We start from the raw sequence: 115794 nt of genomic DNA on the forward strand, positions 1-115794 counted from the left end.
TGACTTGTTTTCTATAGCCAAATTGCAATGAGTTTGAATCATCCATTTTGTATTTTGGAGAATGAGGGTGTTATTCTCCTCTCACTCCACCTCTTCTCCCACCTCCAGTATAATTAAGAATTTAACATTGCCGGGCACCAGTGGCTCACGCCTGTAATCCTAGCTACTCAGGAGGCTAAGATCTAAGGATCCTGGTTCAAAGCCAACCCCGGGCAGGAACATCGGTGAGACTCTTATTTCCAATAAACCACTAGAAAATGGGAAGTGGTGCTGTGGCTCAAGTGGTAGAGTGCTCACCTTGAGCTGAAGAGTGCAGGGACACCGCCCAGGCCCAGAGTTCAAGCCCCACAACTAACAAAAAGAAAGAAAGAAAGGAAGGAAGGAAGGTAATGAAGTCACGTGATAGTTGCAGAGCTTTGCTTTTCACCTTTGCTGGCTTGTCCAGCAGCTGGGGTGAAGTTTGGTGAGTATGTAGCAAATCACTGGAAAATGAACCCTAATTAATCTCCTACATCTTTGCAGCTCCAGAATTCAAAAGCTGTGATCCAGTCAAAGGATGCCATCATCCAGGAACTCAAGGAAAAAGTTGCCTACCTGGAGGCAGAGGTTTGTATCCTGGGCAGCCCCAGTAGGAAACAGCACTCTTGAGAAACCTGGCCAAGGAGGGTGAAGTATGGAGGGGTCTTGTTCCCATCCAACTGATGTTCAGAAGAGAGTATCTGGGATGATTGCTCTGTGGTCAGTTTAGTTGAGCAAACATTTTCTGAGAACCTTCAGGAAGTTGTTTATAGTGATTAAGGCCTGCTCTCAAGAAACATAGCAATATGATGTAAGCCTCTTGCCAAAGCAAATTCTGACCATGTGGCCTTTGCAGTGAGTGAGCAGAGGAGCCTGGCTTTGAAGGAAGAGGAGGCATTCTGTAATTGGAGTCCTTTCCATAGCTACAGTGTTGGGCTCAATTAGCTACTGAGTTGTCCTCCTAGTCTAATTTCTGGTTTGCTAAAGAGCTTCTCCTGGAGTGTGTTGACTACCTGAAGATAACTTTGCCAGCCACTGTGTAAAGATCCCTGTAGAAGGGAAGACAACTGAAAACCAGGATACTTTGTTTTTTTTGCTGGTCCTAAGGCTTGAACTCGGGGCCTGGGCTCTGTCCCTTAGCCTCTCTGTGCTCAAGGCTAGCCCTCTACCACTTGAACCACAGGACCACTTCCAGCATTTTCTGTTTATGTGGAACTGAGGAATCAAACCCAGGGCTTCATGCTAGGCAGGTACTCTACACTGAGCCACATTCCCAGCCCCCAGGATTCTTTATCTGTGTGAGTGTGTGAGTGTGTGAGTGTGTGTGTGTGTGTGTGTGTGTGTGAGAGAGAGAGAGAGAGAGAGAGGGAGAAAGAGAGAGAGGGACTGGGATTTGAGCTCATGCCTTACATTTGGTTGGCTTGCTTGTTTGGCTGTTGCTTTACTATTAGTGCCACATCTCCAGCCCTTGCTGGTTATTTTAGAGATCAAGTATAACAGACTTTTCTGTCTGGGCTGGCCTTAAACCATAGCCCTCCAGATCACAGCCTTCTGAATAACTAGGATTACAGGCATGAACCACGAGCAGTGGCTATAATTTAGTGTCTCTCTCTTTTTTGGGGGGGGGGTCAGTTGTGGGGCTTGAACCCTGGACCTCAGTTCTTCAGCTCAAGGCAAGTGCAGTCTACCACTTGAGCCACAGTGCCACTTCTGGTTTTCTGGTGGTTAATTGGAGATAAGAGTCTCAATGACTTTGTGGCCCGGGCTGGCTTTGAACCGTGATCCTCAGGTCTCAGCCTCCTGAGTAGCTAGGATTACAGGCGTGAGCTACCAGCTCCTGGAAATTTAGTGTCTCTTAAAGGTGGACATCCTTTGCAGGCATGAGGCCCTGGATTCTATTCCTTAGCATCACATAAGCAGAAAAAGCTGGAAATGGTGCTATGGCTCAAGTGGTAGAGTGGTAGCCTTGAGCTGAAGAGCTGAGGGACAGTGCCCAGGCTGAGTTCAGGCCCCATGACTGACAGAAAAAAAAAAAGGTGAGCATCTTCTTGTCACCATGTGAGAGGTGTGCTGCATGTGCCCAGCTATAAAAGTTTACTTTTAGGAAGTAGCGCTGTGGCTCAAGTGGTAGAGCGCTTGCCCTGAGCTGAAGACCTGAGGGATAGTGCCCAGGCCCTGAGTTCAAGTCCCACAACCAACAAAAATAAAATAAAAAATAAAAGTTTACTTTTAGACTTTGAAAGCAAGAGTTAGAAATGGAATATACTTTTTTTTTTTAAAGCTGCTAATAGCCAGGCACTGGTGGCTCATGCCTGCAATCCTAGCTACTCAGGAGGCTGCGATCTGAGGATCATGTTTCAAAGCCAGCCCAGACAGGAAAGTCCATGAGACTCTTACCTCCAATTAACCACCAGAAAACTAGAAGTGGCGCTGTGGCTCAAGTGGTAGAGTACTTGCCTTGAGCTGAAGAGCTCAGAGTCAGCACCAGAGTTTAAGGCCCAGAGTTTAAGCCCCACAACCGAAAGAAAAGAAAAGAAAGCTGCTAATAGGGCTGGGAAGGTGGCTTAGTGGTAGAGTGCTTGCCTAACATGCATGAAGCCCTGAGTTCAATTCATCAGTAACACATAAATAGAAAAAGCCAGAAGTGGTGCTGTGGCTCAAGTAATAGAGTACTAGCCTTGAGCAAAAGAAGCTCAGGGACAATGCCCAGGCCCCAACTTGAACCCCAGAACCCCCCACACACAAACACACACACAAAAAAATGCTGATAATACTTCACTAAAATAAGATAGCTTATTGGAAAGGCAAGTGAATATGTCAACTTATGACAGGAACTATTTACAGGGAATATATAATGAGCAGATACAGGAAATGGTCAGCATTACAGGATTATTGAGCAAGTATCAGAGAAGAGAGCATTCTGTAATGATGAAGGTGAAAGGAGGGGACTCCCAGTGGTAGCATGTAGAAGTAGGAATGATAACAATACAAATACAGAGGAGAGACCAGAGGAGCTCCCTAAATGTAACCCATGAAAAACCATAGAAAGGCCCATCGTAACCTCCACCTTCTGTTACAGAATTTAGAGATGCACGATCGCATGGAACACCTCATAGAGAAACAGATCAGTCATAGCAACTTTAGCACCCAGACCCATGCCAAAACAGAGAACCTGGGCAGGTGAGTATATATGTACAGAATGGGCCTGGGCAGGAAAGGAAGGGAAGAAGAAAAGATCCATGCAAAGCATTCAGTGCCAAGGCAAGGACAAGCTCTTTAAAATCAAGTTTCCGGGGCTGGGGGTTTAGCCCCAGCGGAAGGGCGCCCGCCCGGCACGCGCAAGGCCCTGGGTTCGGTCCTCAGCCCTGGAAAGAAAAAAAAGAAGAAAAAAAAATCAGTTTTCCTCTTAGCCTCTGATCGAGGCAATTCTACACTAGAACCATATTCTAAGTTATTTAGTGCGGGGCCTCATACTATGAACCAAAGAGGACTATGAATGGTGTCCACAGGTATGTGCTAAAAGTGTAAACAAAAAGTATTTGTCTTTTTTTTCATATTGCATCTGTGTATGTATAATATTTGCATATTCTTGAGAGGTTCTTTGGCTTCCAAAGAACCTCTTCTTTGGGCCCCAAATCTTGAAAAAGAAAAAAAAAATCAACTATCACATCTATCCCCACTTTATTTGTTTAACTGCCTTTCCCTGTATCATCCCTGCCACCAGATAAATGTATTATGCTCCAAATCTTTTTGATGTTTCTGAAAATTACTGTGTCTAAGCACTTATAGCTTGGGTGATCAGCCAACCAAAACGTGTAGGATTCCAGAGGCAAATGTGGAGGAGAGGCTAGATGCCGGTGGCTCACGCCTGTAATTCTACCTACTCAGAAGGCTGAATTCTGGGGATCACAGTTCAGAGCCATCCTGGGCAGGAAAATCCATGAGACTCTTATCTCCCCCAAACCGGAAGTGGTGCTGTGGCTCAAAGTGGTAGAGTGCAGGCCTTGAGCAAAAAAGCTCAGAGACAAGAGCCCAGGCCATGAGTTCAAGCCCCATGACTGACCTCCCCACTGCCCCCCAAACAAAAAAAAATGGTAGGAGAGGCTTTGTGAATGGTGGGCAGTAACAGAACACTCAGTGTTTCTAACTTTCTTTCCAGTGTTAGGATATCGAAGCCGCCCAGCTCTAAGCCCATGCCTCTTATCCGAGTGGTGGAAACCTGAGCTGTAAGGAGATGGACGTGACCATTGAAGCTGCCTCTCGCCTGGGAGAAGTCCACCACCCCTGCAGGCTTTTAACACGGACTCTGAGTTCCTGATTATTTCCTGGCTGCACCCAGGCCTTGAGGCTCACATGTGCCACTAGTCCTAAGTTCCTTCCTGTCCTGATTGCTGGGCAGATGGCTTGTGAGTGCCTCCTCTGGTCACCACAGCCCTTTGAACGATGCTATCCTGACAGAAGGGACCACGCAGTGTCCTATTCCCTATTTTTTCCCCTGTAGCAGAGCCTCCCCTCTGTTGGACTTTGGAGTCCAGGTTCAGGCAAGATGACAAGATTGGTCTCAGCCCAAAAAGCTGGAAGCAAAAAAGTCCAGAGTGATTGGGGAAGCACAAAAGTCCAGAGTGATTGGAGTGTATCCTAGAGGGATGAAGTTCCTTCTGTTAACACAGCTTAGTTCTTAGCAACAAACTGTTTATCTGCTTACTCCACCCTCAGCCCATGCTGACCTAGGCCTCCTACTGACAGAGGAGGGCAACCTGTCCAGGCCCAGTCAGTCAGGGAGCCTAAACTTAGAGTGGACAGCCTTGTCTTTCTGCAGACAAGGAAATGTACACTCAGGGAGGAGTTTTGAGCAGGAAGATTTTCTAGGCCATGGACAGATATGTGTGATTTCTCTCTGCTGTGAAAACTCTAAAATCTCTTAGGGTTTTCCCCTATTATAGTACACACCAAAAGACACATCTCAGTCTTCCTGATGCAGAGCCTAAAAACTCTTTTCACAGAGTTGCATCTCTCCCAGAAAAGCTCTCATCCTATTTATTTTGCTAAGTTATTGGTGGTTTTGCTTACATCTCATAATTGATTTAATACCAAAGTTCTATAGCCTTCTCTTGAGATATTTGGGCTTATATGAAACTGAGAACGTGTTCTCATTGGTGGTGTTATTTCAGAATACTGTGGTGATGAATCTTCCTCTGCCTTTCCTTCCCCTACCTGCTCTCCCTTCCTCCTCCATAGTGGATCTGTGCCTCAGGAAGGCAAGCATCTTCCCCTGTGGCATTGGGGACTGAATGCATGCAGAGGGAACAATGATCAAGACTCTTCTGGATGGAGGGGTGCTTTCCCTAAGCTCTCTGAACCCCTTTACTCCATGGTTGGTCTTTATCCTAACTCTGAATGAGCTTGCAGTTTGTCATCTTTTCTTTAGGACTTTTCTGCAGCCTTAAGAAGAAGACAAGCATCAGAGTGTGATACTATAGGAAACAGAAAATTTTAAAATAAATAGGGATTTAGTCTTTGACTCTACTTGGGCTTATGTCAAGAATTAAAGCCTTACGTGTGTGTGTGTGTGTGTGTGTGTGTGTGTGTGTGTGTGTGTGTGTGTGTGTGTGTGTGTGTGTGTGTGTGTGTGTGTGTGTGTGTGTGTGTGTGTGTGTGTGTGTGTGTGTGTGTGTGTGTGTGTGTGTGTGTGTGTGTGTACTGGATTCCCATGCTGGCCTTGTCTATATTAGTGTTTTGGGACAGCAGACAGATGTCTCATTTGTAAAATGAGGGGGTGGGACCAATGATCTCCCTGTCCCAGTTCTTAAAGTTTGTTTTCTGTAATGTAGTCTTTGTGTGGTGAATTTAATAAATTATGTTAATGTGTCTCTTTGACTTCTTGGTCTGATTATGTTTCACTTCTTCACTTCTGGGGAGGATAAAAGAACATAATTTAATCTCTCTCTCTCTCTCTCTCTCTCTCTCTCTCTCTCTCTCTCTCTCACACACACACACACACACAAACACACACTGAGTTTTGAACTCAGGGCTTTGTGCCTTTCTGGCAGTACTCTACCACTTGACCCATGCCTTCAGCCTTGCCTTTTGCTGGATATTTTGGGGATGGAATCTAACAAACTTTTCTGTCTGTGTTGGCCTCAGATCCTCCAGATCTCAGCCTCCTGAGTATACAGGCATGAGCCACTGGCTCCAACTCATAATTTAGTGTCTCTTGAAGGTAGGCATTCTCCTGGCAACATATGAATGATGTGATCCTTAGGTCCCAGATGCTATGGCATGAGGATGCTGTGGCATTTACAAGAGTTAGAAGCAGTCCAGTTCCATGATCTGAGTCCTCATTGTAGAACATGGCCCCTTAACCTTAGCTTGGACCCTATCTAGGACAGGGGCCTAGCACAATCCCTAAGCTTAGCCACTCAGTGTCCTCATTTAGAGAATAGGTGATCAAGAAGTAGAGGTCTTGAGATTGCATGGAGATACGCCAATCAGAACTGGAGCTAGGTGAGCAACTTACCTCCTTTGCAGAAATGAAAAACACTGGAAATGCTGACTACAGCTTTTTGAAGGTTCAGTGTGTAGCTATCTGAGTATCATTCAATTAATTCAATGATTTTTTTTTTCTTTCTGCCAAAAAGCTGGTTGACTGCAGAGCCAAACTGGGACATAGCTGAATTTACACCAATCTTGTCTGGGCTAAAGAAACCGGAAACAACCCTCCCAATCTCTGGCTCTGATTCTAGTTCCCTTTTGTGCTTCAGTTCAGAGTGTCCCCCCTCCCCCTTTCTCTGATCACTTTTCCTATCTCTTGCTCCTCAGCTAATTCACACTGTAAGCTTCAAAATACGTTTTGAAGACCCAGATTTGTTTTCTGACACCCTGAGTTCTCTTCTTCCCCTGGCAGTCTTGCTTGGCACAAGTCTATCTAGACTGTACTTGTCTTGGAATATGAATAGGATGGAAGCAGGGCGGGGCTGGCTGCAGAAGCAGGAATGAGTATACTGCCCGCAGGAAAGGAAGGCTATCCCGTTGGGCCTCTCGGGCTCTGGGGGAAGGGGTGGAGATTTCAGTTGGAGATAATGAAGTGAAATGTTCTAGAGACTAGAAATGGGGCTTTAAGAAATTCCTCAGACAAGCCAGGCAAGTGACTCATGCCTGTAATCCTAGCTATTCAGGAAGCTGAGATCTGAGGATTTGTAGTTCAAAGCCAGCCTGGGCAGGAAAAGTCTGAGTGACTCTTATCTCCAGTTAACCCTCAAACAGCTGGAAGTGGAGCTGTGGCTCCAGTGCTAGCCTTAGGGGGAGGAGGAGGGTGCTAAGGGATAGCACCCCGGCCTGGAGTTCAAATCTCAATCACACTTAACATACACGTGCACACAAATGAGTTCCTTGGAAAACAAAAGTGCTTCTGGTGTTTTATTGTCCTGCTTAGGCATACCACTGCCAAAAGAAATAGGGCCTTGGCACAGAGGATGAACCAGAGGAGATAGTAGTTGGAGGAAGCTATTAGATGTCTTGGTAATGTTTCCAGTTCTAGATGGAGATTGTGTGGAGAAAGGGAAACTCAGGACCTGAGAAGGGGAATGAGCGAGCTGCTTCTGACTTCAGTGGTCTTTGTATTACCTGCGTTTGTGATTCTTAAAGCCGTCTCCTATGTGCTGCTCTGCCTTCGCGGGACCTTTGCCATGAGGAGCTCTTTCTCTGAGCTAGGTGTTAAGAGCTGCCCAGACATGCAGCCATCATTGACAGCCTCCTATAAACCTGGAGCATCAGCCCCAATGTGGGCAAAGTAGCTGTGGAAGCATTCTTCCCACCAGCCGCTTGGTTGTCAGTGACATGGTGCTTTGGAGTGTTTAAAAAACTAATTTCTAGCTGGGCGCCAGTGACTCACACCTGTAATCCTAGCTACCCAGGGGGCTGAGATCTAAGGATGGCAGTTCAAAGCCAGCCTGGGCAGGAAAAGTCCATGAGACTCTTATCTCCAATAAACCATTCAGAAAACCGGAAGTAGTATTGTGGCTAACGTGGTAGAGCACTAGCCTTGAGCTGAAGAGCTGAGGGACAACTCCCTAGGCCCAGAGTTCAGGCCCCACAATCGACAAAAACAAAACAAAACAAAAAAACAAATAAAAAGCCACAACCAAAACAAAAAGAGTCCCCTGGACTTTCCTGCCCAGTCTGGCTTTGAACCGTGACCCTCAGATCTCAGCCTCCTGAGTAGCTAGGATTACAGGTGTGAGCCACCAGCGCCTGGCCTGGTCTTCTTTTGCTATGTTTACCACTTCTAGCCTCTCCTAAACCTCCTAGGTTATATAGGTCACCTCAGACAATAACCGGTGCTTCTTCTCACTTCTCCCTTGTGACAAGGGGTCTTGCTGGCCCCTTTCCTGGCAATGAACCTTTCTTTGTTCTCTGTACCTGGATGTCTGCATGATTTTCTGTCAAAGTCTAAAATAATCTAACAGCTCACACCTGTAATCCTAGATACTGGGAGGCTGAGATTCAAATATCAAGGTCCAGAGCCAGCCAGAGCAAACAAATCCATGAGACCCTTATCTCCAATCAACCAACAAAAAGCTGGAACTGGAAGCATGGCTCAAATGGTAGAGCACAAGCCATGAATGGAAAGGCTAAGCGGGTCCTGAGTTCAAGTGTCCAGTACTTGTACCAAAAAATAAATAAATAAATTGTTGGGCACCAGTGGTTTATGCCTGCAATCTTAGATACTCAGAAGGCTAAGGTCTGAGGATTACGGTTCAAAGCCAGCCTGGATAGTAAAGTCTATGAAACTTCAATTAATCACCAAAAAGCTAGAAGTAGAGTAGTAGCTCCAGTGTCAGAGTACTAGACTTGAGCAAAAACAGATCAGTGACAGTGCCTTAGTCCTGAGTTTAAGCTCCAGGACTGGCATACACACACACACACATACACGGATTGATTTGGTTTTTTTTAATCTGTATTTTAAAGTATCATTCACCATGAAATGGTCCACCATGAAATGTCTCCACTTGGAAAGGTGCTGTGACATGATACAATGTAAAGTAACTTACCTTGACCAAGAAGGATAGTCATTTGGGTTGGAAAAGATACTTTCCCTGTCTAGCCAGCTCTCCCCTCTGAGAGGCTGTTTTCTGTGCGGCCTCTAATAATTCCCTAGGCAAACTTGTTCCTCAGAGCCAAGCTGCTGGGCTTCGGCCTGAGCTTGTTCAGGCTCTGACCCAACAGCAGATGTTAGCCTAAGGCCCTTGGCCTCTTTTCCACGCTTCGATTTAGAACTCTGCTTTGCAAGCTGTAATTATTTCCTATCTTTCCTGTCCCAGTTCTAAGCATCATGGTCTTGAAACTAAAATTTGGAGACCTAAATATTCTGTAGCCCCTCTTTCCCAAGGAAAATCTTTATCCAGGCTCAGAGAATTAAAAAAAAAATCATTTCTTAAATGAGTACTTTCAGGTGTTTGTGACTTTAGCTAAGTATAACTACGCCACAGTATTGTGAAATTTAGGTAGTCACCTAATCTCAATAAAGAAATATTTTGGGGGAAAAAAACAAAACATGAGAACTTTCTCAATTCAGTCATGCTCTGAGTCTTGGCACTGAGACCAACTTTGAAATAAAATGTGTGGCTTTTGGGCTGGATTTGTTCTTCCGCGGAGTCTTCAGGGATGTGGGATTGAGTGTAGATAGTAGCAAGATAATTAACTTCCTGTCAGGGTGTTGGCCACCAAGTCTTAGACCCCAGGACCTCACGCAGCTGAGAAAAAGGAAATCGTTAATCCTTATGACTTAATCTATCAGTTCAGTGCTGATCACATACTTGCCTTCCACCTCATTAGGGACCAGGCCCAGGCCTGCCTAGGTCTGCAGAAGTTTGTGACTCTGCTGTGAATCTTTCAATATGTTAATATTGAACTGGTATGGAAAAAATATTTTTTCCTGGGGAAATTTTTTTTTTTTGGGTCTAGTCATGGGGCCTGAGCCACCTTCCCAGGCCATCTGGGGAAAATTTTTTGAAAAGCACTAATGTATAAAACAGACTTCTCAGGGCTGGGAAGGTGGCTCAGTGGTAGAGTGCTTGCCTTGCATTCACGAGGCCCTGGGTTCGATTCCTCAGCACCAAATAAGCAAAAAGAAAAAAGCCAGAAGTAGTGATGTGGTTCAAGTGGTAGAGCGGTAGCCTTGAGCTGAAGAGCTGAGGGACAGCGCCCAGGCCCAGAGTTCAGGCCCCACGACCGGACCCAAAAATAAATAAATAAATAAAACAGACTTCTCCTGGGCTATATTGTAATCTCAAGTTCCAGGAGATCTGAGTCCTGTCTGCACTGTAACCCTCTCCTTTCCTGTTTTATAGTCTCTCAAAGCCCTTCAGATTAGTTGTTTTCAACAGGCTGTGACTTCCTTCCTTCCTTCCTTCTTGCCTTTCTCTCTCTCTCTCTCTCTCTCTCTCTCTCTCTCTCTCTCTCTTTCTTGTGTGCTGGTACTGGGGCTTGAACTCAGGACTTGTATGATGTTCCAGAGCTTTTTGTTCAAGGCTAGTGCTCGACCACTTAAGCCACAGCTATACTTTTGGCTTTTTGGTAGATCACTGGATAGAAGGATCTCATGGACTTTCCTTCTTGAGCTAGCTTTGAACTGCAATCCTTAGATCATAGCCTCTGAGTAGCTAGGATTATAAGCATGAGCCATTAGGCCAGGCTCCTCTCTCTATTTCAGTTATATCGTTTGTTGCTGCCTTAATGTTTCACAGCTTGCCTAGCATGCACAAGACCCTGAGTTCATCTCCAGTACAAAAAAAATAGGAAAAAAGATATGCCAATAACCCTGATTTGATTGTTACACATTGTACACAATTGATACTGTGTTGAAACAGCATATTAAACCCTATGCAGAGGTACAATGTACATATAATTACTAGATGTTAAAATTATTATGTATTCAAGTTGGGGAGTACTCTAAACAGTATAACTAAATAAAAAAATTTTTTTTTTGGGTCCGGTCATGGGGCCTGAACTCTGGGCCTGAGCGCTGTCCCTCAGCTCTTCAGCTCAAGGCTAGCGCTCTACCACTTGAGCCACAGTGCCACTTCCGGCTTTTTTCTTTTTGCTTATGTGGTGCTGAGGAATCGAACCCAGGGCCACTGGCATGCAAGGCAAGCGCTCTACCACTGAGCCACCTTCCCAGCCCCATGAAGGGAAATATTTTAACTCATGAAAATGTGAGCTTGAGTTTTCATGAAGGAATGAGGAATTACCAGTGGCGATTCTGCTGAAGAGGCAACATTAATGGATGAGCTCAAAACCAATCAATAGAAAATGTAAGATCTTGCTAAATCAGTGGTCAGAATAAGAGAATAGTTAGAAGAGAGAGGTCATTTTTTTCCCCCTGCACATAGTTATTAAGTGTCTTCTCCCAGGGAAGGGCATGTGAGGCATCCAGTGGGGTTGTAACAGTGAACAGGACAAGTCTAGTCCAGCCTTTGGGAAATCTGTCTTGTGTTAGTGGGTTAATTTAACTGATTGGCTGAAGCAATACAGGGCCACTGCTGCTGGCCAAGGCAAAAGAAAAGTCTAGAGTCACTGGAGGATCAGGTGAGTCGCATCAAGCAACTGAAGGTCTTGCCAAAGCTCCAATTTCTTTCCACTTCTCTCTGCACAACAGGTTTGTCCTGGTGCTTGTAATAATAGAAACTGAGAAACAACATGTGTCCAACAGTAGAGCAATGGGCAAGCAAATTAGAACACAACCACTCTGGGATATTATGCATCCACCACAAATGCGGGTTATGAAGACTATGCTGCACTAGGGAAGAGTGCTCTGAATGTTAAGTGATCAAAAGTAGGACACAGAACTTTATGGTGACTTATTACAGCTAAAAAACAAAAGTTTCTAGAAGGGCCAGAGATGAATAGACTCGAATATACTAAACATATGACTGGAGTGGATTTTGTCTTTGTTTTTTGTTTTTTGTTTTTGTTAACTTTGTCCAAAATGTCTAGTGTTTGTTCTCCTTGTGCTTGCATGGAAGTCCTCATCCTGTCTTTACCCCACCCCCTGCCTCTGCACATGCGCAGATCATTTGCTGGTGTTCGTTCTTTTACCTGTAATGCCTTCTTCCCCTTTTGACCTATCAAATATTTATTGGAAATTGATAGAGGGGCACGGTCTAGCTTGGAGAAGATGATATAGATGAAGCTGTTTTGTGAAGTGCTTTACAGATGTTGTTAGGTGAAAAAAGGGGTAGAGGAAGAAGGGGAAAAAACCCTTTAAATTGCACAATACTGAGCCGTGTACTTTAGAGGCAGGAGGTCAAGATGATAAAATGTAAAACAACTGGAGCTATTCTGCAGTTTAAAAAAAATACAGCCAGGGGAAAAAACCACCTGTAGAACAGGTGAATGACAATGGAATTGGTGGAGCCAGAACAAAGCCCTGGAACCCAGGAGTGGGTGGATCCCAGGAGAAAGTGCAGAGCGAAAGCTGAAGGTTAAAGTCAATGTGACATGTGGGAGTTAGGAGCCCTGCTGGAGGGATCCTCTGGGAAAGGTAGTGGGGGGGGGGGGGTGATGGTGGGCCTTCCCTGAGGAGGGTCTGGTCTTTAATCTTGAAAGCAACAAGGCTCCACTGTTTTGCTTTTACTATCATATGAGGTCTAGGGAGACACGGTTCTTCCTTACCTATCTTTGTTTGTCAGTTATGGGGATTGACCTCAGGGCTTGGGCACTGTCCCTAAGCTCTTTTTGTTCAAGGCTAGTAGTACTCTACCACTTGGAGCCACAGTGCCACTTCTGTTTTGTTTTTGTTTTGTTTTGTTTTGTTTTGTTGGTCTTTGGGCTTGAATGCTGAGCCTGGGTGCTGTCCCTGAGCTCTTCAGCTCAAGATGAGTGCTCTACCACTTGAGCCACAGCACCACTTCTGATTTCCCGTCTCGAGCTAGCTTTGAACTGCAATCCTTAGATCATAGCCTCTGAGAGGCTAGGATTATAGGCCTGAGCCATCAGCATACAGCTTCCTTACCTGTCTTGTTCAAAACTGAGTCTCAGGGCTGGGAATGTGGCTTAGTGGTAGAGTGCTTGCCTAGCATACATGCAGCCCTGGGTTCAATTCCTCAGTACCATGTAAACAGAAAAAGCTAGAAGTAGCACTGAGGCTCAAGTGGTAGAGTGCTAGCCTTGAACAAAAAGAAGCTCAGGGACAGTGCCCAGGCCCTGAGTTCAAGCCCCAGGATTGGCAAACAACAACAACAACAAAGAACCACAACTGAGACTCAGGTACCTAGTAGAGTGGTGCCTTACATACAGTAGATGCTCAATAAATGTTAGTTGGATGGAAATTGGGATGAACCAATTATAGGAATGACATGATAGAATAAGAAGGCTGATCCTAGCCAGGCACCAGTGGTCACGCTTGTAATCCTTGCTATTCAGGAGCTGAGACCTGAAGATTGTGGTTCAAAGCCAAACTGGGCAGGCAGGAAAGTCCGTGAGACTTTTTTTTTGGGTCCAGTTGTGGGCCTGAACTCTGGGCCTGGGCGCTGTCCCTCAGCTCTTCAGCTCAAGGCTAGTGCTCTACCACTTGAGCCACAGCACCACTTCCGGCTTTTTTCCTTTTTTGCTTATGTGGTGCTGGGGAATCGAACCCAGGGCCTCATGCATGCAAGGCAAGCGCTCTACCACTGAGCCACCTTCCCAGCCCCGTCCGTGAGACTCTTATGTCCAATAAACTACTCAGAAAAAGCTAGAAATGGCACTGTAGCTCAGGTGCACTAGCTTTGAGCACAAAGAGGCTCAGGGTCAGCACCCAGACCCTGAGTTCAAACCCCAGGACCAGGAAAAAAAAAAAAAAAGGCTGATCCCAAAGAGGTAGATATCAGGGTTAAAAATATAAAGGTTGATGGCAAGGTATTAGGGTACCTCAAGGAATGAGCTGAACTGGAATAAAGGTTTCAGTCAGGAAGGACTGCTAGGAAAAGTCATTTGGAAAGAACTGATAGAGCCAGGTGCTGGTAGCTTACTCCTGAAATCCTAGTTACTCAGGAAACAGATCTGAAAGTCAGTTTGAAGCAGCTGGAGCAGGAAAATCCTTGAAACTCTTATCTCCAATTAAACACCAAAAAAGCCGGAAGTGGAGTTGTGGCTCAAAATGGTAGAGTGCTTATTTTGAGCAAAAAAGCTCAGGGACAGCTTCTAGGCCCTTGAGCAACAGCAGCAACAACAAGAAAGAACTAATGGGAGGACTTTCTGATTCTGGTGGTTTATTGGAAATAAGAGTCTCATGGTTAAAGAGCAGAGAGATCTCTAATCTACACAGTACCCAGCTCAAGCACTACCTCAAAGTATAAGCTGCACAATAAGTGCTCCTTGATTTAGAAGAAACCTGAATTCTCTGTGCTGAAGGCAGCATTTCCTTCTTTGCTTGAGGATTTTTTTTTCTATCTTCTCTCGTCTAAATTGGTCTTTGAGAATAAGGAAGAGGCAGATCCTCAGTACCAATGTCCTCCTCATGAGTCATGCCAACATCTGGCATTACCATCAGCAATAAAACATCACATTCATTCAATGTCTTTGTATTTGATCTTTCAACAGCCGTGGAATCGTGTAGCATAGCACTTAAAGAGTTAGTATGAGTCCAGAACTTGTAATCCTAGCTACTCAGGAGGCTGAGCTTTGAGGATCAGTTTGAAGTCAGCCTGGGTAGAGGGCAGACATATCCAACAGACTTATCTCCAATTAACTAGTAAAATTCCAGAAGTACTGGTGTGTTTCAGATGGTAGACTGCCAGCCTTTAGGGGAAAAAGCTAAACTAGAGCTTGAGGCCCTGAGTTCAGCCCCTAGTACTGAAGCATGTATGTGCACATGCACATAATGTGTGCATGCGTACACACACACAGATTGGCATGAGCTTTGGATCTTGTGTGTGTGTGTGTGTGTGTGTATATATATATATATTATTATTTTTTGTCAGTCATGGGGCTTGAACTCTAGGCCTGAGCACTGTCCCTCAGCTCTTTAGCTCAAGGCGAGTGTTCTACCACTTGAGCCACAGCACCACTTCCAGTTTTCTGACGGCTTGTTGGAGATAAGAGTCTCACAGACTTTCATGCCTGGGCTGGCTTTGAACTATGATCCTCATATCTCAGCCTCCTGAGTAGCTAGTATTACAAGTTGAATCACCAGTGGCTGGCTTTATAATTTTTTTCTTTTGTGCCAGTCCTGGAACTTGAACTCAGGGCCTGGGCACTGTCTTTGAGCTTCTTTTGCTCAAGGTTAGCACTCTACCACTTGAGCCACAGTGCCACTTCTGGTTTTTTTTTTTTTTCTGTTTATGTGGCACTGAGGAATTGAACCCAGGGCTTCATGTATGCTAGGCAAGCACTCTACCACTAAGCCATATTACCAGCCTTTGTTTATAATCTTAAAATTCTCACCTTTACTGGCCATACTACTTGGAAAAGTCATTTAAAGTCTCTAGGGTTTAATTTCTCTGTCTATACATCAAAGACTATAATCCCCACTTCATAAGAACATTTACTGAGTGCTTACAGTGAGCCAGGCACTGTCATTTTATTCCTACTTGACAGCCCAGGAATTGCAACACAGAACAAATGCCTTGTCCAAGATGCAATTGTAGGACATATACAACAAACTCTAGGTCACAGGAATCTGATCCCAGAGCTCTTGTGTATACCACTATGTTTTAGCAGCAGTCGCTTTAGCAGTAATCTCTCCAAAAGCCTTATACAGGAATCATATGTAGCATGTGTGGTACACAGCAGACAGACACTATGTTCATTATTATTAATACTTCTGAACATTTAATATGTCAGAAGTATAGGTTAGGCTTTGAGGCTATATTGAGAAAAAGATGGAGGCCTTAATTTCCGGTCGCTGCCAGTCAAGTGACACCAGATGTTTGTATGCTGAGAGGCAAACACAACCATACACTTTCAATGCTAAAAGAAAATATCCAAGCTGGGTGCTGGTGGCTCACGCCTGTAATCCTAACTACTCAGGAGGCTGAGATCTGAAGATTGTGGCTCAAAGCCAGCATGGGTAGGAAAGTGCATGAGATTCTTTTTTTTTTTTTGGGTCCGGTCATGGGGCCTGAACTCTGGGCCTGGGTGCTGTCCCTCAGCTCTTCAGCTCAAGGCTAGCGCTCTACCACTTGAGCCACAGCACCACTTCCAGCTTTTTTTCTTTTTGCTTATATGGTACTGAGGAATCGAACCCAGGGCCTCAGGCATGCAAGGCAAGCACTCTACCACTGAGCTACCTTCCCAGCCCGTGCATGAGATTCTTATCTCCTATTAAACATCAGAAAACCAAAAGTGGTGCTGTGGCTCAAGTGGTAGAACACTAGCCTCGAGCCAAAAAGCTGAGGGACACCGCCCAGGCCCAGAGTTCAAGCCCCCAACAACTACAAATCCAATAGACTCTTGGGACACTGGGGCTTGAAGGTATGGATGGTGGATGAAGTTTGGACAAGAGTCTAGAGGTGCAATAGAGTGCTGTGTCCTAAGGAAAGTGTTCAAAAATGCCAGAGAAAAACATCTGTACCCCTGTCCCTTACCTTCCTGTAGAGTAGAATATGGTAGGCAGAGGTATTAAATGATGGAGAGAAAGTTGGTATTCAGTCAGATCCTTGGGCTCCACTTAGCTCACAAGACTCTTAGGAATTTACAATTTGTTTTTCATTGTTCTGTTTTGCTTTTTGCAGTGCTGCAGTTTGAACCCAGGACCTCACATATGCTAGTCAGTCTACCACAGATCTACATCCCTCCAGCCCCCAAGTCTATAATGATTAGACATCATTGCATCTTTCTAAGTTTCATATCTCCTCCTCTATTTTCTCATGAGGATGGGGGCTCCATTCCTGGCTACTTCTCTGTTATGTGTCCTAAGCTGAAAGACCTAAATCTCTCTGATCCTTAAGCATGTTTGTCTTTTTATCTCTAAGGGTATGTGGGCAGAGTTGGACTAAAGTCTCTTTAAGTTCTAAAATTTTATTGAGTCTTGTGGGGAAAGATTGCTTTCTGAGCTCATTTAGTCAACCTATGAGCCTGAAAAAAAAATGTATATATATATATACAAGTGGAGATCCTACTGCACGCCCAGATTGCAACCACTAGAGGGCGGCAGGTCCTTGAGCACCTGGACAGGTGGCTGTTATAGGCCCCATAGGAAAACCAGGCAGCTGTTTATTCAGACCTCGTGTGGGTCTCTGGGGTTTCGATTTTTAGCAAAGGACAGCCAGCCAGATTAGGATGTGATGAGGGAGTCGTTTTGCAAATTAGGTCTGAAACCAGAAAGGTAAAGGCCAGCCCTAAAATGAAATTGGATTCTGGGAAGGTAAATATTTTATGGAAAATTGAAAATGTATCCCCTGCCCTAGTTTTGGTTGCCCACAGCTCCTATTATCTGAGGCAGAGGTCTGGGAGCATTTTATAGGCTGGTAAAAGTTTTAAAAGTCTGAAAGATGATTTTGTAAAAACTCATTTTATAAGGTTGTTATGTTTGATCAGCTTTTCCTAGAGTTATTTGAGAAGCGTCAGTTCATTTTGCTCATGTTTAATAAGCCCTTACTCAGGAAAGAGTTGGTTTTGAAAGTTTTCAGCGTTTCCAGAATGTTCTGCCAAGGTCATATTTTCTTTTTCTTTCTCTTTCTTTCCTTATTTTCTTCCTTTTTTCTCCTTCATTTCTTGCTTTCTTCCCTACTTCCTTCCTTCCTTCCTTTTTCTGGAGAGGATAAAATAAACAGAATTAACATGTGTCCACTGGATAAAGAACAGTAAACACGAACTTCATAAGAAGAAGTGCAACCAGGGTGGTTGGGAGGGATGGATGCTATCCTATCTTATTCTGCTGTGTGAGTTTGGATGGTCCCTTTACTTCTCTGAGTCCCAGTTCCCTCTTCTTCCAAATCCCAGGTTCTTCTGAATTCCAGTCAGCAGTAATCACATTTTAGATGATCCCAGCTGCCTGCAGGTTCAGTTGATCTGTTCTATGGCCTTTTCAAATGTATAAGGATTGGATCCTTTGACAGCTTCCATTAGATTATAACCTTGCAGAATACCAGCAGCGCCCACAGAAGAGACAGAAGAATGTGATTCCCCCCTCCCTTGCCCCCCATAGACAGATAAGGCTGCTTACCCAGCAGCTGCAGAGCTCTGGCTGCCATTCATTGTTAGCCCTCTTCTCCCAGTGCACAGGGGGAGGATGGTTGGGATTACACTGTCATTTGCTTTACTCAGCCTCCTTTCTGGTCCTCTGCGGTTTTGCTGCTTGCTTTGGAGCTATACAGTGTCCTTGATCATCTCACTGCCTTTCCATATGTGGGTCCTCCTGCCTGGATTTCTTTATCTTGCCTTGGCCTTTTGTGACAGTTTTAGTTATCCTTCTAAACCTGGCGAAGATGCCACCGGTTTGGTGTCAGCCTCCCCTGTCTCCCTGAGAATCCCAAGGCAGCGTTCATCATCCCTTTCAGAACTCCCACAGGGCCTGGGATGAAACATCACACTGTCTAGTATGTGTTTGTTTTCATGTCTGCCTCTCCCCTCAGACCTGAGAATTCCTAAAGGACAAGCGTTAATTATCTCCATGCCTGGTAGATTGTAGGTACTTTATCAGTGCTGGAAGAACAGAATCGAATTCTCTTTTTCTGTCACCAGTTAGATGTTTTGGCAGGTGGCTGACCAGGATATCGGAAGAAAAGGTAGTCTTTCCTGGAGAGAGCCTTGGGGCACTTGCCTGGCATTGAGATCTAAATGTAAAGAGCTATGTGTGCATATTTAATATTTATATGGAGGAGGACAGACATTATTCATAATTAATAGCAGATTGCTAGGTGTCATAGACTCTTAATCCTAGCTCTTAGGAGGTTGAGGTGGGAGGATCACAAATTTGAGGCTGGCTACCTAGTGAAACCCTGTCTCAAAACCAAAACCCTGTCTCAAAACACAAAACTTGATGGAAACTGTTTAGAATGTATTTTAGTTATAGAAGACGACATATAAGGAGAAATTTTCTGACAATATGACCAAGTTGTAGGACATGAGTTTTAAGATAGTGGTGCTCTGTGTTGAAGGGTTTTATAACTATGATATTTTTCAGAAACATTATCTGGAGTGAGCCTGTTCAGTATGAATATATGGCCTCTGAGTCTAAGCTTATGGAATAGAAGTGGATAGTCCTCTTGGCCAGCTCTGGGCATTGGGTGTAGGTTGGGGCTTCGGTAGGTTCAGATAGAATGACCTGGCCCTGCATGAATGGGTATTGGAGGTAGATAGACGCTGCCATGGCTCAGCCTGGCTTCTCACAGCTGTGAAGTTCATGCATACCAGTTGTCAGTGAATAGACTATGAGAGAGCTACGAAACCTGAAGACTTTGTACTTGTGTCTCGCTCCTAGTTTTCCTCTGCCTCCACTGTCCCAAAAGCTCTTGGTGTGGATATAAGAACAACTAGCTGCCGGGGGCGAGTGGCTCACGCCTGTAATCCTAACTACTCAGCTGAGGATCGTGGTTCAAAGCCAGCCCAAGCAAGAAAGTCCCTGAGACTCTTATCTCCAGTAAACCACTCAGAAAACCAGAAGTGGCGCTGTCGCTCAAGTGGTAGAGTGCTAGCCTTGACCTGAAGAGATCAGGGACAGCGCCCAGGCCCAGAGTTCAGGTCCCATGACCCAAAAAAAAAAAAAAAAGAACGGCATAAACAAACAGGAACAGTACCCAGACCCTGAGTTCAAGCCTCAGTACATACATATACACACATAATAATTATGCATTATTTGTCTTTTTATGGATTCTTTCTTTATTCCTCCATATTGTAGCATTGCCTTACTGATTTTTTTGGGGGGGGGTCTGGTCGTGGGGCCTGAACTCTGGGCCTGGGCGCTGTCCCTCAGCTCTTCAGCTCAAGGCTAGCGCTCTACCACTTGAGCCACAGCACCACTTCCGGCCTTTTTCTTTTTGCTTATGTGGTGCTGAGGAATCGAACCCAGGGCCTTGAGCATGCAAGGCAAGCACTCTACCACTGAGCCATCTTCCCAGCCCCCTTACTGATTTTTTTTTTTTTTTTTGGGTCCAGTCATGGGGCCTGAACTCTGGGCCTGGGCGCTGTCCCTCAGCTCTTCAGCTCAAGGCTAGCGCGCTACCACTTGAGCCACAGTGCCACTTCTGGCTTTTTTCTTATGTGGTGCTGAGGAATCGAACCCAGGGCCTCAGGCATGCAAGGCAAGCGCTCTACCACTGAGCCACCTTCCCAGCCCCTTACTGATTTTTTTAAATAAGGTTTTTATTGTGAAAATACTGTACAGAGGAGTTACAGTTACATGAGCAAGGTAATGAGTACATTTCTTATCCAGTATTGTTGCCTCCTCCTTTGTTTTCCCCCTACTATCCCGCCCCTCCCACCACCTCAACTACACCCCCCCACTCCCACCACCGCCTAAATTGTAAAGATCGTTTTTTTCGACATAGCGTCTTGTACATTTCATTGTTGCAATGGGTCAATCTGTATCCCTATTTAAACAATTTGTTTTTTCCCTTCCCCCTCCCCAAATTATATCAACATCAAATACAATGAAGACGGGTTTGGTTTTTTATTTGGGGGTCTGGTCGTGGGGCCTGAACTCTGGGCCTGGGCGCTGTCCCTCAGCTCTTCAGCTCAAGGCTCTACCACTTGAGCCACAGCGCCACTTCCGGCTTTTTTCTTTTTGCTTATGTGGTGCTAAGGAATCGAACCCAGGGCCTCAGGCATGCAAGGCAAGCGCTCTACCAGTGAGCCACCTTCCCAGCCCCTACCCCTTCCTTTACATTCCCACAGTGTCTCCCTCCCATTCCTGCCCACAAATTACATAGGTCATTTTCCACATAGTGTATAATGAATAGCATGATTGCATTTGTTCTCCCTTCCTCCCTCCTTTTTTGTACATGCCCTTTCCCTCCCCCAAAATTAAAAAAACAAACATCACTTATGACCACCACCAACAGTAACAACCAGAAACCCCACATTTCTATTTTCTGGAGTTTGTTTCCATAAATAGTATTTTAAATGTTCTGAGACCTTACACCTTTGTGTTCCTCCCCTAAGGGTATCCTTCTTTGGTCTGTGTGTGAATGCTTACAGTCCTGTGCAGGTCATCATGTCCAGTTATATTTTAGATCTCACTTCTACATATGAGAGAAAAACATGCGCCATTTGTCTCTCTGAGCTTGGTTTACCACACTTAACATGATTTGTTCTAGGTCCATCCATTTCCCTGCAAATGACATTATCTTATTCTTTGTAATGGATGAGTAAAATTCCATTGTGTATATACACCATATTTGGTTGATCCACTCATCTGCTGCAGGGCATCCGTGAGATTCTTATCTTCAATAAACCACCAGAAAACCAGAAGTGGCTCTGTGGCTTGAGTGGTAGAGTGAAGAGCTGAGGGACAGCACCCAGGCTCAGAGTTCAAGCCTCATAACCGACCAAAAAAAAATGTTAACTCTCTCTCTGTCTCTCTCTCTCTCTCTCTTTCCTCCTCCTCCTCCTCCTCCTCCTCCTCCTCCTCCTCCTCTCTCTAACACATACACACATTTTGTTTTTGCTTTTGTTTTTTGCACTGGTCCTGGGCTTGAACTCAGGGCCTGAGCACTGTTCCAAAGTTAGTGCTCTACCACTTGAGCCATTTCTGGCTTTTTGGTGGTTAATTGGAGATAAGAGTTTCTTGGACTTTCCTGTCCAGGCTGGCTTTGAATCGTAATCCTCAGATCTCAGCCTCCTGAGTAGTTAGGATTATAGGGCTGAGCCTCTAGAACCTAGCTAAGATCTTAAATTCTTTTTCTTTTTTTTCTTCTTTTTTTTGTCAGTGGTGGGGCTTGAACTCTGGGCCTGGGCATTGTTCCTCAGCTCTTCAGCTCAAGGCAAGCTCTCTATCCCTTGAGCCACAGCACCACTTCTGGTTTTCTGGTAGCTAATTGGAGATAAGAGTCTCATGGACTTTCCTGCCTGGGCTGGCTTTGAACCTGGATCCTCAGATCTCAGCCTGCTGAGTAGCTAAGATTATAGGCATGAGCCACCAGCGCCTGGCAAAATCTTAATTCTTGAAATATCTCCATATATAGATAAGCAGGCATCATCGTGTGTAGCTTAGAGTGGGAGAAATCAGTTGAAGAGAAATGCATTGGGTACAACTGGCTGCTTGTCCAAATCCAGCTTGTCTGTGCTTCCTTGCCTCTTATACTTCTTTGGATAGAGGCCCAGTCTTGTTCTGGTGTTCACTGGCAAGCTGTACACACACAGGTCTACTCCTAACCCCAGGAACAAGTCATGATAAGTCTAAGTTAATCATGATCACTTTTGGTTCTGTTATCAATGGTTTAGTGTATTAACATATGACATATTTTTAGCCCATGAGACATGAGGGAAAGTTGATACAAGGCTGCTACTGTGTGCATTCTTGTACAACAGGCACAAAAGGAAACTTCCTGTTTTCTTTTTTTTTGGTCAGTTGTAGGGCTTTAACTCAGGACCTGGACCTGTTCCTGAGCTTTTCTGCCCAAGGCTAGCACTCTACCACTGTGATCTACAGCACCATTTAGTTTTCTGGTGGTTAATTTGAGATAGGAGTCTCATAGACTTTCCTGCCCAGGCTTGCTTGTAGATCTCAGCCTCTTGAATAGCTAGGATTACAGGCCTGAGCCACCAGAGCCCAGCAAACTGCCTATTTTCTACTTTTCTACTTCCCAGTGGCTATGTGTATTGGAAAATGCTAGGTATAGCAATCATTTTGCCACCATAAGAAAAGTTAATTCAATAATTCAGATGCTATGGTGTAAAGGTGAGAGATGGAAGGAATCTGGATCTTTGTATATATGGCTGCTCAGTCAACTGACTCTGGGGACACTCCCCCCCCCACATAGTCACCTCTATAGTCTTGCTACTTATGTAAAATAATAAATTTTCTTCTTATTAAAACCACTTTTGAATTTTTATCTTTACGTCCATAAAATCCTAAATGATGTTTTGTTTTTTTGTTTTGTTTTTGCCAGTCCTGGGGGCCTGAACTCAGGGCTTAGGCACTGTCTCTGAGCTTCTTTTGTTCAAGGCTAGCACTCTATCACTTGAGCCACAGCACCACTTCTGGCTATTCCTGTATATGTGATACTAAGGAATCAAACCCAGGGCTTCATGCATGCTAGGCAAGCACTCTACCACTAAGCCACATTCCCAGCCCCTAAATGACATGTTAAAGATTAAAACTAAACAAAAACCTAGCCAGGGGCTGGTGGCTCAGACCTGTAATTCTAGCTACTCAGGAGGCTGAGATCTGAGGATTGTGGTTTGAAGCCAGCCTGGGCAGGAAAGTCATTCAGACTCTCATCTCTAATAAACCACTAAATAAGCTAGAGGTAGAAGTGTGGCTCAAGCTACAGTAGAGTGCTAGCTTTAAGCAAAAAAGCTCAAGGACAGCACCCAGGCCCTGAGTTCAAGCCTCAGGAGTAGCACGTGCGCACGCGCACACACACACACACACACACACACACACACACACACACAAAATCTCATACCATATTCCACTGGATGATGTTAACAAAGTAGACACCTTGTCAATATTCTTGTTATAAAGTCTCCTGATCTATTATATTTTGTTGACTCTTGGAGACAGAAAAGGACCTCTGGAAAGTTGAGTTTGAATTAAAAAAAAAATTTAAAAAGGGGGGCTGGGAAGGTGGCTCAGTGGTAGAGTGCTTGCCTTGCATGCCTGAGGCCCTGGGTTCGATTCCTCAGCACCACATAAGCAAAAAGAAAAAGAAGCCGGAAGTGGCGCTGTGGCTCAAGTGGTAGAGTGCTAGCCTTGAGCACCCAGGCCCAGAATTCAGGCCCATAACCGGACCCAAAAAAAATAAAATAAAATAAAAAATAAAAAAGGGGGGTTGGCAATGTGGCTTAGTAGTAGAGTGCTTGTGTAGCATGCACAAAGCCCTGGGTTTGTTCCCTCAGTACCACATACACAGAAAAAGCCGAAGTGGCGCTGTGGCTCAAGTGGTAGAGTGCTAGCCTTGAGCAAAAGAAGCTCAGGGATAGTGTCTGGACTCTGAATTTGAGCCCTAGGACTGGCAATAAATAGATAAATAAATAAACAAATAAACTAACTAAAATAAGCATTCAAAAAGGGAGGGCTCTTTGCTGCCAGATCACCGCCGTCATTGGTGGTTTGCAGGCTCCAGGCTCCAGGGAAGGGCCTGTCCCACCCAGCTGTGCTTCTACCTAGCTGAAGTTCTGAAGACATGAAGAAGCAGATTTACAAACTCACCAAGAAGGGCCTGACTCCCCCTCACAAATCAATGTGATCCTGAGTGACTCACACAGTGTTGCACAGTACATTTGTGACAGGCAAAAAAAGAGAAAAATCTATGTTAATGAGATCCACAGGATGATATTTGGCTGTACAATCTACTTTATTAGTATCCAATTCTTTTTTTTTTTTTTTGTTCATTGTGGGGCTTGAACTCTGGGCCTGGGCACTGTCCTCGCGCTCTTCAGCTCAAGGCGATTGCTCTACCGCTTGAGCCACAGCGCCACTTCTGGTTTTCTGGTGGTTAATTGGAGATAAGAGTCTCACAGACTTTCCTGCCCTGGCTGGCTTTGAACTGTGATCCTCAGATCTCAGCCTCCTGAGTAGCTAGGATTACAGGCGTGAGCCACCGGTGCCCGGCTAGTATCTAATTCTTTTAACAAGCTAATGTGTAGGTTAAAGGGTATTTCTGTAATGTGTAGAATTATGAGAATTTTGAATCCACTTTGTTACTCACAGAAATATTATTTTAGCCTATCTAAAGCCTGAACACTCAAGCAATAAAATCATTTCAATTTTTTAAAAAGTAGGAGAGAAGCCAGGAGCTGGTGGCTCATGCCTGCAATCCTAGCTACTCACAAGGCTGAGATCTCAAGTGGTAGCGTTCTAGCCTCCAGCAAATAAAAGCTCAGGAACAGCGCCTAGGCCATGAGTTCAAGCCCCAGTATTAGCACAAAACAAAAAGGAAAGGGAAGATAATGGAAAAAAATGGAGGATATAACTAATAATGACAATTGCCTAGGGAGTTAAAGCAAAGAAGATAGTGAAAATGACATTTTAGGGCTGGGAGTAGGAAGGATCATGGCTCTAGGCTGGCCCCAGTAAAAGTGAGACTGTTCCTGAAAAACAACCTAAAGAAAAGGGCCAGGGGCATGACTCAAGTGCTAGAGTGCGTGCACATCAAGCATGAGATATGGTGTGGAAATAAGGCAAGCCAGGGTGGTTATAAAAGCCAGAGAACTTTTGTCTCCAACAGGAAACCCAGACAATCTCAAAGAGGTAGTATGTGGCAAAGTAGAAGACAAATACGTGGTTTGAGGATAACCAGATAAATGACTTTGAAACACTACAAGAACAGGAAATAGAACAGAATTCAATAGAATAGAATTCAACAGAATATTGACAGAAAACTAACATAGTTGCAAAATAAGCTGATATAAATAAATGCTTCTGTGCTAGGTACCAGTGGTTCATACCTGTAATCCTAACTTCTCAGGAAGCAGAGATCCAGAGGACCATGATTCAAAGCTAGCCAGTCAGAAAAGTCTACTCTGTCTCTCAAATAACCAACAAAAAGCAGGGTTAGAGGCATGGCTCAAGAGGTAGAGCACTAATAGATCAAGCAAGCCCAGTAAATATGAGGCTCTGAGTTCAAACCCAGTCCTGGGGTATGGTTGAAATCCAGTAGGAGGATTAAGGTTTGATGCTAACCTGAGTGAAAACTTAGTGAACCTCCATCTCAATATATAAGCCAGGCATGTTGAGTCACAGTTGTAATCTCAGCTACAAGGGAAGCATAGGCCTGCTTGGGGAAATAGAATGCAAGACTTTATCTGAAATAATGATCTGAAGCCAGATGCTGGTGGCTCACGTCTGTAATCCTAGCTACACAGGAGACTGAGATCTGAGCATAGCAGTTCAAAGCCAGCCAGAGCAGGAAAGTCTGTGAGACTCTTATCTCCAATTAACCACCAGAAAACTGGAAGTGACACTGTGGCTCAAGTGGTAGAGTATTTGCCTTGAGCTGAATTGCTCAGGGACAGTGCCCAAGCCCAGGGTTCAAGCTCTATAACCCACAAAAAAAATGACTTGAGAAAAACAAAAATGGTCTAGGGTAGAATGCTTCTTTAGCAAGCATGAAACAACGTTCAAACTCCTATACTGAAAACAAAACAAAACAAAAATACCCCCAACCAAAAAAACCCAAAAACAAAACTCAGCCCCCTCCCCTCAAAAAAAAGTTTAAACAAAACACTAAAAACTATGCAATCATGATCTCACAGTTGGTGTCTGGCTCAGGTTTCACAAGGTACAAAGTGTGGGCCTTAATTCTTTGTGAAGCTCAGAATCCTCTTCCAAGCTCACCTAGTTGTTAGCAGAATTTCTTAAGGGTGTATAGAGTTGAGGACACCAACTTCTTGCTGTCCCTGGGAGCCATTCTTAGCTCCCTGAGGTCCCTGTGGTTTTGCTGCCATGTGGCTATCTCCATAGACAGTTCTTAGTATGGCAATTTCCTCAAGGCCAGCATGGGAATCTCACAGCTGAGTCTGTAACATAATGAAGTGATTGACACATCATTTCCTTTGCCACAGTTTATTGCCTACAAACAAGTCACAGGTTTCACTCACCTTCAAGGAGAAGGGATTACACAAGAGCCTGACTCATTGGCGGTCACCTGAATCAGTATTTGCTGGAGTCATTTAGACTAGAGAGATAGTTAGTAACTTGGAATCTTCAGGAGGCCTTATGAAGGGACTGCAGCGAGGGCTTGAAAGCTGGGTAGAATTCAGACAGCAAAGAGGGACAGAGAAGAGGCAGGCCTGGCAGTGGTAGCTCATGCCTGTAATCCTAGCTACTCAAGGGGATGAGATCTGAGAACCTCCATTCAAAGCCAGACTTTTCTTTCAAATGATCTGCCAAAAAACTAGAAATGGGGCTGTGGTTCCAAGTGGTAGAGCTCTATTCTTGAGCACAGAAGCTCTGGGATAGTGCCTAGCCAAGCCCTGGGACTGGAACACACACACACACACACACACACACACACACACACACACACACACACACACACACACACACACACACACACACACACACACACACACACACACACACACACACACACACACACACACACAGTAGAACATAAAGGACCACAGGATCCAAAGTGCACAGGTGGGATTTCCACTTTTTTGTGTAGGGATTTCCTGTTCGACAAGGTAATGGAACCTGCTGATGTGCAGAACTCAAAAGCCAGGAGGAGCTTCCTTATTTAATCACAAGGAAGCTAGATACTGGAGAGGGTCCTTGTCTTAGTGTGTCCCAGCACTTGGGCTCAAAGTTCAGTTTTGCTATTAACTAGCTTTGAGATTGAGGCCTGCTGGTTATCTGCCCCTGGTTTCAGCTGGATACTTGTATTTACGTTGTTGGTCAAACAAGCTTTAGAGTGGGGAAGTACTTTGGATGATCCAGATTCTATTTCCAAAGGCAGTTTTGTTGACTTCCAAGATCCCCTACTCTAGCTGCCCCCTTCCCCCCAGGTCTCTGACTCCTCTGGGAATCTTCTAAATAGGGGTGGTGGGAAATTCCTTGGCACACCCCTCATCTCTATATATTCTACCTCTGTTGCAGCTCTGATCTGCTACCAACCAGAATCAACAGCTCCCACATTTGTGTTCTAGCCCAGGCCCTTCTAAACACCAGATTTATCTGTCCAACCAATTACTGAACCAACCATTCCTCTTGAATCTCCCACAAGCTTCTGAAATCAACTAAACGTACTGCTTTCCCTTGCAAACCTCCTTTTGACATAACTCATCTTGGGGAATACATGATTCTTACATCATTCCATCTTCTCTGCTTCTTCACCCCTGAGGTCCCAGTGGCCTCAAGTTCTTTCTTTTCCTGTGTGTCCCCTTCCTTGTATTCCCACTGCTACTGCCCTAGTTGGAATCTCATTAATTCTCACCCAATCACTGCAGTCAATTCTCAACCCATCTATCTCAATTCCTTCTCTATATACATTCTACAGAGTGAACTTTCTAAAGCACACATTTGATAACACTGCTACTCTGCTAAAGAGTGTTCAAAGGACCCCTACCTTATTAGGAAGGAAATGGAAGTGTCTGGGCCTGATGCTCAGTAACTGAAGCCCTCTCAGATCTGGCTGTTCCCTGTATGTTTCCTGGCCTCTCACACTACACTGTGTTCTTTCAGATCTCTATGTGTTTAGAATATGCTGTTCCCTTCGTTAGAAATGTCCTTCCGTCACCATTCTCCTCTGTCTTGCTAACTCTGCTCATCTATAACCATGTGGTTTAGCTTCCCCATATTCTGAAACATCTTCCTAATGCTTCACCCTCCAGATAGTAGGGGACTTGTCGGGTGGTCTCCTAGCAGCTTGTATGAGTCTCTGCCACAGCGCATTATGCAGAATTGTAATCATTGTTTTTGTTCTATTTCCTGCTAAACTGTGAGGGTGAGGGTTTTCTTTCTTTCTTTTTTGTCAGTTGTGGGGCTTGAACTCTGGGCCTAGGTATTGCCCCTGAGCTCTTCAGCTCAAAGCTAGTGCTCTACCACTTTGGGCCACAGCACCATTTCCTCTTCTTTTTTTTTTTTTTTTTAAATGCTGGTCCTGGCTTGAACTCAGGGTCTGGGTGCTGTCCCTAAGCTTCTCTTTGCTCAAGGCTAGCTAGTGCTCTATCTCTTGAGCCACAGCTCCACTTTTGACTTTTTTTTTTTTTTTTGTAGTTTATTGGAGATAAAAGTTGCACAGATTTTTCCTGCCCAGGCTAGCTTTGAACTGTGATCCTCAATTCTCAGCCTCCTAGGATTACAGGTGTGATCTACCAGCACACGGCCTATGAGTTCCTTTTTTTATTTTGGTGTCTATACTAGCGCTTGAACTCAGGACCTCACTCTCTTGCTTAACTTTTTTATTTTTTGCTGGGGACTGGAGTTCTTTTTGTTGGTTAATTGGAGAATGTCTCAGATTTGCTTGCCTGGACTTGGCTTCAAACCATGATGCACACATCTCAGCCTCCTGAGTAGCTAGGATGACAGGCACGAGCCACTGGTGCCAGGCTAGACTGAGAGTTCTTTATGACATTTTCTTTGAGTCTGATCCTTCCTGAATATTTTAGTTATTTTTTTAATAGGTAATACACTCATCTACCTAAAAATTCAGAAGTTAGAGAATAAAGTCTTGTCTTTGCTCCAGTCAGCCTCCCTGGTATCAGTCAATGTTATTTTCCTGTGGGGGAAAAAAACCTTTTTTCTTTTTCTTTCTTTTTTTTTCTAAGACAAGGTCTTAGGCTGCCCTCCAACTCACTGCATAGCCCAAGTATGCCCTGAATACTCCATCCTCCTGTCTCTGCTTCCTGGTCCTGGGATTGTAGACATGCTTCTTGTAGTATTTCCAACAATACAAATATATACAGTACCTCTGTGTGTGTGTGTGTGTGTGTGTGTGTGTGTGTGTGTGTGCGTGTGTGTGTGTGTGTGTGTGTGCTGGGGCTTGAACTCAGGGCCCATGCATTATCCCTTAGCTTTTGTGCTTAAGGCTAGTGCTCTACCACCTTGAGCTGCAGCACCATTTCTGGCTTTTTTTTCTTTTTTCTTTTTGGTAGTTAATTGGTGATAAGAGACTAATGCACTTTCTTGCCAGGGCTAGTTTTGAACTGTGATCTTCAGATCCCAGCTTCCTGAGTAGCTAGAATTTCAGGTGTGAACCTATAATGCTGGGCCACAGTTCCTCTTTTATACACAAATGGTATGGTGTTCTGTAATCTGTGTGGAACCCTTTTCTCATTTAACTGTGTATTCTCCATGAGATCATTTCATTGCAGTGTAGAAAGAGTTCTTGTCTAGAGTGATTCCATTATGGATGTGTCATAACTTAACCAAGGACTATTAGGTTGTTTCCATCTTTTGTGAATAGCTACAATACTACAATGATTGAACTTCACACACAAAAAAGTCATTTCATAAAAAACAGCATTGCAAGTTTAGCACTGAACTCCTGGAAGTGAACTCCTGGACCCAGAGCCATGTGCATTTATAACCTTGATCTTGTACTATTGTTCACATTGAATCTGTGGGTATTATCTAATGTAACACTGCATCTCTAGCCACTATTACAGAGCATAGAACAGAGCAGGCATTAAATTTATTTTTATTAAATAAGCAAATGAAAAAAAAAAGATCTCTTATAGCAAATGCTCCCTTTCTCTAACCCCTTGCTTTTAGTATAATGTGTCTTACCCATCTAGGATTCAATTCAAACTAAATGATGGAATTGAAAACAAACACCAAGCTGGGCGCTGGTGGCTCACGCCTGTAATCCTAGCTACTCAGGAGGCTGAGATCTGAGGATCGCGGTTCAAAGCCAGCCCAGGCAGGAGAGACTGTGAGACTCCTATCTCCAATAAACCACCAGAAAACCGGAAGTGGTGCTGTAGCTCAAGTGGTAGAGCGCTCACCTTGAGCTGAAGAGCTGAGGGACAGCGCCCAGGCCCAGAGTATAAGCCCCACGACTGACAAAAGAAAAGAAAACAAACACCAATATTATTTTGAAGCAAAATAACTTTTTTGGGTGTGGTATTAGGAATTGTACTCCAGGTCTGTGCATTTGTTAGACAAGCACTCTAACACTTGAGCCATGTCCCCAACATTTAAAATTATTATTTATTTTGTCTGTTGTGAGGTTTGAACTCTGGACCTGGTTGCTATCCCTGAACTCTTTAGCTCAAGGAACACTCTACCACTTGAGACACAGCACCACTTCTGAGGTTCTGGTGGTTAACTGGAGATAAGAGCCTCATGGACTTTCCTGCCCAGGCTGGCTTTGAACTGCTGTCCTCAGATCTCAGGCTCCTGAGTAGCTAGGATTACAGGCGTGAGCCACTGGTGCCCAGCTTTCAAGTAAAATTATTTCTTTGTGTATGTGTGTATGTGAGCATTAGGGATTGAACTCAGGGCTTGGACTCTGTCCCTTTGTTTTTTCACTCAAAGTTAACACTCTACCACTTGAGCCATATCTCTATGTTCCTCTCTTTGCTGGTTATTGGAAATAAGCATATCATGGACTTTCCTGACCTGGCTGGCTCCTGAGTACTAGGATTATAGGCATGAGCCAATGGCACCCAACTCCCACTCTATATTTTGTTTAATGTTATGGTGCAATGACTTTGTATCCTTATCCCACCTTTTGTGAGATCTCTTAATCCTTTTGATCTGCACCACCAGCAATTCCCAGCTCCTGAATTCTTTCAGTTCCATTTCTGGATTCATTACTTTTTAGTTGTGTAATTTCTCTGTTCATTTTTATTAATCTGTAAAAGTGGGGACATAATAGTGTTTAAGGGTTTACTGAGATGGAGACTTAAGTGTTTAAAGTGTTATTTGGCACATAGTAATGTTGAGAAAGGAAGCCCTTCATGCTTCTCCTCATCTTCCTGTATATACTAATGGTGTGTATATGTGTGTGTGTATTGTAATGGTGTGTATATGTCTGTGTGTATTGTGTACAGTGGAGCTTGAACTCAGGGCCTTGTACTCTTGCTTAGCTTCTATTTATTTATTTATTTTTGCCCATTGTGAGGCCTGAATTCTGGGCCTGGGCGCTGTCCCTCAGCTTTTTCAGCTCAAGGCTAGCGCTCTACCACTTGAGCCACAGTGCCACTTCCGGCTTTTTCTGCTGAGGAATTGAACCCAAGGCTTCATGCATGCAAGGCAAGTATTCTACCACTGAGCCACCTTCCCAGCTCCACTGCTTAGCTTTTTGAGTTGAGGCTGGGCGGTGCCATTTAAGCCACACCTCCACTCTTGGCTTCTTGCCAGCTAATTGGAGAGAAGAGTCTCTCAGACTTATTGTCAAGGACTGGCTTCAAACTGGAATCCACAGATCTCAGCCACCCAAGTAGCAAGGATTACATATGTGAGCCACAAATAGATTTTGAGAAGAAAGCTAAATAAGCTCTTGGGATCTTAGCCTTTCAAGACAGTGCTCTGACTTCTCGTTTCTTAAGGTTGTGGGGTTGTTTTTGTAACACGCAACCTTGAGAGATGGAGTAATGTCTTCTTAGGACAAAGAACAGGTTCACTTACTACTTTGAGGTAGCATTTTCTGAGTTCATTGCCCTCCTCTGTGATGCAAATCCATGAAACACCCAAGATTTATTTGAGCCTTTGTGTTTTATTCCTGGAGGTACTTGGGGTGAAGAGAGGTAAGAGGAACTGGTACAAACATGCAGAAGTTCCATGTTTCCTGTGTCCTGAGTAATAGTCCTTTGTCTCAGACCCAAGAATTTTGTGACTAGAAGCCATAACAGACTTTTAGACTTAAAAGTTGGGGAAAACCAAATGTCAGACTGGAGTAGTAAATGCTTAAGTTAGTTCTTCCCTTCTCTCCCTCCTCCCCTTCCCTCCTCTTCTCCCCTCCCTCCCTCTCCCCCTCCCTCCTCCTCCCTTCCCCCCTCCCTTCCCCTTCCCCATCTCCCTCTTCTTCCCCCTCCCCCCTCTCTGTTTCTCTGTCTCTCTCTCTGTCTCTCTCTCTCTCTGTCTGTCTCTCTTTCTCTCTTGTCCCGGGGCTTTAACTCAGGGCCTGGGCGTTATCTCTGAGCTTTTTAGCTCAAGGCAAGCTCACTAGCTACCATTTGAGCCACAGTGCCACTTCCAGCTTTCCGGTGGTTTATTGGAAACAAGAGTCTCATGGACTTACCTGCCCAGGCTGGCTTTGAACCGTGAGCCTCAGATCTCATCCTCCTGAGTAGCTAGGATTACAGGAGTGAGACACAGGCACCGAGCATCTGTTTTCTTTTATTTCTCACTCTTCACAATGTTCATGTCTGTCTTGGTAGGGAGCCAATAACATAAGTTGCTGCCATTTGCAAATAATTCTATTAAGTTATTAGGGGAAAATAAAATGAATTTGAAATAAATGTAACTTCAAAATTACTGCTCAATTGAAATTACTTGACCACTCTAATATCCACTTTTAAATTAGATACTGTAGTTTCCTCTCTACATAAACTTTTTTGTATAGTTTGAGCAATAGTTTTTATGTAGCCTCAATACATGAAAAGAATATTGCGCAAAAAATGGCTAAGCCTTAGTTCCTGTTACTTAATTGCTGTTGACTTTGAGTGCTCGAAGGCTCTGTTTCCTAATATGTGAAATAGGAGACTGATTTTTCGATCCTGTTTCCTTACTAGGTTGTTGGACTATCAGATAAAATGAAATTTACTCAGCCCTTTAAGCAAATTTAATATTGTGTTGAACCACAGATATCAGCTAATCCTAGTATTTTTATTTTGTGTGTGTCTGTATTTATGTGTGTTGAACTCAGGGCCTGGGCGCTGTCCCTGAGCAATTTTGTGCTTAAGGCTAATGCTTGACTATGTAAGCCACACCTCCACTTCTGGCTCCTGGGTGTTTTAACTGGAGATGAGTCTCTAGGGCTTTCCTGCCGTGGCTGGCTTTGAACCACGATCCTCAGATCTTAACAGATCTCAACCTCCTCAGTGGCTAAGATTACCGGAGTGAGCCACGGGCGCCCAGCTCATCCTATTTTAAATCCTTCCCTCCCTCTCTCTCCCCCCCTCCCCCTTTCTTTCCTTCTTTGCTGGGGATTGAATCCAAGGCTTAGCAGGAATGCTTAACAAGCACACCACCGCTGTTACACCCCTAGCCAGCCAACGTAATTGTTTTTAGAGGTTATTAATTGAAAGGAAAAAGGAAGAAACTCATGCTTCAGCTTTGGAACCTATAGTAAGACACAGTGCTGAGTTAGATATCATCCAACTGATGAACCTCCTGAGAGTGACAAACTACAATTTCCAGCAGGCTTTGCGCACAACGCAGGCTCCGGCTCTCTCCGGCCACACAGCTCGGAACTACATTTCCCAGAAGGCCTCGCGGGGAGGCACAACCGTTCGCTTCCCCCGCCCCCCTCGCTCCTCTTTCGCCGGCCGGCTGCACCGGGGCCGACTTTCCGCGGCCGGCGGGGCGGGCGCGCGCGTCGGGGGGTCGCGCGGTTGCCGTGAAGGGCGAGCGCGCGCCGGGAGGAGTGGAGGCGTGGGGGGGGGCGGGGGTACAGCTTGCTTGCTCGCAAGATGGCGGACGAGGACGGGGAAGGGATTCACCCCTCAGCCCCTCACCGTAACGGCGGCGGCGGCGGCGGCGGAGGGTCTGGGCTCCACTGCGCCGGTAACGGCGGCGGGGGAGGCGGCGGCCCCCGGGTCGTGCGCATCGTCAAGTCCGAATCCGGCTATGGCTTCAACGTGCGGGGCCAAGTGAGCGAGGGCGGGCAACTGCGGAGCATCAACGGGGAGCTGTACGCGCCGCTGCAGCATGTGAGCGCCGTGCTGCCCGGAGGGGCGGCCGACCGGGCCGGGGTGCGCAAAGGGGACCGCATCCTGGAGGTGTGAGTATCGCGGCGGCCGCCGCCCCGCCCTGCCTGTCACCCCAGCCCTCGCGCGGGCCCCGGCGACCCCCGCCCCCTTTAGGCCTGACGGCCCCGCCGCCGCCTCTTCTCCCCGGGCTTGCTGCGACTCCCACTTCCCTTCCTTTAGATCCTGGCGCCCCCCCCAGTTCTGTTGTTGTTTTTTAACCCCTGCTCCCTTGCAGCATTAAGATGATCTCGCCCCCCCCCCCCGCCTTGATTTCTCCTTTTGACACGCGGGTTTCTGCCGCTCACTACCCCCCCTCGTTTTCCTCCCCAGGAACGGCATCTCCTTTCCGGACCCCAGCCAGCGCTGGGTCCTCCCCAAGTTCGCTTGAGCATCAGTTTCCTGTTCTCCGCCACTCCCCTCAGTCCCGGAGGACTGTCCCTTCTGTCCTCTAGACCAAAGCAGGACCCTGTGGCGTGCTCGCACTTTTTCTTCCGGAAACAGCGACCCTACCCGCTCCGCTCCTTCTTCTTTCCCGTACGGGTTAAACGCTCCTTCGCATGTTAAACGTCCACTTCTTGTCCTTCCGTTTCTTTTTGCTTTCATACCCTCAAGAGTATGCCATCTTTGCTGACCCTTGCCGACCTCTTGCGGGGCAGGGTTTGATACTGTAGTTTCCTCTGTAATTTCGATATTAACACCCTGATTTTGAACCTGGTGTCCCAATCAACGTATGTCTCTCAGGACATCCCTGTTCTGGCCCGTATCGTCACGCCTGAGCCATACTCACACTTTTATTTTGCATCAGGTTTATGGTAGAGCCCTTCTAGCTCCTACTTATCCCCAAACTACATCCTCCTTTTAGCTCTTGGACATCTGCATTTTTTTTTTTTAAAGCAGCATGTCCAACTCCATTATTTCTCCTATTCCATGTTACTTTATCTCCCTCCCCCCCACCTCTAGTTTGCTTTCCCAGCTCCTGCTGCAACCCACCTACCCCCCACTGCTGCAGTGTTGGCCCCCATCATATTACTCAGCTTTACTTCTCCATCACATCCCTTAACACTCCTAAGATGCTGCCTTGTCTTGCAGTTTCTATGCGGACTTCCTCCACTACCCTTAATCTATATTTGTAATTTTGTACTTCGTATTACAATTCCTATAGTGGTTGTAGGCGGTATAGCTCTCATTGTTTCCATTCTCCTGCAGTTTTGTACTTCTCTTATATTACTGCATCTGTATTGTGTATGCTTTCTTTCAACACCTCTTTCTCCATGATGGTATTTGCCCATATGAAGTTTTAATATATATATATTTTAAACATGTTATTATAATTGTAGTTTCCACAACTGTCAGTCTATGTCTTGTAAAACACTTGAGTTTGTAAAGAGGACGCTATCTTGAAAATCTGGCCTTATAGAAGAGTCCATCACTTCTTGATCATCTTGTGCCCTCTGTCCTTCACAGTCTTACTCTGCTATCTAATCGTTGTTTTCTCATCTCTCACTTCAAGAAACTCAACAAAGCATATGTTTGGAGCTCTTATACTTTGTTTCTGTCCTTTCTGTAAGCAGATTATTCTTTCAATTCTCACTAATGTATTATGTGCTGTTTTCTGGTATTCTTTGGCAGTACATTCTTTTGTCTTTTTTTTTTCTTTTGGGTGGGGGATAGAGCTTACAGATACAGAATGCAATAATGACCTTTTGATTTCTTGTACATGGGCATATCTGATTACTTTCTAGATTAATGCAAAATCTGTGTCTGGTGTTTTCTGATAATAGCTTTTGTAGTTGTCATACCAGAGGGTAAAGACCTTGGAAGTTAACTTTGGATACAGCTGTTCATTTTTAGCCTTAAAGTGAAACTATAAACTAAAACTATTATAAAGTTTTAGATCACTTACTCTATTACAAAACTAAAATAATTATGTAGGAGATTAAAGCTAATGTGATCTACCATTTGTATATGCCAAAAATATAGTTGGTGGTTTTGCCTTTATTGTGGTTTCTTTTTTTTTTTTTTTTTGTCGGTCATGGGGCTTAAACTCAGGGTCTAGACACAGTGCTCTACCACTTGAGCCACAGTGCCCACTTTTGGCTCCTTCTGTCTGTGTGGTACTGAGGAATCGAACCCAGGTCTTCATGCATGCAAGGCAAGTGCTATACCATTGAGCCACCTTTGCAACCCTCTTTTGTGGTTTCTTTTTTTTGGAGGGGTCTGGTCGTGGGGCCTGAACTCTGGGCCTGGGTGCTGCCCCTCAGCTCTTCAGCTCAAGGCTAGCACTCTACCACTTGAGCCACAGCGCTACTTCTGGCTTTTTTCTTTTTTTCTTTTCTTTTTTTTTTTTTTTTTTGGGTCCAGTGGTGGGGCCTGAACTCTGGGCCTGGGCGCTGTCCCTCAGCTCAAGGCTAGCGCTCTACCTCTTGAGCCACAGCGCCATTTCCGGCTTTTTTCTTTTTGCTTATGTGGTGCTGAGGAATCGAACCCAGGTCCTCATGCATGCAAGGCAAGTGCTCTACCACTGAGCCACCTTCCCAGCCCTTTTTTTCTTTTTTCTTATGTGGTGCTGAGGAATCGAACCCAGGGCCTCTGGCATACAAGGCATGTGCTCTACTACTGAGCCACCTTCCCAGCCCCTCTTTTGTGGTTTCTAAAGCAGAACTTCGCAGTAAACTAGATACTATAAAGGAGACCTCAGTGACTCTGTAAGGACAGCTAGAAGGACTTGTCTCAGACCTAAGATCTATGTTGGGTAGCTAGGAAGATTTTTCTTTCTGGAGAAACAACATTGCTTTTTGGCATATCTTTAATGGTGAGAAGAGAACTTTATTTTAGAGGGTAGGAAAAACAAAAGACTTTGCCTAGATGACCTCCTTGAAAGGTTGTGATGATCAACAATTTTGGTTTTGTAGCCTTTCACCCATGAGCATTTTAATATCAAAAGGCTATGACACTTCTGTAGTACTGTAATGGCATTAGTGATAGTTGTATCCCAAAGTTGAACTAGTTGGTAAAATTTCAACCTCAGCTATATAGTTCTTTCTCTTTCCTCACACCTTTCTTAGGGTTTCAAGTACGAGGAGGAAATCAGCTACCAGATGGACATGATTCTTTTTGTGCCAGCAACTTAGTTGATTTGATTTGATTGATGCTGATTTTCTGAGAGCATTTTTAGACATTTAAAAAAAATCTCTTTAATTTTTGAAAGCTTTTATTTATCTTTCACTCAAGTTCTTTAATTTGTTGTCCCAGGAAAACGTTCTATGTCTACGAAGTTCCCAGTAGGTTCCAAGTTAGGGCTAGGTAGTTTGTTTTTTGCTTGGGCTGGGCACTGTTCTTGAAGTTCTTTGTGCTCAAGGCAGTGTTCTACCACTTGCGCCACAGCACCACTTCTGGCTTTCCCCCTCTATTTTAAACTTTTTCTATGTGGACAAATTGTTTTATTCCAGTTTTCTTTTATTGTCATGATTTGGACAGCTGATAGAAACATGAAAGAACAGAGTAATTTTGAGACTTACCAGGATCAGACAAGTTTAGACAGAAGTAAAGCCTTGAATTTCTTTGTATTTCTTTCAGAGTTTGCTTATGCAAGGCTCTAGTCCTTATTGACTCTTACAATTTTTAAATTACACCCTACCTAGTATGGCTCAGTTTGTCCTTTCCCCTTTCAAAATGGACTACATTGTAACCAGTTTAGGAGAGACCTGTTGCAAAATTTGGTATTCCACTATGAAGAAGCCCTTTGGGCTCTGAACATTGAGCAGATGGAAATTTTTGTTGACTAACATTATCATAGTCTCCACCTTATTTTTCCCAGTGTAACATACACTGTCTTCCCTTAGATGTCTAAGTACCTGTAGACTATTGTGTGAAGGAAACTTTCAACAAATAGAATTAAAATAAATGTCTTTGCCCTAATTATATATTATGTGAAAGAACTGACTTCAGGTTAGTTTTTTTTTTTTTTTTTAAAGTTGTTCCAAGAGATTTTGTTCCACAGCTATTGATGAGTTTTTTTTTTTTTTTTTTTTTTTTTATGGTCGGTCGTGGGGCTTGAACTCTGGGCTTGGGCGCTGTGCTTGTGCTCTTCTGCTCAAGGCGAGTGCTCTACCACTTGAGCTCCAGCGCCACTTCCAGTCTTCTGGTGGTTTATTGGAGATGAGTCTCATGGACTTTGCTGCTCGGGCTGGCTTTGAATCGTGATCCTCAGATCTCAGACTCCTGAGTAGCTAGGATTATAGGCGTGAGCGACTGGTGCCCGGCTTATTGATGAATTTTTTTCTCCTTCCAGCTCTTTTCCCTCTCTTCTCTCCTTCCCCTCCCTCTCTCTTTTCTTTCTTCTTTCTCTCTTCCCCTCCCTCCTCCTTTTCCTTCATTTCAATTCCCTTCTCTTCCCTTCCCTTCCCTTCCCTTCCTTTCCCTTCCCTTCCCTTCCCTCCTTCCCTTCCTCCCTCCCTCCCTCCCTCCCTCCGTTCCTTCCTTCCTTCCTTCCTTCCTTCCTTCCTTCCTTCCTTCCTTCCTCCCTTCCTTCCTTCTCTCCTCCCTCCCTCCGTCCCTCCCTCCCCCTTTTGCTTTTCTGCTGGTCCTGGGACTTGAACTCAGGGACTGTGCTCTGCCTGTCCCTTAGTTTTTGTTTTTTTGTTTTGTTTTCTCTCAAAGCTAGAGCTCTACCACTTGAACCACAACTCTAGTTCCAGCTTTTTGGTAGTTAATTGAAGATAAGAATCACATGAGCTTTCCTGCATTGGCTGACTTTGAAGCAAAGTCCTTACATCTCAGCCTCCCAGGTAGCTAGGATTCCAGCCACTGGTACTTGCTATTGAATTCTTTTTTTTTTTTTTTTCTTTTTCTTTTTTGCCAGTTGTGGGGCCTAAACTCTGGGCCTGAGAGCTGTCCCTCAGCTCTTCAGCTCAAGGCTAGTGCTCTACCACTTGAGCCACAGCACCACTTCTGGCTTTTTCTGCTTATGTGGTGCTGAGGAATTGAACCCAATGCCTCATGTATGCAAGGCAAGCAAAGAGAACCCTTTAAGAGGATTTTAGTGTGGAGTTATGGATAAAGGGGTGTCTATATGCCTATATTTTTGAGGCATTCTGTTTTTTCTCTTTCTTTTTCCTTTTTTTCATTTCTTTGGTATTTAGGTAATGTCTTTAAGCCTACACCCCTTCAAGCTGCTTTGCATTTAAAATCATGATATGGTTCTGTTAGTGAGAAAGGCTTTCTTCCTTGATAGCTGTCAGATAATACAGCTATTAACTTTCCCTGGTTAAAGTTAAGCCATAAGTTAGGCTACATACATCAATTTGTTTATTGAAAGTCAATTTTTTACTTCATTTTGTGTGAAAGTTTGAAAATTATTGAATAAGAAGAGGTTGGTGTTATAAAAAGTATTTTTACAAATTGTGTATAGTTCCGTTCTTCAACTTCTTTCTTTATTGTAACTGAATTTTGTTTGGCTCAGGTAAATTTTGGTAATAGTGTTTAGAATGGTTTCTGATCAAAGGGAATTTTATGGCAGTGGTTCTCAAACTTCAGTGTGTGTGTGAGAATCACTTGGATATACTTGTCTAAAGTATAGATTCTCAGGCCCACCTTTTTAAGGTTTGTGATTCAGTAGGACTTGGATGAGACATAGAAATGTTCAGTTTTTTTTTTACCTCTTTGCCAGATGTAGGGAATGCAACCACACATCAAACCACATGATCTGAACAACAGAAAAGAGCCTGTATTCTTAGTTTATCATTGTACTTATAGTGAGAGTCTTTAGGAATATAGTAACAAATAGTGATTTGTGAAACTCCTAAATTCCAGATTAGGTGGAAAGTCAGTGTTCTGTTTGATTATGTATACTTTATTGGATCTTGCTAAGCTCTTGCAATAAAGGTGTATAAGCCGGGCGCTGGTGGCTCACGCCTGTAATCCTAGCTACTCAGGAGGCTGAGATCTGAGGATCGCGGTTCAAAGCCAGCCCGGGCAGGAGAGACCGTGAGACTCCTATCTCCAATAAACCACCAGAAAACCGGAAGTGGCGCTGTAGCTCAAGTGGTAGAGCGCTCGCCTTGAGCTGAAGAGCTGAGGGACAGCTCCCAGGCCCAGAGTTCAAGCCCCACGACCGACAAAAAAAAAAAAAAAAGGTGTATAGTTAAGAGGTAGGACAAGTAATGATCATTATAGCACTTTAAATGTGTATGATGTGTATAATTTGCAGTGTGTATACATTTGTACTTAACCCTATCAGATAGAGAGATTATAAACTCTGTAGGGCAGGGAATATATCTAATAAATATGCTGTGGTGTCCCTAACTAAATGTCTGCTGGCACATAAAGGAAATTTTCAGTGAATTCTTGCTGAATGAATAAAAATACCCCAATTTTATAAGAGAAGAAACTGAGTGTTACATTAGTGAATGACAACCAGGATTATATCCAGGTCTTCAGTTACTAAATTTTGTATTTTTCTTTTTTTTGGGGGGTGTCCGGTCGTGTGGCCTGAATTCTGGGCCTGGGTGCTGTCCCACAGCTCTTCAGCTCAAGGCTAGCGCTGTACCACTTGAGCTACAGTGCCACTTCCGGCTTTTTTCTTTGTGCTTATGTGGTGCTGAGGAATCGAACCCAGGGCCTCAGGCATGCAAGGCAAGCGCTCTAGCCACTGAGCCACCTTCCCAGCCTAAATCTTGTATTTTTCATCTTTGATTTTCCAAATATTTCTATTAATAGTCAATTATTTCTGACTGTGACTAGTTACATGAAGTTACTAAAATTTTGCTGGGTACAAGTGTCTCATGCCTGTAATCCTAGCTACTTAGGAAGTTGAAATCTGAATATCCTGGTTTGAAGATAGCCCAGGCAGAAAAGTCAGTGAGACTCTAATTAATCACCTAACTGCTAGAAGTAGAGCAGTGTGTCTAGAGCACTGTGTAGAGCACTAGTGTTGAGTGAAAAAGTTAAGGGACAGTTCCCAGGCCTTGTTCAAGCCTTAGTACAGGCACAAAGTCAGATAAAATGAAATAGTTAAAAAATTTCAATTGGGGCTGTAGCTTAGTGGTACTTACATAGCATATGCAAGGTCTTGGATTTAGTACTCAGCCCTGAAAAAATAAAGCTAAAAATTCAGTTATAGATGTAGATAGCAGTTGAACTTGGGTTCTGCCATTGTGAAATGAAACAATTCTATATTTTTATTTACCCCTTCCTTATCTCCTGTTGTTAAACTAGATGAGAGACTGGATCTAAGAAACCTTCTTTACCCTTACTATAAAAGTCCTTCTCCTTCCCCTCCTCTTCCACCCTCCCACCTCACCCCCAGTCATGAGGCTTAAACTCAGGGCCTTGGCTCTGTCTCTGAGCTTTTTCTGCTCCAGGCTAGCGCTCTATCACTTTGAGCCACAGCGCTACTTCCAGTTTTCTGGTGGCTAATTGGTCTCATGGACTTTCTTGCTGGGCTGCCTCTGAACTGCAATCCTCAAATCTCAGCCTCCTGAGTAGCTAGAATTACAGGCATAAGTCACAGTTGCCCAGGTATTGTATATCTTTACTCAGCTGGTTATCCATGAAGGGAGTGTGATAATCATAACTTCAAAAAACATTTACTTTCATAAGTAGTTTTGGTTGTAAATAGATAACATTAAATTTACAAATAATAGGGGCTAGGAAGGTGGCTCAGTGGTAGAGTGCTTGCCTTGCATGCATGAGGCCCTGGGTTTGATTCCTCAGTACCACATAAGCAGAAAAAGCCAGAAGTGGCACTGTGGCTCAAGTGGTAGAGTGCTAGCTTTGAGCTGAAGAGCTGAGGGACAGTGCCCAGGCCCAGAGTTCAGGCCCCATGACCGCCCCCCCCCCAAAAAAAAATTGCAAATAATATTACCTTTCCCTTAAAAATCACTTTTACAGACCAGGGAATGATTTTTTGTTAGTAGTGTAAAGATTTAGCTGTTGCTTGTAAGTTATTATTTTTCTTTTTTGGGTCTGGTCGTGGGGCCTGAACTGTGGGCCTGGGCACTGTCCCTCAGCTCTTCAGCTCAAGGCTAGCGCTCTACCACTTGAGCCACAGTGCCACTTCGGCTTTTTTCTTTTGCTTATGTGGTGCTGAGTAATCGAACTCAGGGCTTCAGGCATGCAAGGCAAGCGCTCTATCACTGAGTCACCTTTCCAGCCCCTGCTTGCAAGTTATTATTTTTTTTTTGGTCAGTCGTGGGGCTTGAACTCTGGGCCTGGGCGCTGTCCCTCAGCTCTTCAGCTAGCACTCTACCACTTGAGCTACAGCGCCACTTCCGGTTTTCTGGTGGTTTATTGGAGATAGGAGTCTCACAGTCTTTCCTGCCCGGGGCTGGCTTTGAACCGTGATCCTCAGATCTTAGCCTCCTGAGTAGCTAGGATTAGAGGTGTGAGCCACCAGTACCCGGCTCCTGCTTGTAAGTTATGAAGAACCGTTGTCTCTCTAGCCCCCGCTGACCAGTTTGTTTCTATGACAGTTACTATGCTGTCAAGGACAGTTATTTTTATTTATTTTTTATTTTATTTTATTTTTTTGTCAGTCGTGGGGCTTGAAATCTGGGCCTGAGCGCTATCCCTCAGCTCTTCAGCTCAAGGCTAGCATTCTACCACTTGAGCTACAGCTCCATTTCTGGTTTTCTGGTGGTTTATTGGACATAACAGTTTCATGGACTTTCCTGCCTGGGCTGGCTTTGAACCACCATCCTCAGATCTCGGCCTCCTGAGTAGCTAGGATTACAGGCGTGAGCCACCAGTGCCCAGCTAAGGACAGTTATTTTTAAAGATAAGTCTCAGTGGGACTTGTCTCAATGGTAGATAAGCAGAGAGACTTAATTGACAAGCAAACACTGTAATTTATGATCACAGCAAAGTGCTTTGGGAGCAGGATCTGTGGTAAGTTATTCATTAGAGACAGGATACTGTGGTGACTTAGGTTAGAGCCAGTTAGGTTCATTCTGTTCAGCTGTCAACTCTGTAAGATGTCTTCCATGCTTCACTCAGGCAGTCCTGTAGGAACCTGTATGTGTGGTACAATTCCAACCCATAATTAGAATCTTAGACAGTTAAATATTTATTAAAAAGTTGCAGCCACATATAGTACCAGAGGCCTGTGATCCTAGCATTTGTGAGGCTGTAGAAAGAGGATCTTATGTTAGGCAATGTGGACCCTGTCTCAAAAAAAGGAACTCACACTGTATATGTTATTACCCAATATATATACACACAAAACAAATCAACAAAAACATCTGAGACAAGTTTTGTCAAAACTTTATTGGTGGGGCTGGGAAGGTGGCTCAGTGGTAGAGTCCTTGCCTTGCATGCAAGAGGCTATGGATTCCATTCCTCAGCACCACATATGCAGAAAAAGGCGGAAGTGTTGCTATGGCTCAAGTGGTAGAGTGCCAGTCTTGAGCTGAAGAGCTGAGGGACAGCGCCCAGGCCCAGAGTTCAGGCCCCAGGACTGACAAAAAAACAAAAACAAAAAACATGTAGCACAATACAGTGGTATTTTTAAAATTATCTTATTTAGTATTTAGGGTTCTGTTTTTTTAGTGCTAATGGCATCCCCAACCTATTGGGTTGTTTCCCATTGTCTTAATATTGATTTAAATATCACTTTTCCTTATGTTGGCTCAGTATTATCTTGTGTTTAGTCTGGTTCCATATTTAAGTATTCCCTACCCTTAAGCTTATGTGGCAGTGGAGAAAGTGTAAGTAACAACTGATCTAAATGAAGTAATGAGGATAAAAAATACAATGTGTGTTTGGGGCTGGGAAGATGGCTCAGTGGCAGAGTGCTTGCCTTGCATGCATGAGGCCCTGGGGTCGATTCCTCAGCACCACATAAGCAGGAAAAGCCGGAAGTGGTGCTGTGGCTCAAGTGGTAGAGTGCTAGCCTTGAGCTGAAGAGCTGAGGGACAGTACCCAGGCTCAGAGTTCAGGCCCCACGACCGGCAAAAAAGAAAAATACAATGTGTGGTGTGTTGTGGTCCTTGCCTGTCTAAGAAAGCAGGAGTTTGAGTCCTGTTTGGCAAAGTTAGCCAGACCCAGTCTCAAAAACAAAAATATGGCTGGGAATGTGGCTTAGTGGTAGAGTGCTTGTCTAGCATGCATGAAACCCTGGGTTCGAGTCCTGAATACCATATAAACAGAAAAAACTGGAAGTGGCACTGTGGTTCAAGTGGTAGAGTGCTAGCCTTGAGCAAAAGACGCTCAGGGACAGTGCTTAGGCTCCAAGACTGGCAAAATAAAAATTTAAAAAAAGCTGAAGGGGCTGGGGGATGTGGCACAAGTGACGGAACATTTGCTTAGCTTTTATGAAGCTTTGGGTTCAATCTTCAACTGCCAACAAAAAACAAAGCAGAAAAACACAATGAGATTTAGAGGAAAGAATGAGGATGCTTAAGAAGATTGCTATTTGTGAAGGTGATTGCTCATGGAAGGCTTTTACACTGTGATTGAAAGACAAGTATAATTTCAGTAACGGAGAAGGAAGAGTGTCACAGATTGAAGAAACTATGAGCAGAGGGAAGAAAAATGTGAAAAATTCTTAGGATAGTAAAGGGCCTAAAGTTGCTGTTTGCAGACAATTGTGTTAGAAGCTGGAAAGGAAGGAAAGTTGAGATGAGATTTAAAAAAAAACTTCCAGTACAATGCTAAACTGTTAGGCTTTTATTGTTTATGAGCTCAGAATATAGTCTATGTGTTAATAATACCCACGACTTCATGTGAATTTAGTGTTACTGTTGTTTACTAAGAAAGGCTCAACAACTTTTCCCAGGCCAAAGAGGAAAATTGCTGTTAGAATAAAAAGCACGTATTCTCTTGAACTGTCTTGTACTATATAAAGAAAGGAACTGAAAACAACTAAGCTTTAATACTCAAAGCTTAGAACAGCTGATGAGATGCTGGCTGCCTTTAATTTGTGTCTGCATTTTATTTCACAATCTAATGGGGCTTCTGAAATAGCCAGTTCTTGTTTTCTTACAGATTAAAGGATTCTACTTATTGTGTTTACAGCTGATAAGATTTTCATCCTTTTATGCTTCAGGCCCACTTGTGCTCTGCCCTGTGATATCTTGTTTTGGCTATACTTTTCTTGAAGAAAGTAGCTTCAGGTCCTCCGATTTAAGATGTTACCTTTAATTTAAATTTTTTTGTTTTGTCACATGTCAAGAGTTGAGGGGACTGAAGATAGAATTTGGGTTGTACTGAAATTTACACCTGACTGGCCAGGTGTTGGTGGTTCATGCCTGGTAATCCTAGCTGATACTCAGGAGGCTAAGATCTGAGGGTCTCAGTTTAAAGCCATCCTGGGCAGAAAAGTCTGTGAGACTCATCTTCAGTTAACTATTAAAAAGCCAGATGTGGAAGTATGGCTTAGGTGGTAGAGTGCCAGCCTAATAGAAAAAGCCAAGTGGGTTCCTGAGTTAAAGTTCAGGACCAGCACAAATAAAATAAATTTACCTGACTTTTGTGTGTGTGTGTGTGTGTGGTTTCAGTAACGTACTTCAACTTTAAATTTTGTGATATGACATTACCTAAAAATTAATTAACTTGTCCTCTGCCAAGTAAATAAGGTTCTCATTATAGTGGAGACTATATAATCATCTGTTAGTATTTGAGTTGCTAAGTGAGGAGTTGATCTGAGTCCCCTTGTATATACTTCCATCAATGAACTTTCCATGTTATAAAAACCAATTTGGGGGGGGGCAGAGGGGTGGGAGTTTTAACCTAGTCTGGCCATAAACTCTTATCCTCCTACCTCTGCCTCCCAAGAGCTGAGATTACAAGCTTGTACACCACTATGCCTGATGGAGAAAGCATCTTTTTGAAACCTTTTTATAGGGGGTAGTGGTTGTGCTGAGTATTGAGCCCAAGTCCTTGTACAGGCTAAGCACTCTATCACTGAATTATACCCCAGCCCTGTCTTAAAACTTAAAATTTTTTTTTTCTTTTTTGCCGGTTGTTGAGCCTGAATTCTGGGTCTGGGCGCTGTCCCTCAGTTCTTCAGCTCAAGGCTAGCGCTCTACCACTTGAGCCACAGCACCACTTCTGGCTTTTTCTGCTTATGTGGTGCTGAGGAATTGAACCCAGGCCTTATGCATGCAAGGCAAGCACTCTACCACTGAGCCACTTTCCCAGCTCCCTTTTTATTTATTTATTTATTTATTTTTTGTGCCGATTCTGGCACACAAAAGAAGTTTGAGATAGAGCTGAAACTCAAGGGCTTGTGCTCTTCCTTGGCTTTTTCTGCTGAAGGCTGTTTTTTTTTTTTTTTGGTTGGTCGTGGGGCTCGAACTCTGGACCTGGGCACTGTCCCTCAGTTATTCAGCTCAAGGTGAGTGAGTGCTCTACCACTTGAGCCACAATGCCACTTCCAGTTTTCTGGTGGTTAATTGGAGATAAAGAGTCTCACGGACTTTCCTGCCTGGCTTTGAACCGCAATCCTCACATCTCAGCCTACAATGTGTAAGTCACTGGCATCTGTCTTTGAAGGCTGGAATTCCATCACTTGATCCACACCTTTACTTCCGGCTTTTTGGCCTGTTTACTAGAAATAAGAGTGTCTCAGATTTGCCTGCTTGGGCTGGCTTTGAACAGTTGTCCTCAGATTTTACTTAGCCTTCTCAGTAGCTAGGATTATAGGCATAAGACAGTGGTATCTGGCCAAACTAGGTTCTTGTGTAAAGATCTCAGAGCAAGACTAGAATGACAAATCTATATATTCTATGGACTTGATACGTAATAATTAGCTTACTTCCTTTGGAAAAGTACAGAGCCATCTGTAGACAGCTGCTTATGTACATACTTTCCCAGCTGCTTTCAAGAAGCTGGTTATTCTTACAGACTATTCAATGAAATTAGAAAGTTGTCCCTTCCCCTAAAAACTGCAGTATTTTTATATCTATTTTATATTTGTTTAGTATGCTTAAAAAATAAAGAGATGTATTAAGTAAATATTTAGAGATACTGGAAAATATGATTTCTAAAAGTTTTAGAAACATCTACTTTTATTGATCAGTTTAATTTTCATTTGTGAAATTTGCTGCTGTGAGGGTACATAGTTTTTACCCAGTGTTATAATCTCCTTGATCTGACAGGTTTAAAAATGTTTGGATGTTTTCCTAAGATAGGTAACCTGCATCTATCTTGAAAACAGCCCAGAATTTTGTTTTCTACTTAGTGTTTTAAATCCAAGGGAATGTGACACTGAATTTTCCTTTTTGAGTTATGTGTTTTTTTAATTTCAGGTCTCCCTTTCTAGTTACCTTTTTGTTGTTGTTGTTGTTGTTGGTCATGGGGCTTGACCTCTGGGCCTGGGTGCTGTCCCTCAGCTCAAGGCTAGCTCTACCTTTCTTCTTCTCCTTCTCCTTCTCCTCCTTCCACTTCCCCTTCCCCCTCCTCCTCCCCCTCCTCCTCCTCCTCTTCCGCCTCCTCCTCCTCCTCTTCTTCTTCTTCTTCTTTTTGCCAGTCCTGTGTCTTGAACTCAGGGCCTGGGCACTGTCTGTGAACTTCTTTTGCTGAAGACTAGAGCTCTGTCAACTTAAGCCACAGTGCCACTTCTGGCCTTTTCTGTGTATGTGGTACTGAGGAATAGAACCCAGCACTTCATGCATGCTAGGCAAGCATTCTACCACTAAACCACATTCCCAGACCTAGATAGTTTTTAATTTTGACTGTGATTTTAGAAGTAATGATAGATTTACACATCCAGGTAAGGTACTCCTTGGGCATAAACTGAGCACTTAGGAAGTGGAGTGCAATCTAGGTTTCAGGAGAAAAAAAAACAAATCTATGAGGAATCATGCTTTTAATTATATAATCACATTCAGAAATTGAAATAGAACCTTAAAAAGTTCCTTTGGTAGTTTCTTAGACTTGCATACAAGGTTGTTGATAAAGCAGATAGTATTTATTTATTTATTGGTTGGTTGGTTTTGGGCTTGAACTCTGGGCCTGGGTGCTGTCCCTGAGCTCTTGAGCTCAAGGTGGGTACTGCTCCTGAGCTCTACAGCTCAAGGTGAGGGCTCTACCACTTGAGCCATAGCACCACTTCCGGATTTCTGGTGGTTAATTGGAGATCAGTGTCTCATGGACTTTTCTGCCCAGGCTGGCTTTGAACCGCGATCCTCGGATCTCAGCCTCTTGAGTATTTAAGATTACCAGCATGGTTGGGAAGGTGGCTCAGTGGTAGAGTGCTTGCCTTATATGCTTGAGGTCCTGGATTCCTTTCCTCAGTACTACACAAGCAGAAAAAGTCAGAAGTGGTGCTATGGCTCAAGTGGTACAGTGCTAGCCTTGAGCTGAAGAGCTGAGGGACGGCACCCAGGCCAGGCCCCACAACTGCCAAAAAAAAACAAAAACAAAAACCCAAAACTACACGCACACACAAAATTACAGGCATGAGCCACCAGCGCTGGCTTTTTGTTTTTATTAGTATACTTAGTTGTACAAGGTGGCGATCCATTGTAACATTTCCATGAATATGTGCACTATATCAGCCACTCCTCTTTTTCTTTCCCTATCACACTCATTATTTCAGTTTTTATTTTTTTATTTTATTATTATTTTTTTTGCTGGTCCTGGGGCTTGAACTCAGAGCCTAGGCTCTGTCTCTGAGCTCCTGTTTTTTGCTCAAGGCTAGAATTCTACCACTTGAGCCACAGCTTCATTTCTTTCTTTTCTTTCTTTCTTTCTTTCTTTTTTTTTTTTTTTTAGTGGTGAATTGGAGATTAGGGTCTCACTGACTTTCCTTCCTGGAATGGTTTTGAACCATGATTCTAGAGCTCAGCCTCCCAAGTAGCTAGGATTATAGGTGTGAACCACAAGATCTCTCTTTAGTTTTTATTCTTTTAACTTTCACTGTGATTGCTTTACCAAATTAAAAATATTAGGGGTTGTTACTTAAATTGGCCATGTGTACTTAATGATTTAAGTGTAGGAGATGTCAGATTCTGAGTTGTTATTGGGAAATGATTTAGGACTAGTTGTATTAAGAGACTAGCTGAGGGGCTGGGAATGTGGCTTAGGGGTAGAGTGCTTGCCTAGCATCCATGAAGCCCTAGGTTCTATTCCTCAGTACCACATAAACAGAAAAAGCCAGAAGTGGTGCTGTGGCTCAGGTGGTAGAGTGCTAGCCTTGAGCATAGAGAGGTTCAAGGACAGTGCCTAGGCCCTAAGTTCAAGCTCTAGGACCAGCAAAAAAAGAGACTAGCTGAGTGCTTGGTCTTTAGAAATGATGTACATGTCATTGTCACTTTTTAAAATTCGTTTTCTTTTTAAATTTTTTTTTCTTTTAAAAATATTTATTTTGCTGAGTGCCAGTGGCTTATGCCTATAATCCTAGCTACTCAGGAGGCTGAGATCTGAGGATCGTGGTTCAAAATCAGCCCATGCAGGAAAGTCCCTGAGACTTTTAACTCCAATAAATCCCTCAGAAAACCGGAAGTGGCACTGTGACTAAAGTGGTAGAGCACTCACCTTGAGCTGAAGAGCTGAGGGATAGTGCTCAGGCCCAGAGTTCAAGCTCCACAACTGACTATATATATATGTATGTATTTCACTTATTCATTTTATATTTAAATTAGCATACATGAGTAATGTGGTGGGTTTTCTTCTATACTTTCATACATTTATGCAGTTTACTTTGAACATGTTCATCCATCCATAATATTTTTGAATATAACCATAGTATTGCTATATGCTGATCAGATTTGCAAATACAAAAATTAAAAAAAATCTTAACTGAGGGCTGAGAAGGTGGCTTAGTGGTAGAGTGCTTGCCTAGCATGCATGAAGCCCTGGGTTCAATTCCTCAGTACCACATAACAGAAAAAGCCAGAAATAGTGCTGTGGCTCAAGTGGTAGAATGCTAGCCTTGAGCAAAAGAGCTCAGGTACAGCGCCCAGGCCCCCAGTTCAAGCCCCAGGACTGTCAAAAAAAAAATCCTATTGAAAAAAAAAGTATCAGTGTTACTTGTAATTTTTAGAGTTTTTGTGTTAGAACTTTGTTTAAGCCTTTGGGTAGTTCAATAGCCTCTTCCAAGTAAAAAAAAGGAGAGAGAGAGAGAGAGAGAGAGAGAGAGAGAGAGAGAGAGAGAGAGAGAGAGAGAATGTGTGTGTGTGTGTATGTGTATGTGTATGTGTATGTGTATACATGCATGCATATGTTTGCATGCTGATCCTGAGGCTTGAACTCAGGGCTTGGGTACTGTCCCTGAGCTCTTTTTGTTCAAGGTTAGCGCTCTACCACTTTGAGCCTCAGTGCTACTTCTGGTTTTCTGATGGTTAATTGGTGATAGAAGTCTCACAAAGAGTACTGGGAATGTGGCTTAGGGGTAGAATGCTTGCCTAACATGCTTGAAGCCCTGGGTTCGATTCTTCAGTACCACATAAACAGAAAAAACCAGAAGTGGCACTGTGGCTCAAGTTGGCAGAGCTCTAGCCTTGAGTCAAAGAAGTTCAGGGACAGTGCCCAGGCCCTGAGTTCAAGCTCCAGGACTGGTCAAAAAAAAAAAAAAAGTCTCACAGACTTCGCTTCTCAGGCTGACTTCAAACCTTGATCCTCAGACCTTAGCCTCCTGAATAGCTAGGATTACAGGCAAGAGCCACTCACACCTGGCAGAGATTATTATTTTTTTTTTGGGGGGTCCGGTCGTGGGGCCTGAACTCTGGGCCTGGGCACTGTCCCTCAGCTCTTCAGCTCAAGGCTAGCACTCTACCACTTGAGCCACAGCACCACTTCCAGCTTTTTTCTTTTTGCTTATGTGGTGCTAAGGAATCGAACCCAGGGACTCATGCATGCAAGGCAAGCACTCTACCACTGAGTCACCTTCCCAGCCCCAGAGATTATATTTTTTAAACCTGGGATTAAATTTAAAGCCTCATGCTCACCAGGTTAGCACTCTTGTCATTTGAGCCATACCTCTAGGCCTTTTTTTTTGTCGGTCATGGGGCTTGAACTCTGGGTCTGGGCTGTCCTGCTCTACCACTTGAGCCACTTCCGGTTTTCTAGTGGTTTATTGGAGAGCAGAGTCTCACGGATTTTTCTGCCCGGGCTGGCTTTGAACCATATCCTCGATCTCAGCCTCCTAAGCAGCTAGGATTACAGGCATGAGCCACCGGTGCCCATCTAGTTCCAGCCCTTTTTCGCATTGGTTAAAGGTAGAATCTCACTTTATGTCCTAGCCTTCCTGGGCTGACTCTCCTCCTTCTCTGTGTTGCTGGGGATGACAAGTGTACACAATTGCGGATCACCCACATTGCTTACTCTGTCACTGGGTTGACAACCAGCCACTAGTTGAGATGGAGTCTCTTTAATGTCTTTTTTTTTTTTTTTTTTGGTCGGTCGTGGGGCTTGAACTCTGGGCCTGGGCGCTGTCCCTCAGCTCTTCAGCTCAAGGCGAGCTCTCTACCACTTGAGCTACAGTGCCACTTCCGGTTTTCTGGTGGTTTATTGGAGATAGGAGTCTCACAGTCTCTCCTGCCCGGGCTGGCTTTGAATCGCGATCCTCAGATCTCAGCCTCCTGAGTAGCTAGGATTATAGGCGTGAGCCACCAGCGCCTGGCTCTTTAATGTCTTCTTGCATAGTCTGGCTTTGAATCACTTCTTGTCCCAAGTAGACAACAGTCTTAAGTCACTACACCCGGCAATTTAGTACTGAGATTTTATTTACACGCAGTCACATAGCTTAAGTGTAGTTTGTTCCTCTCTCCCTTCCTCTATTTTTTACTCTCTCTCTCTCTTTTTTTTTTTTTGGGTCGGTTGTAGGGCTTAAACTCTGGGCCTGGGCGCTGTCCTTCAGCTCTTCAGCTCAAGGCTAGCTCTACCACTTGAGCCACAGCACCACTTCTGGCCTTTTCTGCTTATGTGGTGCTGAGGAATTGAACCCAGGGATGCATGCATGCATACAAAGCAAGCACTGTGCCACGGAGCTGCCTTTCCAGCCCTTCTCTCTTCCTTGTTTTTGCAGTGCCAGGGACCCAGGGCCTTGACCATGTTAAGCAAAGTACTTTACTATTGAGCTACATTGTTGGCCCTAGAGCTTGAGTTTTGATCAAAAGAATTCACCCGTTTAACCACCCCAAGTAAGATGTAGCATACTTTCCTCACTTAAGAATCTTAGCCTGGTGCTGGTGGCTCATGCCTGTAATCCTAGCTACTCAGGAGGCTAAGATCTGAGGATCATGGTTCACAGCCATCCTGGGCAGGAAAGTCTGTGATACTCCTATCTCCAATAAATCACTAGGAAACTGGAAGTGGAGCTGTGACTCAAGTGGTATCTAAGCCCAGAGTTCAAGCTCCACGACCGACACACACACACACACACACACACACACACACACACACACACACACACACACACACACACACACACACACACACACACACACACACACACACACACACACACACACACACACACACACACACACACACACACACACACACACACACGCTTAGCTGGGTATCTCAAGCGGTATCTAAACCCAGAGTTTAAGCTCCACGACTGACACACACACACACACACACATACACACACGCTTAGCTGGGTATCTAAGCCCAGAGTTCAAGCTCCATGACACACACACACACACACGCACACGCGCGTGTGCGCTTAGCCGGGCACTGGTGGCTCATGCCTGTATTCCTAGCTACTTAAGAGGCTGAGATCAGAGGATCATGGTTCAAAGCCAGCCTGGGCAACAAAATACATGAGATTCTTGCTTCCAATAAACTACTAGAAAACTGGAAGTGGTTCAAGTGGTAGAGCACTTGCCTTGAGCTGAATAGCCTCAGGGACAGCATCCAGGCCCAGAGTTCAACCTCCATGACCAACCAACAACCAAAAAAAAAAAAAAGCTTCTTTCTGTTCTTTTGCATTTAATACCCATTCCCTCCCCTTCAGACAACCACAATATCTACTGTAGTTTTCTCTATTTTGAACTTCAAATACATGGGATCAAATCATTGTGACTCTTTTTTTCCCCCTGTGTCTTTGAGATTTATTTGTATTGTGTATAAAGTAGTTTCTTCCTTTTAAGTACTATAATCTCTTCCATTTCTCATGAATAAACCACAATTTGTCTTTCCTTTTTTTTTTTTTTTTTATAGAAATGGCTCTGTTTTAGTTTTGGAGTATTATAAATAAAGCTATAGTGAACAATTCAACTCTAGTTGTTTATGTGGAAAGATTTTCATTTCTCTTGGGTAAATACCCAGGAGTGGGATTGCTGGATCATAGTGTATGTGCTATAATGAATTGATATTTTTGAGATGTTCCCATCAGCAGTATATGAGAATACCACATCTTTGGCAAAATTGGTATTGTCAAATTTTTAAATTTTAGCATTCTTTTTTTTTTGTTGTTGTTGTTGGTCGTGGGGCCTGAACTCTGGGCCTCGGTGCTATCCCTCAGCTCTTCAGCTCAAAGCTAGTGCACTACCACTTGAGCCACAGCGCCACTTCCGGCTTTTTCTGCTTATGTGGTGCTGAGGAATCGAACCCAGTACCTCATGCATATAAGGCAAGCACTCTACCACTGAGCCACCTTCCCAGCTCCAAATTTTAGCCTTTTTTTTTGGTCCAGTTGTGGGGCCTGAACTCTGGGCCTGGGTGCTATCCTTCAGCTCTTCAGCTCAAGGCTAGCACTCTACCACTTGAGCCACAGCGCCACTTCCGGCTTTTTTCTTTTTGTTTATGTGGTGCTGAGGAATTGAACCCAGGGCCTCAGGCATGCAAGGCAAGTGCTCTACCACTGAGCTACCTTCCCAGCCCATTTTAGCCATTCTTACAGGCACAAAGCCAAGTGTTTTTAATTTATAAAATTGAAAAGTATGCTTATCACTTGCAGTTATGGAATTTTTTATCTGTTTTTAATAGGCTGCTTTTGAAGGACTAATTACCATTTAATTACTTTCTTGGATGCCACATGGGGTCAAAATAGTATTCTGCTTACTATGTAGAAGGACACCTTTTTCTGGTATAGTTAGTGATTGGCTTTTGCCTTATTGCTATCCATACCTTATTTTCCTTATATTCAGCTTTCTTCACAGGCAGTATACAAATTATATTTAGAGCTTATTCTCCTGTTTATGGGAGTGTTTGTATTAGCTTTATAATTTTCTCAACTGCTTAATTCTCATTGAAGAGGAGTATTTTTTGAAGCCACTCCCATTAGCTATCTAAAAAATCCTCTCATTTGAGCCAAATGTTGGTTTTATTTAAAAATGAACATTATATCAAAGTTATCAAGTGTGTCTTTACAGTGATGAAAACAAAATAATTTGAGTACATATAGATAGCAAGGAATCAAATTCTGATTTTATTTTGGGTTGTTAGGGTTTGGGACAATCTTCCTGCTCTACCAACAATTTGTTGTGAAAACATTTCAGAAATAGGAAAGCTGGAAAAATTATACAGTGAGTTCCTATACGCTTATCACCTTGATTCTAAAACTGACAGGACTGAGAATGTGGCTTAGTGGTAGAGTGCTTGCTTAACATGCATGAAGCCCCCCCTAGCTTCTTGATTCCTCAGTACCATATAAACAGAAAAAAACCAGAAGTGGTGTTGTGGCTCAAGTGGTAGAATGCTAGCCTTGAGCAAAAGAAGCTCAGGGGCAGTGCTCAGGCCCTGAGTCCAAGCCCTAGGACTGGCAAAAAGTAAAAATAAGGTAAAATTAGCATTTAGTTGTATTTGCTTAATATATGCTGTTAAATTGTTTTTTTTTTTTATAGTGTGTTTAAGCTATTACCTTTTCTTAGCAGAAGAGACATAAACAGGTAGATCCTATTGGATATTATGTAGGACTTAATGGTCATCCTGTTGTTTTCATCACCTTTGAGAGCTCAACCCTTCATTTTCAAATGAACTCCAAGTAGATTATGTTGCAAAGACAGAAAAAGAAGATAAGGGAAAGAGATATTTGTTTTACTTTTTTTTTTTTTTTTTTTTTTTTTGTCGGTCGTGGGGCTTGAACTCTGGGCCACTTCCGTTTTACTTTTTTTTTTTAAACTTTAATTATCATGAAGTCCAAAATTCTCCCAAGCTTTTTTGCCCAATTGAAGCAAATACTATAGCACAAACAACTTCATTGGCTGGCTACCATGTTTTAGAACTTTATCTTAGTCTCACAAGAATTTTTTTTTTTTGGTTGGTCGTGGGGCTTGAACTCTGGTTTTGGGTGCTGTCCCTCAGCTCTTCAGCTAAGGCTAGTGCTCTGCCACTTGAGCCACAGTGCCACTTCTGGTTTTCTGGTGGTTTATTGGAGATAAGAGTTTCAGGGACTTTACTGCCCGGGCTGACTTTGAACCACAATGCTCAGATCTCAGCCTCCTGAGTAGCTAGGATTACAGGCGTGAACCACCAGCACCTGGCTCACAATAACTCTTGTTAGCTATAAGCATTATTATCTACATTTTATGTGAATTAAGAATTTAAGGTAGTAATTTCCCTGCTGTTATGTTAAATGGAACAATTGATATTCATATTCAAAGATGTCTTTGAATTACATACTTTGAATTACAAGAGTGGTGAAAGTTCTCCCTTTCTTTTTTTTTTTTTACATTTTTTTTTGGGTCTGGTTGTGGGGCCTGAACTCTGGGCCTGGGCGCTGTCTCTCAGCTCTTCAGCTCAAGGCTAGCACTCTACCACTTGAGCCACAGTGCCACTTCCAGCTTTTTTCTTTTTACTTATGTGGTGCTGAGGAATCGAACCCAGGGCCTCATGCATGCAAGGCAAGAGCTCTACCACTGAGCCACCTTCCCAGCCCAAAGTTCTCCCTTTCTATTTTACATTTTCTAAGGTCTTCAGAATTACACAAGTTTTGGAACCACACCTAGTTGAAGCTGGTTTAGTAGCATTTGTGTGGAAAAAAGTATATCATAAAAACATTTTGTGACTAACACATTTATGACTGATAACCTCTTAATTCTTGAGGGAAGGCCTTTTTCAACTCAGACGTTCTGAGGTTTTTACTGACCTCTTTTCACTCTCTGAAAAATGAAAGAATGACTGTCTTTGTATTAAGTTGTGGAATGTATAGCATTCTTTCTGTAGTTAAGTCAGATAGTACTTAGGATATAGCACTGGAGGTTCTTTCCTGTCTTTTTTTTTTTTTCTTTTTCTTTTTCTGGTATTGCAGTTTGTAGTCAAAAAGCCTTGTGCTTTCTTGCTAGGCTGTTGTTCTGCCACAGAGCCAGGCCTGCAGCCTGGCTTTGTGCTGATTATTTTGGAGACAGACTTGCAGATTTTTCTGCCAGAGCTGGTTTTGAACCATTATACTCTAGACCTCTGTCTCTTGAGTAAGTAGGATTATCAGAGTGAGCTATGAGCACTTGGCTTTTTCTTTTTCTTTTTTTGTTGGTACCAGGAATTGAACTTAGTAGGGCCTTATACTTGCTTGGCTAGCACTCTACCATTTGAGCCCTATCTCTAGCTTAGCTTTTTGCTGATGTTTTGGAAATGGAATCATGTGGACTTTTCTGCTCAGCTTGACTTGGAGTTATGATCTTCAAGATCTGAGCCCCATGATTACAGGCATGAACTACTGGCACCCACCCAAAATCCTCTATTTTGTTAAAAAATTAATATGGATATTTATGAGTAAGATAGATTTCTATTCTCTTGTTGTATTAACATTAACCTTTTCAATTTATTTCTTTGCAAACAAATTATTTTTTTGACTTTAAGGCCAAAGAATTAGATGATAACATCTGGTAGCCCATAATTTCAGGTTTTTTTTTTTTTTTTTTTTTGGGTCCGGTCATGAGGCCTGAACTCTGGGCCTGGGCACTGTCCCTCAGATCTTCAGCTCAAGGCTAGTGCTCTACCTCTTGAGCCACAGCGTCACTTCCGGCTTTTTTCTTTTTGCTTATGTGGTGCTGAGGAATTGAACCCAGGGCCTCAGGCATGCAAGGCAAGCGCTCTACCACTGAGCCACCTTCCCAGCCCCATCAGGTTTTTGTTTTTTTAAAACCAAACTTGTTTTTTAAATTTTTTTTTGTCAGTTGTGGGGCTTGAACTCTGGCCTGAGTTCTGTCTCTGAGGCTCTTTGTGTTCAAGGCTAGCACTCTTGTCATTTGAGCCACAGTACCACTTCCAATTTTTTGAGTGGTTTATTAGAGATGAGTCTCATGGGGGCTTTTTTTTTTTTTTTTTTTTGGTCAGTTGTGGAGCTTGAACTCTGGACCTAGGCACTGTCCCTGAGCTCTTCAGCTCAAGGCTACTGTTCTACCACTTGAGCCACAGCACCACTTCCAGTTTTCTGGTTTATTGGAGAGAAGAGTCTCAGGGACTTTCCTTCCCAGGCTGGCTTTTAACGGTGATCCTCAGCTCAGCCTCCTGAATAGTTAGGATTACAGGTCTGAGCCTCTGGCATGCCCAGCATATCCCAAATTTCTTTATACATAGTGTTTCTTTGTTTTTTTTTCTCCTGGTACTGGAAAGCAACCGGTGGCTTTGCATATTTTAGGTAAGCACTACCATGAGCAACATCTCCAGTCCCCGCAGTATATAATTCTTTTTTATATCTATGGATTTGTGGGTTCAGACATTGTTCACCACAGGTAATGTGTTTTATTACATTAATTGTCATAACAACTGTTAGGGAGAGTTATTGTTCCTATTTTGCAGATGTGGAAAGCAAGACTTAGAAAGATTGAAAAATTCAAGATGACTCACAGGCAGAGTCAGGATTTGAACTCATGTAGATTTTCTTCCCATTGTGTCATCTTACTAGCTAATCAGAATTTATCATTTTCTTTTGGTCCTTTAATATGACCTGTTCAAATTTTCATCAGTAAAGGAGTTCATTTTCTTCTATGTTACTGGATTTTTTTTTGTAAAACTGCTTTTTAGTTTATAAATTTGACTTTCAAGTTATAAAATGTCAAGAGTACTGAATTTACTGACTAGATTGCTAAACCCGTAATAAGGAGGGAGGCTAGTGAGTGAATGCCTGCCTGCTCAATTTGTGTAAGTGGGTGTTTCAGATACCACACTTTGACAGAGACAATTCTAGCGACTAAAAAGTATGTGGAAGTCTTATGACTAAACTTAGCATTCATTTTCAAGGAGGAAAAAAGCTTTAATGGTTTGGAACAGAACTGAAAAGAACTCTAAAGGGTAGATAAGCTTTAAAATATTAAATAAATTAGAGGCCAGGTGTGTATTTCCTATCTTTCTTGGGATAACCATGGTAGGGAACCTCCAGTTGCCAGTGGTTTATGCTGAGACAGCAGACTGGCTCAGCATTCTGAGGGGGTAGTTCAGTTTGCTGAGTGAGTTTTATAAGACTCAGCATCTTTGTCTGCAAAATTATTGCTCTACCAAACCTTGTACTTTTCCTTATTTTAGTCTTTATACACGGGAACAGGAATGAGTAGGTTGGTTTACTGTGTAACCTTAGGTGTATGTTTTTTAGTTTGAACAGATTACACAGGGCTTTAAGTGAGATAACACAGAATAGGTTAAAAAAAAAAGTAGAATCCTGAGAGATTAATTGATTTGGGAAAACAAAGGAAGTTGGGTCAGATAATGCAACTTTAGAAAGAATTTTTTTTTTTTTTTGTCCATCGTGGAGCTTCCGGTTTTCTAGTTGTTTATTGGAGATAGTAGTTCTCACGGACTTTCCTGCCTGGGCTGGCTTTGAACCGAGATCCTCAGATCTCAGCCTCCTGAGTAGCTAGGATTACAGGCTAAAGAAGATATTCTTTTTTTGGGTCCGGTTGTGGGCCTGAACTCTGGGCCTGGGCGCTGTCCCTCAGCTCTTCAGCTCAAGGCTAGCACTCTACCTCTTGAGCCACAGCGCCACTTCGGGCTTTTTTCTTACGTGGTGCTGAGGAATCGAACCCAGGGCCTCAGGCATGCAAGGCAAGCGCTCTACCACTGAGCCACCTTCCCAGCCCAAGAAGATATTCTTAAAGGTCAAGAGATATAAGAAACTAATATGTGTGAAGATGAATAATATTTAACCCCAATGCAATAAAACTTGATATAAAAGAAAATTAATTGCCGGGCGCCAGTGGCTCATGCCTGTACTCCTGGCTACTCAGGAGGCTGAGATCTGAAGATTGCAGTTCAAAGCCAGCCCAGGAGGGAAAGTCCCTGAGACTCTTCTCTCCAATAAACCACCAGACAACCGGAAGTGGTGCTGTGGTTCAAGTAGTAGAGCACTTGCCTTGAGCTGAAGAGCTAAGGGACAGTGCCCATGCCTAGAGTTCAAGTTCTGCAACTGACCCTTCCCCTCCCCCCAAAAAAAGTCTCATAGTGTTTCCTGCCCTGTCTGGCTTTTAACTACGATCCTCAGATCTGAGCCTCCTGAATAGTAGGATCATAGGTGTGAGCTGCTGGCACAAATTTTTTAGTTTGGTTTAGTTTAAATGGACAGACTACAGTTTAAAAGTCACTCTGATTATATTGTACATATGCTTAGCTTAAGACGCTTTGTTTCCTCCCCAGCATCACCCTCTTTTCCTTGTGTTTGTCTGAAGCTGTGTGTGTGTGAGCTATTAGAATAGAGGAAGGGTAGGTCTTCTTACTTGTTTCCTTCTCTCTCCTTGCCATTAGTTCACAATTTGCACCTTAGAATTTTGTAAAGGTAGAAAAGAATTCTTTTGGAAGCAAGTGAACTTTTTGATCTTAAGATTCCTCACACTATCTGGCACTGGAGTGGGAACAGGAGAAGAGGGTAGAAATACAAAGTGTTTGGACCCTTCTGGTTTATGGGATTGTCTTTTTCCCTTTTTCCCCTTAGGAACGGCGTGAATGTTGAGGGGGCGACACACAAGCAGGTGGTGGACCTGATCCGTGCAGGCGAGAAGGAATTGATCTTGACAGTGTTGTCTGTACCTCCTCATGAGGCGGATAACCTAGATCCCAGTGACGACTCCTTGGGACAATCATTTTATGATTACACAGAAAAGCAAGCAGTGCCCATTTCGGTCCCCACATACAAACATGTGGAGCAGAATGGTGAGAAGTTTGTGGTGAGTGTCAGCCCCACTTGATCCTCAAACATCTAGCTTTCATTTCCCTGTCTTATGAGTATATTAGAATAGAGTTAAAAGACTGCAATCCAAGTCAGTTTTTCCACCAGGAAAATGGGTTCATGCATAGATTAGAGACATCCTGATTCATTTCAGGGGATAAACTACAGTATTAAAGAGTTATATTTCTGCTTAAGTACAATTTTATTTTAATTCCTGACAGTTTCAGGTTTGCATTTTGGTCTATTATAAACGCATGGGAGTTTCTTTGATGCTTGCTTGCTTATTCTTTTATTGGTTGTCATATCTCTTTGCTAACAGTAATCTCTTGTTTGTTGACTTTGTGGAGCAATAGAGCAAGATTAATTTAAAAAGTTGGTGTTCACCCTCTGTTGGATAATGCAGAGGTTTGTTTTTTTGAGCCTATGCCTTCTTATACTCCTCATTACATCTTCTTCATTTCTTTGGAGATGCATGTGTGCATGATTAGTTCAGATTTTCCTCAAGATTCCAATGATACTAAGTCCAATTCCCATTAGATACTTTACACATTTTTATTTTGTTGCTACTGTAGACATGTAGGAGCCCATCATGAATTTTGTATGTGTGCCAGCCCCGTTCCTGAATGCTGCTGTTTGTTCCTCAAAACATCATTGCCACTGATAACCTCAATCTACTTATTTTCCTGTTGGTTGCTGTATGCTTTTTTGCCTTTGATCACTTTGGGTATGATATAATGAAAAATATTCATTATTCCTTGTAGAAAATGAAAAGTGAATTCTGTTAAGATACTGGGTAACAGGTAGCAGGTGTTTAAAATGGATCTGCAGGACTGGGAATATAGATAGCTCATTGGTGACTTTTCCTAGCATGTGCAAGACCATGAGTTCAGTCCTTAGCATCACTTAAAGGAAACAAAAACTAATCTGGTGATTAAAGTTGCAGCCTCTGATACTGGGATTTGTCTAAGCCACAAAAGGACTAAGCCACAAAACATTTATGGACTTGTTTTCTGAGGAGATAAGAAAAGCAAGGAAGCTAGGAGAGTTGCAGAGGGCTCAAATAGTTGGCATTATAAGGTAGCTGGAGATGATGGCACATAGGTTTTATATTAGTATGGTCCTTGTGTTCATAGAGCTATTTAGGAAATTTAGAGTTTTGTGCTTCTCAAGTATTAAATTTGAAACAAAAGGCAGGTAAAAAGTTGAAATTAAGGCCATATCCTAAAAGTAGAGCAGATTGGGTGTTGGGACCTTTGGGGACCTTGAGAATTTCTGTAGACTTGAGAAAAGAAATGAAACTACTAATTGTTCTTTTTTTAAAACAGCCTTATTAAGTACAACTTATCTATGTTAATATTCACTTAAATGGCTGGTTTTATTAATTTTGGTAAATGTTCATAGTGTTTCATCTACAATAAACTATCTGCTTGATTCATCTACCCATTAAAAAAAAATGAGGGGTGTGCTCACTTCGGCAGCACACATACTAAAATGGGAACGATACAGAGAAGATTAGCATGGCCCCTGCGCAAGGAAGACACGCAAATTCGTGAAGCATTCCATATTTTTTTAGAGTTGATCATTGTTTGTGATTGCATGTTTCCTTCAATTGTGTTCTCCCTGGCATTCAGAAAGTAAGGGAGAGGAGAAAGAGTGGGGAGGGACACTCCCATCAGTAGCCTCAACCTGTGCTTTTGTGCATTATTCTGAGAATAAATTTGTTTCAAACATTAAAAAAAAAAAATGAGGGGCTGGGAATGTGGCTTAGTGGTAGAGTGCTTGCCTTGCATGCACAAAGCCCCGGGTTTGATTCCCTAGTACCACATAAACAGAAAAATCCAGAAGTGGTGCTCTGGCTCCAGTAGTAGAGTGCTAGCCTTGAGTAAAAGAAGCGCAGGGACAGTACCTAGGCCCTGAGTTCAAGCCCCATGACTGGCCCCCCCCCCCCAAAAAAAGTATTGTCAGGCTAGTAGAGTAGCTCAAGTGGAACAAAGTCTGCCTAGCAAGCATGAGACCCTGAGTTCAAACCCAAACTGTAAAACAGAGAAAAGAAAAGGAAACATTGTTAATAGTTGTAAGGGTTTGTTATATATTTTGGATAGATATATTATCAAATAGATGTTTTATAAATATTTCTACTGGTCTATAACCTGCCTTTTCAGTTTTTTAAAAAAAACAGTGGTTTGCAAAGAATAGAAATTAGACATTTTGTTATTGTTGTTGTTTTTTAACTTTTTTTGTTTTGTTTTGCTGACGTGGGGCCTGAACTCTGGGCCTGGGCGCTGTCCCTCAGCTCTTCAGCTCAAGGCTAGTTAGTGCTCTACCACTTGAGGTACAGTGCCACTTCCAGCTTTTTCTGCTTATATGGTGCTGAGGAATCGAACCCAGAGCCTCATGCATGCAAGGCAAGCACTCTACCACTGAGCCAACCACCAAGCCCCGAAATTAGACATTTTGATTAAGTCAACTTTATCAACTTTTTTCTTTTTCTTTTCTTTTCTTTCTTTCTTTCTTTTTTTTTTTTTTGGTGCTCATACTGGAGCTTGAATTCAGAGTCTTATGCTCTTGCTTTGTTTTTATTTTTGTTTTTTTGGCCAGTTCTGGGGCTTGAACTCAGGGCCTGGGCACTATCCTTGAGCTCCGTTTGCTCAAGCCTAGCACTCTACCACTTGACTTGAGCCTTAGCACCACTTTTGTCTTTTTCTGTTTATGTGGTACTGAGGAATCGAGAACCCAGGATTTCATGCATGCTAGGCAAGCACTCTACCACTAACCTACATTCCCAGCCGCTTTTTTTTTTTCCTTCCTTCTTCTTTATTTTTGTGCTGGTCCTGAGGCTTGAACTGGTCCTGAGCTTCTTTTGCTTTACCTCGTGAGCCACAGCTCCACTTCTAGCTGTTTGGTGTTTATTTGGAGATAAGATTCTCATAGACTTTCTTGTTTGGGTTGGCTTTAAAGCTCGATCCTTAGATCACAGCCTCCTGAGTAGCTAAGATTACAAGTCTGAGCCAGGAGAAACCAGCTGCTTTGCTTTTTTGTTCAAGGCTGGCACTCTACCATTTGAGCCATGCCTCCACTTTTTTTTTATTGTGAAAATACCATACAGGCGGGTTACAATTACATGGGCAAGGTAAATGCCTCCACTTTTATTTTTGTTTTTTTGCTGGTTAATCGACAATAAAGAGTCTCAGGGATATTTCCACCCAGGCTGCTTTGAACCAGGATCTTCAGATCTCAGCCTCTTAAATAGCTTGGATTACAGATGTGAGCCACGGGCTTCCAGCTTCTTTGTGATTTTTTTGATACTTTTGACTATAATCTGCCTTGAAGAAGAAAACTGTTTTGGTTAAAACAACTAGACTTGATACCTATGTCTTTCCCAGTATTGGAAAATTTTCAACTGTCTTTCATTAACTCAGTTTACTATGAATTTTTACTTCTTTTCTTGAATACCCATAAATGTGAATGCTGACTTGCTTAAAGTTTCCCATGATTCTTACAGGCTTTTGGTTGTTATATTTGCTTATTGGAAAGATTTGATTATTAGAAAAGAACAGTCTTCAAGCTCAGGAATTGTTTCTTCTGCTTGCTCTAGTCTGCTGTGGAAGTTATTAATTGCATTTATTTCTTGAAATTCTGTTTTTTAGCAGGACTGAGGTGTGTGTGTGTGTGTGTGTGTGTGTGTGTGTGTGTGTGTGTGTGTGTGTGTGTGTGTGTGTGTGTGTGTGTGTGTGTGTGTGTGTGTGTGTGTGTGTGTGTGTGTGTGTGTGTCTATGAGGGGTTCTTGGGGCTTGAACTCAGGACTTGAGTGCTGTCCCTGAGCTTGAGCCATAGGCCCACTTCAGGCTTTTTGCTAGTTAATTGGAGATAAGAGCCTCATGGACTTTCCTGTCTGGTCTGGCTTTGAATTCAGATCCTTAAGATCTCAGCCTTTTGAGTTGCTAGGATTATAGATATGATTTACTGGTGCCTGACTGAGATGGACTCTTTTTTTTTTTTCTTTTTGGGGTCTGGTCGTGGGGCCTGAACTCTGGGCCTGGGCGCTGTCTCTCAGCTCTTCAGCTCAAGGCTAGCGCTCTACCACTTGAGCCACAGCCCCACTTCCGGCTCTTTTCTTATGTGGTGCTGAGGAATCGAACCCAGGACCTTGAGCATGCAAGGCAAGCGCTCTACCACTGAGCCACCTTCCCAGCCCGAGATGGACTCTTAATATAGTTTTGTTTTTGTTTTATTTTGGTCCGTATGGGGCCTGAACTCTGGGCCTGGGCGCTGTCCCTCCCTCAGCTCTTTAGCTCAAGGCTAGCGCTCTACTACTTGTGCCATAGCACCACTTCTGACTTTTTCTGCTTATGTTGTGCTGAGAAATTGAACTCAGGGCCTCATGAATGCAAGGCAAGCACTCTACCATTGAGCCTCCTTCCCAGCCCCTTAGTATAGTTTTGATTTACATATTTTTTAAAAGTTTATTATTAGGTCACGTTATGAGTACAGTACATTTGTGTTTGTGTGTGTGTGTGTGTGTGTGTGTGTGTGAGTGTGTGAGTGTGAGTGTTTGTGTTTGTATGTCTGTTTAAGCTTAAACTCAGGGCCCAGGCACTGTCCCTGAGCTCTTTTTGCTCAAGACTAGTGCTCTACCATTTTGAGCCACAACACCACTTCCATTTTTCTGGTGGTGAATTGGAGATAAGAGCCACATGGACTTTCCTGTCTGGGCTGGCTTTGACCTTGGTCCTCAGAGCTCAGTTTCCTTAATGGCTAAAATTATAGGAAGGAGCCACCAGCACTCAGCTTATAATGCATTTTGAGCAGTGTTACCCCTTCTATTGTTTTCTCCCTTCCATTACTATACTCAAGTTATGAAGGTCAATTTTACATAATGTATCTTGAGTATAATGGCCTAATTTGCTTACCCTTCCTCCGTTTGTATGTCCCCCATCACTTCACCCCCAAAACATGCTTCTACTTCCTGGTATTCAAGATTTGCATCTTCTTAATTCAATTTATTTGTCTATTTATTTGACTATTCTCCTCTGTACAACTTTTTTGAGATTGTTATGTATTCTGGATTTTTATTTATTTTTTATTTATTTATTTTTGGTCAAGGGGCTTGAACTCTGGGCCTGGGTGCTGTCCCTTAGCTCTTCAGTTCAGGGCTCTATCACTTTACTAACTTGAGCCAGAATTACAGCTAGAATTACAGGCATGAACCACTGGCACCCAGCAAGGATATTAATCTTTTATCTGTTGAATAGCTAGTGAAAATTTTCTCCCATTCTGTGGATTGTCTGATTGACTGACTGATTGATTGATTGATTTATGCATGCCAGTCTTGGGGCTTGAACTCAGGGCCTGAGCACTGTTTCTGAGCTTTTTTATTTTTTGTTCAAGGCTAGCATTCTACCATTTGATCCACATTGCTACTTCCAGCTTTTTCTGTTTATGTAGTACTGAGGAATCAAACCCAGGGCTTCATGCATGCTAGGTAAGCACTTTTCCACTAAGTCACATTCCCAGCCCTAGTATGGCAAATCTTGTTAGAGATAGTTCACATAAACAAAGCTTCTTTGAGGTCCTCTATTGATTTATGCACATTAAATCAGCCTTTCATCTCTGGGATAAAACTGACTTGATTGTAGTGTATTTTTAAAAAATTAGTTGTTAAATTCTGTTACCCAGTATTTTATTAAGGAGCTTTGCCTCTGTGTTCACCAAAGAGATTGGTCTATAGTTCTTGTTTATTGTTGGGTCCCCACTTTTTTTGAGATGTGTATAATATTGGCTTCACAGATATGTTTGGTAGTAATCTTTCCATATCTTTCTTCTTTTTTTTGTTTTTGTTTTGGTTGTGAGGAGTTTGAATTTAGGGCCTGGGAGTTGTCCCTGAGATTTTTTTGCTCAAAGCTACTGCTCTACCACTTTGAATCATAGCTCCACCCTGGTTTTCTTGTGGTTAATCGGAGGAGATTATAATCTCACAGACTTTGCTGCCCAGGCTGCCGATGAGCCTGGATCCTTCCATCTAAAGCTTCCTGAGAAGCTAGGATTACAGACGTGAGCCACCAGTGCCCAGCCTTAAATTTCTATTTCATGGAAAAGTTTGAGGAGTACTGGTGTTAGTTCGTCTTATAGAATTCAACTGTGAATTCACCCACACATGGACTTTTCCTTATTGGGAGACTTAATTTCTTCCTTAATCTCATTGCTTCTTATGAGTCTGTTTAAGTGGTTTATATCTTCTTGATTCAGTTTAGACAGTTCATATATCTTTGTGAATTTATCAATTTCTACTAGACTTTCCATCTTATTTGAGTATAGGTTTTGAAAGTAGTCCATAATCTTTTGGATTTCTTTTTTTTTTTTTCTTGTCGGTCATGGGCCTTGAACTCTGGGCCTGAGCGCTGTCCCTCAGCTCTTCAGCTCAAGGCTAGTGCTCTACCACTTGAGCTACAGCGCCACTTCCAGTTTTCTGGTTGTTTATTGGAGATAAGAGTTTCAAGGAGTTTCCTGCCTCGGATGGCTTTGAACAGCGATCCTCAGATCTCAGCCTCTTGAGTAGCTAGGATTACAGACGTGAGCCACTGGCACCTGGCTTTCTTTTGGATTTCTTGAATGTTTGTGTGCTATTTCCATTTTCATCTCTTATTTGATCAATTCGAGTCTCTTTTTTTTTTTTGTCAAGTTAGTTAGGGTTTTGTCAATTTTATTAATTTTTTCGAAGAATCAGCTATTTGTTTTGTTGATTCTATTGATAGGTTTTTAGGTCTCTTAATTCATTGATTTCTGCCCTAATGTTTACTATCTCTGATCTATCATTTCTTTCATTATATTATTTACATTCCTCTTGCTATTATTAACCTGTTATTTAGAGTGGTGGCTGGGGCTCTGGAAAGGTGTCTGAGGGTTCTCAATGTTCCTGACTTCTCTCCATAGCAAGTTTTCAGATACTTTAGTATGTTTACACAATAGAAAAGTTCTCTCTGCATACTCTTACTTTTGCCATTTGAAAGTTCCCTGGAGTTTTACTTAGACAAGATTCATTGTAGAGGTAGACATCTGCTCTCTTTTTTTAAAATATAATTTTGTTTTTATTATTAAGGTGTTTACAGCGGGGTTACCATTTCATAAGTCAGGTAAAAAATACAATTCTTTTTGGACAATATCACCTATTCTTCCACTTTGCCTCAGTTTACTCCCCTTGCTTTAGTGTTATGTGGAGATTTTATCTTTCTTAGTTCTGTCATTTCTTCTTACATAGTTAATTTGTCTGCCTTATATTTATTAACTTTTTCAACCAGCTAAGGACTTATTCTTTTTTTTTTTTTTGGGTCCAGTTGTGGGGCCTGAACTCTGGGCCTGGGCACTGTCCCTCAGCTCTTCAGCTCAAGGCTAGCGCTCTACCACTTGAGCCACAGCACCATTTCTGGCTTTTTTCTTATGTGGTGCTGAGGAATCGAACCCAGGGCCTTATGCATGCAAGGCAAGTGCTCTACCCCTGAGCCACCTTCCCAGCCCCAGGACTTATTCTTTTTAAGTCAGCCACATAAGGATTTAGTCGCTTGCCTTGTACCTATTGTTAATTTTTTTTTCTAGTCCTGGGGCTTAAACTCTGGGCCTGGGCACTGTCACTGAGCTTTTTGCTCAAGGCTAGTGCTCTACCACTTGAGCCACAGCGGCACTTCCAGCTTTTTCTGTGTATGTGGTACTGAGGAATCAAACCCAGGGCTTCATGAATGCATGGCTGGCACTCTACCACTGAGCCACAATCCAGCCCCTATTGCTAATCTTGTAAAAGACTTTCCGTTGCCTTCCCAGATGTCTTGTAATCATTGTAGGATCTTAGACCTAATATGGCTCCTTTCACTTCCCAAGAGTAGAGTAGGTAATGCTGTAGGTATGCCTTTTGGATGAGAGAATTTGCTGCCCATCTCTCAACAGATTGTCATTTCCTTAGTAAAAGGGAATAGACAGGGGAATGGATGAACATTGTGTCTGTCCCATGGCCATTACTAATCACTTCCTTTATGCCTGGGCTATCAGATGAACTTTGCATCCTGAGCATGTGAGGTTTTTCCTCAAAGGAGGTCTTCAAATATTGAGAGATACCAAGAGGTTACTGTAGTTGTTTCCTTTTTTTATGTCCAATTTTCTATTATTTATAATAGGTTAATTATAGACTACTTGGAAATTTCCAAATTGACTTATCCTGTAAAATCAGAATGATGTTATTTAGGAATAATTCAATTAAAACTTGATTTTAAATATCATTAACTTTAAAAGAAATTCCAGTGCAACCCAATATTATAGAAGAATAATTCAAGGTGTATTAAAGACTTAAATGACAAACTGAAAGATTAAAAAGTCTTGGTAGAAACTATTGGTGAATATTTTTTAAAATTATGTATAGAAAAAAAGATTCTTTTTTATTAATAAGTTTTTTTACTGTGATAATACCGTACAGAGGGGTTACAATTACATGAGCAAGGTAATGAGTACATTTCTTATCAAGCATTGTTGCCTTCTCCTTTGTTTCCCCTGAAAAAAAGATTCTTTAGACACAAAAAATTGTTATTCATAAAAAAATGGTAAATTAGACATGTGCCTTTTACCTACTTGGGAGGTTGAGGCAAGTGGATAACTTGAACTCAGGAGTTCAGGACCAGTCTGGATAATATAGCAAGACTCCATCTAAAAAGGTCAAACTAAGCCAGACACCAGTAGCTCAAATCTATGACTCCTCAGAAGACTGTTATATGTTCAGAGTCAGTCTTGGCAGACAAATCCATGAGACTCTTATCTCCAGTAAGCCAGCAAAAAGCCAAAAATGAACTGGTACCAGTAGCTCATACTTGTAATCCTAGCTACCCAGGAGGCTGAGATCTAAGGACCATGGTTTGAAGGCAGCCAGGCAGGAAAATCCATGAGACTCTTATCTACAATAAATCACTAAAAACCTGGAAGTAGAGCTGTTGCCCAGGTGGTAGAGTGCTAGCCTTGAGCAAAAAAGCTTAAGAACAGTACCCAGGCCCTGAGTTCAAGCCCTAGGACTAGCATTAGTACACATACACAAAAATCCAAAAATGGAGGTCAGACTCAGGTACTACAGTGACAACCATGAGTCAAAGAAGCTGAATGAGAGCTTTAGGCAGAGTATAAGCCCCAGTGCAGGCACATACATAAAAGAAAAGTCAAAATAACAATTTAAAAAACTATTTACAAAGACCTCTACAAATCCATAGGTAAAAGCACAAAAATTCAACATAACAGTAAGTAAAACACATGAATTTGTTTGTTTGTTTGTTTATTTATTTATTTTTGGGTCCGGTCGTAGGGCCTGAACTCTGGGCCTGGGCGCTGTCCCTCAGCTCTTCAGCTCAAAGCTAGTGCTCTACCACTTGAACCACAGCGCCACTTCCGGCTTTTTTCTTTTTGCTTATGTGGTGCTGAGGAATCGAACCCAGAGCCTCATGCATGCAAGGCAAGCACTCTACCACTGAGCCACCTTCCCAGCCCCATGAATTTGTATTTTACAAAATGGCACATAATGGTCAGTAAATATAAAAGGAAAATCTGGATCTTAAGTGAATTGGGAAATCTAAGTTACCACCACTTACAAATCTTTTCATACTCAATCCCTTGGCAGAAATTAAAAGGATCTTCTTATATGTCACTGAAATGAATATAAATTCATGCAACTACTCCTGCTTATAATTTGCCATTATTTCCTGAGGTTGAACTATTATTATTATTATTATTTTATTTATTTATTTATTTTTTGTCAGCTGTGGGGCTTAAATTTAGGGCCTGGACATTGTTCCTGAGCTCTTCAGCTCAAGGCTAGCGCTCTACCACTTGAGCCACAGTGCCATTTCCATGGACATTCTTGCCTGGGCTGGCTTTGACCACCATCCTCAGATCTCAGGCTCCTAACAGGCATGAGCCACCAGTGCCCAGGATCCTGAGGTTAAATTTGCGCACATCTTTTACTCCTGCAGTCCCATTCTTGGTTTTGTACTCAGGACAGTATTTTTTCCCTGTATAACAGGAAGCATGTACACAAATGTTTATAGCAGCATTGCTCACATTACTAGCTAAAACATAGAAACAACCTAAATGCCATCAGAGAGAGAGCAAATTAAAAACAAACACTATGATACACACATACCCCAAAATGCTACATACAACAATTAATGTAATATTGTGGAGGAGATTGAGTAATATAGTATTACATGAAAAATGTAATTCCCAAGAAGTCTCATTCAGCATGGTGTGTATGCTATTTTTATAGAATCAAAGTACCCATTAAAATTAAAGTAAGAGGATTACATATAAATGTAGAAAACCAAAAACCATAAAAAGAAAACCAACGGGGCCAGGTATGGTGACACATACCTGCAATTCCAGCACTTGAGAGACTGATATAGAAGGAAGGAAAATTCCAGGCAAGCCTGGGCAACATAAGAAACCACCTGTCCTCCCACACCCCAAAACAAACAAACAAAAAAACAGCTAAATGCTTTGGGCATGCCTGTAGTCTTAGCTTCTCAGAGACTGAGGCAGGAGGATTATTTGAGCCTAGGAATTCAAAGGTACCTATGGGCAACATAGTTAAGACCCTGTCTCAAAGGAAAAAAAGAAAAGAGAATGATGAACATGATTGGTATGATAACTTTTGAGGGTCAGGGAAACAGGAAGGTTGGCTGGAAGAAGTAGAGACAACATGGTTTACCTTAAATTATTATGAAGGCCTTAGCTTTTATTTTGGATGGTGTTTAACTTGCTAACAAAAATACTACTGTTCTTAGTTATTTTTAGGCCTTTTCTGTGAAATTAACTATAGAGCTATTGTGATCTATCACACATATCAGTCATGTTATCTTTTTTCTTGCTTGTTCATTTACTTATATGTTGCCACACCAGCTTTGAAAGACTTTGAGTTTTCTGAAAATAAAATTTAGCTGAAAAACTGATAATTTCCTCTGAAGCAAGAAGTATTAGAAATAATTTTGTTAGCATTACATGATAATACCTCCCTTGAAGGGAGTAGTCCTCTTATACAACTTTGGCATGTTTATTTTATTTATTTATTTATTTTTTGTCGGTCGTGGGGCTTGAACTCTGGGCCTGGGCGTTGTCCCTTAGCTCTTCAGCTCAAGGCGAGCGCTCTACCACTTGAGCTACAGCGCCACTTCCGGTTTTCTGGTGGTTTTATTGGAGATAGGAGTCTCACGGTCTCTCCTGCCCGGGCTGGCTTTGAACCGCGATCCTCAGATCTCAGCCTCCTGAGTAGCTAGGATTACAGGCCCGGCTGGCATGTTTATTTTAAAGTGACCTTTTGAGCATAGTCTGTTTATTGCATGGGAATATACTTAACCAGTATCCTTCTGAGCATGTCTTTAGGTGATTCTGTGATTTATTTTGTAGCAAGTAAACTTTTCTTTGTTTATCTCTTTTACCAGGTATACAATGTTTACATGGCAGGAAGGCAGTTGTGTTCTAAGCGGTACCGGGAGTTTGCCATCCTACACCAGAACCTAAAGAGAGAGTTTGCCAACTTTACATTTCCTCGACTTCCGGGAAAGTGGCCATTCTCATTATCAGAACAGCAACTGGATGCCCGGCGTCGGGGGTTGGAAGAATATCTAGAAAAAGGCAAATCATTCTATTAAACTCTACTATCCTCAGTAGACATATATTCTATGTATATATTGCAAACTGTGTAGCTATGTCTCTTGAAACTCAGTAGTGAGAGTAACATAAATTTCTGAATATAAGAGTGATCTGAGCTGAGCACTAGTGGCTCACACCTGTAATCCTAGCTACTCAGGAGGCTGAGATTTGAGGATCCTGGTTCAAAGCCATTCCAGGCAGGAAAGTCTGTAAGACTCTTATTTCCAATTAACCACCAAAAAGCCAAGTAGTAGAGCTGTTGCCCAAGTGTTAGAGTGCTAGCCTTGAGCAAAAAAGCTCAGGGACAGCATCTAGGCCCTGAGCTCAAGCACCAGGACCAGTACAAAAAGTGATTTGAGCTTTGAGGCAAGACTGAAATGTCTACTACACTGATAACAGCCTGCTTTATTGGCTCCCAAAAAACTTAGCAACAGAAAAATAAAATAGTTTTTGATGCATTTGACCTTTATTTATAGAATTATATTACATATGCAAATGAAATGGAATTCCGTGCTGATTTGGGAACTAAATGAGCAGTATTTAAGGCATTTTCATCAAAATGATGTTGGTTCACTCAACATCCTACATGAAAACTCTTTATATATTTTGTTTTGTTTTGTTTTTTTGCCAGTCCTAGGCCTTGAACTCAGGGCTTGGACTGTCCCTGAGCCTCTCTGTGGTCAAGGCTAGTACTCTACAACTTCAGCCACAATGCCATTCTGGCTTTTTTTTTTTTTTTCTGCTTATGTGGTACTCAGGAATCGAAACCAGGGCTTCATGCATGCTAGGCAAGCACTCTGCCTCTAAGCCACATTCCCAGCCCTCTTTATAGATACTCAAGGTAGATTTGCTAAACTCTCGATAGTCTAAACGCCCCTTCTTCTAAGCAGGCTATAGTTAGAAGGCTGCTGAAGCATTTGTTTTTCTAGAATGGCAGAGAAATGACACAAATGTCCTGAGTAAGATATTTTGTTGCTTAGAGAAGAGACCTTTCCTTGCTTTTTTTTTTTTTTTTTTTTTGCTGGTCCTGGGGCTTGAACTCAGGGCCTGGGCACTGTCCCTGAACTTTTTTTTTTCCTTTTTTTTTTTTTTTTTTTGTCGGTTGTGGGGCCTAAACGCTGGGCCTGGGCGCTGTCCTTTAGCTTTCCAGCTGTAGACTAGCACTCTACCACTTGAGCCTCAGCCCCACTTCCGGCTTTTTCTGCTTATGTGATGTTGAGGGATCGAACCGCGGACCTCATGCATACAAGGCAAGTACTCTACCACTGTGCCACCTTCCCAGCCCCTTTTTTTTTTCTTTTGCTCAAGGCTAGCACTCTACTACTTGAGCCACAGCACCACTTCTGGCTTTTTTCTATTTATATGGTACCAAAGAATTCAATCCAGGGCTTCATGCATGCTAGGCAAGCACTCTACCACTAAGCCACATTCCCAGCCTACTCCTTGCTATATTTTAAAATACAGGAATTATCATTGTATGTGATGTTTAATAATCTATGTCTTTATGTGCTTATGTAAAAACGAACTGACCTAGTTTAATTAAAATTAATTGGTAGGAAGTCTTACCCCCCTGAAGAAAAATCATTTCCCCCATAGAAGGTAGTTGAACTTCCTTGTCTTCTTTTAGTTTTTCCTAACATGAATTGGTCTCCAAACACAGCCCTCAGGAAGTGAGAAAGAGTACAGTTTAAAAAAAAAAAAATCAAAAGTAAGCCAGGAGCTGGTGGCTCATGACTATAATCCTAGCTACTCAAGCTACTCATGAGGCTGAGATCTGAGAATTGTAATTTGAAGTCATCCTGGGCAGGAAAGTCTTATTGCCAATTAACTACCACAAAACTGGAAGTAGAGCTGTGACTCAAAGTGATAAAGTGCTACCTTGAGCAAAAAAGCTCAGGGTCAGCGCCCAGGCCCTGAGTTCAAACTCCATGATTGATCAAAAAAAATCGATATAGTATAATTATCATCATGATTTACTATCCTCAAGTGTTCAGAAATTTAACTCTTGGACTTTAGACAGTCAGCTACTTAACCTCCCTGCTTTTTAGCCTTTCTATCCCTCCTTCCTCTCCTCCTTCTTTTCTTCCCTCCTTTCCTTCCTCCTTTTCCCCTAACTCTGTTTCTTCTTTTTTCTTTCAATACTAGGATTTAGCCTCATGCTTCCTAGGCACATTCTCCATTACTTGAGCTACATTCCCAGCCCTGTAGTTACTTTTAGAATAGGATGTCACGTTTGTTCTCAGGCTGGCCTGACCATGATCCTCCTATTACATTTCTGTGTATCCAGGATGACAGGTGCGTGCCACCACACTGGCAGCTTGGTTTATTCCTAACTGATTTTTTCCTTCCATTACCTTTTTTACCACCATCATTTTTGTTGTTGTTGTTGTTTTGTTTTGTTTTTAGCATGTCCATAGGTCACATCAGACTGTAAGGTTAGGTTTACATTAGCCAATTTTATTATTTTTAGCAAACTGTATCTTTGTGTTTTCTTGTTTTTCTGTGTTCTAGACCACGTTTAGATAAATGTTCATCATGCCTTTAAAAATCCCACATGTTGCCAGGTACTGGTGGCTCACATCTGTAATCCTAGCTACTCAAGAGGTGAAGATCTAAGGATCCTGGTTTGAAACCAGCCCGGGCAGGAAAGCCTGCATTATCTCCAATTAACTACCAAAAAGCCAGAAGTGGAGCGGTGAATCAAGTGGTTGAACACTAGTTCTGAGCAAAAACTCAGGGACAGCATCTAGGCCCTGAGTACTTGCCCCAGGACCAGTATCCCCCTACCCCCCCACCCCCCAAAAAAAGAAAAATCTTTTTTTTGGGCCCGGTTGTGGGGCTTGAACTCTGGGCCTGGGCACTGTCCCTCAGCTCTTCAGCTCAAGGCTAGTGCTCTACCACTTGAGCTACAGCGCCACTTCTGGTTTTTTCTTTTTGCTTATGTGGTGCTGAGGAATCAAACCCAGGGCCTCATGCATGCAAGGCAAGCGCTTTACCACTGAACCACCTTCCCAGACCCAAAAAGAAAAATCTTGCATGCCAAGAATGCATGCTACTTTATCTTTGCCTGCTATTGATGATTTGAATTTAAACCTTTACATGTTCTTGACTTTATATTCTTGGTTTTAAGACTTTAGATCTTTTATTTATTTTCCACAGTGTGTTCAATACGAGTCATTGGTGAGAGTGATATCATGCAGGAATTCCTGTCAGAATCAGATGAGGTAGGTGAAAACTCTTCAACTACTATTTTTATCATAGTTCCATATGGGAAAAAATAAATCAAAGGTATTGATTATGGGTTGAATTGCAGTAAACTCCAAAGGACTCTAATTTTTTCTGCTCCTAGTGCCAAGTCTACCTTTTCTTTGAATCCTTCTCTGATGACTCAGATCATTGATTTTTCATTCTACCAAGAACTTTTGTCTTTAGTATCAGCATATTACTGTCTCATTCTCTACCTGTCATCAGTTTGTCACTTTATATTTAGCTTACAAGACTATGAGTTACCTATAATAAGAACTAAGCCTTGATCATCTTTTATATTCCCAGTGCCTTACCTCAGTGTCAATCATATAAATAATAAATAAACAGTAATTGAATAGATTGCATGGGTAATGCCAACATTTTATTTGTTAATTATTTCATATGCATATGTATTATTTTCCTGGCTAGAGTTTAAGTGTCTTGCAGACAGGGGTTTATGGTAAAGTACAGTAGCTTGCTTCCCTACTCCTCCTACCCCCTTATCCATAGTTATAGTTTTCACAGTCTTGGTTAACTGCACTTAACTATGGTCTTAAAATATTAAATATAAAATTAAAGAAAACAAACAATTCATGAGTTTCAAATTATATGGCATTCTGAGTAGCTGTCCCATTCAGAACCTGAATCATCTTTTGTCTAACATATCTACTCTGTATAACTGTACTTCCTGTTAGTCACTTAGTAGCTAGACCAGTTATTGGATTGACTATGCTGGTATCACAGCATAGAACTACCTGTTTACTTAAATTTATTTTTGCTTGTACTGAGGTTTGAATTCAATGTCTTGCACTCACCTGCTTTGCTTGGCTGCCACTTTCCCATTTGAGCTATACCACAAGCCCTGCATTTTGCTGGTTATTTTGGAGATTGAGCCTTGCAGACATCTACTCAAGCTGGCTTCTAATCAGTCTTTTGGATATCAGCCACCTGAGTAGCAGGGATTATAGATATGAGCCACTGGCATCTAGCTTCAATCACTATTCTTTTTATTTATTTTTTTTAGTTTTGGAGGATTTATTTATTTATTTATTTATTTATTTATTTATTTATTTATTTATTTATTTATTTATTTATTTTGTTGGTCGTGGGGCCTGAACTCTGGGCCTGGCTGCTGTTCTTCAGCTCTTCAGCTCACAGTGAACGTTCTGCCACTTGAGCCACAGCTCTACTTCCAGCTTTTTCTGCTTATGTGTTGCTGAGGAATCGAACCTAGGGCCTCATGCATACAAGGCAAGCACTCTATCACTGAGCCACCTTCCCAGCCATAGTTTTGGAGTTTTAAAAACTACTATGTTGTTATAAAGAAAACAGTTTCATTAGCCAGGCGCCGGTGGCTCACACCTGTAATTTTAGGTACTCAGGAGGCTGAGATCTGAGGATTTCGGTTCAAAGCCAGCCCAGGCAGGAAAGTCCATGAGACTCTTTTTTTTTTTTTTTTTTTTGTCGGTCGTGGGGCTTGAACTCTGGGCCTGAGCGTTGTCCCTTAGCTCTTCAGCTCAAGGCGAGCACTCTACCACTTGAGCTACAGCGCCACTTCCGGTTTTCTGGTGGTTTTATTGGAGATAGGAGTCTCACGGTCTCTCCTGCCCGGGCTGGCTTTGAACCGTGATCCTCAGATCTCAGCCTCCTGAGTAGCTAGGATTACAGGCGTGAGCCACCAGCGCCCGGCTCCATGAGACTCTTATCTCCAATAAACCACTAATAAATTGGAAGTGGCATTGTGGCTTAAGTGGTAGAGTGCTTGCCTTGAGCTGAAGAGTGCAGAGACAGTGTCTAGGCCCAGAGTTCAAGCCCCACTGACAAAGAAAAAAAAAAGAAAACAGTTTCATTGTTACATCTCTACTCTTGTTTATATTGTATTTCAATCAATTTCACTGCCTTTGTCACTCATTCTGCCTCTTCCTCCCCCATAATGGCACCCTCAGCTAGGTGGTGGCAGCTCACACCTGTAGTCCTAGCTACTCAGGAGGCTGAGAACTGAGGATGGCGATTCGAAGCCAGCCCGGGCAGGAAAGTCTGTGACACTCTTACCTCCAATTAATCAGAGAAAAAGCCGCAAGTGGAGCTGTGGCTCAAATGGTAGACTACTAGCCTTGAGCATAAAGAGGCTCAGGGATAGCACTAGGCCCTAAGTTCAAACCCTAGGACCAGCAAAAAAAATAATAGATAAATAAAAAATAGCACCCTCAACAAGTTTCTTTGTTTTGTTTTCATAGTTGCAAAAGAATCTATTTTAGCAGTATTTAACAATATTTAGCCTCCTTTATCTTCCCCACCAGCCAACCCCCTCCTCCAAGTAACTCTTAATAATGACTCCAGATAATAGGAATAGCTATGCTAGCAACTCATATACCAAGGAGGAGCCATAGAGTGTTTCATTTAAATTTAAAAGGTAAAAAAGTCGGGGGGGGGTGGTGGAGAAAAAAAAAATTTAAAAAAAATTAAAAAAAGGTAAAAGTCTTTACCAATAAGAAAAATAAATCATATGCTGAGGTTGCTAAGACTTATGGTAAGATTTAATCTTGAATCTGTAAAATTGTGAAGAATAATAATTGTGAATAATAATAATAAAAGAATAATAATGCTAGTTTTGCTATAGCACCTTAAAGTGTAAAATTATAGCCATTTGCTACAAACTGGTGGCTCACACCTATAATCCTAGCTAAGACCTATCTCAAAAATAAATATGACCCTATCTCAAAAATAACCAGTGCAGAAAAGGGCTGGAGGTGTGGCTTAGTGGTAGACTGACTGCCTAGCAAGTGTGAAGCCCTAGTTTTAAACCCCAGTACTGCCAAAAGAGGCAGGTCAGTGTTACAGCTATAGTGAGTGTTAAGTACTTGGGGAAGGTGGGAGCCACATGCAATTACAGGATTTAGTACTAGCCACAGCTTCAGGCATCCACTGAGAGTCTTAGAATATATCCTTAGTAGGTAAATAGGAACTACTGCAATGCTTAGGATGCTTAGACAATGAATAGTAATTTTTCAGGTAGTAAATGAAAATGAAAATGGACTTATTCCTAGGTAGTTGGTTCTTTCAGATAAAAATTAAAAGGTGAAAAAATCCATTAGAAAAATATGATAAGTTCCTTTTTGTTTTCTTTCTTTGTGTGGTTGTCATCGTCGTCGTTCCCCCCCCCCCCCCCCATTCTGGACGTCAAATCTCATGGTAGACAGTCATTTTACCACTGATCCATACTCCCAGCCCTAGTACTTACTTTGAATCAAAGAGATTAAGAGTTGTTTATTCTTTGCTGGAAGAAAATTGGCATTAGACTAGCTGACACCCATTTTTCCTTTCAGAGATTTTTTTTCTGATTATTTCAGGAATAAGAAACAAAGTAAGGATACCATTTGAAGCAATTTCTATATCTAACCATTAAACCAGAGACCATTTGTAGGCATTGCTGCTTTCAGCTGTTTTCATTCTAATTTGTCAGTTCTGAATGGAGTGACAGAAGTGAACCAAAAATCTTATCTGGGTTTGACTTAGACCGTTCCATAGTTTTCTGTTTTGAAATGTGAACATGTTGACTTCAATATGTTTCTTATTTTCCCCTGTTCATTTTAAAGGTTAACTTCTGCTGCAGCCTAAAGTCAACTTTATGTCTTATAAATATATTGACTTTTAAGATTTCATTTCCCCCAACACTGTATTCATTGGAACTCATTTCTTCTCTATCACATAGTAGATGTTGTTTAGCTAGCATGTTATCTGGAGAGTGAAGACTTACTGGATCACAAATTCTTTGTGTTTTTCCCCTTAGAACTACAATGGTGTGTCTGATGTAGAGCTGAGAGTAGCATTACCAGATGGAACAACAGTTACAGTCCGAGTTAAAAAGAACAGTACTACAGACCAAGTGTATCAGGTAAATTAAACTTGAATAATTTGGCTTGATATTATACAATGTGAAGCTAAGAAAGATACATTAAATGAGTTAGCACATATAATGTCCTTTTGTAGTACCTAGCATACAAGAAGTTTCTTAAATTGCTATTAATATGAAAGTACTTTACCCTCCTCAAACAATGAGTAATACATATTCCAAGGTGTAGTGGTTATAATTAACTTTTCCTTTTTTTTTTTTTGGTCCGGTCGTGGGGCCTGAACTCTGGGCCTGGGCACTGTCCCTTAGCTCTTCAGCTCAAGGCTAGTGCTCTACCACTTGAGCCACAGTGCCACTTCCGGCTTTTTTCTTTTTGCTTACGTGTGCTGAGGAATCGAACCCAGGGCTTCATGCATGCAAGGCAAGCGCTCTACCACTGAGCCACCTTCCCAGCACCAACTTTTCCTTTTTTATTATAAACTTTATGATACACATAAAAACAGAATAATAGTATAATGATTTCCGTGTGTGTGTGTGTGTGTGTGTGTGTGTGTGTGTGTGTGTGTGTGTGTGTGTGTGTGTGTGTGTGTGTGTGTGTGTGTGTGTGTGTGTGTGTGTGTGTGTGTGTGTGTGTGTGTGTGTGTGTGTGTGTGTGTGTTTGGGGATTAAACCAGGGCCTCACATATGCTAGTCAGGCCATTTACTACTGAGCCATATCCTTAGCTCTAATATTTAATAATTATGGGTGCCAGTGGTTCATGCCTATAATCCGAGCTACTCAGGAGGCTGAGATCTTAAGATTGCAGTTCAAAGCCAGTCTGTGCAGGAATCTGTGAGAATCTTTTTTTTTTTTTTTTTTTTGGTCAGTCATGGGGCCTGAACTCTGGGCCTGGGCACTGTCTGTCCCTCAGCTCTTCGGTTCAAGGCTAGCGATCTACCACTTGAACCACAGTGCCACTTCTGGCTTTTTCTGCTTATGTGGTGCTGAGGAATCGAACCCAGGGCCTCATGTATGCAAGGCAAGCACTCTACCACTGAGCCACCTTCCCAGCCCTCTGTGAGACTCTAATCTCCAACTTACCACAAAAAGCCAGAAGTGGCTCTGTGGCTCAAGTGGTAGAGTGCTACCTTGAGCAAAAGCTTAGGGACAACACCCCAGTGCTGAGTTTAAGCCCCAGTACCAAGACAACAAATAAATGAATTAAATATATAAATAAATAAAACCAGGCCTGAAATAATCTCAGCTTCTTGGGAATTGAAAGCAGGAGAACAGTGAATTTGAGGCCAGCCTGGGCAAAGGTAGCAGAGAGATCCTCTTTCAAAAAGGGGACTTGGGTTGAAGAAATGGCTCAAGTGGTAGAGGGCCTAACTAGCAAATGTGAAGACCCAAGTTCAAATTCCAGTTCTGCCAAAAAAGAAAAAAATCCTGAGGGCATACCTCAGGGTTAGAACACCTACTTAGTGTAATTTCCTAGTATACTCAGGGCCCTGGGTTCAATCCCCAGTACCCAAAGAATAAGTAAATAAATCACAATAAGTGAGTAAGTAACTAACTACTTAAATAAAAACAAAGAATCAAAGTATAGTCCTTAGGTCTTAATGACTTATGTTAAATGTAGGCTGAATATGTGAAACAATATTTAACTATTTTTGTTGTTGTTGTTGCCAGTCCTGGGGCTTGAACTCTGGGCCTGGTCTCTGTTCCTGAGCTTCTTTTGCTCAAGGCTAGCACACTACCACTTGAGCCACAGGGCCACTTCCAGCTTTTTCTGAATAGTTTATTATAGATAAAAGTCTCACAGACTTTCCTGCCTAGACTGGCTTTGAACCCTGATCTTCAGATCTCAGCCTCCTGAGTAGCTAGGATTACAGGCATGAGCCACCAACACCTGGCTGTTTTCTTCTTAACACCTGTGCTAGCAAGCACTTTTCTTGCAAGTGGTGTCAAATAAAGACCTTTCTATGAAAAACTTATGTAAAACATAGCTTTTTGGGTCATGTACAGAGGGTTTCCCCCCTACTTAAGTATGCATGTGTGCACGTACACTTATGAAGCCAAAATGATAAACCGTCTGTCTTTACCCTCACCTCTACATGCATATACTTGCCTTTTCCCACAATGATGTCTGATTTACTTGTCCTGAATCATTCTGTCCTGTTTAAACTTTAGGCTATTGCAGCAAAGGTTGGCATGGACAGCACAACAGTGAATTACTTTGCCTTATTTGAAGTGATCAATCATTCCTTTGGTAAGTTCTAGTAGCTATTAAGTTTTATTTTGAGGCCCTTTTATTCTAATACTGTTGGGTAGAAACTATTTTTTCCAAAGAAGTGCTTGAAGACAAGGTAAGATCCCACTCTTTGGGACTGTCTCTAACAAGCAGAGCAGGCAGATCCTGGGAAACCTGGTCATAAGGATGCCTGATCACTCTAGGTTCTTTTTCTTTTGTCAGTCTATATAGGTTATACCCAGGTCAGGATCACATAATTTCTTGGTTTTTGTTTTTTTGGGGGGTCCAGTCGTGGGGCCTGAACTCTGGGCCTGGGCGCTGTCCCCCAGTTCTTGCTCAAGGCTAGGGCTCTACCACTTGAGCCACTGCACCACTTCCAGCTTTTTCTTTTTGCTATGTGGTGCTGAGGAATCGAACTTGGGGCCTCATGCATGTAAGGCAAGCACTCTACCACTGAGCCACCTTCCCAGCCCCAGGATCACATAATTTCTTGAGATTTTTTTTTTTTTGGCCAGTCCTGGGCCTGAACTCTAGGCCTGAATGTTGTCCCTTAGCTCTTCAGCTCAAGGCTAGTGCTCTACCACTTAAGCCACATCACCACTTCTGGCTTTTTCTGCTAATGTGTTGCAGAGGAATCGAACCCATGGCCTCATGCATGCAAGGCAAGCACTCTACAACTGAACCATTTTCCCAGCCCCTTGAGTTGGTTTTTTAAATAAGAGATTCAAAATTCATATATTACAATGAAACAGCTTTAAAGGGAATGTTCTATTTAGCCACATGCAGTCAAGGTAGGGTACTTAATGCTTTTTGTAAAGCTTTTTTAGAATACCTTTTTTTTGTTTTCAGAAGTTAGAAATATATTTAAAAGCCTTTCTTTTAATGTTTATTTTAAGTTGCTGTGTGAATAGTTTTTTTTTTTTTTCTTTCTTTCTTTTTTTTTTGCCAGTCCTGGGGCTTGAACTCAGGGCCTGGGCACTGTCCGTGAGCTTTTTTAGCTCCAGGCTAGCACTCTACCACTTAAGCCACAGTGCCACTTCTGGCTTTTTTCTATTTATGTGGTACTGAGGAATTGAACCCAGGGCTTCATGCATTCTAGGCAAGTACTCTTAATACTAAGCCACATTCCCAGCTCCTGTGAATAGATTTCTTCTCCCTGAAACACTTTATTACAAGGTAACAGGAAGTTTCTTTTTTATTTTATAGAAGCTGGGAGTGATATCATAGTCACATTGGTTGTATTGAAGCCACACAAGGGAGGTTTCAGTGCAACCAAGGGCTTGCTCTGAATGACAGAGATTTCCAGTAGTTTATGAGTCTCTTCCATATCATATATGCACAGGGCCCACACAAGAAACAGCAGATAATATTGGCTGGTGGTTAGATCTTCCTCATCTCAGAATGAGGAAAGCTTGGGAGGTTTCAGTAGCTTTGCCTTTTCAAGGACAAGGTAGAATAACTTTCAATTCCCCTGAAGCAACTAACTATTATTTTTCTTCCTAACGCAACAGCCTAATAGGCAGGTATAAATTGTTCTGCAAAAAATTAGTAAGGTACTAGGATACTCAGATTCTAATCTTATCCATTTCTAATCATTAATTTCATTTTCTATAAAATGAGAAATATTAAATCTGTCTCTTTCAGTGTTACAAAACCATGTAAAGCATTAGGAGGAAAACTCAGTAAAGGTAATATTGAAATTAAAAGTGGTTAGTGAAGTGTGATGATGGCTGCCTATAATCCCTAGAATTTAAATTGTGAGAACATGAATTCAAAACCAACTTGAACTGCATAGTAAGACCCTGTCTCAAAAAGAAAAAAATGTAATTCCAGTTACTTGGGAGGCCAAGATAGGAAGATTGTTATTCCAGGCCAGCCAGCTGAGGCAAAGAGTTAGTGATACCCCGTCTCACAGAATAATGTGGAGTCAAGTGCCAGTGGCTCATACCTATAATATTAGGTACTTGGGGGTCTGAGGTCTGGAGAGTCATAGTCAAAGCTAGCCTAAATAAAAACATTCACAAGGGCTGGGAAGGTGGCTCAGTGGTAGAGCGCTTGCCTTGCATGCCTGAGGCCCTGGGTTCGATTCCTCAGTACCACATAAGCAAAAAGAAAAAGCCGGAAGTGGCGCTGTGGCTCAAGTGGTAGAGAGCTAGCCTTGAGCTGAAGAGCTGAGGGACAGTGCCCAGGCCCAGAGTTCAGGCCCACAACCGGACCCCCCCCCCAAAAAAAAAAAAAAACAACAAAAAACCATTCACAAGATCCTTTCTCAGCCAGTAGCTGAGTGTAGTAACCCATGCCTTTCATCCTAGCTACCCGAGAGACTGAGATTTGAAGGATAGTGGTTCTAGGCCAACTTGAGCATCAAAGTCCTCCACACTGCCTCTCAATGGAAGAAGCTGGGTACTGTGACATGTGCCTGTCATCCCAATTATAGCAGGATCACAGTCCAAGTATGTGTCCAGACTGGAAGTGAGATCCTATCTCAAAAGTAACCAGTGCAAAAAAAATGAGAGTGGAGGCTTGGCTCAGAGGTAGAGCACCTTCCTAGCAACTGTGAGGCCATAATTCAGACCTAACTACTGCCAAAAGAAAAAGAAGAAATTAAACATGAGGTTGTTTTATTTTTCTGTATGATGTTAGGAAGAAGTAACCTAAGAATATATGTTAACTGTGATGCCTTATATTTTCTGGAGTAGGTAGAAAAAGCCTTTGAGCTCTTCGTAATAAAAACTGTTTATTGAAAAAAGCCTCAAGAAAGACTCTAAATGCCCAATAGGTAGATAAGGGGAGATTTGCTTTGAAGTTATTTAGTGTCTATCAGCTATAATTAACTGGATCATGGGTCAAGATTATTCTCTCTCTCTCTTTTTTTTTTTTTTTTTGCATTTGTGGTCTTTACAGCCTTTATGTTAACTTAAGGACCCTACCACTCAATTGATAGATTTTACTTTTTACTCACTTTGAGGCTTGACTGACCATAGTCATAGTTAGAAGGGATAAATTTGGTTATACACGTGGTTATTTTGTGCTCCTATATAACCACTCCCTGAAGAATTTGAGCTGATGCTCTAGATATGCTCACCTACTGTTCTTGATCTGCCTTGCATAGCTTATATAAGAGAAACTTCTTATATGCCTTTTCACTCCAGTGTTCTCTATTCTGTCTTCTTTAGTACGTAAGCTGGCACCTAATGAATTTCCTCATAAACTCTACGTCCAGAATTATACATCTGCTGTGCCAGGCACCTGCCTGACAATTCGAAAGTGGCTTTTTACAACAGAAGAAGAAATCCTCTTAAATGACAATGACCTTGCTGTTACGTATTTCTTTCATCAGGTGAGTAAATTGCTAATCCTAAAAGACCTGGTTCTTTTTCTGTTTGTATACCGTTGGTAATTTACCAATTTTGTGTGGGTCCTTTAGTCTGAGTTACATTTGTAAAGTGTTCTATCCCATTTTAAGATATATAAATGGTAGAGATATCCTGGAGTTTCAGACAATTATTTTAATTTTTAAAATATTTTTATTATTATAAAGGTGATGTACAGAGGTATATTTTAATTTTTAACAAAAGAAAAGCATTATACTTCATGAATATCACAGATGCTGTGTGTCCGCTAAAAATAAAGTGTCTGGGTTTTGTTCTTGTTGGGGGAGGGTGTTTTTAGGCTCTTTAAAAATTGTTATAAAGGTGATGTACAGAGGGGTTACAGTTACATAAGTCAGGTAATGAGTACATTTCTTTTTGGACAATGGTTACCCTCTTCCTCACTCTCTCCCAGTTTTTCTCTCCCATGCCACTCACAAGTTGTTCATTTTCAGCATAGTGTCTAGTGAGTACCACTGCAGTGTGTTTTTCCTCTGTTCTCAAGCCATAACCAAGACTTCTGTGACCTCATAAGGTATGGGATTTCTCCCCACCAGCAAGCAAGCAATTTTAAGTGGATACAAGCTGGTCATTGTCTTAATTTAGTTCTGACACTATTTTTTTTTTTGGTCCAGTCCTGGGCCTGAACTCTGGTCCTGGGCGCTGTCCCTCTGCTCTTCAGCTCAAGGCTAGCCCTTTGCCACTTGAGCCACAGTGCCACTTCTGGCTTTTTTTCCTGCTTATGTGGTGCTGAGGAATCGAACCCAGAGCCTCATGCATGCAAGGCAAGTGCTCTCCACTGAGCCACCTTCCCAGCCCCAGTTCTGACACTATTTGAAACTTGTGACCTGGCTACAAGTTGAAGTTGCCATGTTTCCTTCTGGTTTGAATAATTTTCTAGAGCAGCTCAGAGAACTCAAAGGACTACTTTACTTAACACTTACTACTTTACTATTAAGGATATTTTAGAGGATACAAATCATCAAGAAGTAACAGAGATACTGAAAAGACTTGAGAGGCACAGGACCTTCCATCCCCTTGGAGCTGACTGTACCACATTCCTACAGATGAGTTTCTATTTGCCTTCTTGCAAACTTTCATTCACATATTTAGCAGTCTTTTTTTTTTTTTTGCCAGTCATGGTGCCTGAACTCTGGGCCTGGGCACTGTCCCTCAGCTCTTCAGCTCAAGGCTAGTGCTCTACCACTTGAGCCACAGCACCACTTCCAGCTTTTTCTGCTTATGTGGTACTGAGGAATCGAACCCAGGGCCTCATGTGTGCAAGGCAAGCACTCTTACCACTGAGCCACCTTCCCAGCCCCATATTTAGCAGTCTTTAGTCCAGGAACTTCCAGAACCTTATCCTTTTGTATTTTGGATTTATTTTATAGACTTTATTGCATGAGTATGACTGAAGTATAAACAACCATGTTGAAATATGATTGGTGTGAAAGAAATAACTGTATTGCAAAGCTCATAGAACTCATAAATGTTTTTTGTTTTTTGGGGGTTTTTTTGGGTCCGGTCATGGGGCCTGAACTCTGGGCCTGGGCGCTGTCCCTCAGCTCTTCAGCTCAAGGCGAGCACTCTTCCACTTGAGCCACAGCGCCACTTCCGGCTTTTTTCTTTTTGCTTATGTGGTGCTGAGGAATTGAACCCAGGGCCTCATGCATGCAAGGCATGCTCTACCTCTGAGTCAACTTCCCAGCCCCAGAACTCATAAATGTTATAGACTGTGATAGACAATTTGCTCCAGGAAAGTTAGAATGTGTTTGTGACTAACTGAGCATCACTATCCCACAATACTGTGAAATTTGGGAAATTATGTAACCACTTAATCACAACAAAAAATGTGAAAAAAATAAAAAAACAAAAAAAAAATATTACCAGGTTAAAAAAAAAGAAATATGTGCTGGGAAGGTGGCTCAGTGGTAGAGCGCTTGCCTTGCATGCCTGAGGCCCTGGGTTCGATTCCTCAGCACCACATAAGCAAAAAGAAAAAAGCCGGAAGTGGTGCTGTGGCTCAAGTGGTAGAGCGCTAGCCTTGAGCTGAAGAGCTGAGGGACAGTGCCCAGGCCCAGAGTTCAGGCCCCACAACCGGACCCAAAAAAAAAAAAAAAGAAGAAGAAAAAAAAAGAAATATGATTGGGCAAAAAAAGGTATGATCTGTAATGTTAATGGACGGTGATGGTAGCCAGCAAGGACTGTTCAGTTTCTTCTTGGCCTCTCTCTGCAGTACTTGTTCCTGGTAGGCATAAGGCAGTATTCCTTTTAAAATGGGAGCTTTATTATCAGAATTTTATCGTGGCCAGTTCCAGGACAATAAGGCAGGAGATTAGAGTATATTTTTAGTTTCTGTAACATACTTTGTATTTACTTCCCATGTCTCTCTTATATTTGGTTATAGTGTTCCTATTTAATTGTTCAGATTTCCACAATATCTTTTTAATTTCCCAATATCAAAGGTAGGACACTAGCTCTCCTCTTCCCCCATTCCTACCACATACCCATATTCTTTTCATTTCTCCTACCCTTTGATAGAGTCAGATTATATTTGTTCAGTCATTCAGTGCTTACATGACTATGACACTAAATAAATTTACAGCTGAGATAATAAATACTGTCCTTTTCATTCTTTTATATCATTTTGATTTCCCTCTAATAGGTTTACCCCTTTTTCATTTAGCTTAGTCTGTTTAGTATTTACAGTTTTTCGGTTCTATACTCTTTCTAGTTGTTTCAGTCTACTCTAAGTACGTTCAAATCCATCTGATATTTCAGCAGATTCCATTTTCAGAAGAAATCTCTTAGGAGCCTTTTGTCCAATCTCAGTCTAAACTGGTGGCCTGCACTTAGGTATACAGCTTTGCACCATCACCAACAGGGATATCCTGTTTCTAGTGTTTGGATATGTGTCCTTTTTCTTCTTTTCCTTTACTCCCTTAGTTTGGGAGAATAGATCCTCAGAGTCTTTCAAGAAAAGAAGGTACATAGAAGATTACCGTAAATGTCTGAAGATGTCTTCACACTTGATGTTAGGGTTAGGTACAGAATTCTAGCTTAAACTTATTTTCCTTCTTTCTTTCTCTCTTTTTTCTGTGTCAGTCCTGCAGCTTGAATTCAGAGCTTAGGCATTGTCTGCACTTTACCACTTGAGCAATAGCTCCACTTCTGGCTTTTTTTGTTGGTTAATTGGAGGTGAGAGGATTACAGGTGTGAACCACCAGTGCCTGGCTCTTCCTTCTAAAATTTTAAAGTATTATTTTCTGGTTTTCAGTATTGCTGTTAGGAAGTCTGAACCCATTCTTATTTTTATCGTTTATGTGATCTCTTTTCTTAAGTTTATAAGATTGATAGTCTTCATTGATCTCAATTTTTACAGTCATGTGCTTGCTAAGGATTTATTTTTACTTATTATGTTGGCCCTTCTGTGGAAAATTTGTGCCTTTTCTGATACGTAAGATTTGGTTGTTGGTGGTGGTGGTCATGGGACTTGAACTCAGGATCTGAGTGCTGTCCTTGAACTTTTTCACTCAAGCCTAGTGGGCCACAGTGCCACCTCTGGTTTTCTGGTAGTTAATTGGAGATTGCAGACTTTCCTGCCCAGGCTGGCTCCAAACCATGATCCTCAAATCTCAGCCTCCTGCGTAGCTAGAGTTATAGGTATGAGCTACCAGATCCCAGCCTGTCAGAATTTTAAAGTTATTAAAATGATAACTTCTAATCTTTTCTTTTCTCTTTTAGAACTTTTTTGATATCAGATTTCTTTGTATATGCTGTCATTTTTTCATCTTCTCTCTCCCATTTTAATTTTCTTTGCCTTCTTGCTCTACTTTCTTTTTTTTTTTTTTTTTTTTTGTCAGTCATGGGCCTGAACTCTGCGCCTGGGCGCTGTCCCTCAGCTCTTCAGCTCAAGGCTAGCGCTCGACCACTTGAGCTACAGCACCACTTCCGGCTTTTTCTGCTTATGTGGTGCTGAGGAATTGAACCCAGGGCTTCATGCATGCAAGACAAGCACTCTACCACTGAGCCACCTTCCCAGCCCCTCTTGCTCTACTTTCTAGAAGACTAGATTTCTAGATTTAGCTTCTGGCCCTTAATTATTGACTTTTTTATGTAAACTTTTATTTTTAGTTTCTAAAGGCTTTCTTTTGTTGTCAGAATATCCTTTTTATATGCAACATTTGATTCTTGTTTTGTGGCTATAATATTTTTAACTTCTGGAGAATATTAAAAAATAGCTTTTTTTAAAACTAGGGGTGGTGGTACATGCCTGTAAATTTGAACACTCAGAAGGCAGCAGCTGGATGAGTTTGATGTCAGAGCATGACATTTCTCAAAAAACAGCAACAAATCTTAATATTTTTTATTAGCATACATTAGTTATACAAGAGAGAATAGTTGGAGGATGTTCGTTATGTTTCTATAGCATGGATACAATGGACCTCATCAACTTTGACCCTTTATCACTCTCCATTATTCCTTCTTTACCATTTTTTAGAATATTTTCAAAACAGTCCATTGAGCAGGGGGAGAGAGGAGTTAGGGAAGTGGGGAGGGGCGGGATAGTAGGGGAAAAACAAAGGAGGGGGCAACAATGCTGGAAAGGAAATGTACTCATTACCTTACTCATGTAACTGTAACCCCTCTGTACTGTATCTTTACAATAAAAAATAGTTCATTGTACTGGTGTATGTGTGCGTGCGTGTGTGTGTGTGTGTGTGTGTGTGTGTGTGTGTGTGTGTGTGTGTGTGTGTGGTGTGTGTGTATGTGTGTGTGTGTGTGTGTGGTAATACTTTGTTTTTTTTCCCCCAGTCCTGGGGCTTGAACTCAGGGCCTGAGCACTGTCCATGAGCTTCTTTTGCTCAAGGCTAACACTCTACCACTTGAACTATAGTACCACATCCAGCTTTTTTTGTGTATGTGATACTGAGGAATTGAACCCAGGGCTTCATGCATGCTAGGCAAGCACTCTACCACTAAGCCACATGCCCAGCCCTCAGACTCAGGTTTTTTTGTTTGTTTGTTTTTTGTTTTTGGGTCCGGTCGTGGGGCCTGAACTCTGGGCCTGGGCACTGTCCCTCAACTCTTCAGCTCAAGGCTAGCACTCTACCACTTGAGCCACAGCGCCACTTCCGGCTTTTTTCTTTTTCTTATGTGGTGCTGAGGAATCGAACCCAGGGCCTCATGCATGCAAAGCAAGCGCTCTACCACTGAGCCACCTTCCCAGACCCTCAGACTCAGTTTTGAACAAGACAGGTAAGGAAGCTGTATGCTGATGGCTCAGGTCTGTAATCCTAGCTACTCAGGAGGCTGGGATCTGAGGATCATGGTTCAAAGCCAGCCTGGACAGGAAAATACATGAAACTCATCTCCAGTAAACCATCAGAAAACCAGAAGTGGTGTTTTGACTCAAGTGGTAGAGCGCTCACCTTTAGCTGAAGAGCTGAGGGACAGCGCTTAGGCCCAGAGTTCAAGCCCCATGACCGACAAAAAAAACAAAAAACAAAAAAACAAAGAATTTGAAATAGGGAACAAAGTGTTATGTATAAAGAAGTTCACTGCAGCAATGCTGTACTGTGGCTCAAGTGGTAGAGCATTCACCTTGAGCAAAAGAAGCTCAGGGACAACATTCAGGCCCAGTTCAAGGCCCATGACTGGCAAAAGAGAGGGTCGGGTGGGGGGGGGGAGATTACAGAAGGATAATAAATAATTGCTTAAAATTTTTTTTTTTTTTGGTTGTGGGGCCTGAGCTCTGGCCTGGGCACTGTCCCTCAGCTCTTCAGCTGTAGACTACCACTTTACCACTTCAGCCTCAGCCCCACTTCTGGCCTTTTCTGCTTATGTGGTGTTGAGGAATCGAACCGAAGGCTTCATGCATGCAAGGCAAGCAACTCTACCACTGAGCCACCTTCCCAGCCCCTTGCTGAACTCTGGGCCTTGGCACTGTACTTGAGCATTTTTTTACTCAAGGCTGGCATTCTACCACTTGAGCCACAGCTCTACTTTTGGCTTTTTGGTGATTAATTGAAGATAATAGTCCCAGGGACTTTTCTGCCTGAGCTGGCTTCAAACCATGATCCTCAGATCTTAGCCTCCTGAGTAGCTAGGATTACAGGTATGAGCCATCAGTGCCCAGTCATGCATCTTTAATTGAATAAATTTTAGATGTTTATTTTTCTGTTTAGTGATAGTTAAGCAATATAATCGTGATTTGAAATGAAAGAGACAAGCATTTTTCTGCCTGCTGTACAAGAAATCTTAGATTAATCAACTCTTGACTAACCACTACCTTGGGGAAATGTTCATGAAATGTTTAAATGGTATGAGACAGACACTATTTTAGGTTCTAAGGATTTAAACAAAAAGAAATATAGTATTTTTACTTACATATATTTTTATTTGCTGTAGTTCAAATGGTAGAGTGCCATCTTTGGTCAAAAAGCCAAGTTAGTTAAATATCACTTTAAGTGATATTATCTTCAAGGGATCAGTTTCAGGACACACCCCCTTAACTCCCTCCCCCATAGATAAATCAAATCTGAGACACTGTATTCAAATCCTTTTATAACTAGGTCATATTATTTTCATATAAACTATGCATTTCTTCCTTTAAGTCATCTGTAAATGACTCATACTTGTCACAATGTAAGTATTATATAGTTATATTTATATATTATACATATATATTATAATATATAACATGTTATATATGTTATGTTATTATATATAATATGTAAATATATATTATATTGAATTTAGAGAATAATGATCAAAAAAGTCTAATTATGTTCAGTATAGATAAGCCACTGGTGCCCAGCATATGCCAGCTTTTTGTTGTTATTGTTGGTTGTGGGGCTTGAACTCAGAGCCTGGGCACTGCCCCTGAGCTCTTTTGCTCAAGGCTAGCACTCTACCGACCCTGAGCTCAAGGCTAGTACTTTACCAATTTGAGCCACAGCTCCAGTTCTAGTTTTTTTTTTTTTGGTTCTGTTTTGCTTTGACTAGCACCAAACCCATAATCCTCAGATGTCAGCCTCCTGAGCAGCTACCATTACAGGTGTGAGCCACTAGTGCCCAGCTCCAGCTTTTTAATAATTGGTTTAAATGTGCTCTAGAGCAGCACAGACTTTTGGTGATAGGTAGCTAAGTGTTCAAGTACATCAGGACATTGCATAACAGTTCTTACTGAGCATACTTTCTGCACATATAATCCTTCATGCCTAAGCGAACCCACTGGTATGGCCAGGTACAGAGCAAGGTATCATCTTTCCATTTGACAGTCTCTGACAAGACAATAATTTCTCTGTGGTTCTTAGAAGAATTGAACAGCTAAATAATATCAATAACCATGATACTAGTAATAGCTAATACTTTAAAAGACACTAACATCTAAGATAAGTATTGTTCCTATTTCATAGTAATGTTTAAGTGACTGATTTCTCTAAGTCCACATTGGTAAGTGATAGAGCTAGAAATTGAACTAATGTCTTAACTTCAATCTTGAATTATTGGGCATCCAACTATATTTTGCTTTTTAAAAAAGCCAAGCACCAATGGCTCACACCTGTAATCCTAGCTATGTAGGAGACTATGGCCTGGAGTATTAAGATTTGAGGCCAACCTGGGCAAAAAGTCTGTGAGATCTATCTCCAAAATAACAAGGCTAGCTGGGTACCAGTGGTGCACACCTATAATCCTAGCTACTCAGGAGGTTGAGATCTGAGGATCGCAGTTCAAAGCCAGCGCAGGCAAGAAAGTCTGTGAGACTCTTGCCTCCCCAATAAAAGCCACCAGAAGACCAGAAGTGGCTCTGTGGCTCAAGTGGTAGAGCACTCGCCTTGATCTGAAGAGCTCAGGAACAGATCCCAGGCCCAGAGTTCAAGCCCCGTGACTGACAAAAACAACAAAATAAGGCTGGAGACGTAGTTTAAGTGGTACAATACCAGCTAAGCAGGTGTAAAGCCAAGTTCAAACCCTAGTAATAATCCCCCAACCGGAACAAAAGAAAGACTCCAAGCATTCTCAAGGCTAAAGGAGGAGGATCATGAGTTCATGTCCAGTGTGGGCTATTTAGGAATTTCAAGCCAGCCTGAATGAGATACTGTCTTTCCAAAATTATTAGTATTAGTGTGTGTGTGTGTGTGTGTGTGAGAGAGAGAGAGAGAGAGAGAGAGAGAGAGAGAGAGAGAGAGAGAGAGAGAGAGAGCGCACGCGTGTACATGCACCTGTGAGAGAGAGAGAGAGCACGCGTGTGCATGCACCTGTGCTTATTGGTCCTGGGGATTGAACTCAGGGCCTAGGCACTGTCTCTGAGCTTTTGTGCTCAAGGCTAGCATTCTACCTCTTGAGCTACAACTTTACTTCCAGCTTTTTGGTGGTTAATTGGAGGTAAGAGTCTATGAACTTTCCTGACAGGGCTGCCTTCAGATCTCAGCCTCTTGAGTAGCTAGGATTACAGGTGTGAGATATTGGTGTCTGGCAATACTGCCTTTAAAAAAAAAAAAAAGACTGTGGGAAATGATTTTTACATCCTTGATCTCCTGGTCTTAATTTATTTAGCATCATTTTTTTATTGCTTCTTTTAGGTCCCTGCTTAAGTCAAAATTCCTGTGCCCGTTTTTAGAATCCTTTAATATAATCTGTTATTAGCCTGTGAATCCAGCATTATCTTCCATTCCTCTCACATTAATCCTTTATTTGCGTGACATGTTCTGTTTCCTGATTGTATTTAAGTTTAAATCCATTCTTGTTTCTTGACTTCAGTGTGTAGTTTTTCTCATTTAACCTATCTTTTGGAGGCCTGCCCAAGGCTTCCATTATAACTATAGTTAGCAATGAGTACTCATGTTCTGATTTCATATGTCACATATTAATGGTATATATTTGCTACTTATTGCCTTTAATAACTATTATGTACTGTCTTCAGTGCTCACTAATTGTTTTCACATATTTACATTTCTCTTGACAAGAGAAACCAGATGCACGCATACTTAAAATAATCCATAAATACATACCAGATACTAGTGAATCTAATAAATATGCTTGTGTGGCAGAGTTCATTGTGATGATAGTGGTAGTCCCTTGGATACAAGTTCTTCTGAAAATGTGTTCATTTTTCTTCATTTATCTCAAGAGAAATACATGATGATAATGTTTACATTCCCTTCTTCCCTGCCTTTGTTTTGGTAATAGGCAGTTGATGATGTAAAGAAAGGTTACATCAAAGCAGAAGAAAAGTCTTACCAATTGCAGAAGCTATATGAACAAAGAAAAATGGTCATGGTAAGTTTATATCCTCAATACTTTCTTTTAATATCCTTTTTTTTGCCTTAAACTTGTTCTAATCATTTTTTTTCCTGATTATTTCTGAAAAGTATTACTGCCAGGTCAGTGGCTTAAATGTGTATGTGTATATGTGTGTGTGTGTGTGTGTGTGTGTGTGTGTGTGCGCGTGTATGTGCATGCACACGCACGCGCCAGTACTGGGTGGGGTCAGAACTCCAGGACTCATGCTTTTGTTCAGCTTTTTCACTTATGGTTGTCACTCTACCTCTTGAGCTACAGCTCTACTTCTGGATTTTGCTAGTTAAATTAGAAGTCAGAATCTCTAAGATTTTTATGCATGGGCAGACTACAAACTTCAATTCTCAGGACTCAACCTCCTGAGTAGGTAGGATTATAGGCATGAGCCACAGTCATCCAGCTTTTAAGTAACTTTTAAAAAAGAGGCTGGGGCGACGTGGAGTGCCACCCTTGCCTGGTCCAAGCAGGTCTACTGAATAAACCTACCCCTTATCTGAAAAAAAAAAAAAAAAAAAAAAGAGGCTGGGAAGTTGGCTCAGTGGTAGAGCGCTTGTCTTGCATGCCTGAGGCCCTGGGTTCGATTCCTCAGCACCACATAAGCAAAAAAAAAAAAAAGCCGGAAGTGGCGCTGTGGCTCAGGTGGTAGGGCACAAGCCTTGAGCTGAAGAGCTGAGGGACAGTGCTCAGGCCCAGAATTCAGGCCCCACAACCGGACCAAAACAAAAACAAAAAAGAGACATAGATTTTGATCCATTTCACTGTGTTCCTCCATTTGTTACACAAAAAACTTGGATTGGGGCTGGGAAGGTGGCTCAGTGGTAGAGCACTTGCCTTGCATGCATGAGGCCCTGGGTTCCATTCCTTAGCATCACATAAGCAAAAAGAAAATAGCCGGAAGTGACATTGTGGCTCAAGTGGTAGAGCGCTAGCCTTGAGCTGAAGAGCTGAGGGACAGCACCCAGGCCCAGAGTTCAGGTCCCATGACCGGACCCAAAAACAAAACAAAACAAAAAAACTTGGATTATAACACAGGTATAATTTTATTATTAATAATAATTAAATAATATTTTCACAAAAACTTAAAACAAATATATGCAAAACATTAACAGTATAGCAAAGATAAGATATATAAGAACTTGTAAATTTTTTGTTGTTGTTTTTGGTCGTGGGGCTTGAACTCTGGGCCTGGGTACTGTCCCTGAGCCCTTCAGCTCAAGACTAGCGCTCTACCACTTGAGCCACAACGCCATTTCCAGTTTTCTGGTGGTTAATTGGCGATAAGAGTCTCATGGACTTTGCTGCCTGGGCTGGCTTTGAACTGCAATCCTCAGATCTCAGACTCCTGAGTAGCTAGGGTTACATGTATGAGCCACCGGTGTCCAGCAATAAATTTGTTTGGAGCGAGACCTATATACCTGTCAGCTCTGGAACTTGTTATGTAGCCCAGGTTGACCTCAAATTCACATTCCTCTTGCTTTATTTTTCCCAAGTGCTGGGATTACAGGCATGAACTACTAAGCCCAGCTTTAGTTTGTTTTTGTTTTTGTCAGTTGAGGGGCTTGAACTCCGGGTCTGGGCTCTGTCTTTGAGCTTTTTTTTTGCTCAAGGCTAGCACTCTGCCACTTTGAGCCACAGTGCTACTTCCAGTTTTCTGGTGGTTAATTGGAGAACACAGTCTCATAGGAACTTTCCTATCTTGGCTGGCTTCAAACAGCAATCCTCAGATCTCAGCCTCCTGAGTGGCTAGGATTACAGGCATTAGCCACTGGCTCCCAGTTCAGCTATAGTTTTTTTTTTTTTTTTTGGTCGGTCGTGGGGCTTGAACTCTGGGCCTGGGCGCTGTCCCTCAGCTCTTCAGCTCAAGGCGAGCGCTCTACCACTTGAGCTACAGCGCCACTTCCGGTTTTCTGGTGGTTTTATTGGAGATAGGAGTCTCGCGGTCTCTCCTGCCCGGGCTGGCTTTGAACCGCGATCCTCAGATCTCAGCCTCCTGAGTAGCTAGGATTACAGGCGTGAGCCACCAGCGCCCGGCTCAGCTATAGGTTTTTAACATTACAAATCACTTTAGTTGTAATTTAGCAATGACAAAATTATTTGTTTTACAGTTTCCATTTCTACATTTGCTTAGACTTGTGTGCTCAGTAGTGCTTTTGTTTCCTATGATGTCCTTGAGCCATGGTATTCAATGTAGTCACTACTAGCCTCTTATGGCTATTCAAATCTAAATTTAGTCACTTAAAAAAAAGATTTTTTTTTTGGTCTGTCGTGGGGCCTGAACTCGGCCTGGGTGCTGTGCCTCAGCTCTTCAGCTGTAGATAGCACTCTACCACTTGAGCCTCAGCCCCATTTCCGGCTTTTTCTGCTTATGTGGTGCTGAGGAATTGAACTGAGGGCCTCATGCATGCAAGGCAAGCACTCTACCACTGAGCCACCTTCCCGGCCCTAAATTTAGTCACTTAAATAAATTTTATATTTAATCTCTTTAGTTACAGTGGCCACATTTCAAGTGCTAAGTAGCTATATGTGGCTAGTAGCTGCCATATTGCCCAGTGAAGGTAGAGAACATTTCAGCATCACAGAAATTTCTGTTGGGTAAGGCTATGTAGGGTATTCCTTAAATCCTTTAAAATTAGCTTTTAGAGCCAGGCAGCTTGATACATGTAACCCTAGCTACTCTTATCTCTTCAGTGGAACTGTAGTTCAAGTGGTAGAGTGCTGGCTTTGGGCAAAAAAGCTTAGGGACAGTGTCTAGACCTGAATTCAAGCCCTGGGACTGGCACAAGCAAATAAATATAAATAAATAAAATTAGCTTTTATTTGTATCTGCCATAAAAGTAGGATAGAAATGGTTAAAAATAAAATTAGGAAAGAACACAACAAACATTTTCACTCATAGCATTTAAAAATTTCTTACTTGGAGCCCAGCACAAGTAACTCATGCCTGTAATCCTAGCTACTAAGGAGGCTGAGATCTGAGGATCATGGTTCAAAGCCAGCCCAGGCAGGAAATTTCGTGAGACTCTTATCTCCAATAAACCACCAGAAAACTGGAAGTGGCGCTGTGGCTCAAGTGGTAGAGTACTTACCTTGAGCTGAAGAGCTGAGGGACAGTGCCCAGGCCTAGAGTTCAAGCCCCATGACCAACAAAACAAAAATGAAACAAAACAAAACAAAATTAATTACTTTGCAGATTCACATATAGCTTAAAATTTGCAATTATAATTTTCCATGATTTCATGCAAGATAGTAACTGCATTGGTAATGGTTCTGGTAGCTTGGCTAAATTAGTTTGTAACTTCTAACTTTTTTCTGGGGTTTGAACTCAGGGACTGAGCTGCTTTTGCTCAAAGCTAGTGCTCTACCACTTGAGCCACAGTTCTACTTCTAGCTTTTTTTTAGTAGTTTATTAGAAATAAGAGTCTCATGGACTTTTCTGCTTGAGCTATCTTTGAACCATAGATCCTTACATCTCAGCCTCCTAAGTAGGTAGAAGGCATGAACTACTGGTGCCCAGCTTTCTGTATACTTTTTATGAAAGAATGCAAATAACTTAGCCATGGCTTTAGCCCATAATTTTATATTTAGGCAGGATTGTTATTTTATCACTTACAGAATGAAAAACAACAAATCGTCTACGGCCATACCACCCTGAACGCACCCGATCTCGTCTGAAAAACAACAAATCTCTTTGCCTTAGAAAATTAACAGTATTCTACATGCCGGCAAGCTAGATAGAAAATGCAAACATTGGGGCTGAGAAGGTGGCTCAGTGGTAGAGTGCTTGCCTTGCATGCATGAGACCCTGGGTTCGATTCCTCAGCACCATATAAGCAAAAAGAAAAAAAAAAAAACTAGAAGTGGCGCTGTGGCTCAAGTGGTAGAACGCTAGCCTTGAGCTGAAGAGCTGAGGGACAGCGCCCAGGCACAGAGTTCAGGCCCCACAACCAGACCCCCCCCCTTAAAAAAACAAAAAAAGAAAAAAAAAACCACCTTCTTCTCTTGACACAGCGACATTTCCAGTTTTCTGGTGGTTAATTGGAATCTCACTGACGTTCCTGCCCAGGCTGGCTTTGTACAACGATCCTCATATCTCAGCCTTCTGAGTAAATAAGATTACAGGTGTGAGCCACCGGTGCCTGGCATCTTCTGGTTTTTTATTGTTTTATTTTATTTTATTTATTTATATTTTTTGGGTCTGGTCGTGGGGCCTGAACTCTCGTCCTGGGCGCTGTAATCCTGTAATCCTGACTACTCAAGAAGCTGAGATCTGAGGATCCCGGTTGGAAGCTAAATATATTTGGGGCAGAAAAGTCCTTGAAGCCCATATCTCTGGTTAACAAATATAAAACTGGAAGTGGAGGAAGAGCACTAGCCTTGAGCAAAGCCAAGTGAGAGCATGAAGCCCTGAGTTCAAGCCCTAGTACTGCCCCCCCCCCAAAAAAAGACAACAGAAAACAAAGTAATTTTATAAAGACTTCTGATAATACTGGTATGGAATACATATTGTTTCTTTGTATAAATAGTACTCTAAACACACTGTGCTTTCATTTAATGTTTCAAGCAAAATATTGGGTGCAAGGTACAATCCAAGATTCTAGAGAAATAAATAGCTTTTGAGTTATTTTGTAAAATATTGAAAATATGGATTTAATAAACACAGATATCTATTATGAAATCTTTTTGTACTCAAGCTTATAAGTTCATAATCACCCAGTAAAGAACTAAAGTACAATTGATGCACAGATATTTTTCCCTGAGTCACTGGCACCAAGTATTAAAATTGCTTAAACATTTATGGAGTTCTATTGGGCTGGAAACCTAGGGCTCACACATAAACATGTACTAACCACAATTACTATAGCCAGGTTTTGAAGAAAATCTCATCAAAGTTGTTCAAGTACCAGTGTTCAAAGACAATCTAATCAATATTGCATCAGATGAACCTTTGAGGGCCAAGAGGTCTTGATGTTAGTAATAATAACCTCTAGTACCTTAGAGTAGCCAGTAGTCCTGCAGTTAGCCACATCACTACAATTAGTTCCCAAGTCACCATAGAATCTGTAACAATGGGGGGCTGGGAAGGTGGCTCAGTGGTAGAGCGCTTGCCTTGCATGCATGAGGCCCTGGGTTCCATTCCTCAGCACCACATAAGCAGAAAAAAAAAAGCTGGAAGTGGCACTGTGGCTCAAGTGGTAGAGTGCTAGCCTTGAGCTGAAGAGCTGAGGGACAGCGCCCAGGCCCAGAGTTCAGGCCCCACAACCGGACCCCCCCAAAAAACAAAACAAAACAAAACATTTTTTACACTTATTCACAAAGTCAAATTTAATCTCAAATTTGGATACAATATTTAAGTGTTTTTCCTTCCTGCCTTTCTCCTCTCTTCTCTCTTTTCCTGTCTCTACTTCTATATAAGCAGTAGACATGTTTAAGTTGTACTTTGCTTATGTTGACATGGCCTGCCTGATTCTGCTATTGCTAAACTGATGTTTTCTATATTAGTATTTGTAATTTGTAATGATTTTACACAAAGCAGTATATATGTAAATTAGTGTTTCCCAAAGTGTGATTCCCCAGTCCACTTCATGGAATTCATTTATGAAGCCCCTTAAAATTCAGATTTCTGAATCTCATTTCACATTTACTAAGCCAGAGTAAATGGGCTAGGATCTGGAGATCATTGGTTTTAAAGCACATACTGGTAATTCTGAAATTTTATTTGCTTATGAATTAGTACTGTAGGGCTTGGGGAGAGTTCAGTTAAGCCCTTGTTTCAGTTTTAGACCTGGTTTGACCCTTGCCAGGTTGGTTGTAAGAACACACTGTTCTTCAGAATGGATCTTGACCCATTTACCTGAAGTGTTCTGCTCTGTTAGATACTGAGTCTGTGTTAATAACTGCCTTGCTTCCATATTTACCTGTCTTGCTGAATATTGAAAATTTATAAAATGTCCCCTATAATATACCTTCCCTCTTCTGTTGTCTAAAAGGGCCCAAATGTAAGTGGCATATGTGAATCAAGGACAGTATTTTTTTTTTTTTTTTGCCAGTCCTGGGGCTTGAACTCAAGGCCTGGGCACTGTCCCTAACCTTTTTTTTTTTTTTGGTCGGTCGTGGGGCTTGACCTCTGGGCCTGGGCGCTGTCCCTCAGCTCTTCAGCTCAAGGCGAGTGCTCTACCACTTGAGCTACAGCGCCACTTCCGGTTTTCTGGTGGTTTATTGGAGATAGGAGTCTCACAGTCTCTCCTGCCCGGGCTGGCTTTGAACCGCGTTCCTCAGATCTCAGCCTCCTGAGTAGCTAGGATTACAGGCATGAGCCACCAGCGCCCGGCCCTAACCTTCTTTTTGCTCAAGGCTAGCACTCTACCACTTGAGTCACAATGCCACTTCTGGCTATTTCTGTTTATGTGGTACTGAGAAATCGAAGAGCCCAGGGCTCCATGCATGCTAGGCAAGTACTCTGCCACTAAGCCACATTCCCAGCCCTGATTTTGTGTTTTAAATAAACATATAAAATAAATATTTTTGAAAGCAAAAAATCACCTTTTCCAAATGTTGGGTTTATGTAATATTTCAAATGCTTCTCTTTAGGCTTGATACGAACCCAGGATTGCATTGTAGGGATTGTCCATTTAAAACAGAAACATTACCCAACCTGAGATCTCTAAAAACCTTACATCTCCCAGTAAGATTTTACTTCTGGCATCTTACCAAGGATACAAGTGACCTTAGTTTTCACTCAGGTTATTTTTAGAACTTATGCCAATAAAAACTCCACTTCAGGTCTTTTTTCTTTCAAGGACAACATTGTTGAATTCAAAGGTCAGGTCGACGAGCATGTGTTCTGTTCTGGAACTGTTCTAGGCCCTTTATAGACATTCTCCTTACCTCCAGATATTACCTCCACTTTACAGAGAACTGAAGTCTGAGAGATAGATAAGATTCTTACCTGGGGTTGTGTAGCTGGTCTGAAGTAGAAGTAGGATTTGAAACAGGATTTGAACCTCTATCTGTGATGTCCTATAATGAGTGAGAGAGGGCTGAAGTGGTTTCCAGATGGTCCAGGGGAAGCCTTCAGGTTAAGCAACTTTCTTAAAGTCATACATCCTAAGATATGCATAGTTACACATCTCTTTCAATTTCTAATTCTTGCCTTTGTCTGTGTGGTTCTCTCTAAAAGAGAATAAAAAAGAAAAAAAAAATAGAGCCAGCACAGGTGGCTCATGCCTATAATCCTAGCTACTCAGGAGGATTGAGGTTCAAAGCCAGCCTAGGCAGGAAAGTCTATGAGATTCTGATCTCCAGGTAACTACCAAAAAAGCCAGAAGTGAAGCTGTACTTAAAATAATAAAGCACTAGCCTTGAGCAAAAGAAGCTCAGGGACTGAGTTCAAGGCTCAGGGCCAACAACAAACAAAAAAATGTCTTGCTCCAGTGGCTCATGACTGCAATCCTACCTACTCTATTTAGAAGGCTAAGATCTGAGGATCATGGTTCAAAGCCAGCCCAGACAGGAAAGTCCATGACACTCTTATCTCCAATTAACTTTCAAAAAGCCAGAAGTGAAGCTGTGGCTCAAGTGGTAGAGTACTAGTCTTGAGGATCAGCTGAAAATTTTGTTGATATAGTATTTGTGCTTCTCAAAGAGAACAACTCTTTCTAAAATGTGAGAGTTCATAGTTTTTTGTTTGTTTGTTTGTTTTTTGTGTCCGGTCGTGGGGCCTGAACTCTGGGCCTGGGCGCTGTCCCTGAGCTCTTCAGCTCAAGGCTAACGCTCTACCACTTGAGCCACAGTGCCACTTCCAGCTTTTTTCTTTATGTGGTGCTGAGGAATCGAACCCAGGGCCTCAGGCATGCAAGGCAAGCACTCTGCCACTGAGCCACCTTCCCAGCCCCATAGTTTTTTTTTTTTTAATGAAAGTTTTTTGTTTTTTTTTTTTGGTCATAGAACATAAGCAGAATTAATCTTGTGTCTGTGACACCCATTGGTATCAGTAGAGGTTTTAAGTATTTAAGTATTGAGCAGAATTGCTTTTTATAGAGCATAACAACATTTCTGAGGTCTGTATTATTAGGTCTACATTAGAAGGATGCCATGGATTGGATGCTAGAGGCCTGGTTGTACAGTCACTCTTTGTTTGTTTGTTTTCGTCGGTCCTGGGACTTGAACTCAGGGACAAGGTGCTATCCCTGATCTCTTTTGCTCAAGGCTAGTGCTCTACCATTTTGAGCCACAGTGCCACTTCCAGTTTTCTGGTGGTTAATTGGAGAGATGAGTCTCCTGGACTTCCCTACCCAGGCTGGCTTTGAACTGCAATCCTCCAATCTCAGCCTCTTGAGTAGCTAGGATAACAGGTGTGAGCCACCAGCTCCATATTTCCAGTTACTCTTTTTAAAAATATATTTTACTATAAAATCAAACACATAAATTGAAATCATATCACAGAAAACCCTCATGCACCCATTGCCCAGCTTTGGTGGTCTTTATCTTTCTGCCTATCACTCAGTATGTTTTTCCCCCTGGGAATTTCTTTCTGTTTGTTTGGTTAAAATGCTAGGGATTGGGCTGGGAAGTTGGTCAGTGGTAGAGCGCTTGCCTTGCATGCCTGAGGCCCTGGGTTCAATTCCTCAGCACCACATAAGCAAAAAGAAAAAAGCCGGAAGAGACACTGAGGCTCAAGTGGTAGAGCGCTAGCCTTGAGTTGAAGAGCTGAGGGACAGTGCCCAGGCCCAGAGTTCAGGCCCCATGACCAGAACCCCCCCCCCAAAAAAAAATGCTAGGGATTAATTTCAAGCCTTCATACTTAATTCGCAAATGATCTAGCACTGAACTACTCTCCCTTGGAATTTTGAGGGATTTTTTGGCTTTTCTGAAAATTGAACTCAGGGCTTTGCACTTGCTTGGCTTGCTTGCTCAGATGGCACTCTACCACTTGAGCCACATCTCTATTCTGGCTTTTGCTGCTTATTTTGGAGATGGAGTCTTAGAGACTCCATCATGGCTTTGAGCCATGATCCCTCAGCTTCCTGAGTAGCTAAGAGTACAGGAATTAGCCTCTAGTGCCCAGCTATTCCCCTGAAGATTTTAATAACAATTTAGAGATATGTCATTTCATAAAGGTTTTTATGGGGTGTGGGAAGACACTACTGAGGATGGAAGTCAGGACCCTAGGGTTTACTAGGCAAGCACCTGCCACTTGAGGCACACTCCCAGTCTTGACAAGGCATTTTTGTTGTTGTTGTTGTTCCCTAGACATTAAGAATTTATTATAGTAGCACTGGTGGCTTCCACCTATAATCCTAGCTAGTCAAGGAGGCTGAGGTCTGAGGATTGCAGTTCAAAGCCAGCCCAGGCAGGAAGCACATGAGACTCTTATCTCCAGTAAACCACCAGAAAACTGGAATGGCGCTGTAGCTCAAGTGGTAGAGCACTTGCCTGGAGCTGAGGGACAGCTCCCCAGGCCCAGCATTTAAGCCCCACAACTGACAAAAAAAAAAATTAAAAAGTAGATTTATTTAACCTATTTGTAAATAAATCCACGTATTTAATATTATATAGTACTATTATTAAGTAAACCCATTTATTCTATTACTTAATAATTATAGATTATAATTACAATTTACTTAATGGATTTTATTGTGTGTGTATGCTGGACCTGGGCTTGAACTCTGGGCCTGGGTGCTGTCGTGAGCTTTTTTGCTCAAGGCTAGAACTCTACCACTTAAGCCATGGTTCCACTTCTGGTTCTTTTGGGTACTTAATTGGAAATAAGAGTCTTACACGGGCTGGGAAGGTGGCTCAGTGGTAGAGCGCTTGCCTTGCATGCCTGAGGCCCTGGGTTCGATTCCTCAGCACCACATAAGCAAAAAGAAAAAAGCCGGAAGTGGCACTGTGGCTCAAGTGGTAGAGTACTAGCCTTGAGCTGAAGAGCTGAGGGACAGCGCCCAGGCCCAGAGTTCAGGCCCCATGACCAGACCTCCCCCCCAAAAAAAAAAAAAAATCTTACAGATTTTCCTGCACTGGCTGGCTTTGAACCATTATTCTCAGATATCAGATTCGATGCTAAATACTAATATTACATGCTCACAAGTAACATTATGGCTGTTATTATTTCCTACATTATAGAAGAGGAAACTAAGGTTCCTGGGAGTGAGTTAAAGTCATTTACCCAAGGTTGCACAGTTAGGAAGCAATGGAGCCTCGATTGAAGGGTAGGATAGCCTGGACGCATCCACTGTTCTTTTGACTAAACATTGCTGCTTATTATAACTCTAGAAGAGATCTTGCTTATTCCATAACATATAACTCCTGTCATATTTACCAAAGTGTAGCAGTCAAGGATTTGAGTTGTTTTGTTTTGTATGTTCTGATGCTGGGGCTTGATCTCAGGGCCTGGGCACTATCCTTGAACTTTTTTGCTCAAGGATAGCACTATACCATTTCAGCTACTGGTGGTTAATTGTAGATAGGAGTCTCATGGACTTTCCTACATTGGACTTGCTTGGATCTGTGATCTTCAGCTTTCAGCCTTCTGAGTAGCTAGGATTTCAGGTATGAGCCACCAGTACCTGACTCAAGGATTTGTTTTGTTCATATTGCTATAGCAGGCTTCAGTAGGGCCAATGTTTGTCACTGATATAGAAAGGACAGTAAAAAGCAGTTGGAGGAGGTTAGATAGGTGTGATGGTGCATGCTTATAGTTTCAGCACTTGAAAGGCTGAGGCAGAAGGATCCAAGTTTGAGACCAGCTTGTGTTGCATAGTGAGTTTGAGGCTAGTAAGACCTTGTCTCAAAAATAAGCAAAACAAGATTAAAAGTGAGTAAGTAAGATGATAGAAGGGAAAATTAGAGAAAAAAATTTAAGTTGTTGACCCTGTCCCTATATTCTATCCTTTTATAATGTTTCATCTTCAAAGTTGTTATTGTTTTACCAAAGTAGAAAGTAGGAAAAGGGGGGCGGGGCTGGGAAGGTAGCTCAGTGGTAGAGCGCTTGCCTTGCATGCATGAGGCCCTGGGTTCGATTCCTCAGCACCACATAAGCAAAAAGAAAAAAGCCGGAAGTGGTGCTTTGGCTCAAGTGGTAGAGCGCTAGCCTTGAGCTGAAGAGCTGAGGGACAGCACCCAGGCCCAGAGTTCAGGCCCCACAACCAGACCCAAAAAAAAAAAAGAAAGAAAGAAAGTAGGAAAGGGATTTTTCCCTGGGTCCTGAAGTCCCTAGTGGTCTTAAGTGCCATTTATGAAGAGCCATAAATTACCCCATGTCCTTTTTGTGTTTGTGTCCTGATTCTTCTGGTAAGGCAATCCCTGAAAAGAAGCCTGACTGACCCTGAATCTTCTTTGTTTCCCCTTTATCTTACTTTCCCTGCTTCTCTCTATCCTCCTTCCACTTACCTTCTTTTATTCTCTCCCTCTCAACTCAAAATAGTGAGTTGAGCTGGAATTGGTGGTTCATGCCTGTAATCGTAGCTATTCAGGAGGCTGAGATCTGGCAACTTGAGATGTGTCTCCAACCTGGGCAGAAAAGTTGGCAGACTCCATCTCTAAAATAACTAGCAAAAAGCAAGATTGGAAGTAGCTCAAATAGAGTGTCAGCCTAGCAAGCAAGCTGAGCAAGCATGAGGCCCAGAGTTCAAACCCTGGTGCTTGAAAAAAAAGGATTGAGGACAAGACTAATTAGCATTATGAGGTCTCCTTTCTAGCCCTGCTAGTCTGATCTTAATTATAGTATCCACTTTTTTTTTTTTTTTTTTTGACCAGTCGTGGGGCCTGAACTCTGGGCCTGGGCACTGTCCCTCAGCTCTTCAGCTCAAGGCTAGCACTCTACCACTTGAGCCACAGCGCCACTTCCGGCTTTTTCTGCTTATGTGGTGCTGAGGAACCGAACCCAGGGCCTCATGCATGTGAGACTACCACTGAGCCATCTTCCCAGCCCTTCTTTTTCTTTTAATTTTTTTTTTTTTTTTTTTTTTTTTTTTTTTTTTTTTTTTTTTTTTTGGTCATGGGGCTTGAACTCTGGGCCTGGGCGCTGTCCCTGGGCTCTTCAGCTCAAGGTGAGTGCTCTACCTCTTAAGCCACAGTGCCACTTCCGGTTTTCTAGTGGTTTATTGGAGATCAGAGTCTCACGAACTTTTCTATCCAGGCTGGCTTTGAACCATGATCCTCAGATCTCAGCCTCCTGAGTAGCTAGGATTACAGGCATCAGCCACTGGCGCCCAGCTCTTTTTATATTTTTGATAGTACTGGAGTGTGAACTCAGAGCCTCACACTTGGTAAACATATGTACTACCACTCAAGTTACCCTTTTCATTGGTTGTTTTCAAGAGCTCACTTTATGCCCTGACCATCTTGGACTTTGGTCCTCCTGTATTTGTGTTTCTTCAGATCATTGGGATGTTAGGCACACACTATTGTGTGTACCCATTCTGCTTCCCTTGTGGCTTAAGATATGCACAACTAACCCAGTCATTGGTCAAGAAGGAGACTTGTGAAGTTCTTTGGCCTAGGCTGGCCTCAAACTGCAATCCTATGATCACCTGCCAAGTAGCTAGGGTTATAAGCCTGAGCCACCATGCTTGTCTCTCCTTTTCATTCCTATATCCCCTTTAAGTTGAGAAAGGAAGGAGATAAGTATGGGGCAGAAGCTGGAAGCAGAATAAAGGATTTTCATAGACTCCTTACCCAATTTAGGGTCAACTGTGAGATCAGAAACCATGGTTGCTTTAAATACTCTGTTCTTTCTCTTATGCTGTACCAGAAGCTCTTTACCGTGTTTCAACTTTATGGTAACACTGTTTTCCCTTCCTTTTTGTCTAGTACCTCAACATGCTAAGGACTTGTGAGGGCTACAATGAAATTATTTTCCCCCACTGTGCCTGTGATTCCAGGAGGAAGGGGCATGTTATCACAGCCATCAGCATCACGCACTTTAAACTGCATGCCTGCACTGAAGAAGGACAGCTAGAGGTGAGCATCAGCATGGTCCTGAGCAAGGAGCATTACAGATGAACACTTTGATACTCGATACTTACTGTATTTTAGTTTCTATTTTTGGGCAAATGATATCACAGTTGTGTTCTATTAAGGTAAATAAATAGGCACTGAACCTATACTAAACCAAATTCACTGCTACTTTTGCTGGCTTTCATTCTTTTGCCAGTCTTTGAAGTGCTGTAGACATCTCCAGTCATTTTTTTTTTTAATCCCTGGATCTGAATCCCCTTTTCTCAGCTTCTCAGACTCAACTGTAGAACTTACTGTGTTGGGGTCTGGGAAGGTGTAGAGAAGGGGTAGAGCGCTTGCCTTGCATGCCTGAGGCCCTGGGTTCGATTCCTCAGTACCACATAAGCAAAAAAGAAAAAAAGTCGGAAGTGGTGCTGTGGCTCAAGTGGTAGAGCGCTAGCCTTGAGCTGAAGAGCTGAGGGACAGCGCCCAAGCCCAGAGTTCAGGCCCCATGACTGGACTGCCATCCCCCCCCCCAAAAAAAAGAACTTACTGTGTTGTTCTTGATTGTCTAGAACCAGGTAATAGCATTTGAATGGGATGAGATGCAGCGATGGGACACAGATGAAGAAGGAATGGCCTTCTGTTTTGAATATGCACGGGGAGAGAAGAAACCTCGATGGGTTAAAATCTTCACACCATATGTGAGTGGGACCTGGCAAAGCACAGGGGAGAACTCTGGGCTTCAGATTTCTTTAAGTAAATACATCAGTTGGGTGGGGAGAGAGAGGAGAGAGAAGGAGGAGAATTGTTCTCAAGATCAGAACCTCTTTGAATCTTATAGCTCCAAGGTTATAGTATTTTTCCTTGAGGCCACTCTAGGATTGGCAGTTTCACAGCCCGCTTGACTCATTACTGCCACTAGAAGGAGCTAAAGAGCAGTAAATGGCCAGACCTGGGATTTGTCAGGGTTTTCTCTAGATTGGATGTATTTGGAAAACAGGGTAGCAGAGCAGTAGTAAAAGGTATGTCCCTAGGGTGCTCTGTCTTGTGAAGTCTTGTGACTGTTGTTACTCTTTTATTTTCCCCAGTTCAATTATATGCATGAATGCTTTGAGAGAGTGTTCTGCGAGCTCAAATGGAGAAAAGAGGTAATTCTAAAGAATTCTTTAATTAACTTTTATCTGTTTGTTTGTTTAAAATTTGTAGGCCCATGGCCAAATACCTGGGACCCTTACCTCCATTTCTGTCTTTCTAGGAATATTAGTTAGAGACTGATTATCCAATGTGGGCCAGAACATTCTTCCAGCGAGGCTGGCCTCTGGATGGTGAATGGGCTATGCAAAAAAGCCCTGCTTCTTCCCTTGTCTAGAGGGTGGACATTGGCATCAGGCTCTCCCATCTCTCATGACTTCATGGACCCTCTTCTGCCTGTTCTTTTGGTTTTATTTTGTTTTGTTCAGTGAAATCACCTTCCATGTTGTTCCTGACCCAGAAGGGCAGCTGTTTTCAGTGTTAGCCATCTGACTGGATGAGTCATGATACAGTCTTTATAGCCTAACAAAAGAACATATATGTGGGGGAAAGTTTCTGTAACTGCTGTCAGTGCTGGAGCAGAATTTAGAAGATTCTAAACACTTAACTATTTGTTCTCAAAGAAAATCAGAGGATCAAGAGGTAAAGTCAGGAACATGATATAGTACAACATTGGGCTTTGGGAATCGCATCTAGCTTTTTTCCTAGCTTTGTTTTCTCTGTAATTTTGGGTAAATCAGCTTTCTTAAATCTGAGCTTTCCCTTCCATAGAAAAAGAAGACTGAGCCTGGTAATTAACATTCAAGGTTCTTGTAATTCTAGAGAGAAAGTTAGTTGTATCAAGGGAACAAACCAATGAGATTGAGTCATACAGTTATATACTGTTTTAGTTTCTGTTTGAGGGTTGTCTCCAGATTGGAGGAGATGATGGCTTCCCAATAACTCTTCTCCTTTTTTTCCTTTCAGAACATTTTCCAGATGTCGAGGTCACAGCAGAGGGATGTGGCCACCTAGCCTTTCCTTTCCCCTTCCCTTGCCTTCATCCTCTTATCCCTTTTGTCTCCCATGTCAGAGTAACCATTAACACAAAAGATGAGAAAAAGAAAAAAGTAATTATATACAAAAGCCCTAAACTAAATATTAATAACTCCCTCTGAATTTCATGTCTTGAATTGAGCTGGCAGAGAACACAGATTGGTCAGTACCAGAAGTCCACTGAGATAAGATAGAAATAAGCCCAACCAACTCGCCAAAGGTATCTTTGTTCTTTCACCTGGGCCTCATACCAACAGACGCTCCTTGTACTATATTTTTAAAACTGGAACTATGAACTTCATCCATTTGCACTGTTCAGACATATATATGTATGTATGTAAAGAAATTATAATATACACAAAATTAGCTGCACGTATATACATATATATATTTCTTTTTAAATTTCATATTGATGGCAGTACCTTTTTTAGCTTGTGTTTTTACACACCTTTCACTAGAATTCATGACCTCTCGCTCTCTTTGTTTCAAAACAAACTTTAAAAAGGAAAAAAAAAAACAGAGAAAATACCTCTCCTCGTGAAGGACTCGAAAAGTTTACAACCTTGCTTGGGTTCTTTCCCCTCCTTTTTTGTATTGAGTATAGTTTCTGGCTCATGGGTTGCCATAGAGTCTGAGGAGCAGGGTGTGTAGTTGCTTTATCTTCTAAGAGGGTGCTGGGGAGGAGAAAGGGGTGTGTTTCTCACAGGCAGGAAGGCTGTAGATCTGCTGGGAGAATCTAAAGGCTTGATGTGATCTCTTGCTTTCAAAGCAGTTTTCCTGGACCATCTCTCTCCAACTCATGGTTTTCTAGTCCATCTCCCATCTCCTTCCTCCTTCTCTAGGGCCTTTTGTGTGTTTTTTTTTTTTCCAACTGTCCCCAGAGCAGAGTTGAGGATGGGCTCAGGAGGCTGATGCTGCAGGAACATAAAATTACTACTTTATGGTAATTTCCCTTCTCCCCACTTCTGTAGCAGGCATGGTACTACAGACCAAGGGTAAATATATCTCAGGCACAAAGGTTGGATGAATGGAAGGAAAAGAAGGAAAGATACCTGCAAATATAGGGTTTTTACCTACTCCACTCCTGACCAATTGCATTATCTTGTGATTTCTTTAAATAGCTGTGGTGGGGAGGGAACTGACAGTATCTTCAAGGCCTCAGGGAGAACTTGGAATGTGTCTGTAGTCTGTGCCAGCTAAAAGATAACCCTATTCAAGCCAGCCAGCAGAGGGTCTGGGAAGAAGTGGGATATGGTTGATTTTATTTGGCTCTCTTTTTACTTAAAATCAATCTGAAGGAAATCCTTTTAGTCCCTAAGAGCTATATCCTAGGTTCAGAGGCCAGGGCTGATACATAGGACAACAGTCTCAGACCCTGAGGTTTGTAGGTCTTGCCTAAGGAGCACTAAGTCAGGCTCAGATGCAGTTGAAACAGGTCTTTGAACACTGCCCATACACCTGAGTAAGTCACCTCCGTGAGGTGGCGTTGTCTGCTTTAGCTAGCCGTAGTCAGCTCCTCTAAGCAGTGTTGAGGTAGCTTAAAGTTTCTCTTTTGTAACTTGGTTTTGCAGATCATAATGAGACCACTTTTCTGTCTCTCTTATTCCTTATTCTGGATTCCACTTGCCCTAGGGAGGCATGGAATCATATAGATACCCTGTCCTCTCTTCAGATCCATAGAGTGCAGAACATAAGAATGCTGTTTGTTTAAAGTTGCAGGGGGTAGTCTCTGATTTGAAGGCTTTAATATAGGATTGACTCTTCCTTTTGGCTTGAAATGAATTTAATAATGAGCCAAATAACCCTAAAAAGAAATTTATTTCCTGCTCCAAGATGCTAAAGAGGCTTTTGGCACCAGCTTTGTTCAAACTATAAAAATAGCAATGTGCCTCTACTCCCTCATAGTGGGAAAGGAAAGAGCAAATTGAAGAGTGAAAACCCAAAGTCTCTAGTAACCCAAGTGCTGAACTCCAGATATGAAACATGGATTTGGAGGCCCCTGAGAATGGATAGATGGTGCTCTGCTCCCTTTTTGATTTAGCACTCACTTGGTGCTTTGGAGATTGGATGAGGGACCCCTTCAGTAGGTAATTGGCCTGTTGACAAAATATGTTTGGGATCAGCCTCTACTTGAAGCTGTCCTACTAACAAGAGTCCCCAGCAGTAGCAAGGTGGTGGAAAGGAGGGAGACCACGAAAGATAGCACGTTCTCTTTTGCTCACATCAGCCCTTCAGTAGTGGAGCAGAGGTCACTGTGGCTGTGAGGTCCATAGGGCCAAGCCCTTCTTTGCATGAAGCAGTGTTAGGTGACTTCTTAACCCCCTTCCTCTGCACTTCCCTTTTCTAATTCCTACTATGTTTCCTAGTCCTGGCTTCTGCCCAGGGAGGCATCTACCTAGTCTTTTTTACAATTTGTCTCCGAGAAAGGAGGGGCTTCCCTTCCCCTAGCTTCACCCCAGCAGGATCTTCCTGGCCTCCCATTATTGTTCTCTTTACACTGGGTTTCTGTTCTGTAGAGCAAAAGCTCAAAAAAGCTCAGCTTTTTTATGGAACAGGAAAAAATGTATGCCCTGAGAAACATGCTTCTGTAGAAAGGTTCCCTTGGGCCATGCTTTGAGCTCCTGCTCATTATATTTTATTCTAGTCTCCATTTTTTTCTACCCTCCCCTTGCCCTAGGCTTAAGCTCAGCACAGGTACCCATATGTGCGTGCTCAGGGTAGCTCCTAGGCCTGGATAGAGCTCTCAGGGAGGAATTAGCTAAATATTCCAACATCCTCATGCCTGGACTGTTTTGTTTCATCCTTTAGTTACCCAGGCCAGTAGCTTAGATTATCCCCTCCTGTAACTCCAAACACCATGCTTGGAGCGGCCAAATAGGGCACTGACAGGAGGTAATAATGCCTTTCTCACTTATCTCAGAATTTGCCAACTTATGGGCCTAGTTTCTAAGAGACAGTTTCTTTTGAAGGACCAGTATGCTAGTTGACCTGATCTCCAGAGCTGGCGGACCACTGTACCCTCCCCTTCTCTTCATCATGCTATCTGGCAGGACTCATTTAGCAGTAGACCTCAGTACACTGCTGTTCCTTCACCAGCTTCATTAGTCACATTAGCTTCCTTCTGAGGAGGGAGGAAGAAAGGGAAAATACAGGTAGTGGGAGTGCTTCTTTAGCCCCCCCCCCCCCCATCTTCCTGTTCCATCTAAGCTAAACTTCTGAGCACATCAGACCAGGCTCTTTCATAGCAGGATAGCAGCTCCCTTCTTACCCATAACTGAGGGTAGATGGGAAGTGGAGGGCTCTGGGGAGGTCGGAATTGAAGAGGGGAGTAATATGGGGTAGGGCCCTTGGCCAACTGCAAAACTTGGATAACAATTTTATTTCATGCCCTCTTTTAAGCCAGTGAGCTGGGCCATGCACACTTTTAATTTATTTGAGAGAAACTCTAATTGTATTTTCACTGCAGTATCTTGTATTTTTTATTTGTGATTTAAGAAATGTGAAGAGAAAATACACAGACACATAATGGCTAACAGTGTTCCTTTCATTCCTTGTTCTAGAGCTAACCACTCTAAAATTGTTTGGTAATGTCACTTAGTGTAATTAATTGTAACATATTCTTTTAAATAAATTGATTTATTGATGAAACAATTCTTTGGTTTCCTAGACTACAAATCCTTTGGGTTGTGTGGGAAGAAGTGGAGAGACCTTTGAGATTTCAGCTAGTGTGGTTAATCTGAAAATGAGAAGGAACGTGTAGCCAGTTACCCCAAGTAAAACGTGAGCAGTCTTTAGAGAGCAGGAGATTGAGAGGGATGGGAGAACAAGAAGCCATGGAGGTCGTCCCTGGTTTGCAGTGCTGTGTTTAGTGGCTCCTTTGAAAGTTCCTTCTCCTTCAGCTCTTAGAGTTGATTAAGCTTGCCCCTCCTGTCAGCCAGCATGCACAAAATCCTGTTAGGATTCACAGCATGAATTCTGGACTCCTTTCCCAGCCAAGTACAGAAAGCCTGGCAGAGCCCTTGGGTCACATGTTAGCACTATACTGCTACCTCACTCGCATGTACATGTTAGTTTCTGAAGTAACTTAGGCAACCTTATCTCTTGGGGATCTGATCTGAAAAGTCCAAGTTACCCTAGTGAATTCCTGGACAAGACCGGGCAGATTCTGGTTTTAACCCCTCTCTGCCCATATCCCTGGAAGGAAGGGTAAGCCTGCTGCCTTTGCCTTTACAGAAGAAATCCAGGTGCTAGACCTACTTACCTACACATGTAAGAGTACCTGCTCCTCTGTGCATGAGGCTGAAGGCTAAACCTGCTTAGAAAACCTCAGCATAGCCGGGCGCTGGTGGCTCACGCCTGTAATCCTAGCTACTCAGGAGGCTGAGATCTGAGGATCACGGTTCAAAGCCAGCCCGGGCAAGAAAGACCGTGAGACTCCTATCTCCAATAAACCACCAGAAAACCGGAAGTGGCGCTGTAGCTCAAGTGGTAGAGCGCTCACCTTGAGCTGAAGAGCTGAGGGACAACGCCCAGGCCCAGAGTTCAAGCCCCACGACTGACAAAAAAAAAAAAAAAGGAAAACCTCAGCATTTATAGCGGCTTGGACATATTTACTGTTTTTTATAATTCTTTGTACTTTATTATTTCTTTTTTGGGGGGGAGGGGTCCAGTCATGGGGCCTGAACCCTGGGCCTGGTCTCTGTCCCTCAGCTCTTCAGCTCAAGGCTAGTGCTCTACCACTTGAGCCACAGTGCCACTTCTGGCTTTCTTTTTCTTTTTGCTTATGTGGTGCTGAGGAATCGAACCCAGGGCCTCAGGCATGCAAGGCAAGTGCTCTACCACTGAGCCACCTTCCCAGCCCCTACTTTATTATTTCTATAGCCCCTGACCAAAGCCTTAGCTGATGACCATACAGCGAGGACCGGGGAGAAATAGGAAGGATCTCATTCACTTAGCATCAGCATTGAACATTTGGAATCTGATATTACTGTGCCAATGGGATTTTTTTTCCTTAACCAAGGAAGGAAAAAAATCTACAAAAAAGTAAACAATGGATTTATAGAATTAAAATTACTGGAAGATGAGCAGTGTGATAGATAAAGATGCCAAAGCAAAGGAAAACATTCTGCTCACAGCCTCACAGGACAGTGAGATATTTACAAGTAATTATGATACAGAGCAGTAGAAGGTGTTTTTTTTAAATAAGTTTTTTTATCGTGAAAATACTGTACAGAGGGGTTAACAATTACATGAGCAAGGTAATGAGTACATTTCTTATCAAGCATTGTTGCCTCCTCCTCTGTTTTTCCCCTACTATCCCTTCCCTCCCACCTAGGTTTTGGTTTTTATTTCTTTTTCTTTTTTTTTTTCTTTTTTTCCTTTTTTTGTTGGTCTTGAGGCTTTAACTCTTGGCTTGGGCGCTGTCCCTCAACTCTTCAGCTCAAGGCGAGCACTCTACCACTTGAGCCACAGTACCACTTCTGGTTTTCTGGTGGTTTATTGGAGATAAGAGTCTCATGGACTTTCCCGTCCGGGCTGTCTTTGAACTGCGATCCTCAGATCTCAGCCTCCTAAGTAGCTACAATGTGTGAGCCACTGGTGTCCGGCTCAGTGGAAGGTTTTGACACCATATTTATTAGGGGGTGTTGGGGGAAGGAAAAGAGACCCTTAGATAAGGGCATGAGGAAAATTGGAGGCCAGTGCCTCATACCTATATACCTGGACACACTCAGGAGGCTGAAATCTGAAGGTCATGGTTTGAAATCAACCCAATCAGAAAAAGTCTGAATCTTTTTTTTTTTGTCTGTCATGTGACTTGAACTGTGGGCCTGAACTCTATCCCTCAGCTCTTCAGCTCAAGGCCAGTGCTCTGCCACATGAACCACTGCGCCACTTACAGTTTTCTGAGTGATTTATTGGAGATAAGAGTCTCACGGAGTGTCCTGCCTGGGCTGGCTTTGAACCATGATCCTCAGACCTCAGCCTCCTGAGGTCCTAACCCTAGCTAGGATTACAGGTGTGAGCCATTGGCACCCGACTAAGTGTGAGTCTCTTCAATTAATCAGCAAAATGCCTGACTGTAGGCATGGCTCAAGTAGTAGAGTTCCAGCCATGAGCAAAACAGCCAAGCAAGAGTGCAAGGCCCTAAGTTTATTTATTTATTTTTTTTTAATTTTTTTTTTTGTCGGTTGTGGGGCTTGAACTCTGGGCTTGGGCGCTGTCCCTCAGCTCTTCAGCTCAAGGCGAGCGCTCTACCATTTGAGCTACAGCGCCACTTCTGGTTTTCTGGTGGTTTATTGGAGATAGGAGTCTCACGGTCTTTCCTGCCCAGGCTGGCTTTGAACCGCGATCCTCAGATCTCAGCCTCCTGAGTAGCTAGGATTACAGGCGTGAGCCACCAGTGCCCGGCAAGGCCCTAAATTTAAACCCTAGTACACATACACAATCTCACACACAGTTATTGTGCCATTCTGTGCCAGTCACTATAGTACAAGAGAGTAAAATGTGTATAGAAAGGTCCAATGTTATCCAAATAACAGTAATCCTATTCAAATGGAACCCAGGGCAGGTAGGAAAGAAAGTGGGAAGTAAGGCTTTGAGGAACTTTGATGCCAATAGGTGCCCTACATTAGAAGGTTGGGTTTTTGTGTTTTAAGAAAATTG

At 42.5% G+C, this 115794-nt stretch overlaps 2 protein-coding genes and 1 non-coding gene across 5 annotated transcripts in view; all 3 read left to right on the forward strand.

The window, feature by feature from the left end:
- The window catches only part of LOC138821468 (tuftelin), a 50472-nt gene extending 44585 nt beyond the window's left edge, over positions 1–5887 (forward strand). For both annotated transcript variants that reach the window (XM_070013714.1, XM_070013715.1), the window contains 3 exons: positions 523–606; positions 3098–3198; positions 4178–5887. In XM_070013714.1, the coding sequence (XP_069869815.1) occupies positions 523–606; positions 3098–3198; positions 4178–4241 (249 nt within the window). In that variant the 3' untranslated portion in view covers positions 4242–5887. The remainder of the gene's footprint in view (positions 1–522; positions 607–3097; positions 3199–4177) is intronic.
- A 28283-nt stretch (positions 5888–34170) lies between these two features.
- On the forward strand, positions 34171–109187 carry LOC138821572 (sorting nexin-27). Of its 2 annotated transcripts, none has more exons than XM_070013950.1 (12): positions 34171–34496; positions 60218–60449; positions 71908–72100; positions 75278–75342; positions 79155–79259; positions 81388–81466; positions 84625–84788; positions 94015–94104; positions 106936–107085; positions 107637–107765; positions 108153–108212; positions 108320–109187. In XM_070013950.1, exons 1-12 carry the CDS (start codon positions 34186–34188, stop codon positions 108326–108328), a joined length of 1587 nt encoding a protein of 528 aa, XP_069870051.1. In that variant the 5' UTR covers positions 34171–34185; the 3' UTR covers positions 108329–109187. The 2 variants fall into 2 exon arrangements, with proteins under 2 accessions (XP_069870051.1, XP_069870050.1); XM_070013949.1 differs by having other exon boundaries at positions 109063–109187.
- On the forward strand, positions 61914–62020 carry LOC138821651 (U6 spliceosomal RNA). The gene has a single exon (XR_011370177.1). It is a non-coding gene; the product is annotated as a U6 spliceosomal RNA (small nuclear RNA).
- Positions 109188–115794: the final 6607 nt, after the last annotated feature.

This window comes from Dipodomys merriami, unplaced genomic scaffold (genome assembly GCF_024711535.1).
Source record: "Dipodomys merriami isolate MVZ:Mamm:240054 unplaced genomic scaffold, mDipMer1.0.p SCAF_92, whole genome shotgun sequence".
Lineage (NCBI taxonomy): Eukaryota > Metazoa > Chordata > Mammalia > Rodentia > Heteromyidae > Dipodomys > Dipodomys merriami.

Bases quoted from the DNA above. Each gene is read 5' to 3' on its own strand.
- LOC138821572 (XM_070013949.1), top strand. From the start codon at position 34,186: ATGGCGGACGAGGACGGGGAAGGGATTCACCCCTCAGCCCCTCACCGT. The intron at 107,766-108,152 runs GTGAGTGGGACC...TATTTTCCCCAG, and splicing joins TTAAAATCTTCACACCATAT to TTCAATTATATGCATGAATG. The intron at 108,213-109,062 runs GTAATTCTAAAG...TTTTCCTTTCAG, and splicing joins AGCTCAAATGGAGAAAAGAG to AACATTTTCCAGATGTCGAG.